General features: G+C 39.2%; 2 protein-coding genes, 1 long non-coding RNA gene and 1 pseudogene across 6 annotated transcripts; 1 reads left to right on the forward strand and 3 right to left on the reverse strand.

Annotated features, from left to right (window-relative positions):
• The first annotated feature begins 8836 nt into the window (after positions 1–8836).
• Positions 8837–83647, forward strand: Il12rb2 (interleukin 12 receptor subunit beta 2). The gene is made up of 15 exons (XM_027949552.2): positions 8837–8912; positions 10599–10886; positions 17487–17601; positions 18603–18781; positions 20039–20181; positions 22200–22353; positions 32988–33067; positions 43956–44175; positions 60375–60575; positions 65019–65117; positions 65200–65358; positions 70104–70241; positions 72800–72890; positions 75384–75483; positions 80603–83647. The coding sequence occupies exons 1-15, from the start codon at positions 8837–8839 to the stop codon at positions 81143–81145; spliced, it is 2586 nt and encodes an 861-aa protein (XP_027805353.2). The 3' UTR covers positions 81146–83647.
• Positions 77021–80740, reverse strand: LOC139707255 (uncharacterized). The gene is made up of 3 exons (XR_011708855.1): positions 80490–80740; positions 78139–78277; positions 77021–77760 (listed from the first exon to the last, which is right to left on the reverse strand). It is a non-coding gene; the product is annotated as an uncharacterized lncRNA (long non-coding RNA).
• A 6604-nt stretch (positions 83648–90251) lies between the features above and the next one.
• Serbp1 (SERPINE1 mRNA binding protein 1) lies at positions 90252–105949 on the reverse strand. 4 transcript variants are annotated; one of them, XM_027949560.2, is made up of 8 exons: positions 105530–105949; positions 102198–102348; positions 101519–101659; positions 101315–101386; positions 100688–100762; positions 95769–95946; positions 92420–92593; positions 90252–90666 (listed from the first exon to the last, which is right to left on the reverse strand). In XM_027949560.2, exons 1-8 carry the CDS (start codon positions 105840–105842, stop codon positions 90610–90612), a joined length of 1161 nt encoding a protein of 386 aa, XP_027805361.1. In that variant the 5' UTR covers positions 105843–105949; the 3' UTR covers positions 90252–90609. The 4 variants fall into 4 exon arrangements, with proteins under 4 accessions (XP_027805361.1, XP_027805359.1, XP_027805360.1 ...); XM_027949558.2 differs by having other exon boundaries at positions 100688–100807; XM_027949559.2 differs by having other exon boundaries at positions 101315–101404.
• A 4865-nt stretch (positions 105950–110814) lies between these two features.
• Positions 110815–110915, reverse strand: LOC114103771 (U6 spliceosomal RNA; annotated as a pseudogene).
• Positions 110916–144179: the final 33264 nt, after the last annotated feature.

A 144179-nucleotide genomic window follows, 5' to 3' on the forward strand; every position in this document is an offset into this window, starting at 1 on the left:
AATCAGAGAAAATAAAAGAACACATCAAATACTATCAGTTGATTTGAAAGTGCCTTGTTTAAGACTCCCTGTCTTGCTTCTTTTTTCTTTCTTTTCCTCTTATTAATCTGTTGGAGGGATGCTTGTTCATTTTCTAAGGTGGCTCACAGTAAGTACCAAGGATTCAGTGATGAGTTGGGGCAGGATAAGATTCCCTAATTTATTTCAAATATTGATTTGTTTATACGCAAGATTTCAGGAGCCTATCAGTTATGTCAAGTGTGATTTATCCAAAATGGAAATAAAGAAAAATAGAATTGACAGAAAGAACATTACAGCAAGTCAGAAAAGAAGGCAGAAAAGGGTAAGGGAACTACTTGTAAGAAAAATGATAAAGAGATATGAAGAGGTAAAGGAGAAAATATGCTAAAATTAAAAAAAAAAAAAAGTTTAAAAGTCTCCTGAATTTGAGCAAGAAAGAAATTTTCTGTCCTTGGGTAAAATTAAAAAGAAACCTCAGAACTACAAACACTTACCAGTGAGATAAGAGAAAACTTAAGGGAGCCCCAGCAGCTACAAAGAAAGGAAAACATGTGTATAAAACTCAGCTGGGGAGGCGGGGGCTGGGATTGTGGATCAGCGGTAGAGCGCTTGCCTAGCACCGGCGCGACCCGGGTTCGATTCTCAGCACCACATAAAAAATAAAGGCATTGTATTATGTCCATCTATCTACAAAAAAAACAAAACAAAAAAAAAAAAACGCAGCTCCAGTCAACCATGTTTGTACCACTGGGTAGAGGGGGAGGGAGAGGTAGTTGATGTGGTATTGCTTTCCTTCCCTTTTAAACCATTTCACATACCATGAAAGGGCAGAATTGATGATGAAGCCTGACAGACAAGCTTTTGCCCATGTTATGGCTTGTTAGATTTTCCATCACATGGTGGGCTCAGAAAAATAAAAAGGAGATAATGCTTCAGTCAGAAGACTGTTTTTTTTTAATAACCTAGATCAAGAAAAGCCATAGAGAAAAGCGTGGCTCAGTGACCAAGCTGTGAATTAGCTACTGGGCAGGTTTGATTTGTTCTGTCCCTATATTGCAATAGATAATTAGATGTTTACATATTATATATGTGTACAGGATTTTGTTGCTTGATCCTTTTTTGAAGGAGGTGGGTATCAAATGATAAAACTTTCTGAAGATTATATGCCTTAGGCATAGTAAATGATTTACCTGAGGGGTGACACAAAGATTGTTTGTAATTTTCAGAGTCCCAGAATGTAATAGATCAACAGAATATCACATTAGTATTAGTGGTCGCTTTAAGATTAGCATTATTTGTCTTTTGCAGCCATTATTGCCACTAAGAAGCAGCCTCCCATGCTAGAAGCAATACTGGATTAGAAATTAGGGGATCTAAATTCTGATGTGGATTCGGCTATCAACTCGATCTTAGACAAGTACCCTCTTTTCTCTAGGTGTCCATTATCCATCTGTAAAATAGGGAAGGTGGAATAGATGACCTCCAAAGTGCAGCTTTATAATGATCTACCACCAGTAAACCATATCTGTACATAACTTTGCAAACAAGAAGGGACGAATTTTGTTCCCTGCCTCCTTAAGTCTACTGGTCATTAGCAGCTTAGCAGCTTGCATCTGTGAGAGAACCAGACTTGCTGCATGATCAGAACAATCATTTGGTAGTTCTGTGGTAGCCCAGACAGAAATATCAGTTATGGGGAGGGAAAGAGGCAGCAGGGGCTAGTGGGTGCCATCTAACCTCTGAGGTCCCTTCTTTATTGCCTAACATACATTTTCCCCCTACTCTAACAAATCACTGAAAGTCATAAATGATTTAGGAAAGAAATGCTAAGCAGGACTCAGGAGAAAATGGGAAGTGGCCTCAGTAGAGACTATACTCTGTGGCAAGTATTCACAGGGGCCCATGACACTGGCATGGTAGTCCAGGCGGTGTCATTATGTCTGTTGCAGGATTAAGGAAAGGGTGCCTTCGCAGCTGGTAGCACTCAATGGGATGAGGCTTGCTGCCATTTTCCCTTGAACTTAACATGGTGCTACAGAAGCAAGCTAACCTAGAAGCACAAAGCATTCCTGCCCACGTGAAATTTTCACCCGTGGAAAAAAAACAAGAATTGTGTTGTTTTGTTTTCCTAGCCGTGTGCAGACAATTTTGAAGCAGCTGCACGTTCTGTGCTTCTGCGGGAGCACGGTGTGGGGGGGTTTAGGGGGTGTGGGTTAGGGGGTTGCCGCCGCCCTCCTGCCACTTGGTGTGGTTCCCACCCACCCCCACCCTCTGTGACATTGTTTTCACTGTCTGGAAACTGTCACAACTTGAGTGATGAGTCAATGACATGGCACACTCTTTGATTCTCTGATTCAAGTTAGAATTGTAGTATTAATATCGACCTATAGGCAGGCTGTATGAAAGATGTTTACTGTTGATAGCAGGTTTCATTTTATTGGAAGATACCTCATTTACTTGAAGGTCTTTGGGGCTTCTGAGCTTCTCATAAATGGAGTTGTTTTCACGTGGGATTCACAGAAAATTAGCAAATGTGTGTTTGTATCAATGTACTATGTAAACTCAAATTACCATTTTATCTGTTTCTTATGTATGTTTATATTAAATACTACATGTAAAATACCTTACATATATTATAAATGGTATGTCTTAAGCTATTTAATATATAGGAAATTTGAATTTATAAATATATATTTCAAGTATGAATACATCCATTTTAAATCCTTATTTTGACCATTTAAATATTTTACTATTTAGGGAATGCTATAACTTCACAAATTGAAATGCATATAGTGCTATTTATATTATCCTTTATAATTAGGAAGCAGAAATGTTTAATTTCTATGTATCTGTTCATTCAGCCATCTTCTAATTCAATACATAACTTCCTCTATGCCGATGTAGCAGCTAGGTTGGCTATGGAGGGACAGAAAATTACCCTCCTTCCTCTTAGAGTCTCAGTTGGGATCAAGAATTAAACTGACATATAAGAGGTTAACAGGAGAAAAGCATACAAATTAATTTAGCAAGTTTCATGTGGCAGGGGAGGCCTTATAAATAAATAAAGACCCAAAGAAGCAGTTAGTCAGTTACTTATACACTGAATTGGACAAAGAATAGCAAACTTTGAAAATGTGACTGAATTATGTGGGAATGCTTAAAAGATAAGTTATTCTAGCAAGGTCTGTACCGTATTCTCTCAGTCTCAACTTCTCATCCTTAAAGATAAGGATGTTGCCTATCTTCCTAGCATGAGGAAAATGTCTTTCATATGGTAATTTCATCTGCTTTAAAAAAATAGTATGAAGGTCAAAGTGATCATCTTGAACTTGAGGTGTTTCAAATGTCTTCAGCCTAAATAGCTAGTATTCCATCCAGGCTGGTATATTTTTAACCTCTTCACCAAACCAAAAATTTATTAATAATGCCAATCATAATGTAGTATAATAAAATTTAATGTGGTTTAATTAGTTTAATTCCATTAAACTAAACTAGAAATAAACTAGATGAACACAGAAAACCCACGTAAGTTTCATCCAGGTCAGCACTATGTGCCACACACTGTGGCATCTGCACACACCCCCCCCCCACGCCCCAGGAGCTTGCAAGATAATGGAGGGACAGACACCTAAATCAATTAGTTCTGCTTAATAAAGCAGGTGCTAAGACAGGAGGATGCCGGGAGGCGGGAGGTTTCAGTCTCACCTGAAGACGTAAGTATGGCTTCCTGAGGTCTGACGGTGTGTTTTAGTCAGCTTTTTTACTGCTGTGACTGGCAGAACATCATGGGGGAAGAGTGTGGCAAAGGGAAGCAGCTCACATGGTGATCAGAAAGCAGAGAGAGAGAGAGAGAGAGAGAGAGAGAGAGAGACTTGACTCTCCAGATACAAAATATATTCCCCAAAGCCACATCCCCCTCTTCCCACTCCTCCAGCCACACCCCACCACTTCAGTTATCAGTTAATCCCTATCAGGGGACTAATTCACTGATTGGGTTAAGACTCTCACAACCCAATCATTTCTCCTCTGCACCTTCTTGTGTTGTCTTACATGTGTGAGCTTTTGGGGGACACCTCACATCCAAACCATAACCCCTGTGACTTAACATAACACCACCTCCCATGTCCATTGCTATGTCTGAGGTAAACATTACTATCCATTACCATCTTTGCAGTTGTTCTAATTGGTCTGCCTGCTTCTACTCTGGTCCCCACACTTGTAATCCAGAGTCACGTGTGCATGTGTCCTATATAATCCATATCCTGTAGCACTCTCAACTAAATAAAGAAGTAAAACCACTGATTAAACACCAGTGGTTTCCTGTAGGTTTGAGAGAATAGTCTCCCTTTCACGTCAAACAAGCCCTGGCAGAACTGGCTCCTTCTACTTCATGTCAAACATCCCCACTGTTCCTTTCTCCAGCCAGCTGGTCCTTATTTCTAATTCTCACCTCTGCCTCCAGGCTCCACACTCTCACGTCTTTCTCTCTCTCTCTCTCTCTCTCTCTCTCTCTCTCTCTCTCTCTCTCTCTCTCTCTCCTCTTCTGAAACTCACTCGGCCAGCACCACTGTTAATTCAAGCTTCACTTCTTAGAAACACTTTTTATGACCAGATTCTTTCTTCCCAGTTCTCTCTCCTCTTCCCATCTGAACTTATGTGTTACTGATCTCTTTGTCTCTGTACTCCAAAATATTGTTTACATGAGTACCAATTTCCACCTATCTTGTTCTGTATCCCGAGCCCCTGACTCTTAGCCGTGGCTCCATACCTGTGTGTTGAATGAATGAGTGAACAAAGGTGTCTGAATTGAGTTTGGATGATTAGAACTCATCATTTAAGAATGCTGAAAAGGTGAGGTGAACAGCATGACCAAAAGTCACAGAGACGTGACCAGGCACTATAATCTCTGTGTCACCAGACACTAGAGTATTGGCAAAGAGTGGTAGTGAATGTGGAAGTCAGGAATTAGCTCACAGAGGCCCCTGTACATCATGACAATGAACTTTTTAGTCCAGAAAGGGGAAACCAGCAGATTTTGATTTTGATCTGAGATTCTCAAACATTTTAAACCAGAAACACATTTTATGGTGTCTGTAAACTGAGATCCATCCAAAGCTTTTGGAGGCTGTGGGATCTCTCAGTTCCTATTTCCTTCCTCCAGCGGGGGAGGTTCTCACGTCATAACTGTCTGCCCAGTTCTTCCTTCCTGTTATACTTCTAAGGACTTGTGCGATTAGAGTGGATCCACTTGGGTAATCCAAGATAATGGGCCGTCTCAAGGTCCTGAATTTTAATCACATGTCCAAAGTTCCTTTGACAGGTAAAATAAATACCACAGGTTCTGGGGAGTAGGGCATGGACCTTTTGGTGAGCTGTTATTCTGCCACAAGGATGTTTACAGAGATTTTTTTTGTAGCTCATTTTCCTTTTTCTCCCTTCTTCCTTTCAGTAAATATTTATTGGTACTAGTATTTTCCCACGTTAAGTGCTGGTATATAACCTGAGCAAGACATTCAAAATTCCTGCTCTCCTCATGGCTGATATTCTAATACAGTAGATGACAAGCAAGTAATTAAAGAAACAAAGTAGCTGTAGATTGTTCCATGAAATCAATTTTAAAAAGTTGATAAGTAGCAAATAGATGGGGAAGACCACTTTGGTCAGGGAGGGTCTGGGCAGGGGAGGGATAGGTGGTCAGGGAGGGGCTCTGATGCTATCTGAAATCTGAAGGATGTAAGTCAATTTGGCAGAAGAAGAGGATTCTGGCAGGGTGCATGGAAGGGCACGGTCCCCCAGGAGGCAAAGAGCTTGCATTAGTTAAGGAAGGGTCTAAAGGCTAGTGTGAAGGGAGCAGAGTGAGCCAGGCAAAAAGCAGAGTGGGTTATAGTAGCAAGGTGGGGAGTGGAGTCCCGGGGATATAGCTCAGTTGGTAGAGTGCTTGTTTCACATGCACAAGGCCCTGGGTTCAATCCCCAGCGCCACAAAAAAAAAAAAAAAAAAAGAGAGAGAGAGAGAGAGAAGAAAGAAAAAGATGATGAGCAGGAAGGCCATGCTGTGGCTGAGAAACCCTTTGTGGTGAAGACTTTGGATTTTATTCTAATTAGCAATAGGGACACATTGGAGGTGTTTAAATGGTGTTGGTTGTAATGGGTAACATGATCAAATTTACCTTTCTAAAAGGTAGTTGGCTACCTAAGGGTAAGGATGGACTGGAGAGATGTGTTAGAGGGCTCCTGTATTCTAGGGGAGAGATGTCAAAGTAGATTGGAGTAGGATGGGGACAGTAAACATGCAGAGAAGTGGATTGAACTGTGACATATTTTTGAGGTTCAGTGGATAGAACCAGTGATGGTTTAATTGAAGAGGATGACAAAAAAAGTAGAACCAAAGATGACTTCTGAGTTTTTAGCAACTTAGAGACATGGATGACATTTGCTGAAATAGAACAAGCTGAGGGAAGAACTGGTTTGAAGAAGGGAGGCAAAACTTTGACTTGAACTTAGTATTGAGAAGACTATTTTATATCCAGTAGGTGAAGACAAGGAAACAAACATGAAACCAAAGCTCAGGGAGCTGTCTGATTGCAGATCTAGATCTACATCTGACAATCTTCAGCTCATAGATGCTATCCAGAGGAGCGCCCCTAGGGAGAAAGTAGAAAGAGAGAGGGGGAAAATAGTATATATGTATAATCCTGAGTGTGCTGAGATTCTCCACAACTAAAAATCAGGAGGAAGAAGAGCAGGCAGAGAGACTGCTGAGGAAATGCCAACATTGCTAGGGTCTTACCTGCTCGATAACTAGGTGATAGGTGGAGGAGTTCAAGAGGCACTTTTCTAGAATCCCACCAGGGCAGGAATGTTGTGCCTCTAGTGCTTAACATGGTACCCGGTACCTGAAAGATGGCCATCAATACTGGGTACCCGGTACCTGAAAGATGGCCATCAATCTGGATGAGTCAGTGATTTGTTTTCTGAGGCTCTCCCAAATATTCTGTCACATTTTCTAGGCCTGGGGATAAGAGGTGAGCATTTGTGTTGGCAACTTCCCAGTGGACTGATGTCACAGAAATTTCCAGCCTACATTATAAATTTGAGGCCCACTTTTAAAAGAATTTAGAGAATTTGTTAAGACGAGTAGAGTCACTTCTTAAGTTTGAATTGAGAACAGATCAGAAATCAACAGCTTACATTTTCTGAACCATTCAAAGTAAAAACACTCTCCAGGCATGGTGGTGCATACTCGTGATCCCAGTGACTCAGGACTTAGAAGCAGGGGAATCTCAAGTTTGAGGCCAACCTAGAAAACTTAGCAAACCCTGTCTCCAAATAAAATTAAAGGAAGAAAGGACTGGGAATGTAGATCAGTGGCATAGCATTTGCCTATCGTGTTCAAGGTCCTAGGATCAATCCCCAGCAAGTAAGGATAAAATAAAATCAGCCAAATAAGTCACAATAAACAAGTGAACAAGTAAAATTGAGCTTCTATAGAAACCCAAACAACCCCCTTTAGACTGCTGAAATTCCTTTCTTTTTCTTTTTTTTTTTTTTTAAATTCCTTTCTTATTGCCAAAGAAATCAATCTTTTACTAAGTTCCTGGATGGTTATGAACATTTTTTTTTTTTTTTTTTTTTTGGTGATGGTGGTGGCGGGTACTAGAAATTGAACCCAGGGATGCTTTATCACTGAACTACATCCCCGGCCCTTTTTACTTTTTGTTTTGAGATAGGGTCTTGCCAAGTTGCTGAGGCTGGCCTCAAACTTGCAATCCTCCTGCCTCTGCCTCCTGAGTTGCTGGGATGACAGGTGTGTGCCACTATGCCTGGTTCATGAGCCTTTTTTATTCTACTGTTGTTTTGAATCACATGACTAGATTAGAAATTCTCTCTAGTCAAAGTATTCCATTTAACGATGATGACGATGCAACCCTGTTTGGAAAAGAAACAAGTTTTGTTTGAGACTCAGGTTACATAACTTGCACATGCTCTCAAAGTATTTAAACCCAGTTCTAAGGGATTCCAAAGTTCAGCACTATGGTCTGAGTGTTTATGCACCCCACGTATTCATATAAAACACTAACACCCAAAGTGATGTTATTAGGAGGTGGGGCTTTGGGGTGATTAGGTCACAGGGCTAAACACCCATGTTTGGGGTCTCTTATAAGAGATCCAAGCAAGCAGTCTTTCCCCTTCTATCTTGTGAGGACACAACTGCAAAGCACTATCTCTAAACTGAAAAGTGTGTCCTTAGCAGACAGTGGATCTTCTGGCACCTCTATCTTGGACTTTTTAGCCTCCAGAACCAAGAACAATAAATCTCTGTTGTGTAAAAGGAGCCAGTCTTCGGTCTCCTGTTATAGAAGGTGGAGCCAACTAAGATGGCAGGCTCCTTCTCCAACCCCTGCTGACCCCAAGAAGCTTCCCTAAGATGGGGTTGGTAAGTGGTTGAGATTTTCAGTTTACTAATTTTGAAGGTAGACTTCATTTTTTAAAATAGCATGCAAAATCCTTTTTAATTTTTTTTTTTTTTTTTTGTAGTTGTAGATGGACAGCATGCCTTTATCTTATATGTTTATTTTTCTGTGGTGCTAAGGATTGAACCCAGTGCCTCCCACATGCTAGGCCAGTGCTTTGTCACCAAGCTACAGCATCAGCCCCGGCAAGCAAAATCTTAACAAAATGCTGAAAAATGAAGTGATGCTTTAAGTTATTCTGAATGATTTTGGTTCTGGTATTTTCTGAATGTATTTGACATGAATGAATTTGTCTTCTTTTACAAGGAAAAGCACAGGATTGAATTGCAGAGTCGACTGTTGATGGCACATACTCTTAGAGGATGCTCTTTGGAACTTGTTTTTTTGACCATGTGGCTATTGATTAAAGCACACATTGGTAAGATATGTCTAGAAGTTTATATTTAGAAAGATTTGTGTTTTAAATTCTCAGTTACAGATGACCTGTGTGTTTATTGTAAATGTACTGGTAACGGTCTTTTATAGTCAATATTTTGTCATTTAAACGGATAAGTCTGATTCTGTGTTTATAAGCAGTATATATTTTATTTGATTTGTTCCAATGATGAATGTAAGAGTCCAATCATATCATTTTCTTTTTAAAAAGTAGTTAGGTAACCCTGCTAGAAAACCCAACTGGTCTTCGTAAATTTATGATTTACTTTACAGTATATTTTAACAGAGGGTATTTATGGATAAATTAGTTATGCTAAAAAAATGGCTGACATTTTCTCTGCTTTTTTAATAAGAGTTTATTTTCAGCTTTCTGGCATATTAGAATCAAAGAAGATCAAAGAAACCAAGACCAAACATACAAATAAGATTTAAGAAAAAGAGAGACTCTATTTTAGCTTTGCAAATAAAAATAAAAAGAATTTTCAGTATTTTCTTTACTTGATTTAAATAAGTTCTTGCTAGGGTTGTGGGTCAGGGGTAGAGCACTTGCCTAGCATGCATGAGGCACTGGATTCGATTCCCAGCACCACATAAAAAATTAAATAAACAAAATAAAGTTATTGTGTCCATCTACAATTAAAACCATTTTTTTTAAAAAAAAGTTCTTTACCAGTTCCTATTTAAGGTAGTTGATCCAAGCATTCTTACAATTACTTTAAAAAAAAAAAAAAGACAATTTTCAGTGGAGGCTTTATATCATCCCTGAAAATTCAGGGTGAATCTTTGTTTCTGAGATTTTTAAATTGAACCTTGTCAATGAAAAGCCTCTTGAGGAAAGCAAAATGCTGAAAAATGAAGTAATGCTTTAAGTTATTCTGAATGATTTTGGTTCTGTTTTAATAAGCATTTAATGTGGCATCTGGAATGTAGTAAACAGTATAGAAAACTCTGTTAAGAAGAGGAATACATTCATGAAGTTTATATTAGCTGTTTCAGGTAAAAGTTCATCCACTCCAGGGTCTTACATCTTGAAGAAATATCAAAATATGGCATGGTAACACTCACTTTCCATCTTTGATGCCAACTCCCAACACACCAGAGCTTTTGAATGTTTTCTCTTTGTTATAAAATAATGTTGCAGATTCACACATATTTAATACCACGAATATAGCAAGAGAAGAATTATTCCTAAATATGATCCTAAAGTTTGCAATAGTCTTTTAAACCTGTCTTTTTTCTCTCTCTCAGTATGAGTATTGAAGTAAGCATTATAAATCACAAATAGTGATGAAAACAAATGCAATTTATTCTGGGAAGCCTTCTTTAATAGTCTGAAATTTTTACATACACAAGATGCTGGGTTTTCCTGGAACTGTGTTCCTGAATGTTCTTCCAATTCTACTTTCTCACCATCCTCCTATTTGTAGTTTTGATTACAGTATTACTGTTTTGAGAAGGATGAATGTTTTAATTTAAATACAGTTAGACTTTAATATGGTTGCTTCCTGCTCTCTTGTGCATCACCAATACTGCTAGAGTGATATAGGTTATTTATATTCCTGTAATCTGTTAGGTTTAATTTTATCCTGCTTTTGGGATTGCAGCAACCCTCCACTTTGAAATGGGCCTGTTATTGTCAATCAAGTATTGCTTTTGTATTTTATTGCAGATGTGTGCACGAAAGGAGATGTTACTGTGAAGCCCTCCGATATAATTTCACATGGATCAACTGTCAATATTTCATGTTCCTTGAAACCCAAACAAGATTGTTTACCCTCTTCCAGATTGAACACATTGGTCCTCTACAAGATAGACAAAAAGATTGGTCACTACCCCGGTCGCTCTGTCAGTATTCAAGTCACAGATCTTTCCCTTGGTTCAACCTTGTTTCGCTGCAGACTTGCCTGTGGGAGAAGTTATGAGACTCCAGTATGTGGGGCAGAGATCCTTGTTGGTGGTGAGCATTCCTTTCTTTCTTCTCCTATCACATGAAATATTTTATCTTGATGCCAATATAAACATCTTGATGTAAGAAGTCTAGAAATCGGTAGATTCAGGGGTCTTATTTGATAAGATTCTCCTTCTCTCTCTTTTCCTCCTCTTTCTTTCTTACTTTCCCTTCCTACCTACCTCTCTTTCTCTCCTCTGTGTCTGACCATTAAGACCATTTATTTACCTATTGTCCCTGGACTCTAATGGTAGGACACTGGATTTCTGCAGTTGGGTCTTTGTGCCTTCTTGACTTATGAACATTTGCTCAAAGCTGCAACTTCCAAAATACAGGAAAGATGTATCTGCTTCACCTTAGCAACTCAGGTGGATGACACATGGCGTAGCGCCTCTTCCCTCGTCATTTAGTACCTAAAACGTGGTCCTTCCATCCATGCTCACCCCTGACACTGGTCATTGTACTTATCAGAGGTTAAAAGAAAACCATGATTATACTTACAACCTTTTACTGGGATCTCTAGAAAATTGCCTGAAGCAAATCCGACATGCTAACACTTCAAAGGGGAAGGGGAGTTGTACAGTCTCAGGTAGGCAAGAATGAGGAACAGAGCCAGAAAATGAGTAAAAGCAAATACTATTTATGTGTCACTTAACAATGGGGATAATTCTGAGAAATTGGTCATTTGTTGATTTCAGCATTAAGCCAACATCTAGAGTAAGATGGGTACAAACAACATCATTGGGCAATACAATCTCATGGATCACTATCATATATGTGGCCCATCATTAATCAAAATATCATTGTGCAGTGGTGCATAAGGGCACAAGGTAGTGATATTCCTGAGCTGGCCATAGCTTCAACAGAAAATACATGTGGTTGTTGTCACTTAGGGACATCACGAAAAAGTGCATAGGGAAATACAGTGACAAAGGAAAGAAAGAAGAAATTAACTGACTCCAATTGGTCTAAGTTTACCTCATAGGACATCAACTCCCCTGCACTTCTGGCTCTCATTGCTTTCCTCCAGGAAGCTGCTGAGAGGAAAGAACTGAGATGTGACAGCTGGCATCTGCTGCATGAGCTACAGGCACAGGGTGAGCCAGCAAACACTTAGCTGCAGTTTGCAGCTACTCAGGTCCAATGGGGAAAGCTAGTGAGTATGCATGGACTTTGAATGATTCCATGGCACTTGTGCCTCAGGGATTTCAGGGAAGCTCTGGAGTGGCAGGTGAGAGGCATGAGACTAGGAATTGCTGTAGCAGGCTGGATGACCCAGCTTTAGGGACATGGCCCATGTCATAAAGGCAGTGATACAGAGCTCAGTGAGGTTTCCCGTAAAGGTGGAAACCTCTTCTCTGTGACCTATGAGGTTATGATTGCTGCCAGGCAATTTCCTGGAGAGCCATCAGAAGCATTGAGCAGATGACCAAGCAAATAGCCAGTCAGATCATTGGTGGAGAGGAGGCATAAACTAAGTTCAGTACTTCTCTTCCAGTTCAGGACCACCTGTTCAAAACATGTATGTATTGACCATGTGTTCTCACCATTGACAGTCCTGCAATAGAAGGTCCATCTGTGGGCTTTGAATCCCAGCCCTACTATGAACCATGAACCCCTACACAACTTAAATTCCATGAGTCTCAGTTCCTCTATCTGTGTTATAAAGATAATAATGCCTACTTTGTAGGATGGTTGCAGTGATTGTATGACCCTTATATGCAAAGTGCTTACTCCAATGCCAGGCACATAATGGCACTTAAGTGACTTGCACTAGGGTCACAGTTCCATCCAGTTGCACTCTTCTTTTTCATGCATGCATCATGCTGGGTAGCTGTGCATTGACCATAGACAAAATTATATTTTTTCTCAAAAAACACTCTTGGAACAGGTGTGGTAGTGCACGCCTATAATCCCAACAACTTGGGAGGCTGAGGCAGGAGGATCGACAGTTCAAAGCCAGCCTCAGCAACTTAGCAAGGCCTTAAGCAACTCAGTGAGACCTTGTCTCTAATAAAATATTAAAAAGGGCTGGGGATGTGGCCCAGTGGTTAAGCACCCTTGGATTCAAACCTCCATACCAACAAAAAACAAAACAAAAACCACCATTGGAGGATTAAGTTCTCGTTCAGTGATAGAGCCCTTGTCTAGCAGGCAAGGGTTCAATCACCAACACTGGAGGGGAAAAAAAAAAGGAAAGGAAAAGAAAAGAAAAAGAAAACACCATTGTTTCTTACCTCCCTTCCCTCAGAGCATCTGTCACGCAAGTAACTCACCATCTTACCAGATAGTGTTGCATATTTGCATTAGACGTTCTCAGCCCTGTAATATCAATTCCCAGGTGTCTACAGTGGTACTGGCATTTTCTTCTTTTTTGTAGTCCTACAACAGCTTTGACAGTACCTTTCGGATGTACTTAGCGATTTCATTCCACTTCATAGCTGTGCTCTCATAGATTAGAGTGCTGCAAACCCTTTTCACGTTTTACTTTTCCAGCCAGTATATGGGAACATATGTATGTGACAGTTTGCAGCATCAGAAGGTCTAGGGAGATGGTAAAGAGTATCTCTCATGGTTCAGTTCAGTTTGGTGGTGCTGCCGAATGTTGCATGTGCAATGCTCAAGTGTAAACCACACAATCAAATGGCTGCTCTTTGGGCAAGTTTAGCACTTTTGAGAAGAAGGATTGACTGGAAGTGACACCTTACTCTGGGTATGCAACTCATTCCAAGAAAAGACACAATGAATTTTGGTTTCACTCAATATAGTCAGCTCAATGCTATCTGGTGAGGGAGTAAGCAGCCTATTTTCTTTTTGTGGTAAGGGGTAGGCCATTGTATGTTGCATATCATCAGGGATCTATCATCAGGTTTTTCAGAACTAGGAATAGGCAAACTGTCTTTAAGCATTTTCTTCCCAGTTCTTTCTCATGCTTTGGCTTCTCTACTGCCCAGAAATCATTCAAATTATGTAGAAACTAAGCAATCAGTGCACAAGCTTAACCTCAGAAGATTGAACTTAGAAAATGAAGATAATAAATAAAAGACCTTGGGTTCTTGCTTTCTCTGTTGATATTTCTGAAAGCTGTTTTTCTAAAACTTTATTTCCCATATGATGTAGGGTTTTAAAAAATAATAATTACCCTAATCTTCTGACAGCGTCTTCTATTTTGAGTTCTATTGTAAGTTCATAAGAGTGCAGAGACTTTGATAGCTGCTTTTTCCTTGGCATCAGTTATTATACATTTATATCAAGGAGAATTTTGTCCAGTTTCCCCTGGAAAGACAGTCCTGGGCTAAGGGACATTTTGATTTCATGATCCACTGAACTCACATTGAAAATGTTGACTTACTCTATGGGTGAAAGTCATTGTCTTTAAGATGAATTTCCTCTTTTATAGGAAGGGTAGGAGTTGATTATTTATTATGTAAAGTGCCACGTTCTTTATCTTACTGGCTCACCAAAAGACTCGAGGTCTTTAAGGGCAAAAATGGCAACTGGGCACAAGTATTTGCTTTCTCTTCCCCTGAAATAAAGCCAAGATGCTATTAAGTTTTCCAATAGCACATATCCTCAAGGTCAAAAAGGATGGGAGGGGAGACACACCAAAACTAAAATTTTGAAGTTGGAAAGGAGATGGACCAATGATAACAGTTAGCCTACATAGGTAGCCAGGAGAAAAGTTGCAACCTAATATAAGGCAGACACCATTTGGGGGGAAAGACTCAGAAATTGACACCATGTACTTCTGGAAGGGACAGTAAAAGTAGGGTTAAAAATAGAAGATTTGACTGTAAATCTATTTGAAAAGTGCTTTGGGTACCTGAGTCCTTCCCAGCTTCATGCAGCCAGATAGGTGCTGCTTGCAGCACTGGAACCCGGAGGCTAGGGATGGGGGAATGCTGGATGAGAAGACTCAGCTTGAAAAGCACAGCAATCAATGGAATACTGGCATACAGCTTTCTTCAAGCCTGAACCCTCCTTCAGGCAGATTTTAAAATATTTTTTCCTAGGAAATCTGACCAGGCCAAGAGAAAATGCCTGAAAACATTGACAACAAGGTTTCTTCCCCTAAATCCAGATGGAGTGAAACCCAGAATCATCAAATGCCCCCACTGAACATAGAGCTGCAGTGTCCCACTCATGTATATGGGCAAAAATACCTGGATCGGAGGAAGACATCTAACAAGAACAGAAACCAAAACAAACTTATGGAACAAACCATAACAAAGAAGAAGAGATAACATGTAGTCAGAAGTGGTAAAAACTATTCTTAATACCCCTAGCAAATTAAGAGAAAATATTGTGAACAAAACAAAGGTATGATGCTATAAGAAGGAAATATACAGAAAACGCTCCCCTAAAATTTAAAAAAAAAAAAAAAAAAAAAAAAAAAGATAAGCAGAAAGGAAACCCTTTGAGGTTGTCTCTTCCTAGATAGTAGAACAAAAAGATCAAGAGATAAAATATAAAATAAGAAAACGTAACTTATGAAAATTATAGACTTTACTTTCCGAAAGAGAAAGAGAGGAAGGAATCATCAGAAAAATAGTGCAGGAAAGTTTCCCAAACTGAAAGAGAAGAGTTCCCAGAATGTATGAACCCTTTGAGAATCAATCAAGAAGGATGTTTGAAAATAGATCCCCAGTAAGTGCATCCTTGTGAAAATCCAGCATAATAGAGCCAAAAAGAAGAATCTATACTTTCCAAAGAGGAAAAATAGGCTCTATGCAATATCAGAATGACTCAAGGCCACAGAGAACAGCAGCAAACTGGAACATAGAAGAAAATAAAGCCCTGCCATCAGAGTACTGAGTGATAATTTCCTTTCAACTTAGAATCCTCCATCAGGCCAAAGCAGCAGTCTACCTGAAGGCAGAATGAAGACATTTTAAACCATGCTCAAACTATTTCCTTCCACACACCCTTTTGCAGAAAACTGTCAGAGGATACACTCCACCAACACAAGTAATTAGGTCAAGAAAGAAGAAGGCATAGAAGTCCCAATGCATCTGAATATTTGAAGTGATTCAGATAACTGGCCCGAGAGTTGTATTAATAAGGAAACAAATAGAAAAACAAGATAATGAATTACTAATTCCAAGACAAAAAGTTAATAGTATTCCAAATGGCTCAGACATGAGTAATGTGTATAGATGTATGTGTACATTGTATATATAAACACATACTGTATATTCATGTATATTCATGAATATATATTTATGTAGTATATACACATATCTGTATACATAATATTTACATTTATGTGTCTAGGTATACACATAAGCATAAACATATATATATTTATATTTTATATACAAGCATAATTTTTATATACACTGCATGCATATATATATATATATATATATATATATATAATCCATATGCATATATATATATAAGAAAAAGTCTGTTATTTTAGGAAAAGAGTTTTTTTATTTTAGTAAATAAAGCTATATGCCCCTTTAAAACAAAACTGAAGCTCTGAGATGGTAACTTGTCCAAGGTCACACAATGGACATTACTGTGCCATGTCTTTGGGTGCTAGAGACAAAAATGATGTTTATTTCATCAATCACATCTTTTGGAGAGGCAGGCACTATCTAGGGCTTCCATAGTATGCTTCTTTTATCTCACCCAAAAGAGCATCTATCTACATGTGGGTCTCAGTAATTAGGGAAGAGTGGGATGATGGGCTAAAGTTTTTTCTCTTACCTCCATTGAGTCTGAGAAGCTCCAATTTTGAGTCCTATCTTTGACTAGAAAATGACTTCATTTAAAAATACCTTCCTTGCAGTAGAAGGAACCATGCTTGTCTTGTACACCTTTGTATTTTCGCAGCTAACACTGTGCCTGGCCCGTGGAAGTTCCTCAGAGAGAACCTTTTATGTACATAAAGAATTACTTTGTAAATGTACATAAAGTGCTTCAAGCAATGTAGTGCAGAAATTAGATACAGGTAGCATAGCTCATGACTAGTGCAAGTGGGTAGAGGTCTTTGCAACCAGTTTCATGTTAGTGGAGAAAGATAGTCCTAATTTTCATAGGTTTCTAATATTGAATCGGCACCACTCTAGTAATGTTAGCTTATCATCACCAGGGGACGTACAGCTGGCAGTGGATGTTCACCTGTTAGGCAAAATGGTGGAACCTGGGATAAAAGGCTTGGACATGTCCGCCACCACTGGGCTGGAGCCCTGATCCTGCCATTTCATAATTTTTTTTTAAGAGAGAGAGAGAGAGAGAGAGAACACTTTTTAGTATTTATTTTTTAGTTTTCGGCGGACACAACATCTTTATGTGGTGCTGAGGATAGAATCCAGCGCCCCATGCTTGCCAGGCAAGCACACTACCGCTTGAGCCACATCCCCAGCCCCCATTTCCTAATTTTGCTGACTTGAGCCAGATAGTCCACCTAAGTCTTAGTTTCTTCTTTTATAAAATGAGGATGGTAATATTCAAATGGGATAGATTTGAACTTGACAGAAACTGGCTTTATCTGGATTTGTGAGGCTTGGGGGAGATATTATCATCTTGTTGGCAAATAATAGCAATGTGATTGATATTTCAAATATGATGTCTTAAACTCTTTCTTTTTTTTTTTTTAAGTTGCTCCAGAGCGGCCTCAAAACTTAACTTGTACACAGAAGGGAGAACATGGGACTGTGGCCTGTACCTGGGAGAAAGGACAAGAGACTTACATATATACTAAGTTCACTTTACAGTGAGTGAGATTGTGGTTTTTGTTGCTGTTTGTTTGTTTGTTTTTGCCACCTGCATGGGGGTGATGCTCTACCACTGAGCTACATCTCCAGCTCATGACTGCTCTTGCAGTGGTTTTGTAGGTCCTCTCTTAGATGACATTTAGCAACATCATCAGTTTTATGATATCGCCAGGAGAAGCAGCAACAGATACCTCAAGACAATTAAATGCTTAAGAATAAAATTCTATCATTCATCAATTAAAATTGTTGCAAACATCTTGTTGCAACCTAACATCTTGGGTCTGAATTCTAACTCAGAGGTTTTGTTAGGGAACCCAAGGCCAAGTTAGGGGTGTACTTCCTGCTCAGATATGGTTAGACTGACTATAAAATACCTTTCTTCTCCTTTGGAGTCACAGACTCTTAGGGCCATGATGTCTAAATAGACACTTCCTTATGGTAGCTTCTCATTATCTTAGAGGAATTTCTTTTTAAAGCAGAATTGGCTGATGTGAGAGAGTCCACAAGAGAAGAGAGCCTGGGGAGATTCCATTTTTTGGAGTAGGTTCCATATTCCTTTCCAAGACCCATTTGGTCTGCACTGTGCCTGAATGAGTTGGAGATGAGGAAAGACAGTGGGGCCAGGAATCTGGTCTGTCCACTGCTGTGCTGGGAGCTGTCACTTTTGTGCAGTCGATGTTGAGGTGGCCACAGATCCTTTGGATGATGGTTGTAACTGCTTGGGGGGAGCTAAGATGATAGCTAGGGTTTGGGGAATTCTGGCAGTGTAGACACATACACTCATCTACATAAATATCCAGAAAGGGAAAAAAAAAAAGTTCTACCAATGAAGAGAGAAAACAGAAATGTGGGAATAGAACATAAATATTCCTATAGTGTATACTCTAACAATAAGACTGACCTGAAAAGATTGTCTAAAATTTTGTATGTTTGAACCTTTTTATCTTTTGAACAGAACACATAAAGTATCTTGCTAAACACAATTTTATTCTGTTTATAGGTTAAATGGACCAAAAAATGTAACACGGAAGAAGCACTGCAGTAATTGTAATTGTTTGGACCTTGGAATCAGGCTATCCCCCGAGTTATCTGAATCCAGTTTCATGGCCACAGTTACTGCCACCAACAGTCTTGGAAGTTCTTCTTCATTTCCATCTACATTCACATTCCTGGACATAGGTACGTTTTATTTCACTTTTTATAAGTGTGATTCACTGGAACATGGAAATTATTATTATTTTTTAAATCACTCAAATCTTTTGCCGATAGCTGTTTTGACAGAGGTCGATGGGAAGTGGCCAGCAGTGCCTTTACCAAGCATAGGTAAAAGATAGAAGTTACTTTATTCAAGTGTAAGGCCACATGCCTATGGTCATGTAGAGATGGCTATGCCAAATGGGATCTTTTTATTGTCTTTACTAGAGAAATGAGTCCCTGACCTCAAACCCCATGAAAGTGCCTATTGCCAGTAATGCCATCAACTGAAAAGAGGGTCCCAGGAGCTCATTCAGGAAGCTCTGGGGAGGCCCTTCTATGCAGAGGTTTCTTTTTATCTCTATGGCTATTCCCACTGTTCAGATTGGCTACAAGTAGACCGGCTGGACGAGAGCAAACTACAAATAAGATTTATCAAAATATAAATGCATCTTGCTCTGAGAATACTTAGCTTCTACTCCCCTCATCAGTGTGGTTACTGGCATAAGCCAGTCCCAGCATGTATCTGAGCAAATATCATTGGCCCAGTTCAATCAGAGGCAGTTCTCAGGCATCCCAAGTTCTAACGATCCCAGGTGGGACTGGGCTTCTGGCCTGTCTGAAGTCTCCACCTCACTCTTCTCTGTTCCCATGGCACCTCTTTGCATAAATGCTGCTAACCATGAGTCTGATCACAGACATTGACCATGAACTTTCCTCCATACTTCTCCCCATCCCACTTCCCATCACTTTACATAAATCATTCATCTCTTTTCTTTGTTTGTTTTAAGACAGAGCTTAACTAATTTGCCAAGGCTGACCTTGGACTTGAGATTCTCCTGCTTCACTCTTCCAAGTCACTGGGAGTACAGGCGTGCACCACTGTACCGGGCTTCAAGACCATTCATCTCTAAGCTACCCTCTCTCTCCTTGTCCTTTCCTCTCTCCCTCCATCTCATTGCTATAAATTTTTCTACCAGCATTCTTCCTCCTAGAATTCTTCCTCCTAGAATTCTTTCCACTAGCTACGTCTGTCTTCTTAGTCACAGAATCTTTCAGGTTTGGAACATTGGTTTTCCTTTAATCATTGGATTAAGTGGAGTTGATACATGCATTACTTGCCAAAAATGAAGTTTAAATTTGGAGAAACCAACTTTATTTTTTTATAGTTTGCGTCAGTACATAAGGCAATTTCTGATCATGGAGCCTGAATCACACTTTTTTGTTTGTTCTGGTTATTAGTGAGGCCTCTTCCTCCATGGGACATCAGAATCAAATGTTCAAATGCTTTGGGGAGCAGATGTACCCTTCGATGGAGAGATGAGGGGTGGGTGCTACTCAGTCGTCTCAGATATCGGCCCAGTAACAGCAAGTCCTGGAATATGGTAATGGTCTTCAAGGGGAAGGGAGAAAACATTACAGTGTTCTTAGTATCCCTGCACAAACCTCTGTCTTATCATATCAGCAAAATATGGAGTTTAAGAATATTTAGGGGGTGAGGTATGATTCAGTGGTAGAATACTTGCCTAGCATATGAGAGGCCCCGGGTTCAATCCCCAGTACCACAAAGGAAAAAACAAAAAAAGAATATTTAGCCTGAGAGTACACACCTGTGATCTATCAGAAAGTCATGTGCATCTCTATTAACAAACATCTGGGTCATGGTTATGAATTTTTTTAAGCCAAAGGAATTTATAAACCAATGTTAATTTTCTACAATTTATTTTTAGTAAAGAATTTATTTCTCTTTGTTCTCTCATTCCCTAATCTATGTTACTTTTTAACATTTTTAAAAAACATATTGGAAAGAGGAATAACTAGGCAATGTCCACAGAGGCTTATGTGAAACTAACTAGTATGAAGAAAAGGCCTACAATTTGATATAATATTAGGCATTACATTTTTTGCAATAAAAAGGATAGAATTATGGTTTCTTCCAGAATTTTTGCAAAAGATAATGACTTATAATACTAACAGTGGATCAGTTTCACATATAGCTGATACCCAAAAGATGTAAAATAATTAAAAATTTTTTTGAAGCCAGTTCTGTGTCTGTGTTAAAACATTTTATCACATACCAATTTTACCCAAATAAAAAATGATCTCTAGTGTAGAAACTTCTACAGGGCTTTTTGAAAATGAAAGTTTTGAATTGTTAGTCATTTTCTAGCTAACTTTAGGATCTTCCTGGGAATGTGAATAGATGAGTTCTTAGTTCCCAGAGATTTCATTTTTGTTTTTTAAATGGGAAACTATTATTCAAGATTCAGGTCATGTATGTTCAGTAATGCAGTTATAAAAAGGGTCATCTGGCCTGGCTTCTTTTTTTTTATGTTAAAATTCTTTATGTAATTTAGTATTAACCATCACTTTAAAAAATTTTGCCAGGTACAGTGTCACACACCTGTAATCCCAGATACTCGGGGGACTGAGGCAGAAGGATTGTAAATTCAAAGCCAGACTCAGCAATTTAGTGAGGCTATAAGCTACTTAGCGAGACCCTGTCTCAAAATAAAACACAAAAAGGGCTGGGGATGTGGTTCAGAGGTTAAGCACCTTGGGCTCAATCCCTGTGTTTTAGTCAGCTTTTTCACCACTGCAAGTAAAAGACCTGATCAGCACATTTGTAGAGGAGGAAAAGCTTATTTGGGGGCTCTCAGTTTCACAGGTCTCAAGCCACAGACAGCAGAATCCATTCCTCAGAGCTCCAGGTGAGGCAGAACAACATGGCTGAAGAGTGTGGCAGAGAGAAGCAGCTCACATGATGATCAGAAAGCAAGGAGAGTGACTATTCTCCAGATAGAAAATTTATACCCCAAGGCCACACCCACAGGGACCACCTCCAACCACACCTTACCTGCATTCAATTACCACTCAGTTAATTTGATTAAGGCTCTTATAATCATTTCTCCTCTAAACCTTCCTTCATTGTCTCACACATGAGCTTTTGGGGGACACCTAATATCTAAACCATAACACCCTGGTACAAAAAAAAAAAAAAAACTTATTTGTTGTTTGTCCCACCATTGCAAAATTCTGTTCTTCAGCAAGATTAACTTACTAGTTTCCAAAAATGAGTAAGAATATGTGGTCTCTGTCACTAGACACTGGGGAGGGCCAGGGGCAAGGGGAGTTCAATAAGGGCATCAGAGCATAGCTAAGAGATTTCTTCTGATTCTTCTCTAACCCAGTAGGATGACTATTGCTTAAAAAAAAAAAAAATCTATGATATATTTCACATGACTCAAAAAGAAGATTGCTGAATTCCCAACACCTAAAAATGATTAATGTTTGAAAGGATGTACATGCTTATTACCCTGATTAGATTATTACACATTGTAGACAAGTATTGACATAATATACAAATATTATTTCTCAATTTGCAAAATTTTGTCCGATCAAGGTTAATGTCACAAATGCCAGAGGAAGACATGACTTGCTGGATCTGAAACCACGTACAGAATATGAATTTCAGATTTCCTCCAAGCTACATCTTTTTAAAGGAAGCTGGAGTGATTGGAGCCAATCACAGACAGCGCACACACCTGAGGGAGAAGGTATGTGTTCGAGGGAAAAGGAGGGAGAGGAGGAAAACATGGGAAGAGGAGGCGTGATGATTCCCTTGGAGTAGAATCTCTGAGGCACTTGTACTGAATCAGAAAATATGATTGCATTAACTAACAGGTCAATTTTGGGGCTGTGCTGGGGCTCAGTGGTGCACACTTACCTGATATGTGTGAGGCACTGGGTTCAATTCTCAGCATATAAAAATAAAGATCTATCAACAACTAAAAAATATTTTTTTAAAAAAAGTCAATTTTGACATTACCTTAAGTGTCCAGAGAGAGCGATGTTTATACTGCCAGAAAATTTTTAACATTAAGCAAGTCCTTTTGCCACTGGTCCCATAGGCTACAAGTTTGTGACTCGGTAATGTTGGGTTAGACTTATATCTATTTCTCCTCTTATTTTAGTAACTCTTGTTTTATTCCACAAAGCTGTACCCAGTAATTAACCTCATTCCTTTATAGTTAACCTTGATACATTTTATCTTTTTGATCCTCTGAAAATTAAAATGACCCCTATGAGCCATACTAAAAGCTTGAAAGAAGGTAGGCTCAGAAGACATAATATTCTAAAATAAAATGTAATATCTAGCAATTCTTCCTCCTCCAAATATACAGTGCAGCACTTTTTCAAGCCTTTGATCTTTAGTGCTCAAATAAGCACCACCACACCACCCACAGCTGGGAAAAACACAGCAAATGTATTTTTTGGTCTATTAGACTTTTCTTTTTGGTGATTATTGGAGAAGCAATTTTTTTGAAGTGTAAGCAAACATCTTTTTGAAGAAAAAAATGTCTACATAAACTTTATGTCAATATTACAGGTTTGGGGGCTGGGGTTGTGGCTCAGTGGTAGAGTGCTTGCCTAGCACATGTGAAGCATTGGGTTTGATCCTCAGCACCACATAAAAATAAATAAAATAAAATAAAGGTATTGTGTCCACCTACAACTTAAAAAAAATTTAATAATATTACAAATCTTTGAAGATACAAGAAATTATCATCTAAATATTAGTTTTTGAAAGTACTCAATTACCTGGCACAGTGGCACATGCCTGTAATCCCAGTGACTTGGGAAGCTGAAGCAGGAGGATTCAAAGCCAAGCCTCAGCAACTTAATGCCACCCTGTCTCAGAATAAAAAATGGGTTGGGGATGTACATCAGTGGTAAAACACCCCTGGGCTCAATTTCCAGTGACCAAAAAAAGAAAAAGAAAAAGCATCATTCAATTAATGATACAGTATAGAATTTTTCCTAATTTATGTAAATTTGGCTCAGAGGAAAATTATTGGTATATAGTCCATTGCTTATTATCTGGAGCTTTCATGGTTTGGGGGGTGGGGTGTGATATCCGGGATTGAACTCAGGGGCACTCGACCACCAAGCCACATCCCCAGCCTTTGTATTTTATTTGGAGACAGGGTCTCACTGAGTTGCTTAGCGCCTCTCTTTTGCTGAGGCTGGCTTTGAACTCGCCATCCTCCTGTCTCAGCTTCCTGAACTGCTGGGATGACGGGCGTGAGCCACTGTGCTTGGCTCTTTCATGATATTAATGTGAGAAAACCTAAATGCTTGTTTGTGAGACTCGTGGATATGTGTACAGGTAAAATAGACTTGCGATCATGTTGCACTAGTTTTCTTCAAGCCCCTGGTGGCTTTTGGTAACTGATGACACTTAGTGATGGTGCTCCAATGGCATTCAAGTTCTGACAGGGGATCTATTAACAGAATATTATACCTACTATATAATTTGTGGAATAATCTTAGTCTTCTTTTCTTCTTATACTAAGTACATTTCTCTGTTTAAAGATTTTTTAAATGAATTCATCCAACAAATGATAATTAATTACCTCTCATTTTCTGAAAAAATATCTTGTGATGTTGGTCTTGATCGGAGAGGTATGAAAAGATTTTTCTATTCGTATTTTTTGAAAGCATTTATCTCTTCAATTAAAACTTCAAGGCAGGGTGGTATAACTCTTATATCCTAAATCATAAACCATTATCATGTCCAAGAGCAGCACCTGGTCCCAGTGGTGAGGCTGCCGGTGGCAGTAAGCTGAACCCAGGTGGCCCCTTATCAAAGTCACTGCAGGCGTTCATAGAGAAACCGAGCTCTGAGACACAGGCTCACCAAGCTCCTCGGCTTCCTTTCCACATCTGAATCTCCCTTTTCTGTGTTCAATCTTTCTGGGGGTTGTCATAGGGTCTCTGTTCTTGCCCCAAGCTGCGTGGTTTTCGGCCCTTACCACAGTTTCTGTATCGGTTTCTTTATGAAACACCAACTGATGTAAACCTAAAAGGTGTGAATTTTTTTTAACACTTCTTCCTTTTAACCCTTTAGATGTGTACTCATATATAACTTGGCATTAAAAAAATTACTAGTAAGCTTTTTTTAGGTACTCTCAAAAACTGTGAATGATTGCAACCTTGAATTCCCCAAATGGAGAGGAACCTACTGTCTCTTGGTGACCAGGGCAGCTCCTTACTTCATTTCAGCAGGGTGAGGGAGTTCTTCACTCCATATGGACCTTTCTTTTGTTATTAAGTTCAACTCCTCTAATGGCCTTCCAGGAGAAATGACCACTAAGTAAAGGGTAGAAATAAAGAAACCACTTTCCTGTGTTTAAGAGAACAATTCCCAAATCAATACCCATCAAAGACAGACCTGATACTGGGAAGTGAGCAACTGTATTTCCCTTCCAAGGGAGTACATTCTGGAATCTGGGCTTTGAGGTGTTCAGACAAACATGAGAATAGGCTAGGTGCTGGGGAAGGTGATCCCTCACCATTCAGAACACCCAGTAGAAGTCTCCACAATGATGAATAAGATGTTCTTTAGAACATCTTGCCAGTATGTTTCTATCTGTTCATTCTCCATTTTTTAAAAGTCTTATTTACATGTTTGGCATTAATCAACTCTGTTATAGACAATTAACAAAGCAGATCTAGATAGTAAATATTTTCAGTTTCATGGGCCATATAGTCTCTGTCACAACCACTAAACTTTGCTGCTGTAGTATGCAAGCGATTATTGACACTGTCAATAAAGAGACACAGCTGGGTTCCAATAAAACTTTATTTGTGGACACTGACATTTGAAATATTACATAATTTTGTCACTAAAAATGATCCCTCTTGGGTTGGTGGTGTGGCTTAGTGGTAGAGCTCTTGCCTGGCATGTGTGAGGCACTGAGTTCGATCCTCAGCACTACAGAGAAAAATAAATAAAGTTATCTGCAACTAATATATATAAGAAAGATTCCTCTTTTAATATTTTTCAACCCTTTAAAAATGTAAAAAACATTATTAGTTTGCTATTATACAAAAATGGACATCAGACTGGCTTTAGCCCATGGGCCATAAGCATGTCAACCCCTAAACTAACTATAACCAAACTGGTTGGCATCCTACTTGTCTCTTTGCCTAATGCTTGAAGGGCACAAGAATGAATGGTTCTTGACCTTTCAAAATTTTGAAAATTTTTTTGCTGGAGCCAAACATCCTTTACTCCCTTTTCTTCAGTCCTTTGAGTCTCCTCTCAGATTAGCACCTATCCTGGAAGAGTGAACACTTTTGCTCAGCTTTTTGACCAGATGGTGACCACCCCAATAGAAAGCAATGTTTGTTCATGAATCCCTCCAAACAGAAACCACTGGAGAGAATATATGCTTTTCTGCATGGTCAATAGAATATTTATGTCTCAGGAACTATGCCAGGTACTAGGACATAATGGCAACCAGTCAGAATTTCAGGCTGAAGCAATTACAGTTTATCTTGGAAGGCCAGGGAAAGATTCCCAGGGGAGGTAACACCAAGATAAAATGCAAAATCCAAAGGGAATCTGGTGGTTTTCCTCACTACTGTGAACTAAATATTTATATCCCCACAAAAATTCCTATGTGGAAGACCTAACCCCTGTTGTAATGGTATTAGAAGGTGGGATCCTTGGGAAGTAGTTAGATCTTGAGGGTGGCGCCCTCATAAATGGCACAGTGCCCTTATAAGAAAAGGAAACAACAGCTCACACTCTCTCTGTTTGCCATATGAGGATACAGCAGGAAGAGGGCTCTCACCAGACACCAGAGCTCATAGAACTGTGATCTTGGACTTCCTCCCTCCAGAACGGTGAGAAATAGATATTTGTTGTTTAAGCCAGTCAGTTTGTAGCATTTTTGTCATAGTAGCCAAAACTGGTTTAGGCACTCCATCTAGAACATAAATCCGACAGGCTCATTGCAGTAGGGAAAGGGAGCTACTTCCTCCATGAAATACTTGATTCTCTTAAGTCTCATGTTCCAACCACCTATTTCTTCATCTCTTCACTTAAATGTCAGTGATATCCCAAACCACAAGTAGCCTCAATAAAGACTTACGTTTTTCCTCCAAAATGAGATGTTTCTGAAGTGCTTCTGCTTCAGTCTTTCCCACCTCAGTAAACCATCACCTTCCTCATCATGAAAGTCTCTTTTGCACATGGCACCTCTATCCCAGGTTGTGTGTTTGCCCTCCTCACATATAGCTCCCACAAATATGCCCTTCACTTGTTTATGAGCTTTATAAATGTATATACTATACGTAATCTGCAATTCACTTTTCTCCTTCAGTGCTCTAACAAAGCCCTCATTGATTGTAGTATGGAAGAAATGATGTGGGTGAACTAGGACACTTGATTTCCTCACCATCTTCTCATGTACAATAGTGTCTCCAAATAAAGTCTTTGCATGATAAATTAAAAAAGAAAAGAAACACTCCCTGAAATTGTGATCTGGATGTTAAAAGGTTGTGTTTCTTGAAGAAGTGGGAAAAAGATGGAGGAAATATTCAAATATATCCAATGCTGCTGCTAAGCCCCATGAAATAACAGAAGACATGACTGTGAGATTTGGCAACATGGCCAGCCAGGAGCTGTGCCCGTAGCATGGCAGAGGAATCTCAGCTATTATGGGGTGAGAGCAAATGTGGAGTAAGGAAATGAAGGAATCAACAATTCGCAGTTCTTTTCAGAAAGTTCTATGAAAGAGAAGAGATGTGAGGTGGCATTGGGTATCAGGTAATTCTGGGTTTTGGGCTGGGGTTGTTGCTCAGTGGTAGAGTGCTCACCTTGCATGTGTGAGGCACTGGGTTTGATTCTCAGCACCACATAAAAATAAAATAAAGGTGTTGTGTCCATCTACAACTAAAATAAATTTAAAAAAGAAATTCTGGTTTTGTTTTTAGGCTCAGAGATAATGCAGTGTACTTACAAGGGAAAAATAAGGGCCCAGCAGACAGGGAGAATGAATGATACAGGGAAGTGGGGAATAGATGTAGGAGAGAGGTTCTTGATTGAAACAAGAGGAGGGGATTCAGAGCTCAGGTTAAGGATTTGGGTGGGGATGGGAGTAAGATGCTCCAACCTTGTAACAGAAGGAGTGTTGGGTTGCTGATGGGGAAGTTTGGAAGTGTTTTCTCTTTTCTTTTTTTTGTACTGGGAAATGAACCCAGAATGTACTGCTCTATCACTGAGTTACATCCCAGCCCTTTTCATTTATTTATTTGTTTGTTTATTTATTTATTTTTTGAGGCAGAGTCTCACTAAGTTGCCCAGGCTAATCTCGAACTTGCAATTCTTGTGCCTCAGTTTCCCTAATGGCAGTTTGAAAGTTATCATGGTGGAGGAAATGAGGGAATTCCTGTCTGATTGTTTTCCTTCACTCCGTGAAACCAGAGGCAGTCATGAGTTGAGAGAAATAGATGATTGCAAGTGGGCAGGTGCGGGTACTGACAATACCAGCCCTTGGGAACAGCCCTCATGTGCACAATGAACCACCAAGAATAACGACAGGAAAGAGGTAGAAAGGGAGAGAGTGAACCAGTGCTAAGTCATCAGGCAAGAGAGATGGGGGAATCTTCCAGACTTCACAGGCAGCTCAGCAGGTGACAATGTCTGAAGGTGTGGCTCTACTTCTAAACCCTTGTCTACTCAAGTAACTGGAAGACCTGATTGAATTGAGTATTAGAAACTAGATGTTAGATGAATGTCATCACATCCCAAAAAGTGGACATCAAGGAACCAAGAGGATAAATGGCTTACCTCTGGGTTGCCTGCCCTGAGCATGATTTAGACCAGGATGAGACAAAAACCCTTTGTTCCCTCTCCATTCGCATTGTTCTTGATCTCTCCACTTTCCCTGGCTGGGAAATTCCTGCAGAGCGACTTCTGTCCTCCCTGTGATTCAGGTTCCTGTGTCCAGGCTCCCTGCACTGGCCTCAGCTTCAGATATGGATGCTAATCTCAAAAGCAGCATGCGGCTTGGCTCTGATTTGTTTACCACCTAAACCGATTCTTAGAATCCTAGAATCTCAGCATTGCAGAATGAACTCTCAAGGTCATTACCCATTTGGGCTAGTCTCCTGATTAATATAGGAGCCCCTCTCTTTTCACTTAGATAGCTTTCTCCTCGTTCAGTCCTCCTGCTTTCCCCTTTACACAGAAGGTAGTCTCATCTCAGAAAGGCTGACTTCCATTTCTCATATTTGTATTTTTAGTCATTTTTACCCATTTGCGTTGAATTCACTTGATGGCCTTGGCCTTTGACTTTCTTTTTCTCGCTTGTCTGTAATAGTTTTCTCTGTCTTTTGTTAGACAACACTGAGGTTAGAACTTTAAGTGATTTTGTGACAGTTGAATGTCAAAGGATTCTTCTATTAGCCCTTATGTTGCTTTAAGCAGCAGAGATTTGACACCCCTGATCATGAAATTTTACACTTTGAAACTCAGAGAGATTCAACTAATGATTTCTCTCCTGTGGAGGCATAACACCACAGGTGGGCGCCTTTCAAATTTCAGTTTCACTGCAATTTATTCTGGGAAGAGAGTGTCATTCTAGAATTTGATTCTTTGCTCTGTAATAATCTATTACATTGGGGATCTTTAACGAGGCAATGAACATTTCTTTTAAATTTGTTACCAGTATGTAATGAATTGAAGGCATTTACTGCTATGAGCAAGTCAACTGATTTGATGCTGAGCACACTTAATCCTAATTACATAGTTGAAGTCTAGACTGTCGAGTTTGCAGAATGTTCATATCTTTGCACAGTATAGTGGACTGTCATGGGACAGTGGGACCTTTGGAGAAGCCAGAGCTAGGGGCTCAACTCTCCTCTTTGCCATTTACCAGCTAAATGTTTTGTTTTGTTGTTTTGTTTTTTCTTTTTGAGACGCTTAATCACTGAGCCAAATCCCTAGTCAGTTTTATGTTTTATTTTGAAACATTGAAACAGGGCCTCGCTAAGTTGCTGAGGCTGGCTTTGAACTTGCAATCCTCCTGTCTCAGCCTCCCAGGCTGCTGGGATTACAGGTGTGTACCACCATGCCCAGCTTCTAAGCCTTTTGTAAACCATCTGTCCTCAGCCTCCTTATCCTCAGCTGAACAGCAGTGTGCTCCGTTCCCACCCCCTGCGCTGTGTGAGGATCAGATGAGATATGGGCATGAACTGCCCGAGCATTACCTGGCTCTAAGGAGGTGGTAATGTGTTCAAGGTCAGGTTCTCTTTCTTCAGTGGCCTATAATGTTTTCCTTTTGTCATCTAGACTAGAAGATAGAGGGCCCAGGTTTGATTTCTGGGACGCTCTTCATAATCCTGAGGAATTGAGAGTGTTTTCAGAATGGTTAGTGGAAGCTTTTCTTACCTCTCAGTCCTCACCACAGGGGTAAATATTATCACTGATGGGAAGATGGAGGGACCAAAAGTCTTTAGCAAAGAGCAGAGGTGGGTATTTAGAAAACACAAAAAGTGAAGAGGATGAGAGAATCAGAAAAAGGAAGTGACAAAAGAATATCCAAAAACAGGCCCTCCTGAAAGGGGTGGGAGGATTCTAGAGAAATTGTAAGCTTTCTCAGAGCCAGGCCACTGCGTGATACAGAGCCAAGGCTGTGAACTACTGTGGGATCAGCAGTCTTGTGTTCAAAGCCTCCCTTCTCTGATTATTGGTTCTGGGGTCTGGAACAAATTTCTTAAGATTTAAGCGCTTCAGTTTTCAAATAAAGAAAATGGCGAAAGCTGAATCTGCTGAGAGCTTACCATGTGCCAGCTCTCTCCATTTAGATTCTCAAGACAGCCCCATGTGAGGGACAGAATTATCTTCCTCACTCGACATGGGGAAACTGGCTGAAGGACACAGTTAGTGCTTATTTAAGAGCTGTAGATGGCCTGGCTCTGGAGCTCACACGTGAACCACGACACCAACCTGCATCATGGGGTGTAGGGATGTTACTGAAAGCTCAGTCCTTGTACCCTATGCCAACCCAATAATGAGGATATGGTTTTGAGAAAAAGGAAAAAGAAGGCTTATTGCTTTGTTAGCAAAGGAGGAACACAGGAGACTCCTGTCCCAAAGGCTATGATTCTGCCATCAGCAGGAACAGGGACTTTTAAAGAGGTGACTCAAAGGCTACATTCCACCTCTTCTCTGTTGGAGTTGTAATTCACTTGCTAATTTGGGAGATAGTCATTTCTGAGATCTTCTAGTGCCATGGTGGGTGTTGTACTCAAGGACAGATAACTCTGCCTAGGATGAGGAAGAAAGGTAATCTTGTTTCCCCTGAGATTAGGGAGGAGTAGGGAGAGAGGAAGAGAAAGAAACATATCTATTTTAAAAATAAGTTGCAGGGGCTATGTTTAAAGCATAAAGTGGACCATTGTTAGAGGAAGGATGTGAGATGGAGATGTAAATAGGCTCCCTTTCCCTTTTGCTCTTCTTCTCTCCTTGGCTGCTTATCTTCTGTTATCTAGAGTAAAACTTAATTTTCTAGAAATTTCCACCTGGTTAAATGGAACTTTCTATTACAGAAGGAATCCCAAAGTAGCCTCACATCAAATACACCTTAAGTTTCACTGTTAAAGAAGTTGGCACAGTGGCACACGCCTGTAATTCCAGTGGCTCGGGAGGCTGAAGCAGAAGGATCACAAGTTTGAAACTCTTGATCAGCAATTTAGCTAAGCAACTCAGTGAGACATTGTCTCTAAATAAAATATAAAAAGGGGGAGGGATGTGGCTCAGTGGTTAAGCATCCCCAGTACAAAAAAAATAAATAAATAAAAGGAAGTTGGGTTGGTACAACCAAAGCCTATTTTCAGGCATTGTTTCTATTGATTCCACTCCTAGCTGTAAATCAAATTAAAGCAAATCTAGTAACATGATAGTAGAGGAAATAAAACTACTTCACCTACCAATCCCCCACACAAATTGATTGCTCACTTTTTTCCAGTATGCTTGACTTTCTCAAATGAAATTAGACCATATTTGACCATTGTCCAATGGATAGATGGTTATTTCTTCTACCAGTTCCATAATATTGCCTAATTTGTTCATGTTTATTTATCATTTAACAATTACTGGGTGACTGTTACATCCTAAACACTGCACTGGGTACTGGGAATTTTAAGATAAATGAGATAGTCCTTCCTTTCAAGTAGATCATTGTCTAATGATCAAAAACCAAATAATTAAACTACAGCATTGTTATGCTTGAATTCGGGACTCCCAAAAGACCACCAGAGACCAAGATCGATGTAAGCAGCAAAGAGGTGTTTATTTCGAGCTAGCTCAATCCTCGGCGTGCACATAGCAACTGGTGACACTGAGAGGCCCCAGCCCAGGGTTTGCAGCAGTTTTATACACTCTTTGGGGAAGGCAGGGACTTCACATACATCATAGCGTCTCTTAGCAAATCATCACACACCGCGGGAAAATCATAAAACAACTCTAAAACATGATTAGCACATTCACTGGTGGGAACAAGTTGGGTAAGGGTGATTGGTTACTACAAGAGGGGGATTCATTTGAACTGATTGGTGTAAGCCATGAGGGGAGTATGTGCTGAACTACATGGTTTCCCAACATGTTATCAACCACCATAAACTACTGGGAGGGTCATCTGGCATCCCAGGTATTTTCCTGGTCTCATGCTGATTGGTGGCTGCTAAGGGGTTGCTATGGGTCCCCACCTAGTCTGACTGAGTCAGGGACACCTGGCTCAGCAGATCTCTCCTGTTATTTGTAGATAAACAACTAGCAGGGTGAGTATGTGCCTAGGACAAGGGTCCTCTTTCCAAGTATGTCCTCTTTCCAAGGACAAGGGTCATGCCCCCTTCCTTAGACAGCTTTGCTCTGAAGTAGAGGCTGGTTTTTCAGCATAAGTCAGGATCGGAGATAAGTATAAGGCTTGTCATTTGCATTTGTGTTTTTACAATATCTAAAAATGCTTTTTCCTTATGTCTTTATTTTTCTATTGAGAACTCTTTCTATATTCCAATAAAAAAATCACTACACATACTTTCTTTGAGTTTTTTAAATTAAATTCTTATATACCAGTGAAACATGTATTAATACATATTATGGGAAACTTAGAAATGAATTTCCTCCTCATCTTTTTAAAAAAAAAAAATTGTTTTTAAAGTAACCTCCTTTTTTCTGACTTTTTGACCAAAGATATACTTGTTTGTTGTTCAATGAAAGAAAAAGAAGACACTGTTTTACAAAGAAATTGAAATTATTCTATAATCCTTGACTTTTAAAGGTTTTTTTATTGTGCAAATATTTATGAAAATTCATTTTTCCCCCCTTTCAAATCAGAACCTACTGGGACCTTAGATGTCTGGTACATGAAACAGGCCCTGGACTACGATAGACAACAAATTTCTCTTTTCTGGAAGGTAAGTTTTCAGTTTCAAATTTAAAATCAAGGAGATTATATATTTGAGTGATTATATGTTTACAAGGCAGAAAAATACCTTTTTTTTTTTTTTCTGTTGTGGCTTTGATATGAGGCTTCAAAGCCTGTGTAGGAGCTCGCTTTCTCAGACTTGGCTCTGATCCCTGCTGCAGTGCTCTTTCCTGCCAGATGAGGAGGGGGGCTCCAGCCCAGGCCCTCCCTCCAGCCACCTGAGCCTTTCCTCATCCCACTTCCATTCCTTCCATTCCTGGCATTTCCACCCTCTCACCCCAACTACGCTGTCTCTTTTAACTCTTGTTACCAAAGCTGGTTCCTTGTCCCCGATGCCAATCCAATAATGAGGACATGGTTTGGAGAAAAAGGGAAAAGAAGGCTATGATTCTATCCAGCAGGAACAGGGGGCTTCTAAAGAGGTGACTCAAAGGCTACATTTCCTATGTTCTCTGTTGGAGTTGCAATTCACTTGTTAATTGGGAGACAGTCATTTCTGAGATCTGATACCATCCATCAACTGGATTACTTCGTTCCTATGGTGGGTGTTGTACTCATGGACAGATAACTCTGCTTAGGATGAGGAAGAAAGGTAATCCTGTTTCCCCTGAGATTAGGGAGGAGCAGGGAGAGAGGAAGAGGAAGAAACAGGTCCATTTGAAAAGTGAGTCACAGTGGCAGAGCAGCAAGGGCTAGGTTCAAAACATAAAGTGGACCATTGTTACCTCTGTCCCCCTCCCTTACATAAGGGTGTCCAGCAGTGACCATGGTAACTTTCCTCAAGATCTGGTAAATAGAGAAAGCTGTGGTATGGATATTTAGGAATGTGTTTTCTATAGTCATTGAAAGAGAGAGGGTGTAAAGAAAGCTGCCCTACCTCCAGAATATGTGTAGTAGTAGAAAATAACACGAATAGGAATAGAAAGTAGCACTTCCTCAATGGACGTAAAACAGGGATAGATTGAGCCACCTTCCAGAACACAGTAAGCCCTTACGGTAGAATGAGAGTTTCACCAAGTGCCGGAAGCCACCATTGCAGGTCCATTCAGTCCTCACAAAACCCTGTGAAGTGCTAACATCCACCTAGCGGATAAGAAAACCAAGCCTCAGGAAGAGGAAGTTCTTGCCCAGTGTCATCCACTAACTACAGGGCTGGGACCTCCTTGGTTACTTCATGGTATTTTCTTTGAAAGAAAATGCTATGTGAATTGAGCTACTGCTAGGCATGCTCAAAAGAAAAGGTCTCCTAGTGAGTGTACTCCTCTTTATTCCTCAAACTCACATCCCTCTCGCTACACCTCTTCCAGTCAAGGGCAAACAAACAGTTTTGGAATTATGAACCCCATGAGCAGGAAACCAGAAGAGTCACAATGATGAATATGATGTCCTCCATTGGGTTTGATAGTTGCAGTCTTCTTCAATTTTAAGAAATGAGCTTGCCCTTACCCTCCCTCCCTCTCCCCCACCCTCTCTCCTTCTCCTTCTCAGTCTGGTGTACTAAAAATAGCCTAGTGACTCATGATCAAGCTCTTCCCTTTGAAACTAACTCTGCAGCTCAACATTTATTTTAAAATAAATCTGCTTTTTAATAGGAAGAAAATTCTCAAAGCAGGACATGCAGAGAAGCCACAATTTGCAGTAGAAAATAGCTCAATTTGTTGGCTGTTGGTTTTCATTTTCACAAGGAAGGAACTGGTTAACACCTAAATTTCTCCTCCAAAAAAAAAAAAATGTCCTCAACAGTGATCTGAAAGAGACTTTGTGAATCCTATTTCGTGTCTCTCTCCTCAAGGGTTCCTCTCAGCAGAAAGAGAGTAATGATAATGGAATCTATAAAGCCAACAAGACTAGTGTGGGGTCAATCAATGAGGGGACACAAAATGGTTAGAAACCATAGAGCAGGGAGGGGCTCCAAGGTAAAACCAGGTGTTACTACAGCATGCCTGTGTGCTTCTTGGGGTGTCAGAGACTACAGACCATGCATCACCATGGTGGTCTGAAAGCCGAACCAGAGGCAAGTCAAAGTAAATGCCTGTTAACCACAAGTCCTGCTCAGCAAATGTGCACATGCAAATTCTTCTGAGTTACTCACTTTGGCCTTGTCCTCATCCTCACTAGTTTCTAGAGAGACCTTGGAACTCAAAGTCTTCAATGCCCTTTGAGTCTACCCTTCCTCTTGTTGTAAATATCGCTTCTACTTCTGCCAGGACAGACAGAAGTCGCTGCTGCCTGCCCCCCAACACACACACAGGCACCCATCATAAAATTCTTTCTTTTATGAAACCAGAATGTGGGCCTCAGAAGGGTGACCCGGACTGAATCTGGCCTATGTTAGAAACTAAAAGGTCAATACTAGAAGTGTCTGTGATTGACACCAGATGTAGTCATCAAAAAGTTGGATCCAGTCCTAGCTTTTGCAGGGCCATTATAGGATTAAATCCTTTTCTGTCAAATCCTGGGCTTGTCCAGTGGCCCCCAACAGGCCACTCTGTTGTGGAGGGAGGGATGAAAACACTGCCTAGAGAAACTGGGATGAGCAGTCTTGCTTTGGACCACAGACCTCTAGAGCCACAGGGATGCCATCCTCCCCCACACATACGCACTCATTTTTATAAATGTGGAAGCTGAGGTTTCAAGAGGGTTCTCCAGTGAGAGGCCTTGGGGTAACATGGCCCTGTTGCAGGAGACATAAATCACTGTCCCTCTTTGTGAACCCAGCCTGACCCCCCTTTCCTACTGGGGGTTCCTCATGCCACACTCAGATAGGCCTGGGGATTCAAGGAGGTGATGCTGAGGCACAAGGATGTCATCTGATGTCAGCCCAGAAAAAAAATGTTACAGCTAGGTTAGACGCTTTGTGGTGGGCCCAAGTCATCTCTCGCTGAGCAAAGACGTAGTGTGCTGGGGTTTTCCTTCTTTGAGCAACACTGGGAAACCAAACACAGGGGCCACCCCCACAATGTCAGAGAGAAGCACAATGGAAGCCCCAAGTAAAACCCCACAAGCCTGTGACAAAGAGCACGTTCCTCACGTCAGGGGACATGTGAGATGACTTTTCGCTTTTGTAGGATGTTTACATTAGAGGAGAACACTTCACGCTGAGGGGATGCAGCCCCTTGGGGGGTGTGCATGGCTGGGTGTATGTGTGGCATACGTGTGAATGCATGTGAGTTTTGAACGTGAGCAGGATGAGTTTGTGCAATACAAATCCATGTGAGGGTGAGGGTGTCACTGAGTGTGTATGTGTGAACATGTGTGTGTAAGGGTGTGAGACTTGTGCATGTGACTAAGTGAGGATGGCAGTGTGCATGTGAGTGTTGGAAGGTGTGTATTTGTGGGTAGGGTGGACGAGTGTGGTGTGAGCGTGTGAATGTGAGCATGCTCGTGTGTGAGGGTGGGCATGTGTGAGTGTGTGGGTGTGTTGAGGGTGAAGGGACCTTTGCTTTGTTGTTATGGTTTCCACACCATTACTCATTTCCTCATACCTTGGTTTTTCCTGAAAGCTCCATTTCTTTATAACTATCCTGTACTTTTTTGAATCAGCTATTTTTAAGAGAAAAGGTATTTTATAAGTTAAAGCCAAAAAGTACAACCTAATGTATGAAATGAAATGAAAATACCTGGGCACTGTTAAAACAACAGATGCAGTAGCAGGTAGGAGATGGTGCTCGGTCCCAAGCAGCCCAGTGTCCCGTGAGAGCCCTTCACAGGCTCAGCAAGCCCTCCCTCCAGTCCCCCTGGCTCCTCCTGGGCGGTTTCTCTTGATTTCCTTTGCTTTGGTGAAACCTTTCAATCCCTGCACACTTTCAATTCCAGCACACTTTTCTTTCAGTTAAGATAGCATGTATCCTTTAAAAAGAAAGTTATCTTCAATATATATGGATGGTGGTTGAAAAAGTATGACTATGGGTTAAAGCCACATTAACCTTTAGCATTTCCTCTTAATTTCTTCCGTCTTGATCATACCAAGCCATAAACCTTTTGAAATGATGGTGGAGATATGGAAGAGAAATAGCCACGCACAAAGGAAGCTGAATTCTTTCATGTGTTCTTTCAAACCAATAAATATATCAAAGTTCCTCTTTAGTACTAAACTCATGCTGTGTGGCAGGGATATGAAAGTGGAAAAGACCAATCCAGCCCTTAGGTCCTGGAATTCACAGTCCAGTGCAAGGATTGGAATGGGAGCAGAATGTCAAGGACACCAGGAGGTATTGAGCAGGAGTTTAGAGATCAACTGGAGGAGTGGTGGTGGGCTTGCCCGGAAGAGCAGGGAAGTTGGGGAGTCCCTCCATAAGGGATAGTGGAGCTGAATGCTGAAGGACAGACTCTCCACAGAAGAGTGTGAGAACGTTTGTCAGGGACTGTGGATTCATGATGGAAAGCATCGCTTTAGCGAAGCTCTGTTCCACAGAAATATAAAGCCAGCCACCGTTGAAAGCCACGAGTGATTTAAAATTGTCTTGTGAGCCACATTTTTAAAAAGTAAAAAAGAAACAGGTGAAATTAATTTTAAATAATATACTTTAGCCCAATATATCCAGAATATCCTCATTTCAAAATGTAATCACAGCCAGGTGTGATTACAAACCTGTAATCCCAGCATCTCAGGAGGCTGAGGCAGGAGGATCAAGAGTTCAAAGTCAGCCTCAGCAAAAGTAAGGCACTAAGCAACTCAGTAACACCCTGTCTCAAAAAAAAAAAAAAAAAGGTCTGGGGATGTAGTTCAGTGGCCAAGTGCCCCTGAGTTCAATCCCCAGTACCCCCGCCAAAATGTAATCGCTATTTAAAATGATTGGGATATTTTACAGTCTTTTTTCCTTTTCTCCTGAGTCTTCAAAAACTGTGTGTCTTCTAAGTATCTGCACAGTACAGAAGTTAAGAGCTTCCCACCTGGCAGAGAGGCAGCACCGGTTGGTTTATTTCAAGGGCTTCCTCTTGGTACTGCATACCTCCAGAGTTCTTCCACAAGCAATAGGGAGAGAGTTAGGGAAACTCTTGTTCCAAAGATGGGGGAGAGATTTGTTATTTTTTATTCACCTGTTCAATGGGCAACTTGTTTTAATATATAGCTACCCTCAAAGGCAAAATGAAAGTAAGGATAGCAAACCCCAGGTCCCAAGTCACAGCACAGCCTCAGAGACACTGGCACGACTAGGGACAACTTTTTCAAGACATTCCTTTGTCTCTTGTCCTAGTGTTCTCTGTCACGTGAAGAATATTCCAACCTCTATCACAGTGCCCTGGGGGGATGCCTTCTTTGGCTTCCTCATCTGAAAGAGACTTAGTGCAAGTAGAAATTACTATCTGGAACTTGATTTATATTGACATGGGACAAACGTCCATTGAAAATCCCTAGGGAAGATTGTCTGCCAGGTGCCTGAAACCCTGCTATAATTACATGAGGTTTCCAATCTCAGAATCAATATCTCAATACAAAAGCAGCAGATGGCAACATTTTGATGATTTTGTTGCAATGTTTGACTCCATCTCCTTTCCTTTCTAGTCCTGGTCCCATCACAGACTGGCACAGCATTTCCAAAGATATTTTTGGAACGAAAGAGTTGCCTTGCCTTGCTTGCTGGTCGCACGTGTTATGCCAGCTGGAACATTGGGAATTTTGGTTAGAGAGCAGAATGTGTCCAGGGACAAAAACAAGAGGGTGGGTAGGAGGGAGAACAGAAGATTAGAAGCAGAGTTGGAAGAGGAGTTAAAGTTTGGCTCTCATGAAGACTCCCTTTATTTTCCTGTTTTTTTCTAGCTACAAAACAAGATAGAAGTCATTATGCCAGGGTAACTGCTGTGAGGTGTCACTGGGTTCAGTCAGTTCAGTCCTGCTGAGGATCTGAAGAGTCTACCCAGTGCTAGCAAGGTCCCACTGTTGAGAATTGTAGACAGAGCTGTGCTATCTGGGTTCAAGGTCCAGCTTCCCTACCTACTGGTCATGTGTTCTTGAACAAGGTATTTAACTTCTCTGGGCTTTACTTTCCTTGTGAGTAAAGTGTGGAGAATAATGGTATAGACCACATGAGGTTGTTGTAAAAATTAATAAGATCATTGTGAAAAGTGTACGCTAAGTCACTGTGGGGTGCGAATGTTGTACATGACCCAAGAGTGCAAAGATGACCTGACAGACTGGGGGAGATGGAGCGGTGGACGGGAGATTTCAATGTCATAATTTCAAAAGCAGTGTGTAGTTGGTGTGAGCCTGTAGTCCCAACTGGAGGAGGCTGAGGTAGGTGAATTGCTTGAGCCCAGGAGTTCAAGGCCAGCTTAGGCAACATAGTCTCAAAAAGAAAAGAAGGAAGGGAGGAAGGGAGGGAGAAAGAGAAAAACTTCAAGTGACTTTGGACTGGGGCTGCCGAAGGTAGTCATGAATTCCAAAATCAAGGCACCCGAGTTTAAACTCACAAATTAAATGTACTTTGTAATCAACTACGTCACATTGGTAAACCTTCCATATAGAACTGCAGGTGAAGCCAAGAGTCAAGATGGCCTGGGTCTCTGGAGATTGGTAGAGGGTGGAGTAGTGCCGATTGTGATGATGTTGCATTACTTCAGACTAACCAAGAGAGGGGAACTCACCGAGTGTCTCTGTCTTCTCATTTGTCATGTGCACTCTTTGGAACAGGTTACTTCCCTTCTTAACTCATGGATGGGAATTATCCTCATTTTAAAAATAATAAAGTTGAGGCTCAAATAGGTAAAATAACTTGCCCAATGTGAACAGTGGTAGAGCAGTGGTAGAGAGCTAATGTAGCATGTGTGAGGTCCTGGGTTCAATCCCCAGCACCACAAAAAAAAAAAAAAAAAAAAAAAAAAAAAAAACCACGAAGTCAGAAGTACAAGCTGTGACTAATGTGTTCAATTTCCCCTAACTTTCTAAGGAGCATTGATTATAGCCACTCTTCTTTGATGTTGGTTAAGCTCTAACAGATTTTTTTTCCTTATTATTTGCATCAGAAGTTCTGAAGTAAAGTGTTACTTTAGGACAATTCCATTAGGTGTAAGTCCTGAGAAGAAATGCTTTGTCAATTCACAAGAGACCCCTTTTCTCCAACAGACCTTTGTTTATTTTTGTTTTGTAGTGCTGAGGATCAAACCCAGGGCCTCGTGCATGCTAGGCAAGTGCTCTACCAATGAGCTGCGCATCCCAGCCCCAGAGTTTTAATATATATATATTATTACTGCCAGAGATGGCACTAGAGTTTCCAGGACTAGATACCACCAGCGTGTCATAGTCTCAACTGTGTTGAGTTCTGTTTTGTCATGGTTTTCATTCACCACGTTATCTCTGATGCTGGAAGCCTTTTCAGGCAGTGTAACTTTCACAGCAGCTTATTGAGGGAGCTCTTCACTCTCCACTTCTCAAACCTTATTCAGAAAGAGTTTCCACACTGTTTCATTCATTTCCCACAGGACAGGATGGAGCAGAAACAAAACTGAAGGGGACAAACAATAGGAAAGCTTGTCCTTTTTTTGCATACTCTTACCAACAGAAAAGAATGAGGATAACAGAAGGAACAGTGGCCTGAGAGCCACACTCATCACTGCCAGAGACGGCACAAGGGTTTCCAGGACTAGACACCACCAGGGATGTCGCACATTTGGGTGGCTGGGTTCTGCCTCACATCCACTAGGGGGCGCTCTGCAATCTCACATGCCTTCCTTGTGGGGAGTATTTGACTTCTGAGCTCTGAACCTCAGCATCCTCATCAGAATGGGGAGTAGTAAGGGCTAAATGTGACAATAGAGGTAAAACTTCTAACACATGGTTTACTAACAAATGTTATTTTCTCCCCGTCACACAAATAAACAGCACTAGAATATAAATATGTTCACCTGGGAAGACAGCTGGCTTCTCAGGACTGCAGGCCTTCTAGGTTCACAGCTTTTCTCCTTGTGACTCAGAGATTGCTGGTCCAGAAAAGAATTCTGGACCCCTACCCTTCCCAAATTTCTGAACTCATGCCCAACATTGATGTTGTATGTCAGAACATATCACAACCCCACAATTAGAGAAGCAGCTTTGCAACATCCTGCTAGGAAAAGTGATTGGGGATTCCAGTTATGCAACATGGCAGACTGCACCTGCCACTCCATTGTCTCAGGCTTAAGGAGTAGCATGTCACAGTAGAGGGAATACTGGTCTAGAAATTGAGCGCTCTAAATTCAATCCTCCCTTCTCTGTCTATCCCTTGAGCAGCCTTAAGCAAGTCATTTCATTTCACTGAGTCCCTGTTTCTGTGTTTATAAAATACAGTGTTGAATTCATTGTTAATCTATAGAAACTCTTCCAGTTTGGTGGTTACACAAAGATATTCCATTCCATCTGGGCCAAGCATGATCCAGGAATGATGATCCAGGAATTATATACATTATTTACAAATTTTATGTTGCATTTCTTTTTTAAAAAACAAATGAGTTATATTGTTTTCAGAGGCTTTGGGAGACTAAGTGCCCACTTGGCTAAATACCTGTTTTCCTATTGGCTTACTGAGATTTTTGTTCCATGGATCCTATAGGACCAGTTTGGTTAAGGAGACCAATTACCCAAGAGAGGGTAACCTTTATCTCCAGACTTGAGCTTGACATTTTATGTGAGCCATATTTATATAATGCCATATGTATTGCCATATGTATGGCCCCAGGATGCCATATTTACTTGTCTACTACTTTCACTCCACCCCAACCTATTCGTAATCTTTTTAACTCTAAAATATGAGAAATAGAGGAGAAATGCAAGGGTCTGTGCCCTTTACTATTCTCTGGAAACTTCGCGATCCTTCTGAGTCTCACCTCTATTGACTAGAAGGCTATGATCAGCTGGGTTTTCATGGCTGTCACTATGAAAGCTCAATGAACCCGAGATGACATTTACCCCCTTCTTTCAGCATTTCACCATTTAATCAAATGAGATTTCTGGGGTGTCTATGAAGGACAGTGAAAGAGTAACAAAGTCTGGTTTGCAAGGTGCTTTTTTTTTTCCTTCCAAATTGGTGCTCTGTTTCCTTAGTTGTTAGAGAAGAACTGAAGCCCCTTGGGTCCCTGGAAAGAATGGGGAATTTTGTGAGCTTGGTTAACTCTTGGAAAGTGCCTTGGCGAGGGAATGTGGGGCAGGGTGGGAGTAATACACTTACCTCTGGACTTATAGAGAAGAAACAGAGAAGGATGCACTGAAAGATAGCTGAGGGAATGGTCTTTCCTGACAAGCTTTTGCTTTAATTTATGTTGTTTTTCTTCTCTGACAATGGGCATGTTTATTAATAACAGTTTAGAATATAGTACTTTAGAAAGCACTTGCTTATTTTAATCTGCACAGCCAGCTATGAGTTCAGCTGTGATGGTCATCTGAAATGCTAACTGTGGAGAAAGACTGAATGTTCGGGCTGGGGATGTGGCTCAAGCGGTAGCACGCTCGCCTAGCATGCGTGCGGCCCGGGTTCAATCCTCAGCACCACATACAAACAAAGATGTTGTGTCCGCCGAAAACTAAAAAAAATAAACATTAAAAAAGTATCTCCCTCTCTCTCTCTCTCTCTCTCTCTCTCTCTCTCTCTCTCACACACACACACTCTCTCTCTCTCTCTTTAAAAAAAAAAAAAAAAAGACTGAATGTTCACCCACTGGGTTCCCCACTTGGTGCAGACCAAGGCTTGAGATCCAGGATTGAGCCTCATGGACACAAAAGGGTTCCAGAACAAATCTGTATTAATCATGCTCCCAGAAATGGAAATATAAAAGTTGGATGCTCATGGATTCATCTGCAGGGAGAATACAGATGTTGGGCCAACCAGAAGGCTTGACTCAGCAAATTGGAACATTCTCTCCCAGTATGCTAATTGTTTCAGAAACCAAATTATAATAAGAAGGCCAATTTATTCACTTAAAGTGACAAATACAAATTTTAAGTGAACAAGACATTCATGTTGCCTATTCTGTCCTGACAGACAATCTTCATAGGAAACCAAATTATTAGCTTTCTTGCTGATCAGGGAACCTGAGTGAGGGGCATTCTCCAATCCTAGATGTGTCTTTCAGCAGAGGTAGCTGGAGACCCCCCACTTACAGAAGGGATACTTATGCCAAGAAACTACCACTTACCCCTGGCAAGCCAAGCCTTCCTTGCCCTATGCTAGGCAGGGATAGGCACTGCCAATGTTAGGCTTGACAACTCTCCATGTTCTATGCTTCTGCTTTCCATGGTCCTTGTCCAAACAGGGGTACAATACAAATAATTAGTTTTCTGTTTACTTCCTGGGATTGCTCCCAAATGATCTCAATTGGAATTTTTGCAGTTCCAAAACTTGTTAGTCACATATTTACGAACAGTTTCTTCATTTCCTAGCACAGATGGCTAATTCAATTCACTAAGTATAGATTTTACTGGTTTAGCTCTTGAAAGTCTTGTGTTTGGTGTTTTGAGCAGGATGATACTTTCTTATATAAAAAGTTATACGTGTATGGATGTGTGTGTTTCATAAATTTAGCAACAGAGGCCCACAATTGCTAAGAGCCTCATCCAGGGTCTGTGTGATTGACAGAACTGGAGTTCAGATTCAGATTCAGTTCTTCTGAGTTCATTCTTGTTCGATGGGATGGTTAAAGTTGTTTACCATTAGTACATTTTATTTTGATGCAAGAAAGGAAAATTGCTGTGTTTTGAAGATTTATTTTTTAAAGATGCTGATTTTTTTTTCTTAAATGGCAGTTGTGCTGATAGGTCATTTCATGAAGTGTACAGTGGAGATGAAGAGATACACATGAAAAGGTCACTCAGATTTGGCTGCCTGAAGCAGGAGCCAAGAGAACCAGGCACACAGCAGCCAGAGATCTTAATCTGTGAGTTAATAGTACATGGATGTGTTTTGTTGCAGAATCTGAGTGTATCAGAGACAAGAGGGAAAATCCTCCACTATCAGGTGACTTTGCAAGAAGTGACAGGGAAGAAAATCACACTACAGAACATCACAGGACACAACTTCTGGACCTGGGTGATTCCCAGAACTGGGATTTGGACTGTAGCTGTGTCTGCAGCCAATTCAAAAGGCAGTTCCCTGCCAACTCGCATTAATATAACCGACCTGTGTGGCTCAGGTAAGGTACCAAATTTTCTTTACTATTACCTGTGGGAAACTGTGTCTTCCTTATCTCTTCTTTCCTGCAGGCCTGGCCTAGGGCCTGACATGAGTAGCCACAAGTTTAGGCTTTATAGTTAACAGCCATCTCTTCCAATCAGTCTTTGAGTGGTTTGGACAAGTGAATTAGCACTTCTGCTCTTCAATTTCCTCCTCTCCAAAATAGGAATTCTATTAATGGTTGGGCAAGTCATTGGGAGACTCAATACATAGCAAGTGCTCAATAAATGTTAATTGAGGAAATATTAGTTACACTAAATTAAATTCTAACAATTTTCAATTAGACTAATATTTACAGAAACAAAAATAATATATAATATTGTTTTATAAGAAATATTTTATACTTATGTTCAAAACATTTTAAAACCAATAATATTTAAATGAAGTTCTGACTGTAACGAAATTATGGTAAGATCTTGTTATGCTCCATCTCTTCATTACACAAATTTTAGTGTGTATCCAATTTTCTTCATCAAAAATCTCCCAACTTTATGTAGAGTCTCACACTTATAGTCATCTTCTCTGAAAATAATTTCTCAAGACAAAAATCCCATGATTTGCTAAAAAATAGATACTTCTCAAGATGTGCTTGTAAAAGGATTTCATGTCAAGATTATTGGCCTAACTTCAAAAAAAATTGCCTACATAGAATAAAACTCGATAATTAGATCCTCTCTTAAAATTTACTGTAATAATTCTATGCATATGTAAGTCTAGCAATCATCATTTCAAAGAAGTTTCTACCAAAACATTATTTGATGTAGACTGTTAAATCCTGATTATACATCTTTTCAGTCATGTAATGAAAACATAGGATAATGGCGTAGATGAAGATGACTAGAAGAAAATACAAGTAGACACTGAAATAACCTTGAGTTGACACGAGGCAGGAATCACTCTTAGGAGATAAGAATTATTCTTACAAAAGATGTGACTACAGTGACTTATTTGTTCTCTCACATGAAAGGAGTTCAGAGATAGATAGACCAGGGTGGTGTGAGAGCTTTGTGACATCAAGACTCTGGGCTCCTCATTTTTACCCTCAGCCAAGCTTGGCTTTGATCCTCAAGATGGAATTGGTCCAAGATGGTTTCTAGAGCTCTAGCTGTTTCCCTGTAGGCAGCAGAAAGAAGAAAGAGAGAAGGGCTCAGACTCACTCTTGAGCTGTGCCCCATGTCACACAGCAGGGCTTGCCCCTGTTGGCCTTCATTGGTTACCTGGCTGTACCCAACTACAAAAGGGGGCTCAGAGCTATCTTTTAGGGATCAATGTTCTCTCATTAAAGAAAATGAGGGGAAGGTGTTTAGTAGGCTGTTGGTCCTCTCTGCCTCGTGTGGAAAGGCACCTAAACAGAAATCTTGAAGGAAAAAGCAGATTAACTTTGACTTTAATGCATAGGAAGAAAAAATTAAAAAAAAAAAAAAGATACTGTAAATAAAGTTCAACAAGTAAATAGCAACTGAAGAAAATACATAGTACATTTTTAGCATAAATAGAGTTGATATCTATATATTTTTAAAATATCTATAGCTAGGTAGATATCTATATATTATTTTCAAATATATAAGCTATCAGGGGATATGAACACTCTAAAAAGAAAGCTGAGTGCTATGGCACACACTTGTAATCCCAGTGACCCAGGGAGCTGAGGCCTTGAACCCAGGAGAATTACAAATTCAAGGCCAGCTTCAGCAGTTTAGTGAGGCCCTAGGCAACTTAGTAAGACCCTGTCTCAAAATTTTAATTTTTTTTTTTAAAAAAGGGACAGGATGTGGCTCAGTGGTGAAGTGCCCCTTTGTTTAATACCTGGTACCAAAAATAAATAAATAAATAAAAGGAGCCAATGAAAATATGTATAGTTTAACTAGCAATCAATGAGAGGAAAATCATGAGGAACCAGCTGGGTGTGATGACACATGCCTGTAATCCCAGTGACTCAGGAGCTGAAGCAGCAGGATCACAAGTTCAAGTCCAATTTCAACAATTTAGAGAGGCCCAAAGCAAAATAAAAAAGGACTAGAAATGTAACTGAGGGTAAAACATCCCTGGGTACCAAACAAACAAGAAAAATCATGAGAAACCAAATCAGACTGACAGAGTAAACAGAATCGGTGTACCTGTCTTGGTGAGATATAGGGAACAGGTACTCTTGTATGCTATTGGTAGGTGTGTAAAGTGATTCAACATTCCGGAAAGCAACTCAGCCATATATAATGAAATTTAAATATGAACATATTTCTTGACCAGCAAATAATCAGATAAGTGTTTAAAATGTAAGTACAAAGACATTTGTGGGAAAATTGTTTGAAGTAGCAAAACTCTATAAATGACCTAAATGTATAATAGTAGAGAATGAACTGTTTAAATACACCTTGATGCTTATCTACCTTAATCCCACAAAAGCATTAAAGTAATACTGTAACTATATTTGGGGAGATGGGTGGATACCAGGGATTGAACTCAGTGGCACTTGACCACTGAGCTACATCCCCAGCCCTATTTTGTATTTTATTTAGAGACAGGGTCTTGCTGAGTAGCTTAGCACCTCACTTTTGCAGAGGCTGGCTTTGAACTCATGATCCTCCTGTCTTAGCCTCTCCAGTCACTGGGATTACAGGAGTGTGCCACCATATCCAGCTTAACTATATTTTTATTGACATGGAAAGATGCACATTGTAAGTGACCAAGGAGATTTTCAAAAGTATACATAAAATAATGTCACTTAAAATATATATTTACATGAGTATATAACTTTTGCATAGTAAAAGGAAAATCTAATAGAAAATAAGAAAATGCTCACAGAGGGTCATCCTTGCATCATGGGATTACAGGTGACTTTTTTCCCCTTTTACTTTTTATATTTAATTTTTTTTCCTTCCATGGGTAAGTATTGCTCATGCAATTTTAAAAGTCAATGCTGTGATACTGAACTGATGTTTTCAAAATGTAATATATTAGAATATCTTACTTTCCAAATCTCATTGCAGATTATCCTTGAGGTTATAAACCTGATAAATGTAATGGTCCCATTCTAGTGTCCTTATTGAAATTTGGTGACAACTTCCCAAAGTGACACATTTCCTCATGTTAGAGTGCACCTCTGCTTTATTCCTTCAACAGTCATTTACCGAGTATATATTATATAAGGTAAATTAAATTCAGCCATAGGTTAAAAAAAAAAAAACACCAAATGCAAGGTCGAGGTTCTCAAGGTACCTTTACCAAGTAGAAGAAGAGATGGATGTAAAAACAAGTTAACTGTAGTCAGTATAAGTGTGAGGTCGGAGCCGTGCACAGGAGTGCTAGAAACAAAGAACCAAAGCATGGGCTTACCGAGTATGAAGAAGCAAATTGGTGTTAGCCAGGTAAGCGAGCACAGGTGTGCAAGTGTGAGCGTTTTTATAAAGTGAGAATTGAGCAAGCTTTAAGTTTAAAGGAAGAACTAGCAGTGGGGGAGAATAAATAAAATTTGTTTAATATTGCAGAGACCTAGTGCCTGTGCTCAAGAGCTCCTTAAATTATAGGAGTCAGAGGTTGGTACATTCATAAATGGGCCTAGCAGTTAGAGCCACAGCCTACCTCCTCATGAAAAGCAGTGCTTGCCATAAAAGCACTGACAGGTTCTGGGGGTGCTGTGCATGAATCAGGAATCTGAGAACAGGTGTGTTACTACTGGGTCTCTAGACTGCAGCTTTCGCCCTGAAACTTCCTAAACTTACCTGGAGAACCATGAGCTACAGTTAAGCTTTTGTTCCTCTCCCCAGAGAAAAAGAACAACTCTGCCCATCAATCCAAGACAATAAAACATACTCCCTAATGAAAACCAAAATAGGCAGTAACAATAATATTTTAAAGCCCAATAAAAATAGTTGATAAAACCTAATACCTCTTGTCGACAAGATAAAGAGATAGATAAACCTCTGATCAAATCAACTGGATGAAAGAGAGAGAGGGAGAGGGGCAAATAAAACATTGGTAAACATATTTTCCCCTGGCAAACTTTACAATCTAGATGAGATTAATAACATTGTGAAAAATTCAAAATGTTAAAATTAGCACCAGAAGAAACTTTTTAAAAGCTAAACTGTAGCCAGGTATTGTGGTGCATGCCTGTAGCTACTTGGGAGGCTGAGGCTGGAGGATCATGAGGTTGAAGCCAGCCTGGGTAACATAGCAACTTCCAATCTTAAATAAAGAAATAAACAAATATCCAGCAAAAAAAGCCCTGAACTATAATCCTTTAAAATGTTATTGTACCCTCTAAAATCTGGAACAAGACAGGGATGCCCTCTCTCACCACTTCTGTTCAACATAGTTCTCGAAACACTGGCCAGAGCAATTAGACAGACGAAAGAAATTAAAGGCATCAAAATAGGAAAAGAAGAACTTAAATTATCACTATTTGCAGATGACATGATTCTATACCTAGCAGACCCAAAAGGGTCTACAAAGAAACTATTAGAGCTAATAAATGAATTCAGCAAAGTGGCAGGATATAAAATCAACACGCATAAATCAAAGGCATTCCTGTATATCAGCGACAAATCCTCTGAAATGGAAATGAGGACAACCACTCCATTCACAATATCTTCAAAAAAAATAAAATACTTAGGAATCAACCTAACAAAAGAGGTGAAAGACTTATACAATGAAAACTACAGAACCCTAAAGAGAGAAATAGAAGAAGATCTTAGAAGATGGAAAAATATACCCTGTTCATGGATAGGCAGAACTAACATCATCAAAATGGCGATATTACCAAAAGTTCTCTATAGGTTTAATGCAATGCCAATCAAAATCCCAACGGCATTTCTTGTAGAAATAGAGAAAGCAATCATGAAATTCATATGGAAAAATAAAAGACCCAGAATAGCAAAAACAATGCTAAGCAGGAAGTGTGAATCAGGCGGTATAGCGATACCAGACTTCAAACTATATTACAGAGCAATAGTAACAAAAACAGCATGGTACTGGTACCAAAACAGGCGGGTGGACCAATGGTACAGAATAGAGGACACAGAAACCAATCCACAAAACTACAACTATCTTATATTTGATAAAGGGTCTAAAAGCATGCAATGGAGGAAGGATAGCATCTTCAACAAATGGTGCTGGGAAAACTGGAAATCCATATGCAACAAAATGAAACTGAATCCCTTTCTCTCGCCATGCACAAAAGTTAATTCAAAATGGATCAAGGAGCTTGATATCAAATCAGAGACGCGCCGTCTGATAGAAGAAAAAGTTGGCTACGATCTACAGTCGGTGGGGTCGGGCTCCAAATTCCTCAATAGGACACCCATAGCACAAAAGTTAATAACTAGAATCAACAAATGGGACTTACTCAAACTAAAAAGTTTTTTCTCAGCAAAAGATACAATAAGAGAGGTAAATAGAGAGCCTACAACCTGGGAACAAATCTTTACTCCTCACACTTCAGATAGAGCCCTAATATCCAGAGTATACAAAGAGCTCAAAAAATTAGACAATAAGAGAACAAACAACCCAATCAACAAATGGGCCAAGGACCTGAACAGACACTTCTCAGAGGAGGACATACAGTCAATCAACAAGTACATGAAAAAATGCTCACCATCTCTAGCAGTCAGAGAAATGCAAATCAAAACCACCCTAAGATACCATCTCACTCCAGTTAGATTGGCAGCCATTATGAAGTCAAACAACAACAAGTGCTGGCGAGGATGTGGGGAAAAGGGTACACTTGTACATTGCTGGTGGGACTGCAAATTGGTGCAGCCAATTTGGAAAGCAGTATGGAGATTTCTTGGAAAGCTGGGAATGGAGCCACCATTTGACCCAGCTATTCCCCTTCTCGGTCTATTCCCTAAAGACCTAAAAAGAGCATGCTACAGGGACACTGCTACATCGATGTTCATAGCAGCACAATTCACAATAGCTAGACTGTGGAACCAACCTAGATGCCCTTCAATGGATGAATGGATAAAAAAAATGTGGCATTTATACACAATGGAGTATTACTCTGCATTAAAAAATGACAAAATCATAGAATTTACAGGGAAATGGATGGCATTAGAGCAGATTATGCTAAGTGAAGCTAGCCAATCCCTAAAAAACAAATGTCAAATGTCTTCTTTGATATAAGGAGAGTAGCTAAGAACAGAGTAGGGTCGAAGAGCATGAGAAGAAGATTAACATTAAACAGGGATGAGAGGTGGGAGGGAAAGGGAGAGAGAAGGGAAAATGCATGGAAATGGAAGGAGACCCTCAGAGGTATACAAAAGTACATACAAGAGGAAGTGAGGGGAAGGGGAAAAATAATACAAGGGGGACAAACGAATGTCAGTAAAGGGGGCAGAGAGAGAAGAGGGGAGGGGAGGGGAGGGGAGGGGAGGGGAGGGGGGATAGTAGAGGATAGGAAAGACAGCAGAATACAACAGACACTAGTATGGCAATATGTAAATCAATGGATGTGTAACTGATGTGATTCTGCAATCTGTATATGGGGTAAAAATGGGAGCTCATAACCCACTTGAATCAAATTGTGAAATATGATATATCAAGAACTATGTAATGTTTTGAACAGCCAACAATAAAAAAAAATAAATAAAATAATGCAAACTCAAAAAAAAAAAATAAATAAAATAAAATGTTATTGTAACCATTTAAAATGTTGAAATAAGACTTAAAAACTTATTTGTACCTCCATGCTCTCAAAATAAATAAATAAATAAATAAATAAATAAATAAAGCCCAGGCCCAACTGTTTTATAACTGGACCCCTCAAAAAAAAAAAAAAAAACTCCTATGTTATTCAAATTGTTACAGAAAATAGAAAATAAGGAAAGCTGTTCAACCTATTTTATGGGGCTAATTTAATTTTGATAGCAAAAACAGATAAAGACAGTACAAGAGAAATTTTTGGCTAGATCACTTGTCAACTTTGACACATTGATACATAACCTAAATGAATTATTAGCAATTTGAATCCAATACATGTATTAAAATTCATGCCAATAATTCCAGTTTCCAGTAGATCATATAAAACACTTAGAAGTCATTACTCTTTCCTAACACAGGTAAAAAGATGAACGAACTGAAAAAAATCAACAATTATTTGATCCACCAGAGAAGTCAAGTCACAGAAGGAATCACTGCCCCCAGAATTGAAAAGACAGACAGGCAAGCACCTAAGGGAGGTGGGAGGGACTGAGAAGCATTTTCACAGTTCACAGTACGGAGACACAGGCTCACTAACAGACTGAGACCTAATCACAAGTCTACAGAATACTTCCCTGCTCTACATCTTTCCACCTTACTAAATGTCCACTCATGCAGTTTCATCTACTTGGTACATTATATGTGCCCTTCACCAAAAAAATAAAGAAAAGAAAAAGAAAAAGAAAAAATACAAGGCATACTAAAATACACAAACAAATAAAACCACAGTTTTGAGAAGAGCAAGCATCAGAACCTTACTTGGATACAGCACAGATGGTGGAATTATCAGACCTGGAATTTAAAACAACTATGATTAATATACTAAATATTTTAATGGATAAAGGAGAAAACACACAAGAGGAGATCAGTAATATAATCAAACAGATGGAAATTCTAAGAAAGAATCAAAAAGAAATGTTAGAGATCAGAAACACTGTAGTCAAAATGAAGGATGTCTTGATGGACTTATTAGTACACAGGACATGACTGAGGAAGGAATCTCTTAGTGTGAAGATATTACATTAGAAACTTGTAATCTGAACAGTAAATTAAAAAAAAAAACACACTAAAAAAAGCTAACAAGCAAAAAAACACATTACACAAAAACAGTGGAATGGCTACAAAATGTGTAAGATACCCAAAATAATAAAAATACTAGAAGGGGAAAAAAGAACCAAATACATATTGAAAATGCAATGATGAAAACTTTTCAAGTTATGTCAGAAATCAAACATGTATAAAAGAACACCAAATAGGATAAATCCTTTAAGAAACAAAGACAGGACTAGGGATGTAGCTCAGTTGGTAGAGTGCCTGACTCACATGCCCAAGACCCTGGGTTCAATACCCAGCACCACAAAAAAAAAAAAAAAATCACAACTTTATATCTAGGCATATCATTAGTACTGCAGAATATTTAAAATAAAATTTGGAAGAAGCCAGCAGGGGAAAATCCTTACTTATAGGGACAAAAATCTAAGAATCACATCAAACTTCTAAGAAATCACGTAAGCAAGAAGAAAGTAAAATATCTAAAAATATTGAGAGGAGGCAGGGGAACCCAACAACCTAAAATTTTGAACCCTGTAAAATTATTCATCAAAATTGAAGAAGAAATAAGATTTTTCAGTGTTCTTTTTCTTCAAACAATTGAAGGAATTTGTAACCAGTAGACCTGCCTTTGCAAGAAAGGCTAAATGAAGTTCTTCTGAGAGAAGAAAAATTGTTTAAAGTAGAAATTGAAATTTACATTTTTTTTAAAGGAAGAACATCAGAGAAGGAATAAGTAATGGTAGAATTCAAACTTTTATTCTTATTTTTAATTGATCCTTAGCTCTTTATGCAAAATAACAGTAGCAACAATATATTAGCATGTGTGTGTGAGTGTGTGTGTATGCGCTTATGCATGCTTATATGTAAGTAAAATGAACGGCAGCAATAAGACAGGTGACAGAGAAGGAATTAGGATTATTTTGTTGTTATAAGATACTTGCACTATCCACAAAGCAGTAGAGTGTTATTTGAAAGTGAACTTGAATTAGTTCTAAATGTACATTGCAAACAATAGGGCAAGCACTAAATATAGTTTAAAAAGAAGTATAATGGATATGTTCTAAAATTAAAGCATATAAAATAATTGGTAAAAAACATAAAAGTCTGGAAAACAAGAAAGGAAGGAACAAAGTACAGGGTGAAAGGTAGGAAAGAGTAGCAAATATGATAGATATTAATCTAACTATATCAATAATCACTTTGAACATCGATGACATAAATACACCCATTAAAAAACAGAGATTATTAGAGTGGATTAAAAACAAGACTGAGTTGGTGGTTTTTTTGTTTTGTCTACAAGAAACCCTTTAAACATAGACATATGTAGCTTAAAGGTAAAGAAATGGCAAAAGATATATACCATGTTAACACTAATCAAAAGAAAGCTGGAGTAGCTGTATTAGCACACTGCAGAGCAAAGAAGTTATCAGTGACAAAGGGGTCATGACAGAATGACAAAGGAGTCAGTTTTCCAAGAAGACAAAACAATCCTTAATGTGTATAAGCCCAATAACAGGAATCAAAATACATGAGGCAAAAACTGATAGAACTGAATGGAGATATTTAAATAAACTATTATAGCTGTAGACTTAACACCTGATCAGCAGAAATGGAAAATCCTGAAGACAGAAAGCCACCAAGGACATAGTTGACCTCAACAATACCACCAGTCAACCAAATATAATGGACATCTCTAGGCTACTTCATCTAACAACAACAGAATACATATTCTTCTCATGTTCATATTCAATAAGATAGGCCAAATTCTGGCCATAGCATGTATCTTCATGAATTTTAAAAAGTAGAAATCACACAATGTCTGCTGTCAGACGACAACAAAATTAAACTAGAAGTCAATTACAAAAAGATACTGTAAAATTCAAAATACTTAGGGATTAAACAAAAGAATTCTAAATAACATGCGTCAACGAAAAATCTCAAGAGAAACTTAAAAATATTTTCAACTAAATTAGAATGAAAATAAAAATGAAAACACAATTTACAAAATTTATGGGATATGGTGAAAGCATAGAGGAAAATGTATAGCAATAAGAGCATTTATTAGAAAAAAAAAAAAAAGAAAGATCTAAAATTGATCATCTACACTTCCACTTTAGGAAACTAGAAAAAGGGAAACTGGAAGAGTAAGCTGGGCACTATAGTCAGAATGGCAATTACCAAGAATACAAAGCAACAATAAATGTTGCTAAGGATGTAGGGGGAAAGGTACACTCAAGCATTGCAGGTGGGACTGCAAATTGGTGCAACCACTTTGGAAAGCAGTGTGGAGACTTCTTTAAAAACTTGGAATGGAACCATTATTTGACCCAGTTATCCCACTCCTTGGCTTATACCCAAAGGACTTAAAATCATCATACTACACTGATGCAGCCACATCAATGTTTATAGCAGCTCAATTCACAATAGCTAAACTATGGAACCAACCTAGATGCCATTCAACAGGTGAATGGATAAAGAAAATGTGTTATATGTGCACAATGGACTATTACCATATGGATTCAGCCATAAAGGAGAATGAAATTATGTCATTTGCTGACAAATGGATGGAACTAGAGACCATTATGCTAAGTGAAATAAGCCAATCCTAAAAAAACCAAAGGCTGAATGTTCTTTCTAATATGCAGATGCTAACTGACAATAAATGGGGCCAGTAGCGGGGGGATTGGAGGTTCACTGGATTAGACAAAGGGGAACAAAGGGAAGGGAGGAGGTATGGGAACAGGGAATATAGTAGAATGAATCAATTACACGACCAATGTAACTCCACATCATGTTCAATCACAAGAATGGGAAGTTATACTCCATGTATGTATGATATATCAAAATACATTCTACTGTTATGTATAACTAAAAAGAACAAATAAAAAAATAAAGATTAAGCTGGGAGTAAGCAAAAAAAGAGAAAAAATATCAACAAAACTAGAAGCTAATATTTTGGAAAGATCAAGAAAAGTAATGAATCTGTAGCCAGAACAAATAAAACAATGGGGTATATGCAAATTAACAATTTCAGAAATAAAAGGGGGTTATCACTATCAATCTCATCAATATCAAAGGATGACAAGTGATTAGAAAGGCAAAGACCTTAACTATTCATAAAAATCAGCTTGAAGTGTACCATAGACTTAATTGTAGAAGGAAAACTATAGCCAGGCACGGTGGCGCATGCCTGTAATCCCAGCAACTTGGGAGGCTGAGACGGGAGGATCAGGAGTTCAAAGCCAGCCTCAGCAACTTATCAAGACCCTAAGCAACTCAACCCTATCTCTAAATAAAATAAAGAAAGGCTAGGGATGTGGCTCAGTGTTAAACACCCCTGGGTTCCATCCAAGTACTGAAAAAGAAAAAAAAAAGCTCAAAATCACATATCATTAGAAATTTTCAAATTAAAGCAATAATAAATATCACTGCACACCTGTTGGAAAAAAACAAAGATGCTGAAACATGAAATGTCAGCAAGGATGTGGAGCAACAAAGACCTACTCATTACTGATGGGAATGCAGAATGGTACAGTCTCTTTGAAAGATAGTTCGGCAGTTGCTTACAAAACTAAACATTGTTATCATATGATTCAATAATCATACTTTTTAGTATTTCCCCAAATGAGTTCAAAACTTATGTCCACAAAAATATCTGCATGTGAATGTTTACAGCAGTTTTGTTCCTAACTTCCCAAACTTGGAAGAAACCAAGATACATTTGGTAGGTGAATGGAGAAATAAATAAATAGTGGTACTTCTAGACAATTAACTATTATTCTGTAGTTAAAAAAAAACTCTCAAGCCAGGAAAAGATATGGAGGAACCCGAAATATCTGTTACTGAGTCATATTAGTCTGTTTTCCATTGCTGTAACAAAAACACCTGAGGCTAGATAATATACAAAGGAAAAGAGATTCTTTAGCTCACAGATTTGCTCAGCTATGATGAGGGCCACCTTGGCTCTGTCACAATGATAACATTGTGAAGGGGGCACATATAAGGGGAGGATCACATCGCAAGAAAGGAAGCCAGAGGGTGATCTGGGGTCAGGCTTGCTCTTTTATAACAACTCACTCTTGTGAGAATTAACTCTGTCCTGGAAACCAGCATTAACTCTGGCAAGGGCAGGACCTGCAATGACCTAACCTTCTACCACTAGACCCCACCCTTAAAGGTCATCACCTCTCAATACCGCCACACTAGGGACCAAGCCTCCAACATGTGAACTTTTGGGGGACAAGCCACATCCAAATCATGACATAAATGAAAGAAACAAATTTGAAAAGGCTCTATGCTGTGTGATTCCAACTATGTGATATTCTGGAAAAGGCAAAACTATGCAGAAAGTAAAAAGATCAGTTGTTGCAAAGGTTGTGAGGGAGGGAAGATAAATACGTGTAACACAGACGGTTTTTAGTGCCGGGAAATAATTCTAAATGAGGCTGTGATAAAGAATACATGTCATTATGCATTTGTCAAAGCCCATGGGATTTATAATACCAAAAGCGAAGTCTAATGTAGACTATGGACTTCGGGCAATAACGATGTATGTTTGACATTTGCAACGACTCCTCCCATCCCAGAGCTGGAGAGAGAAGGTGGCTGTTCATATGTGGAGGGGTGGGAAGTAGATGAGAAATCCTATTCTGCTCATTTTCATTGTGAACCTAAAACTGTTGCTAAAATTCACTTAAAAAAAAAAAAAAAAGGAAAGAAATGGGGCTGGGGTTGTAGCTCAGTGGTAGAGTACTCACCTAGTATGCATAAGGCACTGGGTTCGATCCTCAGCACCACACAAATATAAAATAAAGATATTGTGTCCACCTAAAATTAAAAAATACTTAAAAGGCTCTTGTTCTTATAAAAAAAAAAAGAGAGAGAGAGAGAGAAAGAAAGAAAAGTACAGAATGATCAAGTAGGGTTAATCCCAGGAATGGTTAATAATAGAAAAATGGTTAGATGGTTAATAGAAAGATGGTTAATAATAGAAAAATATGTCAATGTAATTTATCACATTAATACCAAAAAAAAAGGATATGCTATTACCAGATGTAGAAGATATATTTAGTTAAAAAAGCCTTTAGGGAGCTGGGAGCATAGCTCAGCAGCAGTGTACTTGCCTGTCATGTACAAGGCCCTGGGTTCAGATCTTAGCACCATAAACCAAGCAAAACCATCAATTGTAAATTAACAGGACTTTTTGTAAAAATAAAAGCTCTTTAAAAACTATGAATAAAACACTTTAGCTTTTTAAAAGATTCTCTACCAAAAGCTTGAGGATACCTCATCTTGATGAAGAGATAAAGGCATACCTGTAATCCCAGCTACTTGGGAAGCTGAAGCAGGAGGTTGCGGGCTTGGGATGTAGCTCAGTGGTAAAGTGCTTATCTAGGTTGTACAAGGCCCTGGATTAAATCCCAGTATTACCAAAAAAGAAAAATAAGAGGTACAAGCACATTCTCTTTAAAATTAGCAACAATCTAAAAACAAAGAAGGAAACGAGATTTAATAGGAGGGTTTGAAGGAAGTGATATCTTAAGTGTGCAGCTAATAAGATTATTTACACGTAACATTCAGCAAGGCCAGGAAACAAATTATTAACACTAATTAGAGAGTGTAGCAAGTCTGCCAGAAATAAGAATAACACACACAGGTCATTAATAGTAGAAACAGTAATGGAAAATAAAATGCCACTTAAATAACAAACTAAAAGTATAAAGTGTCTAGGAATTAAGCTAATGAAGAATATACAAACACTTTAAGAAGGAATTTTTAGGGCTGGGATTGTGGCTCAGTGGTAGAGCGCTTGTCTAGCATGCGTGAGGCACTGGGTTCGATCCTGGCACCACATAAGAATAAACAAGGGTGTTGTGTCCATCTACAACTAAAAATAAAAAATAAAAAAAAAAGAAGGAATTTTTAAAACTCCATTAAAAGATATCAAAGAAAGGCAGGGTATGGTATCCTGAGCCTAGAGTCCCAGCTACATGGGTGGTAGGGACGAGAGAATCAGGAGTTCAAGGCCACCCTGGGCAACACATGGACAACAGAGTAAGACCATATCTAAACACACACACACATCAGAGATCTGAATAACTTCATCAAAATAGCATATTTATGAATGGGATGATGTAATATTTTAATAGTATCAAGTATCCCTAAGTTAAACTATAACTTAGTGTTTGATAAGTATGGGATGCCAAATGATATTTGGAAAAATTAACTCACTGTGTAGATTAATAATAAAGTAGAGCTGGGCTATAGCTCAATTGTAGAGCACCAATCTAGAATGCACAAGGCCCTGGATTCAATTCCCAGCACTGCAAAGTAAATAAATATAGTAATAATAATAATAATAATAAATATATTCCCTTTAAAAATATAACCCCTTGGCCCAGCAGCTCAGGAGGCTGAGACAGGAGGATTATGAATTCAAATCCAGCCTCAGCAACTGCAAGGTGCTAAGCAACTCAATGAGACCCTGTCTCTAAATAAAATACAAAACAGGGGTGGGAATGTGGCTCAGTGGTCAAATACCCCTGAGTTCAATCCCTGGTACCATAAAATAAATAAATAAATAATCCCTTGGATGGATTTGAACTGAAAGTCTCAATGTAAAAAGATAAAACTAAAAATAAAAATAAAAATAAAAAAATAAATAAAAGCCAAGAGGACAAAACATAACTGAATATATTCATGACTGTAGAGGGGAGGATTTTATAAATAAGACTCAAAATGCCCAAACCATGGATAAATTTACCAACATCAATGTAGCTATATATGTGGGACAAACACATGATAAAGTTATCAGAAAATTAACAGACTGGAGTAAAAGTGTTGAAAACCGATAAATGAATAATACTTAGAACATAAAAGCTATTTCTGGTCCGGGTTCCATCCTCAGCACCACATACAAAGATGTTGTGTCCGCCGAAAACTGAAAAATAAAGATTAAAAAAAAAAAATCTATTTCTGCCAATCAGAGAAAACAGGAAACACAACAGAAAAAAATGAGTGACATTTATGAATAGGCAGTTAAAGAAGGACAAAGTTGAACAGTGAGTAATTGGTGAAGAAAAGCTCACTAGTATGGCAACATGTAAATCAATGGATGTGTAACTGATATGATTCTGCAACCTGTATACGGGGTAAAAATGGGAGTTCATAACCCACTTGAATCAAAGTGTGAAATATGATATATCAAGAACTATGTAATGTTTTGAACAACCAACAATAAAAAATTTAAAAAAAAAAGAAAAGCTTCACAAAAAATCAGAAAAATGAAAAGAACACCATCAAGTATTATTTTACACATTTTAAATTGGCAAAAATTAGGAAATCCAAATATCAAGGGTTGATGGAAGAATGAGAACCCTCATGTTAATCTTGTTGGAGCATCAAATGACTATATATATGTTTGTGGAGCTGGGAGTCAAATCCAGGGCCTTTGTACATGCCGGGCAAGTGCACTACCACTGAGCTAAATCCCCAACTCAACTGGCTATTTTACAGATTGACCTCAATTCACTTAGTATTAAGTGAAATTATATGTGAATTAACTCTACAGCTGTGCACAAATATCCAGAAATGCACAGCTGCACAAGAGGTCATGTAAGAGATCGTTTCCTGCATCCCTGTCTGTACTGGCCAAGAGCTGGAAGGAACCTCCAGCTGGTCACTTGGAGACTGGACAAGGAAAGGGTTTAGGCAGCTGTTTGAAGGAAAGAGCTGGATTTCCATATAGCAGCATAATATATATGTCCAAGAAACATAATGTTGAGTGAAAACACATTAGAAAAAGCCTTAGATGAAAGAGCTCTCAATAATCTAATATGTTCATGAAAACACAACACACAAGCACAAATCCACACTAATTTTCAAGGACACATCTAGAATCATATGGTATTACATTCCCTAGAATAGGCACTTGGGGCACACAGGAGTGGAAAGAGGAATGAAGCACAAGGAAGATAATAACTCTACAAATAATTCCACGCCATCTTTGCAAGAGCTGGCAGTGCTAATTCTCCACAGTCTGAGAAGTAGAGAGACCCTAAATCTGCGGTGCTGAAGTCCTTAAAGAGAGATTGGGCAGGGCGTGGTGGCCTGTAATGCACATGCCTGTAACCCCAGCAGCTCAGGAGACTGAGGCAGGAGCATCAAGAGTTCAAAGCCAGCAACTTAGCAAGGCCCTAAGCAACTTAGCAAGACCTTGTTCAAAAAATAAAAGGGTCTGGGGATGTGGCTCACTGGTTGAGTGCCCCTGAGTTTAATTCCTGGTACCCCCCCCCCAAAAAAAAGAGCAAGAGATCGGTTCTTCCTAAAACTTGGCTGGGATGAGCTGTTGTGTTTTTCTACCTTATCTATTCTGATGTTGTCCCGCTTCTTTTTTCCCCTCTAAAGGATTGCTGGCTCCTCACCAGGTCTCTGCATATTCGGAGGATGTAGATGGCATTGTGGTGACCTGGCAGGCCCCCGAGAAAGCTGCCTCAGCTGTTCAGCAGTACGTGGTGGAATGGAGGGCACTCCATCTAGTGGGCAGCACACAACCTCCTCCAAGCTGGCTGTGGGTGCCCCCCTACAATATGTCAGCTCTGATTTCAGGTACTGAATTGTTCACTTTCACCTTAGCAAGCTACCAAGTTCACATTTGTTTGGGGAAGCTGCAGACCAGGATCCAGAACCTTGCCTTCAATGACATGATAACCCAAAATGACAATGGACAGTGACAACCTAAGTCCATCAAGAAAGCACAGCAGGATACACCACTAGAATCATAAAAGTCAATGTGTTGAGTAAAAAAAACCTGATATTTATGGAAAAATCGTATCCCTAGCACAGTGCCTAAGAAGATGAACGTACTTGAACCCAATGATTATGCTAAGAGCTAAGCTGACAGTGTGACAGTGTGATAGGTACCTTTACCTTTGAATTTTTTTTTTTTTTTTTTTTTGGTAGAAAAAGGAAAAAGAAGGTTTATTTCTTTGCTAGCAAAGCAGAAACACAGGGACTCCTATCCCAAATGCTGTGATTCTGCCCATCAGCAGGAACCGGGGGTTTTTAAAGAGGTGATTCAAAGGCTACATTCCACATGTTCTCTGTTGGAGTTAAAAATCCACTTGTTAATTTGGGAGACAGTCATTTCCAAAAAAATCTTCTGGTACTATCCCCAAAATCTGGATTATTTCATTCCTAGGATGGGTGAGTGCTAAAGGACAGATAACTCTGTCTAGGATGAAGAAGAAATTCCTTTGGAAATTTGTTCAAATCAAAACAATCATGCAGATGAACAGTCATTATTTTGAACCCATCATACAGATGAGAAAGGGGATCTTTCATTTCCTATTCTGCTACTTATCATTGCTGTGATAATAAATCCAGAATTGTCTGTATGGTAATGGGTGTCTCTATTCCTCAAGTTTTGAATGTGTCAGTGGTTAGAATTGAGAGAAAACATCTGAAAATATATTTACATGTTTGGACAGAACTTGGTTAATTAGTTATTTCAAGTACAGCCTAATGATTTTAAGTTCTGGGTCTGCAGCTACACTACCTGGGTCTGAGTCTTGGCTCATGTCACAAATAGCTGTGTTATCTAGGGCAAATTACTTAACTTGTGTGCCTCAGTTTCCTTATCTGAAAAATAAGCACAGTATTACTTCATTGGATTGTTGTGAGAGCTAACTGAATTAACATGGAAAATGTTTTGAATGGGGCCCGACATACATTAAGTACACAATGATTTAGCTATCATAATGTTATTACTAAATGTTCAGACCTAAGAGTTTAATAGGTCTGCAGGCTCTAAATCCCATATTTTCATTGCACCATGACAATCATTACACCTGTCTAGGAGGATGTTGTACACCCTTCTTAAGGACCCAAGATTTGTATGATAAAATAAACAGGGCACAGAATATGATGATATAGGAGCTGGTCCTTAACTGTGTGCCCCTTTTGTAGTCTGGCTGCCTAAACTTCTAGTAGGTTAAGTTTTAATCATCACCCTTAAAGAGAACATTGCATATATAACCCAGCAAACTTCCAAAGAAAGGTGAGCAAGTCATTGGGAGACTAAAACTTCAAATCCATTTAGCCTATAAAAGAGAATTCTAGGTATGTGGGTGGGTGGGGGGAAGGGGCTGGTTGATGATATGGCTGTTGCTTCTTTTAAACAAGTATGGGCATAAAATGGGGGTGCCTGTAGTCTCAGTTATTCAGGTGGCTGAGCAAGGAGGACCACTTGAGCCCAGGAGTTGGAGGCTAAACTAGACACCATAGTGAGGCCCTGTCTCAAAAAAACAAAACAAAAATGTGTTTCTTTTGCTGTCCCTGGAGAACAAGCCTAAATCCCAAATGGAAATTAAAAGAAGACAGGTATCAATTTTGAGAAGCAACTTTGATGGTCTCTAATAGGACAATCAATTACCTCTCAAGGCATCATCCCAAGTTTTTGCAGTAGAACCAATTCTCTTTCAGGACTGTTCTGCCCATCAAATCAGACAGAACCGTGGATAGAAAAAGCATTCACTGAACTGTGAAATTGTAAGTTGTTATTACAAACTATATCAGGACTCACCATGGTGGACAGTTTGAACTATTTGCCCTATAGTTCCTTCTTTGGAAATCCTCTGATTCTTTACAAACACCATGAAATAGATGACAATACAGAATGTTTTATGCACTTAGTAAGATAAGTGTTGTTAAGCTCTTTAGAATTATGCACTTGAGCAAAATCAACATACTAATGAGTAAAATGACTTTATTAAAATAGTTTCGCTGCTTGGAAACACTTGTTTAGCTATCAGTTTATGTCGATGTTAGATTTTAGAAATATACACTTGAAATATTAAGTAATTTATACTTGCCATGAATTTTAATGGGCCTTCTCTGGTAAGATCCCCCATTGCCATTGGTCGCACACCAACCTGTTCCCAGTTTCTGACTGGGGCCAGAGTTGAGTGTTCAGAATACAATCTGATGCCTAGACTGTAGGTTGGTGGGGCCAAAGCTGGGTGAAAATGCTTCTGACCATGTGAACATTCCTTTTACAAATATACACTAGTACAGTGCCTGGGGTGGGGGCTGGGCTGGTCTTACATCTAGATGAATTGGTTCCCTCTTCTGCCTGCTCCCATCTCACTTCCTCTTCTCTCACACTTGAGAGGTGAAATTAGCTTTCTGCAGAAAAACCACTTAAGAGATGGCTTTTAAACATGGACCGGGGCCTTTGCTCAAGGGCACCAGGTGTGTATGTATGTGTGGAAGTGGTGGGACCGCACTGTAGCAAGGAAATTAAAAGAAGACGGGGTGGGGGGGGGGGGCGGACTAAATGAAGGTCTTAGGAGTAGGGACTTTTTCCATTGAAGGTTCTTGAAATGTGGGGCAGATGTGATTAGGGAACGTTCATACAGAATCAGTCAGAAAAATTGAACAGAACCAGGGAACAAGCCTTGCTGGAGTTCTACTGTCTTTGGAAAGGGTAACACAGCTGAGTCATGGAGCCCCATGTTTTCCCTCCTCCAGTAAGAGTGGCCCATTCACAGGAAGAAACCCACAGCATCTGATGTGGCAGTTCCCAAGGCTGCTGCCCTGACTCAGCATGGAACCTGGAACCTAGTGAGCTCTTCTGGAATTACCAGATCTCCATCTGGCATACTCACTGGCACCTTCCGTGACTAAGGGTAGAACAGCCAGGCACTGGGAGCAGAAAGCCACACCAGAACCTTCCCAGATGAAATATGATTCCATATCCTCTGTGGCCCTTTGAACTTCTTTGTCTGGATGCCACCCACAGATGATCTTTGGATTATGGGACTAGGGCTGGCGAGGGTTCTTTTCTCCATTTCATTTGGTTCACAAACTGGAATTGGAAATCGTCCATGGCGTGCTTTCCAATTTGTGATCTCTTCTGACAGGACTGGTTGCTTTGTGTGCTGCCTACTTACCGGAACATCTAAGGGACAATGGATTTTTATAAAAACACATCCAATTTAGTAAATTATTCTATCATGTACAATTCCTCTGATCCCCCACAGAAGACCTTGAACTTCAATCAATTGTCAGTGTAAGGGACTCTAGCAACCTATCAGCAGAGCATTAAGCAATATTGGAGAGTTCTTACTTGGACCTCCTGCTCTTTAGTTACCTAGCAGAGATTATCTCTCTTTTTCCTTTAAAATTTTATTTGGAATTTAAAGATATAATATGGGCAGGATATATGGGGGCAAGGTTTTTTTTTTTTTGTTTGTTTGTTTGTTTGTTTTTACAGGCAGCAGAACTCTTGAGATTAGTGGAAATAGGAGTTTGGGGAAAGAGGAACTTGCCAGTAAGCTTCATGACTGACAGTAAAGGGCAGTGTGGCTCTTTAAAAGCTGGGAAGGAGCATTAGCATTCCTGGGACTCATCCAAATCTCCAGGCTGTGAAGCAACTTGGAGACCTAAGTGGAACAAGGGAGGGAAGGCCAGGCAGGAGCAAGGGGTCGGGTTGCACTGAGAGTGCCCTGGTTAGTCATCCCCACTGTGCCATCTGGAGCCACCCTCTCAGATCCTGATAAGCATCGTGGAATTAGAAAAGCTACTCAGGTGCTGTGCCTGCAAAATGCCAGCCTCACTTTCTTGTAAACAACAAATGATTTCTTTGTAGAAGTCAGAGGTTTTTTCCTTCAAGGTGAGTTGTTAGTTTGTTTTGGCCCCAACATGTACACCCTCCCCAAGTCAGTCTGCGTGTGTTTGTATTCCTTGTTGGAACCTGAATGGATTTGTCTCCTTAGTCATGACAATCCTGTTTGTATGAAGAGACAGGTTGGTTGGTTGATTTGTTTCATTCTTGGAAGTTGGGAGCATTGATTTCTAAAAGCGGGCATCATGGCAAATAGGATGCTGAGAATTTGTAACTCAGGTCATCTCTTTATTCTCAGTCCAGACTGTCCTTGAACCATCTTCAGAATAAGGCAAGAAATGCCCTGGATGAAGATATTAAAATGGCTCCCTGAGTGACCCACCAGGCACAGTACACCTATTCTAAGAACTCCCTTTTCCTTGCAGAGAATATAAAGCCCTACGTCTGTTATGAGATCCGAGTGCATGCCCTGTCCAGGGATCAAGGAGGATGCAGCTCCATCCGGGGTAGCTCCAAGTACAAAGGTGAGCCTTGGGACCTTTTGCAAATTTCACTTCACTTTTGGATTTGGAGGGTGACAGAAGTCTCCTATGACCTTCTTTCCAGCACCACTGAAAGGCCCCCACATCAATGCCATCATGGAGGAAAAGGGAAGCATCTTAATTTCATGGAACCACATTCCAGTCCAGGAGCAAATGGGCTGCATCCTCCACTACAGGATATATTGGAAGAAGAGGGACTCAAGCTCCCAGCCAGAGCTCTGTGGTAAGTGTGAGGATCATGTGCTGTGGGGTCTCCTGTTTGGATATGGGGAAAACCCAAATTTGGGCATGTGTGTATCCACACACGGTGCTAGCACCATGCCTGGTGCCTGGTAAGGACTCCATAAGTATTTGTGCAATGAATTAAATTAAGACAAAAGTCATCCTGTGCCAAGCAAATTGTAAGACTACAGAAATGAAGTAAACTAGGTTCTCAAGGTGCCTGTTCATAGGCAGGGAGAGCATTTCAAAAAGCAATCCAGGCCTCTTAATACTAACTCTGTAGGCCCTTGAGGTTTGTGAACAACACGTTTGGAGAACTCTTTTTTGTACCAGGGATTGCACCCAGAGGTGCTTAACCACTGAGCCATATCCCTAACATTTATTTTTATGTTTTACTTTGAGACAGGGTCTTGCTAATTTGCTTAGAGCTTCACTAAGTTGCTGACGCTGGCTTTGAACTCACAGTTCTCCTGCCTCATTCTCCCAAGTGGCTGGGATTACAGGTGTACACCACTTTACCCGGCAACATTTGGAGAATTTGTAAATCCTCACATTTGCAATTGCCACCAAAGCACATTACTTTCTCCTTAAAATGAATAAATTACAATACTGTAAGCCTTTATGACCCATAATCATTCTATAACTATAAAGCCAAAGCAATTACAATAAATTCTGGCTGCAGCATTATCTCAAATGATTTCATGAAATACTACTCATTCATGTAACTGTTTTAAGTCACTTCCAAGATTTGATGTTCCAATCTTTGATTTAATCAGAGCTTTTTTCCCCCCCCCTTGGCTTCTTCATTTCATAAACAATTGGCTTTCTTTCAGGAGCATTTATCATAAAGAAAGAACATTTTTATTCATTCATGAGCATTATTAGGTCCAAGAAAAATGTAACAAAGCTATCCTGAGAGGTAGATGACAGAAGCCTACCTACAGAAGTGACTTTTTCCTAAGGGATTGTCTTATCTCTTGATCTTAGAAGATCTGCAGTATTGCTTCTCTAAAAGTGCAACTTCCAAAGCTAGTTACTTTTTGCTCCATGAATTTGCCTCATTTCTTTTTTAACAGCACCATAATATTTCATTATAAAATCTTACAGTCATTTGCTTATCTAATCCACCATTGATAAACAGAATATATCACCAAACAGAACTGCTTCCCACTGACTCCTCAGGATGTCAGTTCTGAAATACATCCCAAGAGGTGACCCCAAGAGGTCAATTGACTTCTTCATGGGCCACTTGGAATTCTTCATTTGAAATTTGACCCCAAAAGCCATTTTCATTTTGACAGAGTTTACAACCATGGTCAGTTGGCTCTTGAAGCCATTCTTATAGATATCGAAGGAAATATCTATCTTATTTTGCTGCAAATTGGATGAACCTAAAGTCTATGTAAGATTATTTTAAAAGGGAAGAGAGCAAATTCAATTCATTGTTCCATTTCTTTCATAACCATTTTAGGTTATACTTTCACTTAATTTACTAAACACTTATTGATGATGTTCCCTTCAGAGATGTCAGTGGGGAGAGAGAGGGAAAGAGATATGCAATATAACTGCTATAATTGAGAACTGACAACAGCTTATTGCATTTGGCAAACAGAAATCATTTGTGAATTCATGAGAGTAGTTTCTGGATGGCAGTAGTAGGTAGAGGAGACAGGAGGAAAACACCAGCAAAGAGGAGCATCACAATAGAAAGCAAGGGTGGTGCTCTGAGAAGCAAGAGGCTCCATCTCCCTTATCTTGGCACCATTAACCAGGCTGCAGTCCTAAGGCACATGCAAGTGTTAGGAGCCCAAAGCAAAGGATGTTTAGTCCTCCTGGACAGGAAAGGGGAGGAAGAACTGGGCCTAAGCCATCTGCATGTTATTAATCCCACAGGAGATTCTGGTACACAGCCTCTCCCACTTAGGATCCGTTACACTTCACTACCACTGAATGGTCCCTGATAATAGACTCCAAGAGTTCAAGGGCAGAAGTCATGGCAATTTTCTCACCACTGTCATCTCTACCTAGAATACACCCAGATACACAGTAGGTGCTTAATTAAAATGGTATTTCTTGGATAACAAATGGGTGAACACTTCCCTATCCTCTATTATACCCAGTGAGGATTCTTAGGTAAAAACTTATTTCCAGGAACAATACAGCTATTTTACCTGGCCCACTTGACTCTCCTACCCACTGCCTTTCTGTTGATTGACAACTATCACATCTTTGCTAAACTGTTGCCTTTATTATTGATCAATCTGAGTCTAAGGTTTCGCATGGCTGAAGCTTTACTGGCCCACTTTATCCCTGCCAGGGATCACAGCCCAGAGGCAGCAGAACCAGTCTTTCCTGCTTGACTCCTGTCTCCCATTACACAACTCAGCCTGTTCTGCCAACTAAACTGCTGACTCCACCACCCTCTTCTGTTCCCCCATAGAGTTGCTATTTTTGTTCTTCAAATATACATGTGTGAATAAACTTTATAAGCCATGCAAACCATACAGATCCCATCCCTTCTGTTCCAACATCTCATTTCACTCCTAGAGCTCAGGATACCCTCACACAGTTGGATGGTTGTCTCCCCAATGCCTGCTGATGTTTTGGTGCAGAAAGATGAGCGGAAGCTCTTTCTAAAATTAATCTTTTAATCTTCTGATTTAGGAATAGGGAAAGGGTGTGTGTGTGTGTGTGTGTGTGTGTGTGTGTGTGTGAGAGAGAGAGAGAGAGAGAGAGAGAGAGTGAGTCAGAGTTCAATCATAATACAGCTTAATTCTATGCAAGCAATTTCACCAAGCTACTAGTAGACTTGGGAATTTTCCACAAGATACTTTTCCCAACAGGATGTAAAATATAAAAGTCACTCTGAGAGTCACAGCTGTGAAATGATCTGCTCAGGCCCCGGCACTTTGGGTTGAATGGAAAGGACACACAGGGCTCCATCTTGCTAGCTACCCATGAAAAACAGGACTGTGGAAGGCATCAGTTTTTTCCTTTAGATGGTGAACTCGGTTCGAGGTTGGTTCTGTGCTCTGTATGGTCAGTGCCTTGCCAGCCAGTCAACAAATACCCATGAGTGTTGAAATCATTGCAGCGTGAGAGTGTCTTCGGATTTGCCCAGGAGTTTGTGACAGTCCTAGTTTTCACTTCCACCCCCACAGGCACTGGCATCTGAATGTGCCAGCCTCTCCTTCTGCTCCAGCGCTGGCCTTAAGGATACACACCTCCCCAGCTTTTGAGAGTTCACCCCAAAACCCTCACCCTGCAGAACACTGGAGATGATTGCCTGCTTTCTAAAAGCTACCAACACTCATGTTTCTTGGGGGAGAAAAACGGCATGGGTGCATTGCTCAGAAAACAAAATCTTCCCTGCAGAGAAACTGCAGGGGTGTTGAGAGCATAAGGAATTAGAAATCTGGGCGTACAGCTACCAAATCTAACCTCAGTACCATTGCTCTAGTTGTTAATGATTGATTTCATGACATACTGAAGCAGACCGTCATGTTAAGCCCTGTAAGCTCAGGACCCCGAGCCTACAAAAATGTACGAAATCACAATTTTAAAATGTTAAGTAAATGTCTATTCTATCTTTTGAGAATACTGGGGATTGAATACAGGGGTGCTTCACCACTGAGCTACATGCTCAGTCTTTTATTTTTTTAACTTTTTATTTGCGAGAAGGTCTTGCTAAACTGCTGACCTCAAACTTGTGATACTCCTGCCTCAGTCTCCCAAATTTGCTGGGATTACAGGCATGTGCTACCGGGTTTCTGTTCTCGAGATTAAAAGGCTCAGGGGTCACTCCAGTTGAAATGGGCTGACTGGGCTGTGCAAAATAACCACACAAGAGACACAAATACCTTTTTGTTTGGGGTCACAGTGACAGCTCCTCTGACCTTAAGGTTCCACAGGAAGAGAGAGAGCGAGAGCATGCGCTGATCCCTTTTATTGAGGAGAAGCTATTCAAATGAGGCAAGGGGTCAGGTTTCAGAGGGCTGAGTCTATCTTCATGATGTCCACTGTCAGCAGGTTGACTGACACCTGGGTAGGCCACACCCAAGGACACAGTAAGAGAAGGGGACACACACACAGGGTACTTCCATGGAAGATTCTATCCTAAACAGGGCAAGGAGTTGGTTATATTACAAAGGAACAGATGAGCATAGCTTCACCCATGGGGCTGTAGCAAGACACACCCATGCACTAGACCCCGACCCTCGAACCCAAGAAGGGTGGGGAAAGCTCTGCCACATTTCTGTGACTGAGCGCCTCAGCACCCAGCCGGGGAGTGTGACTCAGTCACGTGCAAGGTTGGTCTCCCACAACACCTATTTCATTAATTGCTAAATGTAGCTGCTTTTAAAAATTCCCTTTTCTTGAAAACAATTTGTATACTTACTTTTCTCCTTTAGAATTCTCAAATGTACTTGATAAATGCCAGAAACACTAAAAATTACTACAGCTAAATTATTTCAAAGACAAAAAATGGCAAAAAAAATGTGTAAGATTTTACCACAAAAAAAGGTAATATTTAGTTTGTTTGGTACACTATGGAGTGAGACCTTCATAAATGACAATTCTAGGCCCTACTAAAGTATTAAGCCCTGATGAATTAGGACAATTTTAAAATGGCAATGTATTATTCCCTTTTAAATTAAATGAAGCATTAAACAATAAAAATGAGTGAAAGCCCACACTGAACAATTTCCTTTAATACATGCTTTTCTTCTTTCATTTGCCTTTCAGAAATTCCTTATAGCCTCTCCCAAAATTCATATCTAATAAACAGCCTGCAGCCCAGAGTGACATACATCCTGTGGATGACAGCTCTGACAGCAGCTGGTGAAAGTCCCCAGGGAAATGAAAGGGAATTTTCTCCACAAGGTAAGAGATGACTTTAAAGATGGTGAGTCCACCCTGTATTCTTACAAGTGTACACTCCCACTGCATGCCACATCGAAAACATCAAAATTTCCTTAATTCTGTAATTCCTTTCTTGCTGCCATACCTTTTCACTTGCTGTTGCCTCCAAACAGGAGTGCCCTCCCCCTCCACTGTCTGCTTAGACACAGTGTCAGTTCATTTTCCAAAACTCAGCAGAAATGTTTCCTCCTCCAGGAAGCATTCTCAAAAGCACCTCGATCTTCCCTTCCTTTACCCATACTCAGATTTTTCCTTCCAGTACGCAGGAATTGACATCTGTTTATCTCTGAACGCAAGGTCTAGAGTGGTCCCTAATACATATTCACTAAACATCTGTTCAAAGGAAGAAAGTCACATGAGCAATAATAGTAGCACTTATTGCATGAGGTAGTTGTTATGTAATAGTCATTCTGAAAAGTGCTGTTACTGTAACAAAGTACCATAAACTGAGTGCTTCAACCAACAGAAATGTATTGTCTCACAGTTCTAGAGGCAAAAAGTCCAAGATCAAGGGGTCAGCAGGGTGTGTTCCATCTGGGGGCTGTGGGAGGGGATCTGTGCTTGGCCTTTCAGAGCTTCTGGTAGTTTACAGACCATCATTGATGTTCACTGGCCTGTAGATCTCTGCTTTCATCTTGTATTCTCCCTGTGCCCAATTTTCCTCCTTTTTATAAGGACACCAGTCATTGGATTAAGGGCTCATCCTTCCAGTACTTACCTTAACTAGTAATATCTGCAGTGGCTCTATTTTCAAATAAGGTCACGTTTTCAGGTAGGACTTCAACTATGAAGTTTAAGGGTAAACAATTCAAACTATAATACATACTTTAGCTAATTTATTCTTACCAAACTTACATGGCTATACATGGCCCATATTTCCAAACACTTAATATGAAATATATTTTAAAATGTGAGGGAATTGTACTAGTGAGAGAACTAACATGTAGAAAGATTATCCAAAACCACAGAGATGGTAAGTGGCAGAACTACAAATGAAACTCAGATCTTAGTTCCTTCAGCTAAATTCGAGTGTATGAGTAAGTGACCCAGCTAACATGGGCTTCTCTCCACCTGCTAAGTCACACTGTTCTCTCTGGCAGCGCTCATTTGCTTCTGCTCTAAGCGTACAACAAGCTGTTGTTGCTTTATGACATACAACATCAAGTTGATCATTTAGGGACTTTGTTGTTCTGTCAGGAAATTCTCCTTCGGAAAACTATCAAGCCTTCTTCTCATCTTTCTAGTTCTCCTATGAATGATGAGGTGTGAATAATTAATGTGGACTAAAGACCCATCATCTCTCTATTGGTGGTTTCTCCTAACTTGTCCCATCAGCCCAGAAAGGAAGGTAGATGATGAAGAAATGGCAGATCATGCAGATTGTGTTGGGTGGAGAAAGGCTGCCTCCTTAACTCCCGAATTCAGCCTTGTTAGCACATGGCCTAAGGGAACTCTGCCTCTGCTCCTGTGGCTCCTTCTTTCTCCTACCCCTTGCTGACATTCCATCTCTGGTTGCAATTCATCAGTAGTTCTCCAGGAACCATCAAGCTAGAATTCAAATTTCTTGGTCACCAGGTCCTACCTGGTCCTGTTAGCCATCTAGCTCTATCCTTTGCTATACATCTCATCATTTCCTATGATAAAGTAAGACCAGTCTACCTGCACCTGCTTGAAAGTGCTGCACTCTTCCTCCTTCCAAGACTTCGCCTGTTTCCTGGTCTGGTCTGGTCTTAACTTGTCCACTTAGCTGATTCCTATTCATCTTCTAAATTCTAAACTTTTGACATCATGCCATTTTCAAAACCCTCCTCAGCTCCCGCAGTGAGGCAGTTTCCTATGTTGTTCTCTGCTACACTGCCCATGAATACTGTGAATGCACATATCCCATGACATTATAAGTTGATGGCTTACATGTTTACACAGCTGTCTTCTGCACTGTATTCACAACTTTGTAAGACAGCAGAGCCCATATTCTATTCATCTTTGCATCTCAGCACCTACTAAGGCCTGATACGTGGTTAGTACTCAGTAAATGTTGGGTGAATTAATAAATAATTTCAATAGATAGTGAAATGCTCTCATTCTTTTCATAGGAAGGAACAAGCATAATTTCAAAGATTCTCAGATAGATAGAGGGCTTATCCAATGGCTTGGTAAAATTAGTAGCTACCATTTCTTGAGGGCCTCGGATATTCAATATATTTCCATATGCTTTAAATACACCATCTCTAATCTTCATAACCACCTAGAAGGTAGACATCATCATTCACATTTTACAGATCAAGTAATTGAGGTCTGCAGATCACACATCTATTAGTAGCAGAGCTGGATTAAAACTTGGAGCTCCTTTTTCCCTAACCAAATGCAAAAAAATGGCTTGACCTTGTTCCTGAGCCCAACCACCCAAGAGCTGTGAGTAGGGCCCAGAGAATTCACACAAAAAGTAAAGTTCTATTTATAGGTCAGTATTTTGAAATGTTCATTGAAAATAACTGTAATAGGATTTTCTAAATTTTCAGGTAAAGCCAGTTGGAACATGTTTGTGACGCCAAGCATTTGTATTGCCATCATCATGGTGGGTGTTTTCTCAGTACGGTACTTCCGGCAAAAGTGAGTTGGTTATACCTATTTGGTAAATGTATTTTTAAAATAATAATATCTGTTACTGCTATGGTAACAGACATACTCATACATTGCTGGTGGCAGAATAAATTTATTCACCGTTTTTAGACAACAGTATGTGTTGAGTTTTAAAAAGTGTACCTATGCCCTAGCAATTCCTACCTAGGTATTTATATTTAAATATATCATAGATATGTGCAGATAGTGGAAATTGTTTACTGAAATATTGTTCATAAAGAAAATATTTAAATAACCTAACTTCCCACTCTAATGGGATTGGTTAACTAAATCACAACATATTGCATATTATAACATATTATGCATCCATTACAGATGATGTAGAAGCTGGGCATGGTGGCACACACCTGTAGTCCCAGCTACTCTGGAGGCTGAAATGGGAGAAAATCATCCAGGCTGGCAGCCAGCTTTGAGCCCACAGATTTCAGACCAGCCTGAGTAACATACCAAGATCCCATATTAAAAAAAAAAAAAAAAAAAAGATGATATAGAAGAAAATTAAATGCTATTTGTTATATTATACTTTTTAAAGCAGTTTGCAAGACAAATATACATATATTAATTTCTTAGAAATAGTGAGTATATACACACATACATATGAAAGACATATAAATTGGTCGTACATAATATAAAAGTCAAAATATGCAGGGCATGATGACACATGCCTGTAATCCCAATTACTTAGGAGGCCAAGTCAGGAAGATTACAAATTCAAGACCAGCCTGGGAAACCCATTAAGACCCTGTCTCAAAAATAAACAAATAAATAAAATGGACTGGGTGCATAGTTCAGTGGTAGAGCACCATTGGGTTCAATTCCCAGTATCACATATACACACTTTCTCCCCCAGGTTAAAGAAATAAGCTTAAGTAAAGGGCTAATATGGTGGTTCCAGTCACCAGGGACATAGCCATCTTTTGTTTTTCTGCTACACTGTCCTGACGTAACTTCCATCCTCAAGTTCACCTCATGGTCCAGTAGTTGGCATCATAACTAGAAAGTGGTCTTTAAGTTGGCTGTACTGTTAGCCCACTAAATGAGGGTACTCTTCCTAGGAAATAGGGGAAAATAGATGGTGGGAGGCAATTAATGTTCTACCCCAAAGATATATAACACAATATTAATAGAGGTTGTATCTGGGAATAAAATCAAAGGTAATTTTAGTTTTTTTTCTATTTAACTATAATTTCTGAAATTTCTTTAGTAAACATACATTATTTTGTAAAGAAAAATATTTAGTTTGTTATTTGATACAAAGCTTTCTTCAAATCCCAGGTAAAGAAATAGAAATAGTCAAAGTAAAACTAGCTCAACATCATTGTGCTAGCCATTGAACTTCTCAGGAAGGCTTTAGTTTATTGAAGATCTAATGTGTGATAAATATGTCAAAGCAGTGCTCTCTTAGGTATACTTTGAAAAAGTATAACGCAAAAGTCAACTAGGATCACATATAGGCTCTTCATGGAAATAGTAGATATCAGGGTGAAGGCTAAACTGCTGTTTTAAAAAAAAAAAATCAGGAAAACTCAAATACAGTGTTTTAATTTTAATTATTCCTTCCATATACCAGTTCTTAGGAAAATCATCCAGGCTGGCAGCCAGCTTTGTTCCAGTCACTTGGGAACCTAATTTTCTTCCATCTTATTGGCCAATGGCTATTGCCCTCAGTTGCCTCTATACCAGACTACAGATACCAGTGATCATATTTCTTTGGAGAAAAATACTTTTCTTTGTGTCACATGACAATATCTCTCACTTTAAAAAGTTAAAAAATTATAGAGACCTTTCTTTGTCAAAGTTCATTAAAGCCAAATCTTTGAAAATGTTTCATACTGGTCTTAAAATTTTCAAAAAATAGGCAAAATATTTAAGTCACATGCAATTATAAGTTTTTTTTTGGAGTTTTTTTCCTTCCATATCATTAAAAACCTGTATTTCTTCTGATCACCAAGTACAAACATTGCTAACATACTTAAGTTCAAGCTATTTATACCTTATTGTATCCTGAGTATTTTTTTAACTTTTAGTGTAGTAATTTATTAATCATCTTAAATTCTTTGTAAACATTCTGATTAGCTCAACAATAAGTTCCCAAAGGATACAGGATCAGGTACCCTTACTTGCTGTTCTATCCCCAGCATGAAGCACTATGATGATCACATATTTAGGAGCTTATTCAATGTTTGTTGAATAAATACATGACTGGATAGTGAGAGATTGCTAAAAATCACATTGAGGAAAAATTTCATAGTTTATTTAGCAACCCCTAAGGGGCTGTATGGTGACTCTTTATCATCGATCTGAATTTCACAGGAAACTACTCCATTATCTTTGTCCTTGAGGGTTTATATTTTACTCTTTGCATACTAAAGCAACCCCCACACCAAAATCACTACACTGGAAACCTGTGTTTCCTTGCCATTGTATGTGCTTAACCAAATGTCATTGTTTTCTCATCTATAGGGCATTTGTTCTCCTTTCATTACTCAGACCTCAGTGGTGTAGCAGAGACATTCCAGACCCAGCAAACAGCACTTGGGCCAAGAAATACCCCATCATGGAGGTAAGGCATAAAGTCTCATAGTCAGTCAATGGGTTGCTAGTGATGACCACATCTAAGGTTCCTATTGTAGTTACAAGGAACCCTGAGATCCTATGGGTAAGCCGATGTCACTCAAGCTGAGTTACCACTGTTATATCTGTTTTCTTCCTGAACTGAAGAGCAACCTATGCAACAAAACACTAAAAGAACCATAGTGTTCTATTCCTCTATAGGTCTTACATTCCCTTCCTCAACTCATCTTATTTCAAAAGAAATAAGAAATATTTTTTTTTCCATTTGCTGAATACTAGTCTGAGCACTGACTCATCCAAATTCAAGATAATTGAAGCTTTTGACTTTCCCAATCCTGACTGAACATAGAACAGATAAATAAAAGCAATACTATTTTGGTTTTGGCAGGAAGCCAGTAAGCTATTCCACTGTGCAAAGAAATGGTTTTAAAGGAGAGGTTGCTCAGCTGGCAGGTGAGAGGGCCAAGGGCAGTGAAGGGAGCTGCCACTGTTGCTCAGTAAAAGGAGGTGAGAACAGCTCACAGGGCAGGATGGGCCATTGTTAGTGGAAGGCCTGGAAATAGAAGGCATCTGTATTATGGAGCAAGACTGCAGTTAAGAGGAGCAATAGGTGAGGGAAGGAACATGCCAATATCCTTCCCATTGCCCAGGGTATTGACAGTCCCAGACTCCCTTTCTCAGACCTTACTTAAGCCCATCTTCTCCAAGATTCTTTTCTTTAATCACCCAGTGCCGCCTTCTGTCATCCATACCCTTCCTCAGCCAGAAGCCCATTACTACCAGACTCTGCTTTGGGAAGGAGCTGATCCCAGCTATCTCTGCTTTAGGAATTCAAGTCACTGCAGTTTAGTGCCTTTGGAATCTGGCCAGAGGTCAGCTTCTGCCACTACAATGTGTGAGACTCTTGAACAACTTACTCTACTATCCCAGCCTAGCTTCATCCTCTGTACAATAAGAATGAACAATATCTCCTTTGTATACTGTTGAGAGGACTAAATAATGTGAAGCACAAAGGTCATACAAAGCAAAGATCATTTACTCTCCTCCTGGGAACACGCATATTTTATGACTCCTCTCTATCAAAGGATTTGTCCCTGTTAAGTCACAACAGTGATAATGACAGAAATATGTATACAAACATTTATAAATATATATAATGTACCATATATAATTATACTATGTTGTATATTCAGTATATTTATATATAGTATATATCATTTATTTATACATTATATATAATATATATTTTTAAAATGTATATTATATAGCACATATTACATTTATTCTACTATAATATATAATAGCAATAAACATATTTCATATGTATTTCTATATCATATATATGAATTTCTATAACATATTCAATGTGTATTTCTAATATAGAATACATTATATATAATATATAAATATGAATACTGTATACTCCATATAGTATACTACATAATATGTAAGCATACTGTATATAGAATTTACTTATATGTATTTATATAATATATATTTATATATTACTTTCTATGTGCCAGGCACTTTTTAAATTTTTATTATTATTATTATCTAAGTTGCTTATAGCCTAAGTTGCTGTGGCTGGTTTTGAATTTGTGATCCTCCTGCCTAAGCCTCCCAAGACAGGCACTTTTAAAACATTGCATACATTAACATTTAATCCACATAGAGTTTTAAAAGGTTGTGTTAAACTGGGCTCAGTAGCCCATGACTGTAATCTCTACTTGGGAGACTAAGGAAGGAAAAATCAAGTTTGAGATCAGCCTCAGCAACTTAGTGAGACCTGTCTCAAAATAATAAAATAAATTGGGGATGTAGCTCAGTGGTACAGTACCCCCAGGTTCAATCCCCAGTACTATTAAAAAATAAATAAAAAGAGGTTGTGCTATTATTATCCTCATTTTTCAGATGAGGAAAATGAGGCACAGAGAAAGAATCAAGTAACTAGTGCAACACTAGTTAGCTAATAGAGGATGATACTAGATTCACATACAAGCAATATGTGCTGTCCACCATCACACTGTACATTCCAACAGAGCTTTAAGCATAGGGTGAGGGGAGTGTTTCTACTGGTCCAAACCTCTGAGCTGAGCAGACTAGCCCTCACTTGGTGGCAATCTTGCGATGATCCATGGAAACACTCTATAGCCATGAGGCCTTAGAAGGATGTCCCTGCTGGTGTTAGAGGGATTCAAGTGCCAGGAGTTGAAACAGATGAAGTTGAAATTCTCTTCCAATGCTGAGATTTCAAGGTGTTAAAAGCCTAAAACAGCACAGGGGAAGTAGCTCTGGGTCAGTTGCAGACAACTGCCTTCAAACTGTAGCTTTAACATCAGGACCTCTGCCTGCCTATGCACAGGTAATATAGGGGATACAGAGTCATAAGCTTATAACAAATGCAAAGAAAAACGTGTAAAGTGTTAGAGAAAGTAAAGTAGGAAGAAGATAAAGAAAGGATACAAATGCCCAAAGTTGTGTAGCATAAGTCCACTCATTGCAGCATTATAAGTAAAAGCAAAAAAAAAAAAAAAAAAAAAAAAAGGATATGTGTGTCTAAAATTCTTTGACATCCTTGAAAGCAAAAACAGTGGTCTAAAGTGAGTTCTAATCTGTATGAAAGGAAGGAAATTTTTATACATACCTATATGCCTGCAATAGGTATACAGGATATTTCTGGAAGCTACATATGATTATAGGAAATCAATAATGGCAGTTGCATCTGGGGGAGAATGTTGGAAGTATGAGGGCCATTTTATTTTCATTAAATATTCCTTTTGAACCTAAAAAAAAAAAAAAAAAAAAACAGCCTTAGCATTGGTGAGGCACTTAGCAACTTAGTGAGACCCCATTTTTAAGTAGAATACAAAATAGGGCTGGAGATGTGGCTCAGTGGTTGAGTGCCCCTGAGTTCAATCTCCAGTACCCCCTGCCAAAAAAAACAATGAAATTAGAAACTTTTAAAACTTTAGGTAGCTTAAACATGGCATCCAAGAGGAAAACCTTGAAGCAGCCTCAGAATGCCATATGGCTTGACCCTTGAAGTGGGTAGACTATTTTTAAGGAGTCATATTGCCCTCCTGGTGCCTGCTGAAGGCAGACTGCAGAAATACAAGGGAGTGTTTTTCACTTCCACAAAATGTGCTTTGAGCTCTCAGGCCTCACATCCCCCTACCAGTTCTTATGTGAGTGAAAAAAATCATGTGCCTTAAAGCTCTGAAGGAAAAGGCCAAATCATAAAAGGGATTACTGGGATGGTATCCAGCTTGTAAAAGCTTAAAATAGTGTCCATGAGGTTCCTGGACCAATGAAGGCTTAAAGAGGATTTCCCCTCCAGGGCTTGGCCCAAGGGCCTACTCTGTGAAAGCTCTGAGGAACAGCAACTTCTCTGAGTATTGCCAAGGATTTAATGGAGGCAAAGTGAACACCTCACCTTGTGAAAACAACCAGCCCTTTCCACACCCTGCCTAATCTCTCCCACATCTGTGGTAGCAGCACTTTGGCAGCTCTGCTTCCCACAACTGCCAGCCATGTTCCAAGCCAGATCAACATTCCAAGGCCAGTTTGGATAGTGAGCAGAGAAGAGGAGACTTCTAAGAGAAACACACACGTGCCCCTTCTAGCTCTTGTGAGGGACCTTCATGGAAACCTAACAGCCCCATCACTCACTTTCTTGATCTTTGCCATGCACAAGGCAAAGGTGGCAACATCAGAGGCCAATAGATAAATTGTATTCTCTTGCACAATTTGTCATTTGACAAATGAGAAAACTGAGGCCCAGACAGGTTGATCAAGTTTATCCAGGCCAGTTGTTGGAGTTGGGACTAGTCCTCAGGGTTTGCCCTGTCCCAAGGCTATTTTTATTTTTTGTCATTCTACTCCTCCTTTAATACATGGTCCCTATGAGCAAATGGCTTGCAGACATGTAAAAGGAGGAAGAAAAAAGTGGTAGTACAAAGCATCATGTGTCAAGAAACTAACTTGTGGTTTCCTCACTCACGTAGGAATCCTATAAAAGGAATGGCCAATAAGGGTTTCATGGAAAGGGAAAGGGCCAAGAGAGCACAGTGGAGCAAATATTAGCAGGGCGAAGTGTCTTGGTAGCACTACAAGAATGTCTTAAGTAAGTCTGGACCATGGCTGAAGGAGCAGCCTGAGAAGGGAAATAGGGAGAAGTAGAGGAAGAAGCAGGAACTCATGGTCAGGCTGAAGTGTGTATATGTAAATAATTGGAACTCTGCTTTAGAAAAATCAGGCAGTTCATGTGTAGGATACTTTTTAGGATGTAAAGAGAGTCCAAATAAAGCCTGGTAAAAGAAATATTTGTGAAGTGCCTAGGACTTGGATTCAGGAATGGGCAGCGAGTTCAGAAAGGAAAGAGATATGACACTGAAGAGCTAGTAACCAACAGGATACTGAGAAGAGAAATTCATAATTACGAAAATTGTTTGCTAATTTTTATCTGTTACAAAAAAAAAATTAGCTAAAGGAAAAAAGAACAGAAAACTTCCAGAAAAGCTATTCAAGTGGTCTTTCTTGAAAGCAGATCTGACAAGGATATTATCTTGCCTGACCAATGTTAACTGCTTTCAGTAGTTCCATCAAAGACCAAACCCTTTAAGCATCCCTTACAAGGCCCTCCACGATGTGACCCTCTCCTATTTCCAAAGCCTCAGTTTTCCAATAAGAATAACTAGCAGGTTCCAGAATATGTCAGTCCTCTTTGCCCACCACTTCATCCTTGGGACATACTCCACATCTCTCAGAACTCAGCTCTAGCATCACTTCAGTCACTACCCCTTGACAGAAAATAGGCTCAACCTTTCCTTTGTACTCACTGGCCCTGGAGGAAAACAGGTAGGACAGCTCAATTCCCATTAGAAGAAACAGCCAGGCTGAAGGCTGATCCAGGTAGTGACTCACTCACTGGGGGTTGAGGGAGAAGTCCCTGCCTCCTGCCTACCTGACCAATGTTAACTGCTTTGCTTTCCTTACCTCTGAAAATTAAGGGTCTACAGTGTTCCACTTGGGGCTGAGGCAGTCCAGGTTGTGAGGCCTCTGAGAAACCTATATAGCAATAAGAGCTGCTTCTTCATTCCTTCTCCCAGGAGAAGACACAGCTGCCCTTGGACAAGCTCCAGATGTCCTGGTCCACTCCTGAAGAGCCTGAGCCGCTGGTCATCAATGAAGTTCTCCATCAAATGACTCCAGTCTTCAGACACCCCCATTGCCTCAAGTGGCCAGTAAGGGGACAAGGAGTCCAAGGTTACTTTACCTCTAAGGAAGACACAGTGTACAGTGCCTCCAGCCCTTTACCTTCCAGAGCTCTCAAAGCTGAGACAAGACAGCTAGTGGATCTGTATAAGGTGCTGGAGAGCAAGGACACTAGCTCAAAGGCAGGAAAAATAACCAGCCCTTTGACAGTTCTCCCAGGGGACTACCTTCCCAGCCATGAGGGCTACTTACCCTCCAACATTGATGATCTCCCTTCACATGAGGTTCCTCTCGCTGACCAATTGGAAGAACTGGAGCCTCAGCACATCTCACTTTCTGTTTTCATGTCAAGTTCCCTTCACCCACTCAACTTCTCCTGTGGTGAAAAGCTGACTCTAGATCAGTTAAAGATGGGGTGTGACTCCCTCATTCTCTAAATGGTAAGGCTCCAAGCCTGAAAAGTCTGTGTCCTCAATCAGCACAGCATGCCCCATTTACCCAGCCCTTACTCCAGTTGTCATAATCCTTGGTAGGATCAGTTCTGGCTGCAGCTAGAGGGTGGTCCTGCCAGCTTTCTTCAAAGCCTAAAGGTTACATGTGGACCTAGAATTCCCCACCTGAGTTCCTGACAACTGTCTTGGCTATGCTAATAAGAAAGGGAAAAGGGGGAAAGGAGTGGAAACCAAACTCTCAGTAGTAATTTGAGTCCAAAGGATCATTCAAGCACCTACTATTTATAAAACACCACCAGGCTTTATCCTCTATATCAGTTGGAAATGTTTTATTTGCCAACACTGTCCAATACAGTATACACTAGCTACGTTGACTGTTAACCACCTGAACTGTCTAGTGTGACTTAAGAACTGATTTTTTGGGGGGAGGGGGTGCTGAGGATTGAACCCAGGACCTTGTGCATGCAAGGCAAGCACTCTACCAACTAAGCTATATCCCCAGCCCAAGAACTGAATTTTGATTATAATCAAACAACTATATGTGGCTAGTGGCTACTGCATTGGATAGTACAACTCTAGATGTTGAATACACTAATGAGAATTATAAGGAGCCTTCAAAACAAGTCAACATAGTTTTATAGATGCTGACACAAAAAATACCGGTAAACACCAATATAAAAGGGCCTCCAAAATGTTCACAACTATCACTTATTATTCCTACTTTTCCTAGTTCTGCTTGTTTCATTTTACCTTGCCCTTTCAGTGAAATCAAGGCAGAATGGTGGAGAGCTACTTAAACCCACCATGGGACCTTAGGTAAGCCAGCCTCTGGATCTCTTGGAAAGGGCTTTGACCCCTAGTTTCCTCTTCTTTTTGCTGCAGCAAGTACTGCCTTCAGGACCAGGGCTATCTCTGGGACTAAGACCTCAACTCCAAGTGTTGCACTTTGAACCTTTTCCAAAAGTACAGCAGAAAAGTCCATGAACCTTTTTCTTAAATCCCCAACAAGCCTGGGTGAAAGCTTTACCCACTCCCAATGACTAACACTGGAGCTGAGGGAGCTTCTTATAATCAATTCATTTGTTCAACTCATCTCTTCTCACAAGGTTCTATTCTTTTAAGTCACCCGATACAGTTGTTTCCTGTCCCAATACCACTACAAAGGCTTATTTCCCTCTTTCTAGCCTACAGAACTCATGGATGTTTATATTAAATGTCTTTATTAAAGGCTAATGGGTGAACCTTTATGAATCAAACACACTCAAACAAAACAGATCAGAAAGTTCTTCTCTTCTAAAAAAAAGATAAGCAATTTTATCAACTGACCAACTGATGGATCTTTACAACTTTTACCAGATTGTTTCCAATAGATTAAAATTAAAACCTTATGAAACACAATGTTTGCAATGTATGCCAAAAATAGCTTCCTTATTAATAAAGCACTCATATGGATTAAGAGGAGAAATGCTAACACTTTAAAGAAAAACTGGACTATGAGTAGGCAAATCAAAAAGTACATATTAATGCCCAATAAACATGAAAAAGTCACCCTGAATCAAAGAAATGCAAATTAAATATTATTAAATGATATTTCACACTTATCAGATTAGCAAAGATTACTTAAAAACATTAGCCAGGTATTAATCAGAGAAACTGGTGTGTTAGCAGTTTTCTGGAGGGCAGCTGGGCAATATTCAATACAATTTGAACAAACAGCTGGGCATGGTGATGCACATTTGTAATCCCAGCTCCTCTGGAGCTGAGAAAGCCCAGCCTCAGCAATTTAGGGAGATCCTATATCAAAATAAAATTTGAAAAGGACTAGAGATAGAGCTTGGTGGCAAACACTTGCCTGGCATGTGCAAGGAGACCCTGGGCTCAATCCTTAATACCATTAAAAAAAATTGAAATAGAATATGTAACTTTATTCCTATCAACGTAGCCCAGAGAACAGCATAAATATCCTAATGTGAATGCAGGATTCCTCAATAGCATTGATGAAAATAGGTGTGAGAGCCTCAATCACCCTTCGGTAAGAATCAGATTCCACTAGTTTTGACACCCCGTTGCTTTAGAGTCTATGTAGAACAAAAATGCTAATTAAACTGTAATATGGCATTATTTTCAATAATACTTTTTTTTGGTGGAGGGGCAGTGCTGGAGATCTAACCCAGGACCTCCTGAATGCCTGCAAGTGCTCTACCACTGAGCTATATCCCCAGCCCTCCTTTTTTTAAAAAATTTGAGAAAGGGATTCAAACTAAATCACCCAGGCTGGCCTGGAACTTGTGATCCTTCCTCAACTTCTGCTCAACTTCTGGAGTAGCTGGGATCAGAGGCTTACAGGGTTTACCACACCCAACCATTAAACCATTTATTTAGTTAAAAAAAAAAAAAAGCATCAAGACTACATTTGACTCAATTTTGTGGCTTGGGAATTGTTGAAATGCAAATAAACATCTTTCTTTTACGATAATTGGCTCCATACTTTGCTAGTAGTCACTTTTTATTTATGAATGTCAAAACTGTTCTAAAGTAGGTTCTTCTCAGACTTCAATCAAATCTCTAAAAAATCTATTATGAGCTGCCAGTCCTTTTGAGTCAATTCAGGTCAATTTTTGCACTTGGGAGTAAAGCCAGGGGCACTACTCTACCACTCAGCTACATCCCTAGCCCATTTTTATATATTTTTTGAGATGGGGTCTTGCTGTTACAGAGGCTGACCTTGAATTTATCAACCTCCTGCCTCAACCCCAGAATGGCTGGGATTTACAGGTGTATACCACTGTGCTGGCTTCAGGCCACTTCTCAACTTTCCCAACTTCAAGGAACTCTATATGCCTGTCAGGTGAGGTTCAAAATACCCTCACTTTCTAATGCTAGGCATTTTGCCACCTATTAGGTAATAGGAACCAAGGAAACATTATAAGGGGAATTACAAGACCCTCCAAGAATAAACTTTCTCAAGGACCCAGAAATTTCACTGGAAAAGCTTAAAACATCCACAATCCTGACATTTGCATAATTGGAAGAAAATTATCAAAACTCACTTATTAAAACCCCAACTCACTTGTTATCTAATGTAACCATCACTTTACCAAGTTAGTATATAATGTACCTCCCTGCACATTAGCACCAAGAAGTGAACTTCATAACCTAAAGATATTTTCTTGTGGCCCAAACTGAGAATCCAGGAGACTCCCTTTCCCACCTCCCATCTCTCAAGGTAAAAATAGGAATTCCCAAAATTTCATTTAGAAACAGAAATCTTACTTTATTTATTCCATCACAAAGGGAGCAAAAGTCCATTTGCCTTCTTTTCACAACACTGTGGAAAACACTTGTTTCCTAAATTATTCTCAACCCCATACTATAATTCAATTTGACCAGATTCTGTCCAATGCTTGTAAACAGAGCCAACTCCCACCCTCTGTGATCTATGGCAGGGTAACTTACAGAGAAGCTGTGCACAGCTTTTTAAAATATTACATCCACTTTTTACTTGCTTGTAATAGAGGAAAAATAATTAGCAAGGATGTTTAGTAAGTCATTCCTCCAGCTAGAGGGAGTCTTCATTTCAAAGTTTTCTCTAAAAACCTGAGGTTACTTTTAAAGTTTAACAACCCTAGATTGGTAAACCTAAAAAAGGAAACATCCCGATGCCCTGTAAGGGACATACTAGTTATGTTCTTCAATCAACCGGTATTGGCAATTTTCCCTTAATAAACATTTTTCTCTTGAAGAGAACTTCTCAGATGTTGTATTTTTCAATTAGCTACACAGCATCAAAAGCACTTCTTCATTCAACAGGACTTCCAGCTCTAGCAAGACTCAAGATGCAAGGGATCAGTACAACTGCTATAAAAAAATAATGTGGATTTTGACATATAGTGACCAAGTGCCACTTAATCTTCAAGATACAGTATACTGTAATGAACAAAATACAGTGATGTGAAGTATATAATATACCTGTTAGGTAGGATTATGATTTTTTCCCCCCATGGCTAGTAGCCAGTGAACATCTAACTTAAAAAATGGTTTTATCAAATCCAGGCCTGTACATTGTTCAGAAGATCCTAATCTAGCCTTTAGTACCTAAGAAGTGCCTTCATCAATATGCATATTACAAAATGGAACACAAAACCAAGTTGAAGCCAAATTGTTTGCAGTTTTAAAGGAAGTTGTTTTACCACAAAAGAAAAAAAAGTCCTTGTAAATTTAATTAGAAATTCCGAATTCCCAGGGGAAATGGACAATTATCTACCTCCTAACAGTTGTTATATGTGAATCATGAAAGCCCAAACACTTTTGGCCATGTAATGGGGGAAAATAAAAACATTCATCTTCTTGGATGAATTTTGTGATTTCTAAAATAATCCAGCAATGTTAATATTCTGATAAACATTTAACATGCACTTGTCTAAGTATTATCACGTGGCTGGTTAACGTGTGATTACAACCCAGGTGTAAAATGAATTCAATAAAATAAATATTTTGTTCCCAAAATAAAACAAAAATTTTCTGACATTACTCATTAGCTAATAGAATATTTAGTCCCAATTTGATTTCAGGCAAATGGCAAGAATCAGCTACCACAATTGAAGTGATACGGTATAAACCAATAGAATTGTCCAAAGCAACTTCCCGTTTTCTCCTAACATCAGAATCCTGAATATCAGCCCTTCACTCAACATTTCCACACCAGTAACAGGTAATAAACTTAAGAAATAAAGGCCACAAGGTCAGTTCACAGTAGTTGTCTCAGACCTGGTTCACATGGTGTGAACCAATCATCTACAGTTTGTCTTCCACATACAAAACCTAGGAATTATCTATGCAAATGCAATAGGAACTGCCATACCCTCCCACATGGGCAGCAAAAGGGATGTTACTGACTTGATACCTAATAACTCAAGGACTGCAAATTTCCAACTTTCAACTGTCACTTCTCACCTTTTCCTTCTATTTAAAAGTGGACTCCCAGTTACTTAGTACCTATCACAAACGCTATAAAAATTTTGCCCGGTTTTGTTGAGACGATGACATCCAGGGATGCTCAACTACTGACCTACATCCCCAGTCCTTTTTACTTTTTGAGTACAAGTTGCCAGGCTGACCTTTTAACTTGCAATCCTTTTGCCTTAGCCTCCCAAGTGACTAGGATTACAGGCAGGTATGCCACCATGTCAGGCAGAAAAACTGTTATGAGAAATCATTAATTTGGTGCCAGGTTGTTTGTTTTTTGCCTATGTAAGACATGAATAATTCTTATGGAAAAACTGATTAGCAACACCTGAGCATTGATATGAGCACTACTAAATGTGAAACCTAATGGTATTGTGATAACTTTTATAGCAGATCCATACATTTAAGTTGCTAGACAATTTTTATTTGAAGAAACAAAATCAGCCTTAAAAAGCCATCAGGTTAACTCATCCCTTTCCTGATTATAGACATCAAAGTATGAATTTATTTCATAACTTCCTGTGAGGTAGGATCTAGCTTGTACCTTGAACTGTTTTATTTTCAAAGAGCTCTTAGATGCTGACCTGGAAGAAACAGCTTGAGTAAGAATACAGCACACACTTTATGGAAAGGGCTACACAAAGGCTTTGTGGACTACCAACATTTTGGGGTTTTGTTGTTGTTGTTGAGTTTTTTAACCCTTCAATACTATTAAAAACCATTCTTACCTCAGGAATGCAGTGATAAGAGTGCAGCCTAGTATTTCTAAGGCTCTGGGTTCAAATGCCAGCACCACAAAAAAAGAAAAACGAAAACTCAGGAATGTAAAAAACAGACCACAGGCTAAAGTTTGCTGACAGACTGTTTAGATATAGCACTTTAAGCTTCTTATGCACAGGTTATAATCTTGTTTCACTATATTCTTGGATTTAATTCCTTCACCTGACTATCGATTCTCAAACTTCAAAACCAACTAGGGTCTCAGGTTCAAAGAATCATGCCCAAGGTAAATGGTACCTCTCAACCCACACAGCTAAGCAAAAAGTAACCACCCAAAATTCTTACAGCTGCCATTATCTCAACAAACCCTGACAGACTGGGGATGTAGCTCAGTAGTAGTGTTTGGCATGTGTGCAGCTCTGGGTTCAATCCTCAACACTGAAAAACAAATGACAAAGCCCTAATAAATTTGTCTTGCAAATTATGTTGATAGATTATTACTAGGCTGCAAAAGTTTAATCAGGTACTACTTTACTGCCTTTACTACTAGGCACAGGCTTGCCAAAAAGATAATAATGATCAAGTTTCTGGGCTCTCAGTAAACTTGGATCGGGCATTCAGTAGGGTTTAACAATCACTTGCACATCAATCTCATTACAAATGTTCGAATTAGAATATATTTTCTAAGCACTTTCTTTAGAAAGCAGAACTGTATATCAGCTGAAGGTTGGGACAAATGTCCTTTTAAGGTACCTGCATAGTCTTACCTTTCAGTCAACGTCAGGATCTAGCGACTTCACATTTCTCCTTTTTAACTTTAATACCTGTTGGTTTCTTCCACCAGCTAGTGCTCTTAAAAGTCATTTTTAAAATTCAATACACAGTATTTAGACTTTGTATGCAACTGCCTATTAATACTTTTCTATTTCAGTGCAATCTCAAACAATTAGAAAAATAACAATGAATACTTAATATTCTCCCTCCAAACCCATACCAAAAATAAGCCCCCAATATATTTACAACCCTGGAGATGATGTGTCTTACTTCCATTTTTAAAAAATAAAATTGAATAAAGGTACTAGATGTACATTATCTTGTGACACATTTTATGAGCTTAAATAACTCAAGTCTTAAAATAGTATTCAACTAGTAAACCATACCCCCAGTCATTTCAGTATACTTGTAAATGTCTTTAAAAGCTTCAGTTCTTGATATTATTTTCATTTAAAAGCATCAAGATAAAAACTCACCAAAACATCAGTCACACTATTTAAGGAACCTATATCCATTAAGAAATTTCCTCTCTAGAGTACTATACCCAGTTAGCCATTGAAAACTGGCATTATGATTTTCAGTGGAAACTTGATTTTCTAAGAGAAATGAAAATCGTCACATAAACCCTTGAAATTCATTTTACCTGAACTTAAACTTTCCCAATTTTGTCACTGATGGGGATCTCTCCCAAATAAGTTTATCAAATAAAAACCTCACATAAAACCTAAATGTAATACTTTTAAAACTTAAATGAGCATTACATCTTGAGGGTATGAAGAGGTCAGAAACTGGGAAACACATGACAATGAGGGCTCCTATTTGATTGCTTTTATAACTTTTTAAGAAGTGAGCATGAAAATAAATCTTTATTTTCAGTTATTACCCACGAATAAGAGAAAGTTAGGTTCACAGTTTTAGCTATTGACACAAAGTGAACTAGGAGGCAAATTCACATCCATCAGACACAACTAATGGATCAACTTTTTCAAGTTTAGGCTATCTTGAAAGCTTGCAACATACCAGATATTGCTGTGTGTTCTCTAGTGACAATGGCTGACAGCAAATGGAACTTGAAGTGTTTTTGAATAACAGATGTTTTCTATAATATGTTGCTGGAATTCAAGAGATTTACATGTTCAGAAAAGAGTTGAATCCTTAAAGTCTAAACACACTGATTTAAGAGTGTGTATGTTGCAATTTCAAAAGGAGTCAATAATCCATATGGACTAAATTAATACTTGCCTCTGGGTAGCAGGCCTTTTTGTAAATATAAAATTATATTAGACATTAGCACCAGTGCAGAACATGCTCAGCATCATAAGATCCAAAACACCAGCACAAGTTTATCCATCACTAAAAAACAATTACCTCTTACTAAGATGTCAAGACTAGTAGGTAGATTGATACATCCAATCCAAACGAATAACTTTTGTATTGTACAATCTTTTTTTCAGAAGTATAAGTGAAAACCAATCAACTACATAGCAGACATGTTAAATTTAAAATCTCCAATATTTTAAAAACTGGATCTTACCAGAGGTAGAAAATAACTGACAAGTGACAGAAGTTAAAACTTTAAATAAAATTCCTTCCCTGTTTAATCAATAAATGTGGCAGAATAAAAAAAAATATCCTACACAACCTGTTTATTGATCATTCTATCCATGTGTTTAGTAAGTGGTGATGCTCCTGTTCAAGGAATCCATTAATTACCTAATTTTCTAATAAAGGAAGAGGGAAAAGATATTTATCACCTTCTCTGGAACAAATATTCATCTATCATTTTAAGACCAAATAGTAACAATATAGGAAATCATTAACAGTTAAAGATTTTTGGCTTATGTTTTATGGATGGTGCTGCTGTTCCAACCTTATAAAGTAAAGCTGTCTGCTTTCCAAATTTCAAAAATTGAAGACTCTCCCCATCTCACCATACTAACCAGTGCCCTTTGGTTTCTTCAGAACAAGAAAGGTTAAAAGGGTTGTTGATTACAGATGTAACATTCTGATTTGGGGACCTATCAAACAAAAATCGTAGCAAGTGCCAGACACTTATTTTACAGAAGTCTAAACATTACCCATTAGAGCAAATCAACTTATTCCACTCACCCTGTTGGAGGGGGTAGAAATCCTATATCCATAACACTTGACAGGATGTGTTTATCAACACTAAGTAGCTCAAACAACTTCCACAAATAAAGTGTCTAGCTTGGCTTTTAAAATGGGAAAGTCACGTATTTCGAAAGTAAATATAGTTGAAATTGTGAATCGGGTATAATTTGAACCTAATGAACCATGCAGGAAGCAAGGGTTAATAAACCAATGTGCTTTGAATTTGTTCAAGTACTGATATTTCTGTATATAAAGATTTAGCATATATAACAGCTATTATGAGAAGTGAAAAAAGATTTTTCCCCAAAAATGAAAATATTAAAACTAAGTTAAAATACATAAAGTAGTTAGTATTCCACACAGCATAAAATTCGACAAATCAAAGTTTACATGTCCCAGCTGACCATGTGTGAAAATGCAAAGCAGGTATTAAACTGATTTTATGTCGAATATTTAAAACCAGTTTGAAATTGGGGGAACATCTAAATCCTTAATTAAAAAACACAAATGAAGTGAAAGCTTTAAACTGGTACACACTGTTCACACCTATATTTCAAGTTTGGAAATGCATATTTGCAAGCAGCAATACAAAAGTATTCATGAAGAATGCATAATCTCTGAAAATTATGAAAACATCCCTGCTACCAATACATTTCTAAATACAAAACTGACTACCATATTTGTTACTTCTGTGTAGCGAGAGAAGTTCATTTTTCAAAACAGATAAAATTCAGTCTTTAGGTGTGAATGGTATGAATGACAGTCTTTTTTTTTTTTTTTTTTTTTTTAAATTTCTTAGTCGTTTGGGATCCTTAAGCATGCAAAAGCTTTGAACAGGAGGGTCCACAAAGGAACCAGGGTTGTCTTATGGCATCCAGTTAAGCCAGAGCTGGGAATGCCTCTGGGTCATCCACATCAGGGGCAGAAGCACTCGACTGAAAAAGAAATAAACTAAGATTAACAATTCTCAAAATTTATAAACACACTACCAATGCCAGCATTTAGAATCAGAACTCTCAAAAAGAAGCTTAAACATTAAAATACTAATTAAAATGTAGCAAAACTCTTACTTAAAAGCAAAAATCATAAAATAGAACTACAAATATCTGTAGTGAGCCTAATTAATTTCTATCAAAACCTATAAAAATCTGACCATGTGTGAAAATGCAAAGCAGGGTATTAAAACTAATATTATGTCCAATATTTAAAACCAATTTGTAATTGGGAGAACATCTAAATCCTTAATCAAAAAACACAAATAAAGTGAAGAAAGCTTTAACTGGCATACACTGTTCACAACTATATTTCAAGTTTGGAATTAAAATCCCCTAGTAATAGCATGGATTGTTTTAAATTACAGGTCTATTTAGATGGGATACGGACTTTTTTGTGTGTGTGTGCACTTTGTTGTTTACTATTCTTGTACTTTTTCCACTTGCTCAAGTAAAAAAGCATCAATATGAAAGCTGGTCAAGAAACCAATTAGCTGCTGGGAATCACAGTGCACACCTCTAATTCCAGCATCTCAGGAAAGTAAGGCAAGAGGATTGCATGTTGAGTCCAGCCTTGGCAACTTATTAGCAAGACCTTGTCTGGGGTGTATATAGCTCAATGATAGGGTCCCTAGTTCAATCCCAGTCCTCGAGCCCCCACACCCCCAAAATCAATTAGCAATCATTTAAGCAGCACATTCATCAATGCTGGAAGGGGGCTCAACTGCTATTTACAACCTAAAGTACACATAACAACAAAAGTAAAAACAATTCACAGGGCCATATATAACACATTTGTCTTTAAAAAGAAAGTGTCAGAGGAAACAAAAATACACTTCAATAGATTATCATTGATAACTATAAAAACTCATAATTATTTTTATCATTATAATTAAGCACTGACAGACTCAATATGATCTTTTTTTAAAAAGCAGGTGCTGAAAATTCAGGAAGGTTACTTACAACCTGAACCCCATAGGCAAAAATGTTTCAAAGATTACCTCTAATATTTTTTGCATCAGGCAGATCTGACCCAATTACCTGGAATCTACAAATTATTTAAGAATTTGTTTTATGCAAGGTACTAAAGAGATTACAAAAGAGCAAAAATATATCTCAGCTCTCACAGAACAGTTTAGTAAGAAATCAAAAACAAACAAACAAAAAAAGGTCTTACAATCATGTGCCATACATAAACTGTACAATGAACACCAATGTGATATTAGTTGTTGAGATCTAAAAAGCAGTACAAAATTACTAAAGAAAACAAACTTATATTTCAGGTAGACCTCAGCAAATGCTTAGAATCAATTTGATTCCCTGTACCTCAATTTCCTCCATGAGGATGTTACCACAGTAACAACAACTAAATGAAATATATAAAAAGCCTCACATAACACTATGACTAGCCCCTACTAAGAACTCAGTACAGTGTGGGGTTGGGGATATAGCTCAGTTCGTAGAGTGCTTGCCTCGTATGCACAAGGCCCTAGGTTCAATTCCTAGCAACAACAACGAAAAAAAAAAAAAAACAACTCATGTAAGTACTTTAAACAAAAATATAATTTGAAATGTTGACTCTTGAAAGCATGTGAACTTCTTTTTCTACTTCTTCCTATATTCCAAAAAGGACCCAGCCAGTGATTTACTAGAAAAGGTCCTTACATTATTTGAAAGGGATAGTCTTTAAGATTACCTTGTCAGTTCTGCTGCCACGGTTTGGGCGTCCACCACGCCCACGCCCACCTCGTCCTCCCCTGCCACCACGTCCTGGGCGGCCTAGATCTCCAAAATTGATCTCCAGCTGAGATGTTATGTCATTTGCTGGCTTCCGGAAATGATGGTCCATAACCGAATCTTCAGCGTGAGCCTAATAAATGTTAAGGAAGAGTCACTGGGTAATGCATAAGAAAGTCATGTTGGAAATTTTTCTGAGTAATGAGCTTTCTTCTAAAAATGCTAGCTCTACAACCTGTACTTTGTGTGATCACCATCTCTTAGGTTTGTTAGCTTTGCACTCAGCAAAAGTTGATTTCATAGTAAGAATTCCCTTCATTTTCTCATATTTCCATGTACGCTGGAAAGCTATAAATTCAAGTGAAATACTAAACAAGAGGGGAACCCTGAAATGCTGTGCACACAAAAAACCCACATCTTAAAGGTACCAAAGGAACTTTCTTAAAAATGAAGTGTTTGTAATATCCAGATTTTCTTTCACATATGAGAGAAAAAGGTTAAAAGGAAAAGAATCTTTATAATGCTTACCACTTCATTTCTTGTATGTTTGGGATGTATGGGGTTTCAATCTTCTAGCTAGAAGTTTACTTGCACTATTTATATTGTATTCCCCCCAAATATACATATAATTTATACTTTTCTGAAGGGACAATGAACATTTTGTTCTTTCTAACCAACTTAAATATCCTGTCAAAAACTATGCTTTTAAAGTACAAATTTTTGTTTTGCATCCATGCTTTCATCATGGATACTCAAATGTCATCTCTATTCTACACAATATAAAGGCAATAGAAGGTTCTTTTAATATTAAAGGAACCAAAAACAAATGTAAATCCACAAAACACTAGCAAATTAAAAGTCAAATCTTTTTAAGTGCTTGCTATTTCAAATCAATGATCTCAATGCATTAACAGGGCTTTTTCTTTCTTTCTTAAGTTTCTGGAAAATAGAACCAAATAACTGGTGGCTTCAGCAGAAAAAGTTTGTATGTTCAAGGGACATCTCTAACTTCTTAAGGCAATTACTAGAATAGGAAAAAAAAATCTAGCAGTTTTCTAGAGCATTTAGAGAATCATAACAAGAAATAGCACCCTTCAGTTCTATCAGTAACACAGTAACTCAGCTCTCCATTTCTACAGCCATGTTTCCCCCCCACCTCACATTTGTCATAGACACATAAAAGTATTATATACAACATTCTTTTTTTTTTAATTTTTAATATTTTATTTTTTAGTTTTTGGCGGACACAACATCTTTCTTTGTATGTGGTGCTGAGGATTAAACCCGGGCCACACGCATACCAGGCAAGCGCACTACCGCTTGAGCCACATCCCCAGCCCTATATACAATATTCTTGAAGGCCAAAATATTCAAGAATGGAAAGGCTAGGCCTGATTCACAAAGACTAATTCAAAGACACAAACACTTAGGAGTGACTTAATGTATATTAAATTTAAAAGTTATTCATTACCAATTTCACATTTTATAATTTTTAGAAATGTCGAATCTTACCTTATACAATTTGGTAGTCCCCCAATCCACAGGGGACTATCTACTAGGGATTGCCTGAACTACAGACAGTACCAAATCCTACAAATATTGTTTTTTCCTATACGCAGGCTACTGAATGACTAGCACGTAGTGTACACACCGTGGGTACACAGGACAAATGGATGATTTACATCCCTGGATCAAGAGTTAAAAAGCGTGAGATTCCATCATACTACTCAGAAAGAATGAATGAAATTTACATTTGATTGTGTATTTCTGGAAATAAAGCACAGGTAAGGGGGCACTACTGTAGTTATTTTTGAAAAGCTCAATATTAAAATATTTAAAATCAGGAGAACTAGCCTAATGTCCATGATATGCATGAACTGTAGGATATTAATGAAATTACCTAAAATTACAATTTGAGGAAAATTGTATGGGGAAAAGACCAGTTGGGACACCCAAAAGACAAGAATGTTAAAAATCATTTTTTCTCTAAACTTAAAATACACTGGTATTTTAAACCTCAATATTATTCATGTTTCTCAAGCTTGTCTCATTGTCATTTTTATGTTTAATAAAGATCTTACTAAGGACTTGGTGGGCAGAGGGGCTTAATGGTAGAGGTTGTTTGGCCTGTGACGCCCTAAGTTCAATCCCCAGCACTAAAAGTAAATATATAAAATCTTACTGAATTCTTTTTTATTATGGGTTGCTGATACCTTCTTAACACTTTAAAGCTTACTTTGGATTTCTGGTAGTCAGATTTATGACACAAATAAGAACAAATGTCAAAAGGTTAAAAGTTAATAGAGAAAAGAATTTAGAAGAAATAATGTAGTATTTTGGCCAAGATCCCATACTTACACAAACCTTAATAGGATGTAACACCGGGACAATTCCTGTAAGAACACGCCCCAAAGCTTGAACAGAAGCTACCAAATAAAAAGCTACCAATGTGACTTTCTAAAATATTTTCATTAGATTCCATGTTTCTCAAAGAAAAAAGGAAACTCATAAATTGATCATTTGATCTTCGTAAGAGATCATCTTCAATAAAGAGCAGCATTTGTAGCATTTACTGAGCGTTCTAACCATTACACATGCACAGCCAGACAATCTTAAAAGGTGGGTATTAGCCAGGCACGTTGGTACATGCCTATATTCCCAACTACTTGGGAGGTGGCAGGATTGCCAAATTCAAGGCCCGTCTTATCATCTTAGCAAAACACTATCTCAAAACACACACTCGGGGGCACACACCCACCCACCCTCCCTCCAGATATAGGTCAATGGTAGAATGCCCCCAGGTTCAATATCCAGTTCTAACAAAGAAAGAACGAATGAAGCCCCTTATTTTTTAGGTTAAACCATAAGAAAATGCCAACGTTTCAATTAAACTACAGCTTTAAGAAGAAATATTTTTAAAAAACACTGTCAGGGCTGGGTTGTGGCTCAATGGTAAAGTGCTTGCCTAGCATGTGTGAGGCACTGGGTTTGATTCTCAGCACCACATATAAATAAAATACAGGTCCACTGACAACTAACAAAATATTTTTAAAAACCACCAAGTCATTCAATAAGCCATTAAGAGATTTTTAGAAAAAATACTACCATATTGAATACAATTATAGATTAATAAACTAAATTTCTTATAGCATAGTAATTTAGTTTCCCTTTTGAGCAAGTTATCTGTCCCAAATGATCCTATGTAAAGCTTTTGCAAAAAATATTTTCCATATGAAATTTAACGTGAAAACTATAAACAGTTCAAATCACATCTGAACATTTTCAAACATCACAAATTTTAATTTTACCTCTTCACTCTTTGATTTATGAAGAACAAATCCCTTCTTCCATTGCCCATCAGCACCTTCATTTGGTTTTCGGATATTAAATTCTACTTTTGCACGGTCTTTATTTTGAATAGCCTTCCATTCATCCAAAGTCATCTCTTTTGGACCCTCTTCCTTAACTTCTTCAACTTCGTTTTCCCTATGAAAAGATGTTTAAATTTTATACCTGGTAGACAATTGGCATAATTTTTACTAAAATACCTCAAATATATTATAAGGAAATTAATAATGACTGGGTAGTAATCTTTTAGAGAAAAATTATCATATCCAAGGGCAAAGGTATTAGTTTTTCTATGTAATCCAATGACTAACATATAACATGACAGAGACCAAGAATTCAGTGTTCCTTGATAAGCATAAGCATCTGAGGATTATACAATATATCTTCATACACCTTTTATTTTAGGTGGTGTGGGGCGGGGGGCTAACTGGTGATTGGACCCAGTGACACTTTACCTCTAGGCTACATCCCTAATCATCTTCTTTTTTTAATCTTTTTTTGTAGTTTTAGATGGACAGAATGCCTTTATTTTATTTTATGCAGTGCTAATGTTCAAACCCAGTGCCTCAAGTGCTAGGCATTCTGCCCCAGACCCCTAATCATTTTTATTTTGAGACAGGGTCTAAACTGCTAAGACTGGCCTCAAACTTGCAATCCTTCAGCCTCAATCTCCCAATCTGCTTGTATCAAAGTTGTGCATGACATGCTCAGCTCTTCATAAACTCTTAAATGATTTCTTATCAGTAACACAATCTTAATTGGCCTTATTATTCCTTACACTTCTTTAAAACTGTACCCTTTGATATGGTTAAAATATCTTATCCTAAAATGTGTTTTCATTTTCCATAATCCCCCACAATATATAACTCAAAACGGGTTATGATCTAAGATGCACAGTGAGACACCAGACTTCACATTGTGCAATATAAAAGAAATGTTTCTCTTTATTCTAGCAACCTGTACTCAAGGCAAAGTAAAACAAAAGTTTCCACAAATCCTAAAATCTACTCCAGCTTTTCAAACCAACCTGAATATGGAACAGAAGACTGAAGTTTCACTGGTTGTCAAAACTGTTCATAAAACTGTTCAATATTTAATACCAAATTAGTTATTTCCAAATGTAATTCTCAGGTTATAACTACTTTATTGTTAGCCTTTCCTCTTTTTTTTTTTTTAAACAAAGCACTAGAAATCCATTATTTTAGTCTAATCTCAAATTTCCAATTGTCACCAAACAACTTGTTTGCTATTTTAGGAACCTAGCGTCTTTCCAAAGATAGCAAGTGATTTAGTTAGCCTTAGTACTCAAATTTCTCTCCTGAAGCCACTCTTTGCTTTTATACAAACCCCATTTTGAAACTTCCTAGAAGTTTATACATAACTGATGGGATCTTGGGCACAAAGTTCAAGTTTGTCAGTTTACTCCGGAGACTAAGGCAGGAGGACCATGAGTTCAAAGCCAGCCTCAGCAACTTAGTGAGGCTCTAGGCAACTCAGCAAGACTCAAATACAAAAAAGGGCTGGGGATGTGGCTCTCTGGCTTAGTGGTTAAGTGCCCCAGGTTCAATCCCCATACCAAATACATACATATATACAAACCAGTCCTGGTCCTTAATTGTGACACAGCCAAGGTCAGAATTTAGCATACCTTTGATCACTGTAAGAATCAAATGAGAACCAAACAGAAGCTCTGGAAACTATGAGTTAGGATGTACTTATTAAATTTACATTTCCATATGCAAAGCACAATACCATATTCAATTTCTCCCCTACTCTAAAGAGTAGACCTAGCAGCTTGGGAGGCTATAGCAGGAGCATCTCAAATTCAAATCCAGCCTCAGCAGCTTAGCGAGGCCCCAAGCAACTTGGTGGCTCAATGATTAAGCACCCCTGGGTTCAATCCTTGGTACCTTTTTTTTTTAAATTATTAGAATAAGAGTAGAGACTGCTCTGATGTGATCATTATTTTCTTTACACCAATGATCACCGATTTCACTCCTGGGTCCTGAGTTAAGGATTTGTCTCCAATACCCTACTGATGCATCATTTCCTTCTGGAAAATAGTTACGATCTTTGTGGATCACTCAAAGTGAATTGATCACAAGCTCTTTATTAAAGCAATTGTTGTGCTGAATGTTACACTGAGTTCATCTAACTTAAATTACTATTTCATTGTTTACCACACAAAATTATGATTCCACATAGTTTCAAATAAATATTACTCCAAGCGCAAAACATCACTTCCTAACATCATGCATTTTTATCTACTCTCTCCAACAGTAAACAACTTTTCCTTATGCCAACAGGCCCAGGGAATATAATGCTCCCTATCATGAACAGAAGTTCATAAGAGCAATTTTCTTCCTGGAAAAAGGAAGAATGTAGAAAGGGCATCCTTTCACTGATTGATTTGGATGTTGTCTCTGAACACAGAACTACTGACCTACATAAAAAGACACAGAGCCTATGAAACAGAGCAAAGAACTAAAAAGTGAATCCATATATTTAGAACCAACTGATTTTTGACAGATACCAAGAATATACACTGGAAAAAGGACAATCATTTCAATTAATAAATAGTGCTGGAAAAACAGTCTAGGGAGACAGGAAAATGAAACTGGATCCCCAATCACAAAAAACAATTCAAAATGGATCAAAGACTTAAGTGGAAGAAATATTTCAGGGAATTGGCATAGACAAAGCTTTTTTGGATATGACCCCAAAAGCGCAGGCAATAGAAACAAAAAATTGGCAAATGGAATTACTTTAAACTAAACAGCTTCTACACAGCAAAGGAAGCAACCAAAGTGAAGAGACAACCTACAGAATGGAAGAAAATATTTACAATATTTGCAAACTATTTGCCTAACAAAGGATTAGCAAGAATGCATACCGTACTCAATTCGATATCAAAATAACACATAATCTGATCAAAAACATGGGAAAATGATATGAACAGACATTTCTTCAAAGATATACAAATGGCCAAGTTATGAAAAAATGCCAACCATCATTAATCATCTGCAAAATGAAAATCAAAAGCACAATGAGACATGATATTTCACCCTAGTTAGAAGAGCTATTATCAAGAAGATTAAAAACTGGGCTGGGGTTATGGCTTAGTGGTAGAGCACTTGCCTAGTACACTTGAGGCACTGGGTTCGATTCTCAGCACCACATGTAAATAAAAAACAATTAATTTTTTAAAAAAAGAAGATAAAAATTTTAAAATGCTGGTGAAGATGCAGAGAAAAGAGAACTCACACACAGTGGAAATTTAAATTGGTACAACTTTAATGGAAAGCAGTCCCCAAAAGAAAGAATGGTTATGTACCTAAAGAAAAATATAATTGGTAAGTCAAAGAGACACCTGAACCCCATGTTTATTGCAGCACTATTCAAAGCAACCAAGACATACAATCAACCAATGTGTCCACTGATGAAAAAAGAATAAACAAACTGTGGTATATAAACACACAATCAAATATTATTCAACCATAAAAAGAATGAACTCCTATTTTTGCAGTTAACATTGATGGAACTGGAGGACTGTTACAAATAAGGCAGACTATTAATACTACACAGAATCCCATAAATACATAAAATTATTACATATCAACTAAACATTTTCAGGAAAAAGAAACTGACCAAAATAATCTATAATCCAAGACTTTAAATCACAACTTACTAAAACAAATGACTAGGATATAACTTATGCTTGGACTGATTAAAAAGTATTAGGAAGGTAAATTCTTTTTTTTTTTTTTTCCGATACTGGGGATTGAAGCCTGGGCCACCTAACCACTGAGCCACATCCCTATCCACTATCTCCTTTTTTATATTTTATTTAGAGACAAAGTCTAGTTGCTAAGGACCTCACTAAATTGCTAATGCTGGCTTTGAACTCATAATCCTCCTGCTTCAGCCTCCCACACCATTGGGATTATAGTTGTGTGACACTGGGCCCAGCTATGGAGGTAAATTATTTCTATCAGGATAACTTTTAATCTTAAAACAACTCTCACCCTTGAAAAAACAAAAACTTTAAAATCAGAAAATGAACATTAAGAAGGCTGAGTAGGAGCTAGGAACATAGCTCAGTTGGTAGAGTACTTTCCTTGCATGCACAAGGTCCTGGGTTCAATCCCCAGCACCAAAAAAAAAAAAAAGAAGCCACCTGTGTGGGGCAGGTGACAGGGAAGAAGGCTAGTGAATTAGTAACGTTTTCATCTTTTGTGCTCCTCTTACATTAGTGATAGTATGTTCCAAATTCTATGTTAATGGAAAAAACAGAGATGGAATTTTAAAATCAATATATATTCTAGTTTTAATTGTCTAATTTCAAACTATACAACTGTAAAATGTCAAAATTACTTCAGACTTGAGTTAAGTACTATGAGTTCCTGTTACCCCAACAATTCACACTAATTTTTAGAAATCCCCTACTTTAGCTTCTAGTTTTACCTATTCAATGTTTTAGGACAACTACCACTTAGAATTAAAACATTTCTATCAAATTAGATAATTACAGGTGCACAGCACCTTATTCCTATTTTTCCATTATCAGGTTACAATAGATCTTTTTTTTCCCATTGGTTAGGATTAGTAGGTTTTACTAAAATATATACACTCCCTTATAACAATGGTATTTAACTAATCAAATGGAAGTTAACATTAAGATATCCCATTTTCAAACCATTAGAGCCAACCTTACATGTAGGTGTAAAGCACTATTTTAAATATTATTTGATGAGAGGACAACAAAAATATTTTTATCAAAGAAGCATTAAATAACAGTATTAGATCTGAGTTACCTTATTGGTTAACCAGACTGATTTCAAAGTTATATAGCATTACCACCTCATACAAAATCACTTACTTATTTTCAGTATCTGCCACTGGATGTTCTTCACCTTCAGGTGTTTCCTCAGTCGCATTTGATTGATCCAAGTCACTGCAATTATAAGATATTTGTTTCTGAATGTATTTGGGGGACTCTCTAAGGAAAGAAAGAAAAAGAAAAGCATCTAGGTCCATTTACATGTAGTTGAAAGAGTTTGCATACAATAACAAAAATTTCTACATTAAGTTTTCCTGCTAAAATTCTCTACTAGAGAAAAACAATATAAACCACTGGTTAAGTTAGTTCACATACTTTTAAGTCAAAGTTGTATTGGCTTATCATTTTTTAAGTATTAAAGTCCAATAGTTAGAATAGGACTTATTAAACTCAAATTAGAACATCCAAATAATTCCAATGAAAAGCTATATATTCATACAAAAAAAACAGTAACATACTGATGTGTAGAAAAATTGGTCATTCAATATAGTATAACCCAAACTATCCCATAAGACATTATCTTATTCAATAATAGTTGAGACTACAGCATACATTCTATCTCAGAAACAAAATTTAATACACGTATAGTTATCTCCAGAAAACTTGTTTTAAACTTGTATCTAGTAAAGGATCAGTACTGAAATTTTTAAAAATCAGAATACCAACGTTAATTCATCTTTGACAGTTCCCCAGTTGTGAGATCCGCTACCTCCACGTTTATCCTCATGCTTCAGGCCACTGTAATGTGAAAAAGAACTAACAAAACTGAGTTAACATAATACTCTTTAGTTTTAGAAATTCAAATTTTATTTTGTATTAAATTAACACATTAAAATGTATAAATGAAATAACAACCAATATAAGACTTACGATCTATCACTTCCACTATGCCTATCAAATTCACGTTTGCCACGAGAATCAAATCCATCTCCTCGACCCATTCCACGTCCGCGGCCTCCTCGACCCCTTCCAAGACCACCACGACCTCGGATGGGTCGGTCAATAATTGGTCTACAATACAAATTTTAAAAGTATACCTTTGAGGTTTCAAGAAAAAGGAATAGGACAGAAAAGCTCAAAAATACAGAACATGCTTACTGGCTCATAACCCAACAGCTAAATACATACTTCAGAAAATTTAAGTGTATTTCTAAACATGTGAACTGTGAAAACCCTCTCCCCACAAATTATTTTAGCATTTTGTAAAACACTATCAGTGAATATACCTTTTCATTTTTATTCACTGTATCGAACCTGCTATTCACCAATACACTTAAAATACATATAACCTATATATCAGGTAATTTGTTTTACTACGAGCAATTAACCAACAATATTATCCTTTTAAAAACACCTAGGGAGAGTAAGGGGGGAAAAAAGATCTAAGTTTCAAATGTTATCCAAAGGTCTAAGTAAATCCTCACATTCAAGATGTTTCTCTGGAAAAAAATGACAGAAATAATCAGTAACACTGCTTGCTACCTGGAAATTATGCCCAATTTATAGCTTCATGTTAAGATGTAAACGAGACTTCCTTTTAAAATCTTACCTATCAACTGAAAATTCGCCTCCTTCACCCTTTTCTTCAAGTGGTTTGTCAAATCTCCTTTCACGAGGCGGTCGCCTTTCTGGTCTTCTATCAATTATTTTCCCTTCACCCTGAAGTTGTTGATCAGGTCTTCTTCCAACACGTCTTATTCCTAAAAGGACAAATAACCAGCAGAAATAAATTATCTTTGCAAAAACAAAATTTAGGCCAAGGCTATTAAACAGGCAAACACTGGGCATCCCCAATGTATAACAAAGTACTTTAAGGAAATTCCTATTTATTTTTATCTTAAATCTAGTTTGCCACCCCCAGCAAGCATTTTCTATAATGCCTTAGAAGTCATTTGGGCAGCCATTACTCTTTCCAAAATGTCAGTCTCTTAATAAAAAATATTAGGTTGGGGGTATAGTTCAGGGTGGGGCACTTGCAAAAGTATCTTCCCCCCCCCCAAAGAATCAGGAAATAAAACAAAAACAAAAAACACTTTAAGCAATATATAAAAAAAAAAATAGGGGGAATAAGGGTGTATTTCAGTGATACAGCATGTGTTAGCATGTGCAAGGCCCTAGGATCAGCACGTACACACACAGAGGAAACTTATGGCACTAAATGACAGCTGAAGGACTTACTGATTTTTCCCATTACTACTGTTTTCCTGTTAATGTCTGAGGACCACAGTCCAATAAGGAAACCAATATGAATTACTGATGGCCTTAGGAATAAATAGATGATGGTTAAATACATGACTAAAATTCCAGGTATGCTGTAATTCCCAAGTCAGTTCTGACAAAGTCAAAAATAAGCTGAGAAATGGATTTTACAAGATCTTAAATTACTTCACGTTGATTCTTTCGAAGAAAGTAAAATACCATCACTATATATCCAATTGCTCACATGCCTGTAGCTAGAACAAAACTGCAATTATCTATCTTTTTTTAAATAAAACTTTAAGCTTCAATCCCTGAAAACTCTCAGGACAAACCACAAATACAGACCTTACACCAAAACATTTAAATAAATTTCATCAGAAGTATAATGGTTGGGGCGGAGCTATGCAACTAGTCCTTATAATGATATCCAAGCCAAACACACCCAAATGAACAATGACTGGCTTCCCCACCCAACATTCAGCATTAGTCCTACAAAATCTAAAAAAAACTTATTGCCAACACAAAAAATAAACTCATCTAACGAAATGATTGATTTTTTTAAAAAAATGCAAGCTTCTTCTGATGTACTTATCTATACTCACAAATCAAGTGCACTAGATTCCACACTTTTTATTACACACACATCCCATACACCAAAAGCCTACACTACACTCAGTGACTTTCTACTTTATCAATTCTCAATTTCTTCAAATGCACAAAGAACAAACTCTAAAATTTGCATAAGACAAACATTAAACAATTCTATAAAGTACATCTAGAATTGTGATCAAAAAGGCACACAACATGGGTGGATCAGAGTACTAAGAATAGGGATTTTGTTTACAGGTCTGTCTCTCCTCAATAACAGAATACTGAGAGGTGAAAGGTTTTGAAAATGAGTATTTGTCATCCAACATTTTCCCTACATTTATAAGCTTGTGTTTTATCCAATTTCAGGTTAAAACTGCAAGTGCTCTGAGATACTCAGGAAAATATTGATAGCTAATATGGAATAGTTTTCCCAAGGAAAGAATGTCAAAATTAATCCTCCTTATAAATTTACAAAATAATTTCCTACAACTGCAACATGAAATAAGAACTCATTTCATGGATGTGCTTCATGGTCAAAACAGCTTAAGTACTTAAATCATGTTTCATGCTTTGAACATTTAAAATGAACACATTCATCAGGTGCACCTTTGATTTGTTTTAGACTCATTTTTTTCATGTAATTTCTTTGAATTAGTGTGATCAAGGATCAGCATAGTGTAATTAATCACACAAGCCAGAGTTCCTTAACACTGGAACTAAATGCTTTATTCAACTGTGATAAGACTGCCATAAAGCTTAATTGGCTGAATAGATACTTGGCCTAAGTGGTGTACACATGCTTTCTAATACTACAACTTAAGCCTTCTTCTCTCCAGTCTATAATTTTAACTCAGGAATTTTTTCTTTCCTTCTGTTCATCACCTAGATCCTAGATTTTTTCATTCCAATCCCCACAAAAGACCATTTAAAAATATTCTAAGAGATACCTAGCACAAGCTAATGAGAAACAACCACTTTCAGGAGCACGTGGCAGCAAGGAGTAATTTCAACTTTCAACATATAAAGGCAATTCTAAAGATTCCTGAAATCTACTTGCTACTGATCATACTCGATTTTTTCTTATCCCCAACTGTTTTGCTCTTTTTCATTCACAAGAAACTAGTAAGGAGGAAGAATGCAAAAATTACAACCCTGTAAAACTCAGTGCCCTGGAACTACAACTGCCTGCCTGCAAAATCCTGACCATGCTTCACGCACATGTTGAGGAAAAGCTGCGCTCTAAAGAGGTGTGCAGCGGAAAGGTTTGACAGCCTCTGCACTCTTTCACCCACGAGGTCCAGACCAAGTCAGACCATTTGAAATGGTGAGTGCACAGTCGGGAGAATGGATCTTGACACGAGGGCAAGCCTCAAGATTTCCTGCAATAACCACTCTTCATTCAGCATTCAGCTTAAGCGAGTGTAGCCAAATTCCTCTCTCCAAGAGTATAATTCATTGAAGCAACTTATAATAATATTGTACGAGTTAAAGCAGAGGAGGGGAACAATAAAGCACAGATGGCACCTCAAACAGCATCTTACTTCACAATATCTAGTAGCCTTGAGCACAGAAGGGGCTCAAGTAGAAACTATGAGCCCCAGCTTTCTATTGGGGTACCCTGCGCCATCATGGGACAAGATGGCAGGACAGGATCCCAAAGCAGAGACCAGCACTTCACAGGAGCACGCTGAGAAAGAGTTCTGCCCAGGAAGCAGCTGTGGATCCCAAGCTTCTCAGCAACTGCAAGAGGCTGCTAAAAAGCGGCTGGCTTCCCCTCACTCAGCCCATGCGCTCGCCCGCCAAGGAATCCGGCGGGAAGGCGTCAGCCCCGCAGCACCCGAGCTCGCACGCTCCCTGTTCCCAGTCAGGGGCGGGAAGGGGGTGGCTCCGCGAACCTTGCAGGCGGCGGCGTGAACTTGGGACTACCTAGCTCCCAGCACCTTCGCAGGACCTGGCTTTTGTCGCGTGGGGAAAACGTGGAGAAATCGGCGGCAAAGTCTCTCGCGGAGCCTCGGGGCTCCAGAAGCAAGTGGCAGTCCCCTCTCTCCTTCCCTCTACCTCGGAACTCCCCACCTCCTACCCCGGCTTTACCTTCTTTCTTAAGAGCCACGGGCGGCTGCGTCTCCTCTTTCTTGTCAGCCACGCCAACGTTGGGGGGCAGCGGGTTCTTGCGGTCTTTCTGGGACTCTTTACGCAGCTGTTTGCCTGCCGCGTTGGAGTTGGTCTGGGCCGCGGCCTGAGCTGCGCTCTTGGCCCCAGGTCCCCCAACGCCGCCCCCGCCGGCTTCTTTTTTCTTGTTCTCTGCTGCTTTCAGCACCTCGAAGGGGTCCGATTCATCATCAAATAACTGGTCGAATCGGTTGGTGACCACGCAGCCGAAGCCTTCCTGTAGGTGCCCAGGCATGATGGTGGCTCGGCGGCGCGTTCCTCCACGGATTGCAGCGGGCCGCGCCGAGCCAAGAGCGCCTGCTTCAGCTCTTCCCACAAGATGGCCGGGCCGAGAGAGGGGGGCCGTCTTCTCTTCCGGCGCCAGGCACGCATCCGGGAGCGGCCAGCGTCGCAAGGCACTATGGGGCACGTAGGCCGGAGTCGTTTCTCTTGAGGTGGCTACCCGCGCAGGAACTACAATTCCCAGTGTGCACAGCTCGATAGCTCTTCGCGCGCGCCTGAGAGGCGGGATCTCGCAGCGCGAGTGAAGCGTGCGAGCTGGAGGAGAAGCTTGGTGGTGGGCGGAGTCCTACCACCTGCTCTTGTCACTCTTAAACTCGCTAGGTCTTTAGTTACCCTGAGAACAGGAAAACGTGACGGCACATTTTGTTCACGAAAGTGCTCTGTCTTTGGTTTCACTCGCCCTGCCTCTAGCCCAAGGCCAACTTTCTCCACCTCTGCGGGAGGGTCAAGGTGACTCCCAGACCTCACTACAGAGACTCGCAAACTTCCGGGGGAGGGGGTGCTGCACCGGCTTCCTAAGGCTGCGCCCGGTCTGCCGCGAGTGCCTAACTACTCTGGTGCTGAAGTCCTTCGTTAGCACTCCATAACGAATTCGTGCTCTTCTGTTTAATGTTAGGCGGAATACTGCGCTTCCTCTCTCGGGGACATGAACTCGGGTGCAGAAATAACCAAAAAAAACAAGTGGAACTATCACATGGGAGTGTTGCGCGCCTTTCCTGGGCATAGCGACCGCTGCTTAAGAGCTGTTAAGCTTTGATAGTGCAGCACTAGGAGCTGTGCAAACCTCCAAAGAAGTGTGTAGATTCACTAGAATCATTCCAATTAATCGGTCTTTAGTATCCTGTAAGTCAAGGCTTATAGGTGGCCGTCGTGTTCGTAAATTGTGCTCAAGATATGTTTTAGAACATCTTGGGTGTACGCGTGAGGGGAAGAAAATATGTTCAAAATTCAGTTAATAATGAATTGGTATTGGTAGTAGTTAAGAATATTAAATCCCACTAAGACATTACAGTGACAAGGCTTATTCAAGCATATTTGATAACACTGTAAATGTTTAAATATGTGGTAATTGTAAAGCCTTTTTCCATTGACATAAAATACAATAGAAAATGCATCTCTCGAAGTGACAGGTGCTAGGAATAGTTTAATCTCAACGTCTTGTTAGTTAAGTAGTTGCCTCCTTTTCACAGGTGATGAAACAATTTTCAGAGGTGAAATGACTTACCACTTTCACACTTCTATATGTGCTGGTGCCAGGCATTAACTAACTCCACTATGAGAGTGCTGGCATCAACCCTTGAATCCAGTCTTTGCCCTGATAGAAGTTAAGACAGTTACTGAATTTCCAGCATCTAATAAGATTTAAGCACTGTTTCCCGTCAGGGTATGTTACATGGGTGAATGTAATATTATCAAATACTGAGATTTTAAATCAATTCCTTAAAAAGAAGACAGTCACATTACATAAAAAAACCTCAAGTATCCTATTTCCTATTTTTCTTGCCTCTCTATCCTCCCCAACTTCTCAAAGTTGTTTATTTCCCTGTTGTCTCAGTTCCTCCCACATTCACCCCCATCCCCCCCTCCCTTCCATGCCTCTGGTTTTTGTGACTCTAACCAAGAGATAATGGAGCTCTTATCCTTGTACTTCCCAAGTTTTGAAAATAGTTCAAGTGCAGTTTGGAAGCTCTCCATACTTCAGCAGCTTTGATTTTTTTTTTTTTTTTGGTGTTGGATGGTGGTTACCAAGAATTGAACCCAGTGGTGCTTAACCACTGAACAAAATCCTCAGCCCTTTTTGAGACACAGTCTTGCTAAGTTGCTTAGGACCTTACTAAATTGCTGAGGTTGTCCTTGAACCTTCAATCCATCTGCCTCTGCCTCTTGAGATACTGAGACTATAGGTGTGTGCCACCTCATCAGGCTACATCAGCAGCTTTGAGGTATCTGCCACAAAAACAATATTAATAACTAATCTTGATATTTTACCATGGTCTTAGTGCAGTTTACATGTGTGACCTCATTTAATCCTCACATCAACTCTGAGAAAGGTGTTTTTATTCCCATTTTAAGGCAAGAAAAATGAAGCCCCAAAAGCTGAGTATCTTACCCACCTATACTACAGTGTGGGGAGTGGGAAGAGCCCGTCTGTAGTCATTTTTTTTCTCCATTAAAGATCACTGGTTTCCCAGACAGATCCTCATGACTAACAAGCGTCATTATACTAAGAAATACGCAGTTCCAAGGAGAACTGTCTAACTATGAATTTATGAATCTCACTTATGATTCTCAGAGAATTTACCTATTAAGATAACTTTAAAATGTTATGAGTAAACATTTGTGGAAAAGGGGAGAATCTTGTAAGAAACTTTCTCCCCTTCTCTTTTCTTCCTGAATTTTGACTAGTCCAGAAAAGTTTTTAAAAGCCTATTTTAAAGTACAAATGAAGGTTAAGATGGTAAGTCTTTTATATCTTACAATTATTTTATAACTATTTTCACTAGTATTTCCTTAAAAAAAATTTATAGTGGTAGGTAGAAAGAATGCCTTTATTTTACTTGTTTATTTTGATGTGGTGCTGAGGATGGAACCCAGTGCCACACACTGCTACTGAGCTAAAGCCCCAGCCCCTAATATTTTCTTTTTCCTAAGAAACAAAAATAGTCTTTAGGGCTGGAGATGTAGTTCAATGGTAGAGTTCTTGCCTAGCATGAATGAGGTCCTGGGTCTGACCTCCAGCACCAAAATACACGTGCATATCTATAGTCTTTAAAAATATTTAAAACTTTTACCACTGTCAGTAGGAAAATATTGGTGGAATGATCCTCAAAGGAGGAACAGAGACTTCCTGGAAGACTCTTATTCAAATTAAAAGCATGATTTGTAAAACAGCAAATTTGTTATAACACTGATTAAAAAATGCGACCTAAAATATCAGCTCTGTAGGAGTGCTTGAATCACATCATGTTCTTTGAAAAATACTCCTGCATCTTCATAATATTATCTGTAGCAATCCTTTCTAAAGACTATTCTAGCAATAAATGCTGAAAACTATCCAAATACCTTGATTAAATATCCAATACAGTTGCCCGATGTTAGCAAAACTGAGAAATAGAATATTATATATCTTTCCAGCCCTCACTTGCTTTAAGGATGCCAAAACTCAATTCTCAGCCACATTGCAATCTTATGTTCATGCATTTTTAAATAATCAATGCTCTATTGTTACTATATGTAATAACTAAAAACTATTATAAGGTCTGTTCTAGACACTGTGCTGTATTTATATGCCTTATTCCTTTAATCTTCAGAATAATAATTATAAAATAAATAGTAGTACTACTTCTGTACTTTTACCAGATAGGCAAACAGAGGTTAATACCTTTCCCAAATTCACCTTGACTAAAATCTAGGCAGTCTGTTTTTGTAGCCTGGGCACCCAATCTCAAGGGACATAGTCTTTCATCCTTATGTTGCTGCATATGTAGCAAAATAAAATTATTATTTTGTTCTTAACACTTTGGAGATATTAGAGACAACTGTCACATAAAAGTAAATAAGAGACTTTTTAGTGTACTTGTAATATATAATGCATTTTGAAAACAAAACAAATAAAGGTGGTTCATGTGAAGAAAAGGGCAAATCCTCTGAGGATGGAATGCTAAGTATAACATTGCAGGTCTGGGCTCTTGCTAAAGTTAGAACATCAAAGATAAAAATAGAAATATACACTCCCTATTTTGCTACCTCAAACTTACTTTGAACAGTGAGCCTCTTGATTTTTAACATCTAGTCCTTTTTTCTTACATTATCCTCTTTAAACAAACCAACAAAAACTAATCTTTAAAAGAAAAACAGATTTATTGAGATATAATTTATAAGCCATTCAATTCGCCCATCTAAAGGGTACTATTCATAGTTTGTAGTATATTCACAGAGTTGCATAATGATCACAACTATCTAACTTTAGAACATTTTTATCATCCCCAAAAGAAATCCATACTCATTAGCAGTCACTTTTTATTCCCTCCATCCCCAGCCCTAGGCAACCACTAATGTACTTTCTTTCTCATATATTTAGCTATTCTGCACATTTCATATAAATAGAAGCATACAATGTGTGGTCTTCTACTGCTGACTTCTTTCACTTGCCATAATGTTTTCAAGATTCATGCATGGTGTAGTGTGAATCAATATTGCATTCTTTCTCAAAGCTGAGTAATATTCTATTGTATGAGTAAACTACATTTTGGAAATTTGGATATTTACATTTGGGCTATCATGAATAATACTGTTATAAATATTTGCTTATAGGTTTTTTGTGGGTATGTGTTCACTTCTCTTGGATCTATGTTGAGAATGGAATTGCTGGTTCATGAGATAATGCCAAACTCCATTATTAACATGTTGAGGAACTGGCCAACTGTTTTCCAAAAAGGCTGCACCATTTAACAATTCCATCAACAATTATGAGGGTTCCAATTTCTTCATATCCTTACCAACACTTATTATTGTCTGTGTTTTTGATTATAGCCATCCTGGTGGGTGTAAAGTCATATCTCATTGTGTTTTGGATTTTCACTTCCCTAATAGTAATGATGGAACATCTTTTCACCTGCTTATTGGTCCTTTTTACATATTCTTTGGAGAAATGTATATTCAGATTCTTTACCTTTTTAAAACTGTTATATTTTTTACTATTATGTTGTAAGAGCTCTTTGTATATTCTAGATGCATATCCTTATAATATATGATTTGCAAGTATTTTCTCCCATTCTATGGGGTGAATTTTTACTTTTTCTTTCCTTGTTTTTTTTTAAGTCAGACTCTCTTTTATTTAAAAAATTATTCACAAAACACCCATTTATAGATTTGCTTTGTCATAAAGCTGAAAGTGGTGTTTGAAATTCTATTCTTACATTTAAAATAATATAGAATGCTTTGTTAATTTGCATGTCATCCTCACACAGGACCATGCTAATCTCTGTATTGTTCCAGTTTTAATGTATGTCCTGCTAAAGTGAACACTGACTTTTTACCTTTGCAGCATAAAAGTTTCAAATTTGATGTGATTTCTTTTTTTGTTCTTGTTTTTGTATTTTGCAATACTAGGATTAAACCCAGGGTTGCTCACTGAGCTATGTTCCCAGCCCCCTTTTTATTTTTTATTCTGAGATGGGGTCCTGTTAAGCTGTCCAGGATGGCTTTGAACTTGGGATCCTCCCATCTCTACTTCCCAAATCACTGGAATTAGGGCCACGGTGCTCTACTTAATTTGTTGTGATCTTTGTGATGAAGTTCAGTTTCTCTGTTTTTCTTTTGTCACTTGTGCTTCTGTTGTTATATCTAACAAGACTTTGTCTAACTCATGTTTACAAAGATTTAATTGTTTTCTTTTAAAAGTTTTATATGCTTTTTTTTTTAATGGTCTTAAGTTTTACAGTTAGGCCTATAATCAATTTTAAATGAATTTTTGTGTTAGTGTATTTTCCTCCTCTGTAATTTAAATTTTGAGTTTGTCAAATCCAAAAGAAATACTTAAGAGTAAAAAAGAAAAGATAGTTATTATTCATTTTATTCTTTTTTTTAAAAACATTTTAATTTGGATATTACATATATGTCAAGTTTTTAAGTTTAAATATATCCAAAGATGTTCTATGTGTATCTGTATAAACCATTATGAAAATAGATAATATATTTCACACTACTATTTATTCATTCTAATAGTAATTTGAAAAGCCATTATTTGAAAGCCATTATTATTGTTTAATGGTTATTTAATTCAACAATGTTGAGCATTGTTCTGGGCACTGCAGATTCTGTTTTTAACAAACCAAGCAAGGCACCTGTTTTCATGGAGATTACATGCTGGTTGAGAGAAACAAGATGTAAACAAGTAAATACTTCAACAGAATAATTTTCAGAGAGTAGTAAGTACTATTGGGGTGTAATGTGAAGAGTGGACAACATTTTTGGATATTTTGGTGAGAAAGCCCACTGAGCTGAGGCCTGAATCTGGAGAAGAAACCCATCTTTGCAAAGATTTAAAGAAAAAGCAGAGAAAAACAAACAAAAACAGCAAGCAGGAAAGCATGACGTAGGAAGGAGTTTATAGGTTCCAAGACACAAAACAAAAACAAAAATCTCTTCATGTCTCTAGCCAAGTGACAGTAAGCTTGGGGAGGTGAGCTGGGGAACACAAAGGTACTTAAATCTGTGTGTGCTTTCAAGTTGCTTCCGGTTTTTCTATTAAAGAAGATCCTTCAGCTAACATGGTAATCAAGTTGAAAATTTAAACCAAAATAAAAAAAGAAAGAAAGAAAAGAAAAGAAAATTTAAACCAAGAAACTATTCGGTAACCAAAATTTTCATGCATTATTCTAAAAGAAGCCAGATCAACTACATTCTTAAAGCTCTAAGCTAATATCTTAGGTTTGCTTTTTTTTTTTTTTTTTTTTTTTTTAAACTAAGAGTTCCCTTTTTGTACTTTGCTCTTAGCTTCTGTGAAGTGAATTAGAGGTAATAATACGAAACAAAAATTGCTGGCAGAAGCTGTCTTTATGGTGATTTTATATGCAAAACATGCCCAGATGATGTCCTGAAAACTGAAAAGTTGAGAGAAATAATTATAAGCACAATTGTCATAGCCATTATCTCCATAGCTCTGACTAATCTTCAGAAGCTTCTGCTCTTGATTACTGGCCAGAATCTCTTAGGTTTCTGCTGCTTCCTGAGGAAACAACTGGTAAGGGTAGAGAAGATGGAGCCTCTATGGTAGACATTCATCGTGGAAACTTTGGAGCAGATTGTGTGCATGCAGAGATCTCAGGTCAAGCAGAGATACAGGAGTGAGGGTTACAAGGGTTCACTGCCCACCATCATCCCAGGCAATTTCTCCTTTTGAGTCCATCTGTGTAGAAACTGGGTTTTATACACTTTAACTAGAGGTCTCCTACTTCCTAGAACTTGCATGCCAAATTTGAGCATATTTCCAGGATAGAAATTATCCTCAGAAGAATCTAACAGCAATTGTACAGAAAAATAAAGTAGATTAGTGTTTGCCTGGTGCTGTGGAGGGAAAATGAGGAAGAATGACCAGTGATTGCTAATAGGGGCTTCTTTTTGGAACAAAGAGAATGTTCTAAAATCAGATTGTAGTGTTGGTTGTACAACTCCTTGAGTACATTAAAAAACATTGAATTGTAAACTCTAAATGGGTGAATTGTAGGAATATGAATTCTATCTTAATGAAAGTTTTTTTAGAAAACAAAAAGTATCTGGTATATTTAAAAGACTAAGAACTACCTGCTCTTCAGCATGAATTTCCCACCATGTCATTTTCTTTCTTTTTTTTTTTTTTACATTTTCAATGTTATTTTTATTAGAGTTTATAGTTTACATAGTAGTTGAGTTCATCCCAACAAAATCATACATGCATGAAATTCCAGTTGAGTTCTTGATTCCCTCTTTTCCATCCTGTCCTACCCCTCCTCCTCTATTCTCCCCTCCTATTCTCCTGGACTTCCTTTCACCTGTCTATTTATTTACATTTGATTGATTCTTTTTACTTATACATAAAGGTGCAATTCCCTGTGGTATATTTATATATGCATATAACAGGAATTTTAAAGAATTCATTCTTCACTGCCTCCAAGTCTTATTTTCTAATCTCGGAATATTTATAGTTACCTCATACTGAGTACTTATTATGGGCCAGACACAATATTAGGCACTTTATATATAATTAATCATAACAAACTATGAAGGAGCATATTATCCACCCTAAACATGGCTAGATTTGAATTCAGTTGCAAGGAGCTCCAAAAACTTTTGTTCTTTCAACCATGCTACAGTACAATAGTACCCCCATCCATAGTTAGCCTCTGAAGTTTCATTTCTGTGGTTTCAGTTACTCTCCATTAACTGCAGTCTGAAAATATTAAGTGAAAAATTCTGGAAATAAACAATGCATAAATTTAAAATTGCACAGTTTTGAGTAGTGTGATGAAATCTGATGCTTTCCTGCTCTATCCCATCCAGGATACGAATCATGTCCAGCATATCCACACTATCCATGCTACCTGCCCATTAGTCCTTAGCAGTCATTTGACCTATCAGGTTGTCACAGTATCGCAATACTCACACATAGGGTTTAGTATTATCCACAGTTTCAGGCATTCACTGGGATCTTGAACGGTATCCCCTGTGGATAAGTGTGTGTGTGTGTGTGTGTGTGTATATATATATATATATATATATATATATATATATATATATATACTTCTGAAACTTCCAACAGAATAGCTACAAAGATATAACTTTTGAAGACAATGTAGGGTATTATTTCCCTTCCATGCCAGTCTAATAAATCATTACTTTCCAATAATTCTTCTTCCTGTTATTTCCCAAATGTCTGTCTTCTCTTCATCCCTGTGACCAGCACTCCAATACAGGACTTCATTTCTCACCAGGAATATTACTGTAACTAGAGCCCTCGTGTCAGATCTCATTTGATATGGATTATTTGATCATATTATTCCTTTAGGTAAAGTCTTTCATGGTTTTCCATTACATTTAAGGACAAAACCCAAAAATCCTTTGCAAAGCCCTGAATGCCTACAACAAGCTGGTGCCTTTTTCTTTCCAGCCTCCTCATCCTCATCCTCTTCCTACCCCTGCCTCTTGCATCCTAATCCTCAAATCATCAGGATGTTCACTCTACCCCTTTCTTCTTCTGCATGTGCCCAGTGCACGTTCTCATGCCCCAGGCCCTTTACGTGTCTGACAACACATTCTGTTCTAGTACTTTAATGTGGCAAATTCCTTTTCAGTCAGCAGGTCTCACCTTGGCTTCTTGTGAGAAGCCTGCCCAGTGCTCTGAAATTACTTCCTTCTACCTCAGTCATATTACTTATCACACTACAATGCCATGTTTGTTTCTCTATTTATCTCTAGTAGTTTGTAAATATTTGCAGTGGGGGTATTTTGTTTAGCTATTATACCCTCCATACCTAGTGCTTAGCACATAAAAATATCTATTGAAGGAATGAAGTTTCTCTATATTCTAGCTGGATTAGATTATAAATCCTTTTGTTTCCAGTGCTTAGTATGCATCTTTTTCCTAAATATCTCTTCAGTTTTACCTTGTTCTTACTGAGCATTTACTATGTGCCAAGCACTATGTTAAGTATTTCATATGAATTAACCAATTTGAAACTCATAATAACTATTTCAGGTCAGTGTTATCATTAACCCATTTTACATATGAGACCCAAGTCACAGAAATGTTAAATAACAAGTTGTATAACATTGAGGAGGTAATTGGCAAAGCTACGGTTCAAATAAAGCAATTTGGTTTCTGCACTCTTGGTACTGTGCCATACTACCTGTGTGTCTGTGAGTGCTTGCCAAATGAAGGAATGAATAAATAGGATCTTCCCAATGTCTGTGGGTATAGAACTGTAAGCCTATTTAAGGAGGGAGGTAGAAGACACACTCCAATCTGTAATGTACTTAATATCTCATAGGAGTAATGTCGTAGATTTCACTGGAATAACTGATATACTATGGATCCTACTATGGAGGTGGCAGCTGCAGAGGCTGAACTTGACTTGCCCATGGCGCAATGGAATAAAGACTCTCAAACCATCACCCTACTCTACAAGCATGTGGCTTAGGGAGCATATTTCTTAATGTGTCCAAGCTTTAGTTTCCTTTTCTATTTTATAGGAATGTAATTGTTAGGAATCTCTTAGGACTATGCATATTCAGTCAGTTAACAAATCAAAGTTTGCAGATTAGTGCTCCAAAAAGGAAAAATAAGCAGGAAAATGTTCCCCCCCCCCCTTGGGGAGATGCAGTAGAGCCAAGAGATCCTGTCAGGGTTTTGAGAAAAGCTGCCATTACCCTTTCCAAATAAATATGAGGAGGGAGGAGAACGGTCCAAGTGTAAGCTAGTTCTGCTATTTCTTAGCAAATTGGGGAAATCAGTTAGGAAACACTAAAAGGAAATGTTAGAGACAAACACACAAGCAACCACCTTAAGGATTCTCCACAGCTCATTAAGAGGTACCAGACCATATACTTACAGTTAGAAAACACCTCTCTTTTGAAGAATTTAAGCAGATTTAAAATTGGAACCTTTCTAGCCCAAGGACATTCCAAATTCTATGAACAATTTTTAATCTTTCTTCCTTTCCCTCAATCATTGTTTTCCTGTCTTTCACCTCTGGCTATAAACTTTCCCCTACAAACTTTTTTTTTTACTGTGCTAGGAAAATCCTTGAGTTCTGTTGTTTATTTTGATAGGAAACAGCTAAAAATGAAAGTAAATGAAAACAGAAATACTCATTCCCACAGGGGCTGGGGATAGAGCTCAGTTGGTAGAGTGCTTGCCTTGCATGCACATGCATAAGGCCCTGGGTTCAATCCCCAGCACCACAAAAAAAAAAAAAAAAAAAAAGGAAAGAAATACTCAGTCCCCTTGGCTGCATTCCAAGAAAGATGCCAAATGTCAGAGGTCTTGCTGAAAGCTATCCCTGATCTTCTAGCCAGCAACAATCTAAACATTGGATGGCTTTAGGAACTCTTCCCAGCAAAGTTCTATAAGCAGAACTGATGGTAAAATATTAGAGTCTTAAGCTTCCAAATCATTCACTAATGAGCCTCGGGTCATAGGTCACATGCAATGGATTCAGAAATGTGACTGTTCATTTCTCTGGGAAATGAACATATAGCACAATGGGGAAATACAGATCCTGGTCCCACCACCTTGGTGACTTTGCAGTAATTGCTTATACTCACCAAACTACTATTGTCTCTAATATTAGGAATAAAAAGTCCTCACCTCACAAGGTTGTGGTAACAATGAAAAGTTCTTTGGCTGAGGGTGTAGCTTAGTGTTAGAACACTTTCCTGGCATGTACAAAACCCTGGGTCTCCTAGTATGCACAAAGCCCTGGGTTTCATTCCCAGCATGAAAAGAAAAAAAAAAGAAAAGAAAAAGAGGAAGTTCCTGACACATTGAAAATACCTACTCAGTAAATGTTAGTTACCACTAGTACTAGTCCTGACAGCCCTGAATATCTATAGGCAGAAACCAATACCTTGTTTTGTGGTTTCTAGTACAGAGTTTCTGGACATACCACCCTTAGATTGTTTCCATTGTGTCTACAACAGTCAGTTACCCAAGAAAATCTGGGCAAGTTTAATAACTCAACCATGAGTTTCCAAGGCAAAGTAAAAGTGACTCCCTAAAAGGAAATGATTTGAATAGAAGACAAATGATACACTTATTAATAAGAGTACCTATCACCTTCTGAACACCTAATACATCATCCCACTGAATCATCACACAGCAGTTATGGGACATCATTAATCCTATTTTATTAATAAAGAAACTGGGGTTCTTAGGTCCTTATGTATATAATAAGTGGTGGAGCTGGGATTTATTCCTGGGCTATCAAACTCCAAACCTTCTTCTCTTTGCAGTCTTAGAGCTGAAATTTTCAAAATTTAGCAAGGTAGCCTAGAAAAACTCAATATTTTTCTTAACATGGCCCTGGGGCAAATGCTCAAAAAGCAATTCCTCTCAGTACCCTCTGACCTCACCTGGTGATCAAGAGTCCTTGTTAAGCACACTTATCATAGGTACATGCTTGGTTTGAAGAGATTCTGAGAGAGACTTATTTTTAATTATATTAGAAGGAACCCAAAAGACAGAGATAATACCTTGCGTCTGTCTTATCTACCCACACATGGTGATGAGTGCTTGCTAATGGGGCAGAGCTTGCAAAGAACTCCAAGAGGGACACAGTTCCAATCAAAGCAATCATGTGCCCCAAATACTCCTGTGGCAGAAACTATTTTCCAAAGATAAACACAGTAATAGTCATCCCACATGTTCTGTTGCAATGTGATCTTGCAATTCCCCCATCAGGAGGTGGAGTCTATAAGTGAGGTAATACACAGGTTTGTTGGTTCAATTTAGCCATACCACATGTGTATGTATTTCAGAACAATATATTATTATACATAATAAATGCATTTACATTTTGTTACCTGAAGAAAAGAGGTGGAGTCTGTTTTTCTTATCCTTGAATCTGGGCTGGTCTTCACGACTTATTTGATCCATAGAATTTGTTGCAAGTGAGGTTAGGGGTCTTCTGAGGTGAGGTCAGGCACAACACATCAGCTCTTGCTTTGGACTCTTGGACCATTCACTCTTGAGAGATTCTTTCTGTGAAGCCCAAGTCACACGTACATAAACCATATGAGGGAACTCCAGGTGACAACCACAGTGGAGCTCCCATTCCACAACCAGGTTCAGCTTCCAGCCTAGTGAGTTGCATTTTCTAAAAAGTGAAGAAGATTCTACAAACTACATCCAAGACTTGAATATGCATCCTGGGCTGAGATCTTAGAGCAGCATGCTAAAGAGGAAGAATTGACCACTCCACTAGGATCTTACATTGATTTGGTAAGAATAAATCATAGTAGACATAGGGATTGGCACAAAATGCATATTCAAGAAATACCTCCTCTATCAGTTAATCATATTTCTTTTTTTTTAATGGAGTTACCACAAATTTCATAAGGAATAACAAAACATTCCATTAGTTCCACAAAGGAAAGAAAAAGAGGTCAGTCACAAGATAGGAGAGTTGGGAGATTTTTATTTAATTGACAACTCTCAGTACAAATACTTGGTAAAAGTCAGAAGGAATAGGCCACTCAGCCAAACTTCTTGTTGTGTATACATTTGAGCAGAGGATTGATCCCACAGACTTTAACATTTTTGCTAAATGCCACTTTAGCATTTTCCTGGGTAGGATCCGTGCATCAGTTCTGTGGGAATGTTCTGATTATCTGTTGTTGCATAACAAACTACCCCCAAATTTAGTGAATTACCTAGCACAGTGGAGTGAAAAAATGGATTTTAGTGATATTGCTTTGTGATTTGCTAGCAGAAAAACTTTGGGCAAGTTACATAACCTCTATCAACCACAACCCATTCCACACAGGCATGATGTAGTTAAACAGAAACCCCGAGGTCAATTGGCTGTGTTCAGTCCCCAGAGAACCAAGGCAGGTGGTTCCTCTGCCAGGGAGACAATTGCAGTAAGAGGCAGGAAGCAACCAAAAGGGAAAAGATCTTTGAATAAGTGGAGAGTTTTCCAGGCAGCAACTGGCCCAGGGGATGGCCTTTTTTCCAACAGACTGTAGACACAGAGATCCTAACAGCTCATCCTTCCCCGATGGGTTGGAAAAGAGTCACTGACTTTAGATCCTTGGGAGGGATTTTGACTTTGAGGGAGAGTCATGGCTCCCAATATATGTGGGTCTGTTTTTTTTTGTTTGTTTGTTTGTTTTGTTTTAAGAGAGAGACAATTTTTAATATTTATTTTTTTAGTTTTCGGCGGACACAACATCTTTGTTTGTATGTGGTGCTGAGGATTGAACCCAGGCCGCACGCATGCCAGGCGAGCGCGCTACCGCTTGAGCCACATCCCCAGCCCATGGTTCTGTTTTGTTACTATTAGGTCCAGAAACAAAACATAAGGTAATATAAATCTCAGTAATAGAAAATAGGTAGCATAGGGAAAGCACATGATTGAAGGTCCCAACTTGAGCTTCAGAGATATACAGTGTGCAGTTGGCAGATCAGCATTAAAATATGAAAGCAAAATATGCAGGGACAGCCTGGAGGCTGGACCAGAGCTGCAGGAGAGCTTGTGACCTGGTCCTCCTGTTGAAAGCCCTCCTGAGTATGAGTAGACACTTTTTGTGTTTGTTTGTTTGTTTTTGGACCAAGAATTGAACTCAAGGGCACTTAACCATTGAGCCACATCCCTAGTCCTTTTTATTTATTTTGAGACAGAGTGTTGCTAAATTGCTTAGGGCCTCACTAAGTTGCTGAGACTGGCCTTCAACTTGCAATTCTCCTGCTTCAGCCTCAGCTGGGGATTACTGGCTTGTGCCACCTTGCCTGGTATGGCAGATGAAAAACCAGCCCCTACCTCAGAGCAAAGCCTGTCCAAGGAAGGGGGCGTGACCCTTGTCCTTGGAAAGACCCGCAGAGCACTCCTAGGCACATACCCTTGTTTATCTACAAATAACAGGAGAGATCTGCTGAGCCAGGTGTCCCTGACTCAGTCAGGCTAGGTGGGGACCCATAGCAACCCCCTAGCAGCCACCAATCAGCATGAGACCAGGAAAATACCTGGGATGCCAGATGACCCTCCCAGTAGTTTATGGTGGTTGATAACATGTTGGGAAACCATGTAGTTCAGCACTACTCCCCTCATGGCTTAAACCAATCAGTTCAAATGAATCCCCCTCTTGTAGTAACCAATCACCCTTACCCAACTTGTTCCCACCAGTGAATGTGCTAATCATGTTTTAGAGTTGTTTTATGATTTTCCCGCGGTGTGTGATGATTTGCTAAGAGATGCTATGATGTATGTGAAGTCCCTGCCTTCCCCAAAGAGTGTATAAAACTGCTGCAAACCCTGGGCTTGGGGCCTCTCAGCGTTACCAGTTGCTGTGTGAGTGGGGAGGACCGAGCTAGCTTACAATAAACACGTCTTTGCTGCTTACATCGATCTTGGTCTCTGGTGGTCTTTTGGGGGTTCCTAATTTGAGCATAACATAGACTTTTGACATTAGCCCCAAATGAGGTTATATGTTTGCCTGTCCTTGAGATATATTGAAAGAAGGCTATGTTCATCATGCAATTTGAAACTTGTGTTTCACTGTAATTCTAACCACTTGGGTGGCTGAAGCAGGAGGATTGCAAGTTTGAATTCAAACTCAGCAATTTAGCAAGGCCCTAAGCAACTTAGGGAGATCCCCTTTGAAAAGAAAAAATAAAAAGGCCTGGAGCTATAGCTCAGAGGTAAAGCACTCCCAGTAGCAAAAACAAAACAAAACAAAACAAGCAAACAAACTTGTTTGTGTTCCACTACTGGAACTACCACCTGCAATGTGTTAGCAATTAATATTTTTAAAAATATTAATATGTTTAATAGATCAATCTCTAATAAATTTGTATATAAACACATATGTTGCTTTTATTTTATGTTAACAAAACTGTAAACCAAAATGTAACCACTACCACAATTTGTAACCCTATTTTTAGCACTAGTATTTACTAGTCAGTGTAGATAGATTCTCAAAACCCATTCTTGGGGCTGGGAATATGGCTCAATGGTAAAGCACTTGCCTAGCATGTGCAAGACTTGAGTTCAATCCTCACCACCAAAACAAACAAAACAACCCAAAACCCGTACTTGACCTGGGCTTCTATCAGGCTCTGAGAGAAGGTAGATGAAAGCTAGGCTCAAAATCAAGAGAGTAAAAATAAATGATTGAAGACAAGACATCACAGGTGCCAGTCCCTGGTTGAATTTCTCCAGAATCAGAGATGGGATGTGAAGATGCTAGCAGCATTTGTGTGTTTGGAGGCTCCTACCCTGTGAACCTCAGTTTTCAACTTTTTAAGGGGAAAATGTTAGACTTTATCATCTGTTTTCCTACTTTAACATTTTTATGTATTTTATATCTATATATCTATCTATATATATATCCATAATATATTTATATCTGTATCTATCTATCTATATCTATCTATCTATCTATCTATCTATCTATCTATCTATATATATTTTTTTTTTTAAAATAACTTAAAGTGAGAGAAAGGTTGTCCCCAATTCCTCATCCCAAACCTTGGAGGGCAGAGTTTCATAGATTGTTTTTCAGATTAAAGAAAGATAATATAGGCATATGAAGTATATAACACCCCAATGTAGTACAGAGAAGACCCACAATCATAATCAAACCTTATTTCAGTGGTGAAACACATGAAAATTCATGCTAAGTGGGAAATAATCGCTATACATAGCCATGTACCACATGAGCTCAGTTCAGGTTTTGCTACTAAGTAAATTCAGGTCACGTTAGGTCTTGCCCCAGACTGAGTTAAAACAAAATGAGAATCACCAACCAACTTTCAGTTTTTAGAACTTTTCAAAGATTCCTGAGTTATGCAGTTAACTCCTGCCTTCTATTAAATGAAATTTGTTCTTAAGTTGTTGGTGTTAGTTTGCCTTGCTGTTGCAAGTTTTTCTGATCATTTTTTTTCATCCATATTAAGCTTCAAGGTAAGAGAAGTCCTGTACAGAAAGGAAAGGTAAAAGACAATTATAAAACTTGTTTTCCACAACAAGTATATCATTGTTTTTGTTCATCACTTTTTTGTGGGGACAAACACGGAGCATGGGGGCCCCTAGGTAAGCACTCTACCACTGCTCTATATCCCCAGACCAGATAGTGCATTATTTTAAAATACCAAAACACCAGTATATTGGCTGGTGTTTTTTTTTTTTTTTTCCAAACCTGAAATTGAATCATTTGATTTTTCAGATGTAGCCAAAGAATTATACACTGTATTGAAATGAGTCAAATAAAAGTGTACTTTTAAAAACTGTCCTGACCACATCCCTCCCCTGTTTAAAAACTCCTCCAAGGCATGTCAGCCTTGTTTTAAATTTCCATTTCCCAGGTTTAGCAGAGGGTTAGCAGCTTTTCTCATGTTTATTAGGCATTTGTCTCCCCCTATCCCAAACCCTTTTCTTTCTGAGGGGATCCTTTCAGAATGCAGGTGGGGGTGGACAGAAAGTGTGGTAAGTGGAGGTGACCCAGCGGGTAGTGGCAGAATCTGGAGAGAAGGTGGGGAGAGAGGAGAGGAAGAAGGAGAGGAAAGAAGCAGGTCTGGTTCCACCCCACCCCCATCTCCCCAGCCTAGCCTACTCTTTCTTACAGCTGTCTCCCTTGCCACTTTGTCTCCCAGGGTCAGAGTCATTTTCTCAGGCTGACTCTATTAAGGTCCTTGGATCACTTATTTTAAACAGGCCCTTCTCACAGGGCAGAGACTTTCCACCCCCTGGAGCAGAGCTTCAGGGGTAGATTAGGCCCAGCCCAAGCCCCTGCTCTTCTCCCATAGGGAGGGACATCTGAGGATGGTGATGGCAATCTGACCCAAGCACCAGCACTGCAATCTTGAGTATTCATCACATTCAAGAACTGGCACTTGTCATTCACGTGCTAGTCAAACAAACAGAATCCCAGTGGGAAAAATCAGCAGCATTACTCCAGCTTATTGGACGTCTTAGTGAGTCCCCCAGTCTCCTGGACTGTCTTCTCTAACCTCTATGAATAAAAAAAAACACAAACTTTGAAGTCGGGCTGAGACACCTTGAAGGAGATATTTGCTCTCTTTGATCCTTAGTTTTCTCATCTATAAAATGTATATTTAAAAATACTTGCTGCTAGAAAATCCACCAGCGAGGAGCCGGGTCAAGAATGCAGCCTGCTGAATGCAGTGCAGATGTATATAGCAAATGCTTAAATGCTTAAAGTTATTTCCTTCTTCTTCTTTTTTTCTTTTTTTTTTTTTTCTTACAGAACTTGTGGCATCAGCAAACTGAGGGAGAAGTTATAGCAAGAAGACAAAGTGAGGAAGAGATCTTGGGCCTAAAGAGAAAGTTGAGGTAACTTTTTTGAGACATGAAATATGTTGGAAGGGGGAAAAAGGATAATTTAGGATTTAATTGCTTCCTCCTGTTTATCCGACACTTTATTAGATACAACCCTTGCTTTTTATCTTATTTCTGTTGCCTTAACAAGTCTTCTTACCGAAGAGAGCCACAGCAATTGAGTATCCTCTTTTTGATTTTCCCTAAAGGCAATGGGGCATGAGGTCAGTGGTTAGTGATCAGGTTAAAGAAGATAGACTTTCTAGTCCTGGCTCAGCCCCAGTTGTATGCCCACAGACACACGTGAATGCCTCCATTTGATCATTAGTAAAATGGTAAAATCCTACTTAAGTCACAGGGTCATTATGATACTCATAAAAATTGGGGGGTCACTTCTCATGTGCTAGATACTGTGTTAGATTTGGGAGGTAGAGAAGTAATAAAACCAAATCCTGCCCTTTTAGACATTGCATTCTAATGTGAGAGAGAGAGTGAATAAACCAAGAAATATAAATATGGCAGGTAGTGACTAGAGCTATAGAGAAAAATAAAGACAGGTAAAAGATTTAGATTGAGGGGTAGGAGGAGTTCTCTGAAAAACCTCCATAATTTGATGCCCTCTGAGTAGAGTCTGAGTAAGAGTCAAGAGTGTTCCAGCTGTTTTGAGATTTCAATGAAATGATGCAGATAAACTCTTAGCACAGTACCTGGAGGATGCTGAGCAATGTTAACTGTTTAACATTTTAACTGTATGTTAAAATGGCTATTGTAGAGAAGGCTACATGTTGGTAAAAATCTTTTAGTTCCACCTAAGATTTTCCTAAGGGATCCTTAACTACTAAAAAGGAAAGTGGCAATGGCTTAGGGGACTTGGCATCCGCACAATTCATTGCTGGCAATGAAATGCTGGTTCTATGAGCAAAAGTACTCTGTTTTAGGAAGGAGTTCAGGGGCTCCAAGATGGCAGAGGCTGGGTACAAGAAAAATGCAGATGGAGGACAAGACAGGGAGATGAGTCATCATGTCCCATTACCATGACAACTCCGGCTACTGAGGACTTATTGCCCATAACTCCCACCACAAGTTCCATATTTTAAAATGACCAATGGTTGCTGGGTGCAGTGGTGCACACCTGTAATCCCAGCAGCTGGGGAGGCTGAGGATGGTGAGTTCAAAGTCAGCCTCAGCAACTTAGCAAGGGCCTAAGTAATTCAAAAATATAAAAAAGGGCTGGGATTATGGCTCAGTGGTTGAGCGCTCCTGGGTTCAATCCCCAGTATTAGAATAAACAAATAAATAAAATAACCAATGGGTGTAAAATTGGCACTATTCTAATTAGGTTTTCTAAAGTAATCAGTGTGTGTGTGGGGGGGAATTGGATACTATTCTAATCAGGTATTATAAGGTAACCTTAAGGTGTTCAATCAGGTCCAAATAGGAAGAGAATGCCTCATAGCTCAGCATATAAGACACTAACTTCTAGACATGGGGCTTTGAGCTTTTCTTTCTTGCTCAGCCCACTACGCTCCAACTTACAGAGTGCTACTTCCAACTTTACCTTCCATCTGTACTTTCTCTATGACTTCTGTGTGGCTTGGTCAATTCTTTGTTCCAGACACCAAGGACCTGGACCCCAACTGGACAGCCCCCCAACAGTAGGGGACAGATGTTTTAATCCAGCACAAAAAAGAGTGGAAGCTGGGTACTGGGGAAACACCTGTAATCCCAGCTACTCAGGAGGCTGAGACAGGAGGATCACAAGTTTGAGGCTAGTCTGGGTAATATAGCGAGACCCTCTCTCTCAAAAAAAAAAAAAAGGGGGCTAAGAGTGTATAGCTCTAGGGCTGGGGATGTGGCTCAAGCGGTAGCATGCTCGCCTGGCATGCGTGCGTCCCGGGTTCGATCCTCAGCACCACATACAAACAAAGATCTTGTGTCCGCCGAGAACTAAAAAATAAATAATAAAAAATTCTCTCTCTCTCTCTTAAAAAAAAAAGAGTGTATAGCTCAGTAGTAAAGCACCCCTAGGTTCAATACCCAGTACAGTCTCAAAAAAAAAAAAAAAAAAAAGGTGTCAAAGGATGCTCTATAATATAGACTTCAGATTCATGTTCACTGTAACAGATATTCCCAACTCTGAAGTTGGCATGTGCATTGAACTATTCCCCATCATCAACAATAATAATGGTGATGGTGACATTAATTATGCTGTTTATTAGGTTTATAAATGCTTTTTTCACGAAGACCTCAAGTGTTTTATGGACATGACCTAATTCACCCTCACAACTTCCCCAAAGACAGGTCTACCATTTAATATATGAGGAAACTGAGGCATAAAGAAGCTAAGTAACAGCTTCAGGGTCAAGCAATTATCTAGGCAACTCTGATCTGGATCTCAGACTCTAATTTTCAGGTCAGCTCCCTTTCTGCCTTCCTCGTTCTCTCTGGGCTGCAGAGATGACACAGTGTGAGCAATGAAAGGCATCTGTGTGGCTAGGTGTCAGAACAGCCTGCCCTCTGCTCATCACATGGTCCATAATCAGTACATGCTGGTTTTTAAAAATATTCTTTAGGAAGCCAGGTGCAATGGTACACACCTGTAATCCCAGCAACTTGGAAAGCTGAATTAGGAGGATCTTAAATTCCAGGCCAGCCTCAGAAATGTAGTGAGACTGTTTCAAAAAAAAAAAAAAAAAAAAAAAAGGCAAAGGATGTATGGCTTGGTGATAGAGCAACCCTGGGTTCAATCTCCAGTACGGGGTGGGGGGGGGGAGTTCTTTAAGAAGGGTCTTCTTGGGCTGAGGCTATAGCTCAGTGGCAAAGCACTTGCCTAACATGCATGAGGCATTGGGTTTGATCCTCAGCACCACATAAAAATTAACAAATAAAATAAAGGCATTCTATCCATCTATAACTACCAAAAATTTTTTTAAATTAAAAAAAAAAGAAGGGTCTTCTTTAGTACTACCAAAATATTAACTATGTAGCACACTTTTCTTTCTGATAGCCACCTCATGCTTAAAAGTCAAGATGGTATAAACAATACCTTGGTAGGTGAGAGAGGCCCAGGTTTGAAATGCACACATGGTGGAATAGATATTTGTTTTTTCTCAGTGAAAGCCAATGAGAGAAGAGCAAGGAAACTCATTTTTGGTGGTCACTTTCTCTAGGCTAGGCCATTTACATACATGATATGTTATTCTATTCAACAAAATTTCTCAGGAAAAAAAAATTAACAAATTAGGGAACAAGCTATCTAAAATGTTAAGCAGTTTATCTAATGGAACATAGCTAGTAAATGATAAAGCTGGAATTCAACCCCATATCTATGTGATATCTAAGTTTCCTCAGCTTCCCAAAGGCCAAATAGCCAATTCATATCATCTAAAATTATGTGCAGTGTGATGATCTAATGTGAGTCATGTATGACCCATTTCTTCCTTTGCATAAAATAGTAGAAAAAATAAAATTATATAAAGTCATCAAGTGAAATTTGAACAACTCAATTTTGCTATTTTTAAATCTTCCTTTTAAAATGTTAACAAGTTAGTATATGCAGCAAAAATTTGGAATTTTGGAAGTTCCAGAATTTTAATGATCTAGTCTATCCCTGTACTCATCAACATGGATAATTGGTGGCTTCCTAGGTAAACATTTCAGTGCCCTTCTTTTTCCTATGGAGATGATAGCAGATATCTATGTAGACCTGAGGAAGGCCTGAAATCTGGACAACAATATTAAGTCCTTCTCAGGTAATGTCATGTAGTAAAAAATTACCAACTTTGGAAAGAACTTCACTTATAATTCAATCATTTATATCATTCAAACTGTATATGATTATGCCAGCAATTAAGTTATGTGTACCTCAAGCATGCATACGAAATGCTGTACTAAGATACAAATTCAAAAACACCATAGAGGGTCTGGGCTGTAGCTCAGTGGTATAATGCTTACCTATCATGTGCTAGGTCCTGAGTTCAATCCCCAGCATCACCAAAAAAAAAAAAAAAAAAAAAATTAAAAAAATAAATGATTAATAAAAAAATTATAGACAAATCAAAATAGAATTATCACAATGGTTCAAGTAATTCATACAAAAGTATGGAAAAGAAAACAGAGAAAATAAAAACAGCAAACCTAAGACCCAACCCATCAATGATTATATTCAATGTCAATGGTCTAAATATACCAATCAAAAGACATATGTTGGAGGAGTGAATTTAAAAATACAATCCAACAAAATATTGTCTATAAGAAACTCACTTCAGGGGCTGGGGATGTGGCTCAAGCGGTAGCGCGCTCGCCTGGCATGCGTGCGGCCCGGGTTCGGTCCTCAGCACCACATACAAACAAAGATGTTGTGTCCGCCGAAAACTAAAAAATAAATATTAAAAAAAATTCTCTCTCTCTGTCTCAAAAAAAAAAAAAAAAGAAAAGAAAAGAAAAAGAAAAAGAAACTCACTTCAAATATAACAATACAGGAAAGTTGAAAGTAAAAGGGTAGAAAAATATATATTATGCAAACATTAATCAAAAGCAAGCATAAATGGCCATATTAAGATAAGACAGAGCCCAGAACAAATAAAATTACTGAAGAGAGGGACAATATATAATGGTAAAAGGGACTCTATACCAAGAAGACGTAGCAATTCTAGATATGCATGCAGTAAATAACAGATCTGCAAAATATATGAAGCACAACGGCTAAAACTGATAAGGGAAATAGACAAATTCACAACTATAATTGGAAATGTCACTATACCTCTCTTAAAATCAATAAAACAAGTAGAAAAAATTTAGCAAGGAATGTAATGAATTTAGCCAGACACATTGGACTGATGTGGGGCCTCTTTCTCCCACATGTAAAGGTAGAAAGCCAAGTTTCTCAGAGAGTGGAAGATAGCCCCTGGGTGAAGATTCAAAACCATCTTCATTCAGTGAATTGTCCTAACAATGCCCATTGGGCCCCTTCCCAATCACTTTCCAAAAGAAAACGACTCCTGCCTCCATCTCCAAGTAAAAAAAATGGCTACATTCTTATAGAAATGATGGCACATTCACCCATCATTTGTATAAGTTCATCACTGCTTAGAAATGCAGAAAATGTGCTGTCTTCTGTTTTTTTTTTTTTTTAGTCCTTAAGTGGGCTTTCTTCATGACTGGCTCCATTGACAATTTACCTGGTTTAAAGGAATTTATGGATACCTGATGTTTGGGAATATGTTTCAAAAAGACCTGTACTGTCTTTCTATGCGTTGAATTGTGTTTCTCCAAAATTCATGTTGAACTCCTACATTTCACAACAATGTCAACTGACACAGCTTTGGGAGGGCCTGAAGCAGAACCACCTGGTAGAGAGGAAGCTCTAGGTGCTGCCGTGTTCTGCTGATGTGAATGTGGCTGAGAGGCCTAAGCAGGAATTTGCCTGGTTCCACTCAGAAAACAGGGCTCAAGTACCTATAGGCAGATGCAACCTTTTCAGTGATTAGGCACTCAGAGATTTTCTTATCCCTAGACTGGGATGCCACACCAGGAAAAGGGAAGACCCCAAATTAATTGACAAAATCGTGAATTAAGATGATGTCCACTGACTAGAAGCAGCCAGACTACACTTCGATGAAGTTTCTTCTATTAAGTGGGAAGAAGGCTGGGGTGGAAATAAAATTCAGTTGATTGATAGGCAAAAAAAAAAAAAATCAAGAATATTGAACTGAGCTACACCAAGAACCAACAGCATCTAATGGACATTTATAGAATATTCCATCCCACAACAACAAAATACACATTCTTTTCAAGTGTCTGTGGATTAAGTATCAAGATAGACCATATCCTGGGCCATATGACAAATCTTAACAAATTTAAAAGAAAGAAATCATACAGGGTGTATTCTCTAGCCACAATGAAACCAAATTACAACAATAGAAAGATAAGATGAAAATCACATGAACAATATCCATAGAAGTAATTCACTTCCATATAAATAATTCCTGGATCAAAAAGGAAGTCTCCACAGAAATTTTTTTAAAATGCACTGAAATAAGTGAAAATACATGGGGAGTGGTGGCGCACACCTGTAATCCTAGAAGCTCTGGTGGCTGAGGCAGGAGGATCGCGAGTTCAAAGGATTTTGAGTTCAAAGCCAGCCTCAGTAAAAGCAAGGCGCTAAGTAACTCAGTGATATCCTGTCTCTAAATAAGATGCAAAATAGGGCTGGGGATGTGGCTCAGTGGTTGAGTGCCCCTGAGTTCTATCCCTGGCATCCCCCCCCCCCCAAAAAAAAAGAAGTGAAAGTACAGAATATCAATATTTGTGTGATGTTCTCTGAATCCCCTAGCATTTTACATATTTCTTTAGCAAGACCCACTTTCTGTTTTAAAACTGCTTCCTCTACATCTTTTTTCTTTCTTAGATTGATTGTAGATGGTGTCTTACCTGTTTGTCCACACCAGTGCTCAGCAAAATCACTGGAGCAATTTAATGACTGAACAGAGAGAACTACTTAGCTAAGTAAAAATGATACCAAACCAATTCCTGTATGGAGTTGGAAAGTGTTCATGGTGAAGCAGTTCCAGGTAGACCCTCACACAGTGGGGCCATGGGGAAGCCCTCTTTCTGAACAGCCACTTGTGGCTTGGGATGTGGCTCAAGCGGTAGTGTGCTTGCCTGGCATGCGTGCGGCCCGGGTTCGATCCTCAGCACCATATACAAACAAAGATGTTGTGTCCGCCAAAAACTGAACAGCCACTTGTTTGTCTCATAGGAGAGCCCGATTGGACATACAGCTGCGGGAAGTGGCATTGAAAGCAGAGAAAAATCAATACAAGTAATTCTGTATTTCTATCCTCAGTAAAAATAATTTTTCCAGTTAGTTAAGTTGGGATCCAGCCCTTTCCTTATTCATCTGCCTCAACTCACCAACTTTTCCTGTACTTTCCTCTTTTTTATTCTATCTGTAGAGCCATAAAAATCCAAGTTCAGAAGGATCAGAAAAGTTTAGTACAGCCTCCCATTCAATGACTAGATACTCTGTAGTCAGTACAGGGTGGAGTTGCAAGCTTGTTTTGGAATGATTCAATTCAGAGCCCTCTGGGAAGAACATTAGAACAAATCAAAATATAAGGTATAAGCTCAGCAACTAAAGAAATTACCTAAAAGAGCCTGTGAACCCCAAAACAAGTATTTGTCCTAAACACATAAAGGTAGGCTATTCTTGAAAACATAGATGTTGTCGAAAGTTGCAAACATGTTCCAAAAGGCAAGCATGCTAAAATCTGCTAATGGTTTTGCATGTTGTGAGGCTGGTTCTAGTTCTAGATAATAAAACCCCTAACTTCACAGTTTTTACACCCTATTTCCAGGTTTCTGTAGATATGTTTAAATCTTATTTTTGTTTGTTTGTTTTGGCTTTTTTTTTTTTTTTTTTTTTTTTTTTGATACTAGGGATTGAACCCAGAAGGGTTTACCACGGAGCTACATCTGCAGCCTTTTTTATTTTGAGACAGGGTCTCACTAGGTTGTTTAGGGTCTTGCAAAATTGCTGAAGCTGGCTTTGAACTTGAGATCCTCCTGCCTCAGCCTCCTGAGTGGCAGGGATTACAGGTGTGCACTACTGTTCCTGCCTAAATCTTGCTCTTTTCCTTCACTGTTTATAATCCAGCCAGCAGGTGACATGTCCTGTGTACTATGTAGTCATATTTCTCAGTGGGTGTGAGCGCAAGGCTCTTTGGATTTCATACGTGTGTCTCTCATGAGCTTGGTAAATTGGTTTCTTAGCGTCTGAACATCTCTTGGTAGACTTGTAATTCGATTTATGAGCCTTCAACAGGGATAAACCTTACTATAAATCCAGTGACTATATCCGAGTGATGCCACCATATTGTGTTTTCTCTAGATAATCAGCAGCTTGCCCTTCCCAAATAATGTAGGACATTACCCCAGGACTTTGCATTCAACGACCACATCCTGACCACAGGTCATACTGACCGAGAGTGAACTCTGTCTGCCTGAGCTTGCACGTTCTGTTTGTCTGTCTCTTTCACAAGAAAAATAACATACAATTTTTATGACATGCCTGAGGCACGGGCCTCTGAGACTGCCTGTTTCAGTTTTGGGTTCCTGTAGAAATGCTAAAATTCACCTCCTTTCCCTTTTCTTCTCATTAATCCTCCTTCATTCTGCTCTTTGGGACAGTGCTGAGAAAATTTAAACTTTGGTTTAGTTACGCCAACATTAAACTAAAAAAAGCGAACTAAAAGAATGTTGGATAGAGTCAGATTGGATAAAATTAAGTAAGTTTTTTTTTTTAAAGCAAACTAAAATGAAATAAAATAACCACATGGTCACATCAACATCAGTATCTCTGTACTTTTATATTTATTATTAAAAAGCAAGAAAGATACAGACCCAGATGACATCACCCCTGTTGAAAACCCCAGTAGAGGGGCATCCCAGGGAGTCAGAGCCTGCAGGGAGCTGAGGCTGTGAGTTAGCAGCAGCTAGGGCCCCTTCCAAGTCAGTAGAACCAGTGCCGGCTCACCCTCACTTGCCTTGGCAAGGTGCATAGGAACTGGAGTTATTATGGTCTACTTAGTATCAAGTGTCTCTCTTGGGATTCTGCATTAAGAACGAAAAAGACCAGTGGGACTCATTTGTCAAGGTCCTAAAACTAGGATTTTCCAGGTTGCACACACCACAGTGAGGATCTGTGGCATCAACAATAGGAAGAGTGACAGGATCAAAGACTCGGCTCTTGGTCTGTGGTGGTAACTATTAGATAATGTGCCACCAAAGCAGGACAGTAATGTCACATATCTAGCCAGGAAACAAAGCTCTTCCCTAAGTCTTAAGGTGTACATTTGTCTCAAGTTATAGCCCCAGCATTGTGTGGAAGTTGTGTTTGTAGACATTAAAGTGTTTAAGTCTTTGGAAGGTTGTGGGTAAGTTAATAAAAAACACGGACTCTGGAGCTCAAATGTTCCAAGTAGCTGTTTGATAGATAGGTGATGATTAAAAACCTTAGGTTCCTCAAATAAGTGAGTCAACTTCTTCTACATTTGAATTTTCTCCCCCTTAACTACTAATTCCTATTGAAATGCTGAACAACACATCTGGAGACTAACCATAGGCAGATAAGCATTTCACTGTGGCTCCTAGAATCATTATGATAATGGGCACAAGATGACCACCAAGCCTCCTACACTGAACACTTCTCCCAGTTCTGTCCCTAGCCTTGTGATCTCTGGGTTATTCCTTGAGACATATTCTTCCGAGTCGCTCAGGATGAAAAACAGGCCGAGTTTCTTCCACTTCCTCTTCCCCTAACATCCTGTTAATTTTACTTAGAAACATTTTTTGTATCCACTGCCTCTTCTCCCTACCTGCTACTACTCTGCCTTTCTCATGAAGCATTTCAATAGCTTATAGGCTGAAAAAAGAGATCACTTATTAATAGCTTTTATCTCTGGGTGAGAGATTAAGAGACACTTTTACGTTTTTAGCTATACATTTATATAGCCTTTCCAACTTTTGACTAGCATCAATTGCCTTTGAGAGGGAAACAAAAAATTTTAATTAAAAAAGAACATAGGAGAGGGACATGCTATTCAGGGAGGCCCCTTGGATGTGATGGGACAAGGGTGGGATAGGAACATTTGAGAACAAACATTTCTGTGAGTTTTTCACATATGACATAAGCCAGAACCAAACTTTAGTTCCCCTGATGGTTAAAGTGGCACAACTGTCTTCTATAAATAGTCAGAGAAACTCAGTCTGGATTCTTGTACAATATCATCTGACAGATGAGATGGAAAAGGTATGTTAGAGGACTGAGAGAAAGAAAAGAGAGTAAGGGAATGAGGGAGAGAGAGGAAGTGCTGAACTACTCATAAGATGAATTGATTTTCAGAAGGGCATAGTGTTAGAGTTTAGCCATAGGAACTGTCTCTTTCCAGGACTCACTGGCTCACAGGAACACAGCCAGTGGGTCTTCCTGGCCCCTTCCTTTCGCATATTGCAGGTGCTATTTATGGATTGCCCAGGTAAACCCCCTGCCCCAGGGGTCCAGACCCAAGGGGAGAGGTTCTGTGCTTTGTGACACGCTCCACTGAGGCTTAACAACTGCAAGATTTTAAGAAGCAATGTTAACAAAGCAAGGAACAGAGTAGCACAGAGACTCCTGGGAATAAGAGCTTTCATCACTTCCTGTTGGACCCAGGCTGGACATGCACCACACTAGCTTCTCATGAGCCCACAGCCCAAAGGCTAAGTGGACTTGAGTGGCCGCTTTGGGCTGGGACTCAGTCTCCTCTTGGTTCATCTTCCCTGCAAATTATTGCTTGTGGGGACTCTGGGATTAGGCCACAGGCTTGGGTTTGCTTCTGTGGTCAAATGAGTTGCTGGGTATGGAGAAGGTCCTGGAAGCTTGTACCAAGCGCGCCTTTATTAATGAGTACCTGCCTCAGCAAGAGCACATGGATTATTTTTAGAATAAGCAAGGAACTAAAAAAACAAGACACGCTCAATAAACGTCTGCTGAATGACTAGCAGAATATGGGGGTTAAAAGCACAGCTGTGGGGGTGGCCATCATGGGATTCAAGTCATACTTAGCTGTATGACCTTTGTAAAGTTTAAGCTTTCTAAGTAAGAACACCTGATTTCTAGTCCCGACTGACTCTAGTTTAATTAGTGAGTAGACAAGTCATTTAACTTCTCTGAATCTCAGTGTTCTCATCCATAAAGTGGGATAATTATACCTGCCTTGTCTACCTTACAAGGTTGTCAGTGGGATCAAATGAGATAATGTCATAAAAGCCCTTTATAAATTAGAATATACTAGACAAATGCAAGCTATTATTATGGTTAATTCTAGTGACTAGTGAATAATAAACTGGTGAAACCAACAACTCCATTGTCACCAACCCAAATCTTATAGAGCAATTTCCCAATTCCACCCACTCTACCTTCTAGGCACTTCCACCTCCCTCCTCCTAGACTTCAGTGAAAGACAAGAGAAAGAGCAGCATGATAATTTTCCTCATTAACTTTCTCAATCAGAGCCCTGTGAAGATAAAACCAAAAGAAAAGAAGAATGTACAGTAGAGTGTTTACTCTTTCTTCCAAATCAGCTTTTTATCTCCCCCCACACTTCTTATTTTATTCATTTGTTTGATGCTCTTAGTCTGCAATATTTTCACGCTGCCATATGGGCATGCATCAGCAGGTTGGATCCTGGTCCCTGTCCTGCCACAGTTGGCTATTGAGTACACGTGAGTTGTATTCCTCTATGGCCCTCAGTTTCTTCCTCTGTGAATCAGGGGTTATAGTGGATGAAGTAGGTCCCATCCAGTCCTGGGTCTATAATTCTTCTGGAGTTGGGAGTCCCTGGCCCTTTTCACTCCAGACCACTATCTTTAACTTTTTTGGTAGTGGATGTGTGTAATTTATGCTAGAATGAGATTAAGAACAAAAGAAAATGTCATATGGTAATCACAGGAAATATACCTACTAAGCTGCTTTCTAAATTCTCCCATCTCATGTTCACTGGAGGTTTATTATTATCAACCATAATAATAAATGAACAAAGAAACAAAATAAGAAGTATGCGGGGGATAAAAAGCTGATGTAGATGTTCCCTTTTTGGGCTGCGGATGTAGCACAGTGGCAGTGCCTTCCTAGCATGTGCAAAGCTTTGGGTTCAATTCCCAGCACTGGAAAAGAAAGAAAAAAAAAACAAAAAAATGCTCTTTTTATTATTTTATTAATTTATTTGTGACACTGGAGTCTTGTGCATGCTTGGCGAGGGCCTTACCCGTGAGCTACCCCTCCAGTCCAAGGCCCTTTGTTAAAAAGGTGAAAGCTGAAGTTGGGAGGTAAGAGTGAATTTGGATTGAGAAACTGGATTAAATCCTCAGCTCCATTTATATTTTCTATAACTTTGGGCAAGGTAATTAGCTCTACTCTCAGTTTCCTCATCTTTAAAGCAGAGCTAACGCCTACCTTATTTACTTCATAGGTTGTAGTCAGGAGTAAAAGGCATTGCTTAATATAAAAGTGACTTGTCGTCATTATTTATAACACAACAGGGACTGATTCTAGAATCTGAGGACACAGCAGGACACTTGGATTCATGCAGACTGAAACCAAAAATAGAATCACAATTGCACTGAGCCTAGAATAAAAGCATTGCTAGCTGGCCGCCCATCCTTCCCTTCTCCACAGCAAACTCTTCTCAGGACCTTTGTGTTGAGTTAGTTGTTGAACATTCCCATCCTCAGATGATTCAGACTTGCTTTCTTTGAAATGGTTCAGATGTCCAACGCACATCTATCACTGTATTTAGAAACCTCTAAGCTTAGACACAGAATTTGGAACTGCTTCCTGCAGCTGAGCTCCATAGGTTCAAGGCACAACTGCCAGCTACCTCTCTTTGCAAGCTAGCTTGATCCAATTGCACTTATGGTGACAGAATATGGGCCAACAGTAGGGATGCACATTGGCTGGGGTAGGTCAACTCACAGACTTGAAGAAGACTAGCTAGGACAAGTCACTTCACCAGTCAGCATAATTATCCTTAATGGGCTTAGAGCTGTCTATCTAGGGGAAGAGAACAACATTTGAGAGTCTGTGAACATGTTTTCCTCTTCTCACTCCACACTCTCTCCCCTGGGTGAACTCATCCATTCCCAGCTTTTTCTGATGATCTTACAATCTCTTTCTTCAACCTAGATATTTCCTCTGTTGTTGGAGTGATCATCTGTGAACTGCTGGTCTCATTTGGATGTTTCATAGACTCCTCAAAATCAACAGGTCCCAGGTTGATGTCCTCACTTGCCACAAACCAGCTTCTCCTCTGTTTCCAACCAATGATCTCTATCTTAGTGACTGGCATGTTCTCCACCCAATTGTGTCAACGAAGGGATGGTCTTTGACATCTACCTCCTATTGCCAATCTTTCATCAAGCCTTAGCAGCTCAACCTCCTAATATCTGTGGAATTCATCTTCTCTCCATCATCTTTGCTGCTACCAGTCAACTTCAGACTGTGATTATCTTTTGCTGAATTATTGCAAGAGCCTCCCAACTGGTTTTCTTACTTCCAATCCTGCCCCTGCTCCCCACACTCCCCACCATCCATCTTCCACAACAGAGATATTCTGAAGTCTGCAAGTCTGATCATGCCATAGTTCCTTTGCTTAAATGTTTAGATAGCTTTCCAGTGCTCAGAGAAGGAAATACAAGCTCCTTACATGGTCTTCTAGGTCCTGCATTATTTATTGAGCTTACTTCTTTAGCTTCATCTCTCACCACTCCCTGCCTTTCATCCATGTTCTTGTCCCCATGACTCCCAATCCTGGCCACACAATAAAGCCACCTGGGAAGCTCTTAAACCAGCCCCAAAGCTGGGTTCTGTCCAAGACCAATTAAGTGGGAATCTCTGGCAGTGGACTGAACCAGGCTGTTTCTTAGTCCTTGCCAAGCACCCTGCACACATTCCCCTTTTATCCTTTGCACAGGTTCTTGGCTTTGGTTGAAACACTTGTTTAACCTGATTTCTCCTCCTGCCACCTGGCTGACGCACTCATCTTTAAGCCTCATCTGGGACCTTTTGTTGTCCTCTGAGTCACCCTCCCAAGCCTCGTGCTCCAGGTCTGAGTTAAGTGTCCTCTCCCATGTGCTTCCAGAGAGATGACTCTGCACTCTTCCTTAGGAAGTGGCACCTATCACACTGTTCTACCCTTGTCTACTAGACTTGAAGCAGGTTTGCTTCCCTCACTCCTGTATCCTCAACCCCCAGAACAGTGTCTGGTACCTAGCATGTGCTCAGACTACTGGTTGAAAAGATTGATTTGTTTTATAAAGTCCTAGACTTGCCAATCTCTTGTGATACCCATTTCTGAGTTTGTTTATTGATCCATCCATAAGTTTTTCTAACAAATTCTGTTATGTGATAAATACTAACCTTTCTCAGATGAACTTGGAATTTCTCAAATGAAAAATTCCTCACCATTGGGCCCTGAGACATATCCAAAGGGAGGCAAAGCAAGGGTCTCACAATTTCAGTTTCTCAGGGTCACAGAACCACAGCCAGAAGCCCTATAGGCAACTTCTTCTGTCTATGTTCATCCTAACCTTGTTCCCCCTTTTAGGGAACAGAGCCAGGAATTACTCATGATCATTTCCAAGGATTACCTCTCCAGGTGCCTGAAACCTTGAACAAAAGAGGCAAAAAATTCCAAGACATTATGAAAACCCCTGACTCGATGACCCTTAAAGGGCAGAGTCTGGCTTCTGAAGCATATATGAGTACAAATCCAGGTGAACATCACCCTGACCCATCCTGCTCAAGAAACTGCTACCACCCACCCCACCAATTTAGAGGACCCTTGTGGGCAACCATAGACTGGTGAGTGCCCGGAAGCTCCCCGCTCTTTTTCAACTTGCATCAAGCTGGTGCTACCTGTCAGAAGTCTATCACCACCAAGAAGATGGGGGGAGATCTCAATTTTACTTTATATAAATGAACCCAGGACAAAAAAAAATAGCCAAAAGGGAAGGAAAGGAAAGGAAAGAAGAAAAAATGGGGGCGAGACAGTGATAAGAAGAAAAATTGACAATAATTGTGATAGTAATAGGACTGGCTAATTTACTGAGTACTAATAATGTGCCAGGAATGTATTAATCTCTCTAAATCCTCCCCAAACTTCAGTCACTTGTGTGACTAAACTCCTGGGTTCTTAGTCACTATGACAAAAATCTGTGCAGATGATCAAGTGGAGAGAAAGCTAAGGGCTTGGGGGTTTGGGACGAGTTGGGCGATTGATCGCCTACTTTGGTGGAGGTGGGCTAAAGGAAGCTCAAAAGATATGGAGGTTTTGAAGAAAACAGTGACTCCAAGCTGGAGATGGTTGAGTGGGAGTCCTCTAATAGGATGATTAAGTCTAGAATGTGGCTCTGCTGTACCTGGAGGGTGTGGGAAGGAGTTGGGAAGGAATCAGGTGCCATCAAAGTAGATGATGAAGCCGTGAAGATGGTAATCGGGGAAGAGTGGGAGATCAGAGTTTTACTGTTCCTTTCCACAGTGGGTTCTGAGCTGCGCTGTGTGTTAGGCAGCTCTCTAGATTCTGTGGATACAGCAGTGCAAAGGACAGAGACAAGTGCTGGGATCCTGGAGTGTCCTGTAAATGCCAGAAAGCAAAAAGTGTAGGCAGATGATTGAGTGAGTACCTGGGTGGTTCAGGAGGCCTCCTTGAGAAGGTGACATTACAGTGAGTAGGACAGGCAAGGAACCAGCCAGGTGAAAATCAGGAGGACAGCTGGGGCAGAGACCTTAGTGGGAACAAACCTGGGAGGAAAGAGACTCAGGGTTGGGGTCGCTGGACATACTCGACAGCCCAAGGGTGAATGGAGTGAGGTCTGAGAAGCGGGCGAAGACTGGATCAGCTTATTATCCACATTGGTTGTCTGGTTTTTAATCTTAGGACGATGGAAAGCTAGAAAAGGTTTTAATTAGAGGAGAGATGATCTGAAGTGTGTTTCTGTGTTGGTGCTTGGGAAAGTTATCATAACGGTGGAGTGGCAATGGGTTAGAGAAATAAACCATCTTTCACAAGCAGTTTGGTTTGGTTTTCTCAGATCTAGGAGAATGCATTTCCAAGGGTCAACACCAAAGGTCAAGAGTAATCTGAGGAGTCTGCTCTCTGTGGTTGTTTGTGAGAAAGTCAGAGAGAGGCACCAAACCAAACCTCTTATTACAGAGGAGAGGGTGTGTGTGTTTTCCTTTCCACTGAAAAACAACAGCAGAAGAAATATACTTGTTTGAATCTCTCCCTATAAAGGATGTGCCACCCACTGTTTCCCTCCCCCCAAAATATCTGAAGTCTCTTGCCTAGAATCTTTATCCTTCTAATAGTCTAACAAGTGAATCCCTGCCTAGGTTCCTAAGCTGATTTCCTGAGGGTTGAAAGGCCCCTTTCCTGTCATAGTTATTAGCTGACTGACTTCATTTTCTTTTCCTGCCCCCTCATCACTAAGGCAACACGAGGAGTGGGGGCTACTTCCCTGGATCATATCACCCTCTCCCCAGTCTGTGGATTCTCCCTCTGTGGCCTCTGTTCCTCCTGCTCCTTTGGGGTCTGGTCCGTAGTGTTCATTTTCGCCAGATTTCATCTGGACAACATGCTGGGGTGGAAGAAGGGACGACTGGGTTAGGGCAGCCCATGGGTATATCTTTGCACCCCAGGCAACCATTGCTCTGGTTTTCCAAGTCTAGGGTACGGCGGGCTATATCTGATCCCAGCCTGGTTGCTATAAATAACACACCATAGAGTTACCAGCAGGAAATGTGCATGTTTGGGAGCATGGAGTCAGCCTTTCCTGACTCTTCCTTTAGTTCTGTTGGCATGACACTGTGCTGAAAGTCGTGGTACAAGAGTGGCTCATGCTAAGTGAGGACAGGCTATGTGCCTGGCTCTGTGCCAGGATCTCTACAGGCCCATCCTACAGGGTGCTTATGATTTTCCTATAGAGAAGGGATTATCTCCACTGTTATGGAAGAGGCTCTATGGAGTTGAGTAACCAGTCTGCCTAAAGTAATAGAGATGGGAATCTAACACAGGTTGCCGGGCTCCAAAGCCCCAACGGCTTAACCAAGACTTACCTACCATGACCTTAACTTTCATCTCTCCCCACAATATATGTAGAAATTGAGTTTATTGCCTGATTTAATTTATTTCAGGATCACATTTACAAATATTTTCCCACTTTGGACTCAATTATTCATGCCAATGTATGCAGGAGGTTCTGATTGATGATGTCAAGTCCAAGGTCCTGGATTTTATCCAAATGGCCCTGTTTTCTCCATTAATAGTCTTTAAAGTGCCACATGTGAAACTGTTAATGTTTGGAATTAAAGATGTAATGTCAAAATTTAACTGTTTTTTTCCAGATTTTTTTTTTGCATCAAATAAGTATTTTACTATTGAACAAGAAGAAAGAAAGTGTAAAGGAAAAATGCAATAAGGAGAAAAAGAGGGGAAAAAAAAGAATTAGTTTAGACTTGTCACTGTCTAAGCTAACACATTTTCTGTGCAGTCACAAAGACCATGATCACATAGAGCACCTCTGCATTTGAATTCCTACCTGGCTGAAGGCTGAGTTTCTGTATCTGTAGCACATGGTTGGCCTGCTAGAGCACAGATGGAATATAGCAAAGATCAAGGAGGTGACTCAAGTGTTCTAGGGTACCAAAGAGTGCCTATATTTGGCCGCTTCAGATTATAGGAGATGAAGCATATCACACATTCATTCCCTTCTGAGGTGTGAGATCATTTTTAGTGGGACCCATATTTTAGAGAATGGAAAAGAATACTGATGTTATGATTCAATGCAGTTCCTGAGGAAACACATGAAATTTTTTTGGCCATGTATTCTCAGCTTTTTGGTTCATTTGGCATATCTCCATGCTAAACTTAAAAGCAAATGTCAAACATAATTATCATATATGTAGAAATTCACCTTCCAGGGACTTATGTTCCTTGTCTGGAAAATGAAATGGTACACCAGATGTTCCCTAGAGGGTTTTCCAGAGTCCCTGTTCTCTGGTTATGTATTTTAGACATTATATTCCTTTTCTTTTTTAAAGCATTCTAAAATAGTAAAAAAGGTTAATATCCAGTCTCTAATTTCCCAACCTTGTGACAGCTGACCTGTAAATTGGATGTCTAAGGGCCTAGGTTACCTGAGGCTAAATAAAAAGGACAGGTTAGATTCTCAGATACTTGAATTGTGGCCTTCAAGATAAGCCCCATGTCCAGGCACTAGCAACAAATGCCCCATGTCACAGAAGAAAGGATTATTTCCTACCCTTGAACTGTATGTAAGAGAAAGAATGAAAATGAGGTATTACACCAGAATGAACTATGGTGTTCCTGTAGTTCTACATGTTTAAAAGAATTTTTTTTCTTTTAGTTGTTGATGGACTTTTATTTTATTAATTTATATGTAGTGCTGAGGCTCGAACCCAGTGCCTCACACAGGCTAGGCAAGTGCTCTACCACTAAGCCACAACCCCCCAGCCCTATTTTGTTACTTTTTGTGCTTTCTTTTTCCATTTTTGTTTTTTTAAACCAAATAGTCTATAAATGACACTTAGTTAGGTCTCGTTTATGTTAAAAGTCATGCCCCTTTGCAAATAAGCTCTCCAATGCTTAAGTGTGTTTGAGGTGATATTTAATGACAGAGCCATGCAGTGGCTAAGAGAAGTCTTAGATCTTTGCTCTGCCACTTAATTAGCTATGTAAACTCGAACAAGTTCTTTAACCTCTCCAACTGCTCATCTATGAAATGGAGATATTATGAGTCACTAGGATTACAGGTGTGCACTGCCACACCTGGCAAAGTTCTTTCTCATAAATATCTAGTCTAGTAGAAGGAAACAGAAAACAAATAAATATGTGAATGGTAGGTCACATGTGAAATGAGCAAAAACAAGGTGAGGGATGGAGGAATGTGAGGGGGGATGTGAGGGATGGGGGGATGTGAGGGATGGGGGGATGTGAGAAATGGGGGATGGAGGGATGGAGATATGTGAGGGTTAGAGGAATAGAAGGATGTGAGGGATGGATGGATGTGAGGGATAGAGGGATGTGAGGGATGAAGGAATAAATGGAGGAAGGGATGGATATATGGAGGGATATGAGGAATAAGAGGGAAACTATTTAGAAGGAGTGGCCAAAGAAGGCCCCCAGGACAGGGGAGACATCTGAGCTGAGAGTTGATTGAAGACCATGGAAGGGAATTTCAGATTAGGGGAAGCTCAGGTGCCGTGGCTCTCAAACACGAGGTATGCTCCAAGTGCATGTTTGAAGAGGAGTGAGAGGCCCACAGGAGCCAGGATATGTAGCTCATATAGTCTTTGGATGTTACTGTAAATGAGCGGGGAAGTCACTGGAGTTTTGAGCCTGAGGGTAATGACTTGATGGATGTGTGTGGGGAAATAAAATCTACCTTCCAGGTTGTTTCCACAGGTGAACTGACTCTGTGTTAAGGACTGACTTTTCAGGCGTGTGATGAGATTGGCATGAGTTCATGAGGCAGTGAATGGGAAATGCTTAGCCGGGGGCTAGCTGTGAACTGCACTCAAGGGGCAGATCATTTTATTTTGCTATTAGTGAAGTTGATACTCTGTCAGTAAGTTCTGCATAGGTAACAGGACACCTGTCCTGAGGCCACGGAAACAGGGAGCACAAACCGACATTTCTTGAGCATCTGCTCTGTGCCAGGCCTGAACACATTTAGTCCAGATGCAAAATAGAACAAAGCAGAACGTTTTGAGGAAGGGAAAACAATCATGTACCAGTCTTGTCATGGTGCCTAGAACTCATCACAACTTTGAGCTGAGGTCACCCGGAAAGTCTACATTTTAATTTGGTATAGTCCCATCAGGCTCTATTCAACTGTTTTCACTGTGATGTGATTTCATGGATCAGATTAACTAACTAGAGACTCCAGTGACTCTAGTCTAAGGTCCAGCTCAGTTACTAACTAGCTGTGTGGCTTCGGGCACGGCACTTAACTTCCCTGTGTCGGGGGTTTCCCATCTGTACTTTAAGGATGATAGTGACAATTATCTCTCAGGGTTTCTGTGAGCTAAAGTGATGCAATGCGTATACTTTTTTAAAATCAAACATAAATATTGAGTTAATTCATCTTCCAACCAGAAGATCTTTGAAGAGTGGAATGCAGGACTCGCAAGTTTCCAAGAAGAAGCAAAAGGTGAAAATGTTATGGCACACAGGAAAGAGAGGGAAAAGCCTCTCTTTAAGTCTTGGGCCAGGGGACAGAGACAGGGAGTCCAAGAGTTACAAAGTCAGGTTCCAACTGCTTCTACATTTTGCCAGAGACCCTTTCTGCCAAAATAACATCTCCATCCTTGGGAACCTGGGTATGGAACAGGCCTTTGATTCTCTAAAGGAGAACAGTGTCCATCTATGCTGTATAGCTGCACCTTGCTTTAAGCCCATGTGATGAAATTAGGTTAGAAATGTAAAGAAGGAAATCATGGTGTGAAGAGGGCCTTTGGAGCTCATCTATCCAACCCCTTCATCCACAGATGAGGAACTTTTTGCCCAGAAAACTTAAAAGACTTGCTCAGGGCCAGGTGCAGTGGCACACACCTGTAATCCCAGAGGCTTGAGAGAATCGCATGTTCAAAGACAACCCTAGCAACTTCGAGGTGCTAAGCAACTCAGTGAGACCCTGTCTCTAAATAAAATACAATAGGGCTGCGGATGTGGCTCAGTGGTTGAGTACCCCTGAGTTCAATCCCTGGTACCAAAACAAAACAAAAAAGACTTGCTTAGGGTAACACTGATAGTTAATGATATAGCAGGAACCAAAAACAGCCTTCTTTGTTTCTGAACCAATATTAGTTCTACCCTTCCTTTTCTGTCTCTGCCCCAAAGGTAGATAAATAGGTAGAGATTTACTTGTCAAAAAGAGTCACAGTAGAATTACTTTTAAATGGCTAGTTGTCCATTAGAAATAGAATGTGAGCCACATGTCATTTTAAGTTTTCTAGTGGCCACATTTGAAGATGTAAAAAGAAACAGGCAAAAATTACTTTAAATATATGTACTAGCCCAATATATTTTAAATACCAGTTCAACACCAAAAATTATTTAAAACCTGGTATATATTTCACACTATAGAGCATGGCAGTTTGAATCAGGTATGTTATACATGTTCAAAAGCCAGGTTTA

This window comes from Marmota flaviventris, chromosome 10 (assembly GCF_047511675.1).
Source record: "Marmota flaviventris isolate mMarFla1 chromosome 10, mMarFla1.hap1, whole genome shotgun sequence".
NCBI lineage: Eukaryota > Metazoa > Chordata > Mammalia > Rodentia > Sciuridae > Marmota > Marmota flaviventris.

Bases quoted from the DNA above. Each gene is read 5' to 3' on its own strand.
- Il12rb2 (XM_027949552.2), top strand. From the start codon at position 8,837: ATGGCACATACTCTTAGAGGATGCTCTTTGGAACTTGTTTTTTTGACC. The intron at 65,118-65,199 runs GTGAGCCTTGGG...CCTTCTTTCCAG, and splicing joins GGGTAGCTCCAAGTACAAAG to CACCACTGAAAGGCCCCCAC. The intron at 65,359-70,103 runs GTAAGTGTGAGG...TTTGCCTTTCAG, and splicing joins CTCCCAGCCAGAGCTCTGTG to AAATTCCTTATAGCCTCTCC.
- Serbp1 (XM_027949557.2), bottom strand. From the start codon at position 105,842: ATGCCTGGGCACCTACAGGAAGGCTTCGGCTGCGTGGTCACCAACCGA. The intron at 102,349-105,529 runs GTAAAGCCGGGG...TTGTCCTTTTAG, and splicing joins CGTGGCTCTTAAGAAAGAAG to GAATAAGACGTGTTGGAAGA. The intron at 95,947-100,687 runs GTAAGTGATTTT...ATCTTTTCATAG, and splicing joins GTGGCAGATACTGAAAATAA to GGAAAACGAAGTTGAAGAAG.